Below are 116,563 nucleotides of genomic sequence, written 5' to 3' on the forward strand. Positions count from 1 at the left end.
ATAAAAATAAACCCATAACATATTGTCCCCCTGTTGATGATGCATTAGCTATTAAATGCAACATCATTCCCAGTACCTGAAATAAAAATGTTGATGAAACAAGGTTAACATGTTAGCTGAGAACCCCACCGATATGCAATGCTGCCTTTGTCTAAAAAGTAAAGTTTGCAAAACAAACAGAATACGTCATTTTAGCATGTGTTAAACCGTCAAGAATCCGATGTTCCCAAAATACTTCACATTACAGTTTTAAAGCTCATTATGTCATCGTATTCTTATGACTTACAAATAATTCAGTAAAAAACGTCTCAAGAAGTTTACTAATTAAGACACTGTGCTGGTCTGGCCTACACCAGCCAGAGAGACGTTGAAGAAAATTCAAAACACAGTTAACAAAGAAAAATCCAAAAAATAAGAAATTGGGCCCAAACTGAGATCAACATAACAAAACACAATTCAGGCAGTAATAGAACAACTCAAGGCACAAACGGACTTACCAAGACACGAGGGAAACTGAGATACTGGCTGATCAGACCATTAACACACACCAAAGGGTAAGTAAACACACAAACTTAACAAATACAGGTCAGTATATCACTAAATTTACAAACGAAAGAAATTAAACTAAAGACCAAAGTTCCCTGTCCCCTGGTGAACGGGTCCAGGGGAAACTAGTAACTCCAAAGAAAAATTAATTTGTTATACTTAACAAAATAGACAGAGAACTGACTCGAATAGCTAAATAAAAAGTCAGACTAAGGAAAACAAATTTAAAAACAAAAAATCTAAACTATTCCCTAAACAATATAAAATAATATGAAAAGAAAACAGAAAATCATTATAAAAGGTTTCACTAAATGTAGGAAACCAAACTGCATCAAAATCCGGCGTCATGTGATGATAGTGACTCTCTACAACTTTCCACAATCTATAATGTCAAAGAAAACCCCAAGATTTAAACAGCCAATCTCTATGCACCTAAAAAATGAAATCCTTTGTACTTTTATATTGCCCAATTTATATTTTAAAGCCGCTACACTAGTCCGAGCAATCTCTATTGTCAGACCATAAAACAAAGTCTTAAGCCCACCATAAAACCCCCTTTTGACTTCTCGGAGGGGCCGACTTTATGGCAGGAAAGAGAGCCAATAAGGATTTCAGGAGGAACTCCCAATTCTTTTAATACTTTAGTAGGCTTTGGCACTTAAATCATCAGATATGTTTTAGTTTCTTCTAACTTTAAAATTTGAACTTAAAAACCTTTTTGGGATACTTCTTGTCGTTCCACTACTAAAATTGTAACTTATATTCTGATATTTTGTCAGGAGGTACTTTAAATGATGGGAGAGAAAATGATTTGCCTTACAGTTGCTTGTTCTTGTCTGCTGAGCTGCCGTGAGCAGAAGTTACTTCGCACTTAAAATTAGTGGTATGCAAAGAGGCTTCACATGTTAATTAGTTGAATCTAGTGGGGGTAGAAGTTACAGCCTGAGAAGGAATTATTAACATCTTCATTCACTATGTTAGTTCTCAATTCTATATAAATTTTAGTTAATTTACTTTATTGCTCTACCCAATCATTTATGTATTTATCTATTAATTTGCCAATACATCATTTCCACAATCCCCTGAGATCACAATGTAATTTTATTTATGTATTTCATCCTGTAATAGAACCCAGAATTTATTTTCAATTTGTTCAGATGTTTTTATTTTATCCAGATTCTATCTTTCAATAACCTTCCAATCTTTACACTGCAGGTCACACTAACTGCTGTTATTGCCTAATTTTAATAATTTAGTCCAGTTTAACACATAGGGTGTTCTAAAAACTGGAGATTGTTACACCACGAGACAGCACTAAAAAATACTCTGTAGAGTAATTTCTACTTCAACTTGGTGTCCCAAGTGAGAAATTCTTGCCTATGGCATCTGCTGACAGAGGCGCTGTTTACCTTCTCGTGGTATTTAAATGAGACAAAATACCAAGTGGTATCCTATCTGCAGACACACACTTTCACACCAACATGTATTACAACACAAACGAGGACATACAACACATCTGGCCAGTTTTATAGTCAGTCCAAGTGTCAGTCCGTCCCCATTATTTTATCAAATTGCAGTCTTATTTTAAATTGTAGTGAAGCTTCAGGAATTTACCAATGTTTTGTCAACATGTTTCAAGATTTAATTTAATTAATTTTAACTCTAGCCTTCAGGAGCCTGTATTAAATATCGTGCACGTTCACAAAGAGACATGTCAAAATTGTTCAGCAATGAGTAATTTCCCGCTATCTGGTACCAGTATTTTACTTAACCCTTAATTTAAAACCAAAACAGCACGTGTTTTTCTGTACTGCACTTTCAAAACACCACACAGCAAAAATCAACTCAAATCCACACAAACTGCTCCCTCTTTTTAAAACACAGCGTTCCGCTCAGAGCGATCACACAGATACACACGCAGATACAAACAGCCCCGTGCCGCGGCAACAAGCACACAAATCACCACACAGATACACACAACGTAACACTCCGCTCAAACACACAGCCAGCTCGAACTCGCACACGCGCACACACACGGCCACGCACGCAGACACACACTCAGACACACACGCAGATCTCTGCACACACTTCACACAGAAGAGCAGCTGGCTGCAAAAGCACCACAAACAGACAAACACAGATAACACTAAACAGAATGATAGACAAAATAGAAAAACAGAAGAGAAGGAAAACAAAAATACAAAGAAAGCACCGGCTAAAAATAAAAGATGCAACATCAAAGCTTACCGCAAGCTATGCTAAGAATTCACCGCAAATCCTTTCCGTCGGTCTATCGCAGACCTGTCTAACTCAAAACAAAAATACAAACCAAAGCTTCCCGCAAGCTATTTTAAAGTGTACCTCACACTATTTCCAAAGCTTCCCGCAAGCTATTCCAAGAATTTACCACAAATTCTTCCCGTCGGTCTACCGCAGACCTTTCTGATTGTCCAATTATTAGTCCATCGGAGATGAGCCGAAATCTCCCAGCTGATGCAAACTCAAACTAACTTTTAATACACAATTTCCTTTCTATTTGGAAGTCCAAGACTAAACATTCCGGGGAAAAGAATACTACTAAGAAAAACCCGACCTTTACAACAATAGGGTAGCAAATCCTATGTTTGGAACCGTCACGAACCTCTTGTTTCACGTGTATTTTCAATCCAATTATTATAAAGACTCTTTTAAAAACACAATCTCTGCATCCCCGCAGCTCCGAAAAACTCCACAATCAAGCACCCCTCCCCTGTCCGAGCACATGGCGCTGTAGACAACAAAGGAGTAATTAAAACATGTCTTACCGCACGAGCCGAACGGATCGATCGGGGAGAGACCGCCACCCGCCAAGATTCCAGAACCGGACGAAGCCCCCAATTGTTGAAGAAGAAGATCATTTAATGCTAGCTTTGGACAAAAAGTTTTGGCTCTTTCCTCTTTTCTCTCCCGAGTCCTTGGCGAGTGGCGGCGTCCTGCTAAAACGAAACTAACACAGCGTGTTGACGTCACAGATCACAGAGTTTAATTCATAGAAAGCGATGAACAACAAAGCTGCAGAGATACAGAGATATGCATTAACTCATAAAATAACAGACACACAAGGGATAGACAAACGAACACAGAACATATAGACAGACAACGGCGCCCAACGTGGAGAGGAAAAATGGAAAAACTCTCTCCCTGTATTAGCGTTACATTGTACTTTATACTGACTAGGCGTTTCCTCACTTTAATATATGCAAAGAAGGCGTTCCGTAATTCAACCAATCAGAGACCTGTTTCGGCCCCCAGAGAAACCTGAGAAGTCTCCCCCTTTACACCCAACTCGAACGGGCGTCTGGTCTCCGTCAAGCCAGAAGGGGAAGAACACTTAATCTCAGAGGTACTGGGTACGACTGTCCCCAGCACCGAAGTCCTGAGATAAATCTCGCAGACTCCCCTGGAGTTTTGACGTCCCACATTCCAGCTGCCGTTTCCATGGAGATGCTACTTTATGGCCCTTGTGTGCTCTTTAAGCAGACAGTGGAAGGCGTCTGCTTGTCTCCTTGGGCCATCTCAAAGGGTCACACAAAGCCTGTTTTTCCAATAAAAATGCTTAATATTCCTTTACACATGTTGTAAGTATTTTAGCACTTAACTAATCATTTTCCTTTACACCTGTCTCCACTTTACTGACTGATGTGGGGAGGTTATCTACAACATATTCTCACTCCCTTTCTGTGCTTCATCAGGTTTGGCAACTATCCAATAAATGTCAAACTGGGGGATGAAGGTGAAATATGTGACAGAAACAAGGTGCCAGTAAAATCACTCTTCACTTCCCAGTATTATAATTTCCACAGACTCCACAGGAATGCTGAAAATAAAGCTTCACTCCTTCTGTGCGACACTATTCATTTCACAGCTGCAGCATTTCTTCTCCAAGGAGTCACCTCACATTGCCACTGCAAGGGATGGAAACACTTTTCGAAAAAGGAGCAGAAAGTGAATCATTTGTCAGCTACAAACCAAGAGATTATGAACGTTAACACACGATTTCAGAGCAGCTCTTTGTGTTCTCTGGTTAGTTATGAAACGTCTGTTTAATAATTGCCATCACACTATAGTCGAGAGATTCTAATATGTACGGTGACATTGTTAAACAGTACATTAAATCATAAAAAATCAAGTCCTGCAGTACAAAACCGTATGACGTGTGCATGAAGAAATGCACACGTCATACGGTGCACGACTAACGCCATAGACTCACGTGTCTATGGCACACATAGACACGTTAGTCTATGTGTGCCATAGACTAACGTGTATGGCACACACCAACATGGCTTACATGTATGTGATAGTTTAGAGCCAAGTATTTATTAACATTAAATGAGAAAAGTGACTTTAGTTCTGTTCCTGTTCATAGTTCTAACACTTAAGGAACTCATCCATCTGGATTATTTTAGTGCAATGAAGAAATAATTTTAAAAAAGGAATGTCAGGAAGGAACACAGGGATCCACGGGAGGGAAAGTGGAATTGGAAAAAATGTACAGGAACATTATTTAAAACTTACAAAGAAATATTAGATGTGAAACTCAAACAGTTTCATGAACAGCCTTGACTGAAACTGTAGGTAATATTGCCACCATGTGCTCAATGTTGGAATTAAATTTGCTTACCTTGGTCTCTCTGCGAAGGCCATGATAGTTATTGTAAATAATATTAATAGTAACATTGAACCATTAGATTTTTTTACTAACTAAAAAGAATGCATTTCTCTATTGAATAAAAATATTTGAAGCAAGATTCACAAAGGCAAGACGATCAGAGTCTTCAGTTATACCTACACATTTTTACAACAGACTGCCAAGTCACTAAAAAAAGAAACATGCGTAATTTTAGAAAGAAAGATGAATTAGTGCGTCATTTTAACGTGCAAAGTATAACATATTCGTTAGAGGGAACAATGTCAAGTAAAACAGCAGCAACACCATAGATTTTTCGCGATTACAGATTATGGTCTACCTGTGTCACCACAGACAGGTTTTTTTTCCTGTAGATTAGTTTGTCAGTTGAAACTAATTGATATCTCATTAGAAGCAGAAGTGCTTAAGTTATGTTGGTTTATCTTTAAGCTGGGAATTTATTATTCAAACATAAACTAGGTTTTAAAGATTCAAGATTACTTTATTGATTTATTATTTTGTCCAAGCAGCACAAAAATAAACAATCAGGGAAGCTACTTACATCTGCTGCCACTCAGTCGGCGCGCACAGTCTTGAGGACAACCATGATTGTCGAGACTCAAATTTGTTATCAGTTTTTGAAAAATAACGCTGACACAAATCTTTTCGTGTGAAAAATCAAAACCCGGAACTAATTTTTAGCCACTTCCGCTGGTCACGGCTTAAAAAATGTCGCCCCCCGCATTCAATTTTGTCGATGTAAAGGAGAAATTTACGGTAAGAAACAGTGCAACGTTGCATTCTTGTCAAAACATTAATTATTTTTACTGAAATAATTCTTATCGATCGATTTGCAAAGTCTACGCTTTTGATTTCCGGGTATGTTGTTTAGCAGTTAGCATTTGATGCTATGCTAAAGTTAGCTTGTGTCAGATCTGTCTTTACCTTTCAATGTTCCTCTCATGTATCTGAAGGCTGCTGCCAGACAGGCACTCTCGGGTAAAACCTGCAAACATCTAATCACTGTGTTTAACCCGATCTCCGGAAAGTAAGTTTTCTCTAGCTTAAAATTTCAAACTTAATCTACTTGTGAGTGTTGTACGAGGTTTTCCTTTGACTTACTACTCCACTGTACTTGCTTAAATATATGTTTTAAATGTTTGTAGTATTGAAGAAAAACATAAAATGTTGTTTAGGGTTTTTTTTTAAAAAACCTTTAGCGGTTTCATTTCTGGGAAACAAAAATGAAATAAATTATTTCACATATATGTTCTGTGCCGTATGCTCCTTGAGTTGGGTAAGATTAATGTTAAAAATGTTGACGTCCGTCTTTGTTGAAAGAAAAACAAGACATTATATTTATCATTTCAGTGAGGCAGAAAAGAAGACCACACTTGACCAGGCCCTCCGGGGTGTTCTCGGTGATCAAATTGTAAGAGGCTTGTTTATCTTTTAATTTAATAACTGGATTAACAAGATCTCCAAAGCCTTTAATGGGTTTTTTTTTCTGTATTGTAGATTGAGCAGAAGACGAGCTGTGACGACTATCTGTCTCTCATCTACCTGAGTATTGATGCGGTTACTGAGGGTGTGACTTTTTTCCCTTAATATTGCTTTACTCTTTTTGAATATGCTTGTAAAAACACATTTAAAATAAACAATAAACAGCAACCAGTCATGCACAAAGTGAGGGTGAAAAATATATATGTTATTCTTGCAAAAGCTTAAAGTATCTTTAACTACCCCAAGATGTCTCGTTATATATACCTAAAAAAAAGCTTTAAAATATTTCATTTCACTCATTTCAGAAAGGGAAACGGAAAGACTTGAGGGAGTTTCCTAATGCAACTTTAAATTTTCCGTTCTTCTTCTTCTTTGCCAATGCAGGAATCTGCTCTGCCACAATCCCATTCGTCCTGCTGGGAGATGTATTGGACTGCCTTCCCCTTGACCTGTGTGACAAAATATTCTCCTTTGTTGAGAAAAATGTCTCCACCTGGAAATCGGTAATATTTTTAAAACCAAGATTGGTGAAAAAAATTGTCTAGCCCAAATTTAAAGTTGTAATGATGGCTTATGTTTTCCTTTTTCTTACAGAGCTCATTCTACACCGCAGGAAAGAACTATCTGCTGAGAATGTGCAACGGTAAAGATCTCACCTAATGCGTTATAATTTCTATAACCAAACAGCATCGAGGTGTCAGTTTGTTTTTGTTTTTTTTCTGTCTGAGTAGATCTTCTAAGGAGGCTGTCCAAATCCCAGAATACTGTATTCTGTGGGCGAATCCAGCTTTTCCTGGCACGACTCTTCCCTCTATCTGAGAAATCTGGTAAAAAAAAAAAACATATATTCTGTAATCATATCACATATTCAGCATTATGATTGCAAATTTACAAATGTATCTATGACAACCTTGTTTGTGTTTTTACCCAGGTCTGAATCTACAGAGTCAATTTAATCTGGACAACATAACAGTGTTCAACAAGAATGAGCAGGAGAGCACTCTTGGCCAGAAGGTGAAGATTTACCACTTGATCTTGATTCAAAACATTTTATGTGTTGCTTTTTCAAAAATGTCATTTTCCCACCTCCATGTTTACAGCAGACAGATGAAAAGGAAGACACCATGGAGGTGGAGGAAGGTGAAATGGGGGAGGATGACGCACCTGCGCCCTGGTGAGTGGAAGGCTTGCTCTGTGAGATTGCTCATTTTCTAATCATTTAAAAAAAACTTGTCTGGTCAGTTGTAATAAAACCAAATTGCTTTTGCTTTTCAGTTCTATCCCAATTGATTACAACCTATACAGAAAGTTCTGGACGTTGCAGGACTACTTCAGAAATCCGCTGCAGTGCTACGACAAATTCTCATGGATGACATTCCTTAAGGTAATGCATCATAAAAGCTGAAACGTAATACAAGTTTACCCACTATTTTACATATTATAATCAACAAAATATAATTTCAAGTATAATTTCTGTGTTTTTGTTTCATGGTTAATATATATTTGTTCCTGGACTTTTAGAAATCCAGAATAATGTTTCCATACTGTTCGTATCCGTTTCTGCTGTATTGCTTACATCCAGCTTCATTCCTCAGTTCAGCATTTAATTACATTTATTCTACTTTTCTAATTACTACATTTATTTAATGTAGCATTTGTTGGTATGCCTGATTCTTGAACTGCTGTTTAGCATTTTGAGTTGCAGTTGATTGTGTGAAAAGTGCTCTAAAAATAAGACTTGATTGAAAATTGACCAACCTACCCCAATTCCTCTGCTGTCATTCTGCTCAGTTTTCAGACGAGACCCTTGCAGTATTCAAGAGCTTCAAGCTGGATGACATGCAGGCCTCTAAAAGAAAGATGGAGGACCTCAGAGCCTCTGCTGGCGAACATGTTTATTTTGCCAAATTCCTCACAAGTGAGAAGGTTAGAACCTTTCTGCTTCCAATGCTGCTGGTTTAAAAAGTTGATCTCTTAAATGTGCCCTAAAATGTTTTTTGTTTTTTTTTCCTTCTTTCTTACAGCTGATGGACTTGCAGCTCAGCGACAGCAACTTCAGAAGGCATATACTGCTGCAATACCTGATCCTCTTCCAGTACCTGAAGGGACAGGTTAAATTCAAAAGGTGATGCTTGTTTCTGTGTTCACTTTAAAGTATGAATCAATAGGATTTTGGGTGTCAAACAGGAGCCATGTTGGAATTATTGTTTTATTCTCTGTCCTGCTGCAGCTCCAGCTGTGTTCTGAATGACGACCAGAGTGCCTGGATTGAGGAGACGACAAAGCTAGTTTATCAGGTTAGTTTCATTTAATTATGTATTATGTCTTCTTCAGTTGCACAGTTTGATATCTTAAGACATTCTGGTATGTCTCTGACTCGAAATTAATGAAATGTCATGTATTCAGACTTTGTCCTGAAGTTTGGTCTAAATTTTAGACTGCATGAAGTTCAGTGCAATGAATACATGCAGCTGATAGTTCGGAAGACTATTTGTAATAGCATGGGACTTGCATGCTAGAGTTAAAAACTCCCAAAAGAAACAATTTAAAAATGGTTTAATCCTCAATCAATCAAATTTTATTTGTATAGCAAATTTAGCAGCAAGGCATTTCAGTTCATCCTAACAAACACAACGTCATGCAACATGGAATGACTGGTTCAACTTGGAGGTGAAGAAAAGTAAGGTAAAATAAATGTAAGAAAATCCCCCAGTCCTTAGGTTTGAAGTAATTCAGTTATGATGTCGATAATGTAAATATAACTATGAAAACTGTGACTTTAAAAATAACTCACAGGCAAAGTTATCAGTAAGGATGAGAGAGAGCAGGACGAGCTGTTCCTCCTTCAGCTGCCACAGAATAGGCAAACATCATAATTCTAGAATAAGTAAAAAATAAATTCAAAATCAAGTTAGCAATGGTATATCTAACTTATTTAGATGTTTAGGGTACTTTAGATATCGGTTTTAAAGTGAAGTTTATCTTTTCAGAATTTGGCATAGGTCTCCAATGTATCAAAAACTCAGATTTTGCAAAATGTGAAATATTTGAAGTTGCTGGGGTTTTTTTTAGTTAGTACCACAGTAGCAATAGCAAGAAGAGACTGGTTAACTTGTGTTCTGCTCTTCCAGCTGCTGAGCGAAACGCCTCCTGAAGGAGAAAAATTCGCCACCATGGTCGAGGTGAGCCACACTTTAGGAATACAGAGATATTTAAATAACCCTTAATGTTTCATTTTGTACTTCAAGTCAGACTAGAATTTTTTAAAATGCCCTCTTTGGCAGCACATTCTCAGCACGGAGGAAAACTGGAACTCCTGGAAGAACGAGGGCTGTCCGAGCTTTGTGAAAGAAAGGTATAGAGAGAAATGTTGCCAAGTGTCCTCGACCCATATTAGCTTTCTTTTGTTTCCATGCAATGATTGGTCTGTGGCAACAAAGGAGTTGGGTGTGTGAACTTTTGCAAGGATGTCAAAATGAAAAGTGTCCTGGCTGCTTTCGTCTTGAACAGAACATCTGATGACAAACCTAAAAGGCCCACCAGGAAAAGACAAGCTCCAGAGGACTTCCTTGGAAAAGGGCCAGAGCGCAAGATTTTCATGGGCAAGTAAGTCACTAAGCACTTGATTCATTCATTTATTTTTTTTTTTACTGTATTCATACACTCTCAAAGTCTTAGATTTAAAAAAACATTATTGGTAGTGACCTGTTACAGTTAAGTGTTGGTAATAATTGTATTCATGTCTTTGTAATTGTTTATATTCATTCAACTTTCTGAAAGCAGTTGATCAGAACTCTGTGAGGTCATACTTACTTCCAGCAGAAAAAATATTTCTGCTGCACTAGCAGAAATAGGCGGTGGGATCAGACAAAATAAAAACTAAATTTCCTTCTGGGACTAAAGTATTTCTGAACTGATTTGAATTAATGGAGATATTTGTTTACATCACTAAGTGTGATTATATGATTGATTTTTTTATTTTATTTAGTAATCTACTGCAGGATGTTAAACTTTCTTTTATTCCACTGTTAGTGATGAATTGACTCGACTGTGGAACTTGAACCAGGACAACATGGAGGCCTGCAAGTCTGAAAGCAGGTAAGGAATTCAGAGAACTAAGCAAAATGTTTACTTTATTTTAACTTTTTTCATCTGATATGTCTTTAGTTCCTTGCAAAAGTTTTTATATCCATGAATCTACAACCACAAACTTCAGTATTGCAAGACTGAATATTGGAAGCTATTTGTGAAAGAAACAGAAAATCTAACTTGGGCCGTGTAGGAGAACAGCAAACCTGAGGAAGAAGATGCTTTACTACCACATCTAGTTCCAACACAAAATACTTTGCAGTTCTTGGTTGTCACATGAAGACGTTCTGAGTCTATGAATGCTGTGGGTGACTACATTCAACATTTGTATTTCAGAGAGTTTATGCCATCACTGGACGAGTTCTTTGCAGAAGCCATTGAGCAGGCCGATCCAGTCAACATGGTGGAGGAGGAATATAAGTAAGTCGGCACTGTGACGTATTTCACTGGGAACACAAGTCAGTTATTATAAATCCAGCTGCTAAATTCCCTAGGGTTTCTTTTCTTACTCAAATTCTTTCAGGGTTGTGCGTAACCCAAACTACGGATGGCGGGCTTTGAGGCTCCTGTCCAGGAGGAGTCCACACTTCTTTCAGCCAACAAACCAGAAGTTCAAAAGCCTGGCAGACTATCTAGACAGCATGGTCAGCAAACTGGCCAAAGAGCTGCCGGTGAGGGATTTTACGTTTTCAAAACCTCAATTAATTAAAGTTTTAAAAGGAAAGAAATAAGACCAGTGTGTTTTTTTTTCTTCTTCTAAAAATGCAGAAGGATATCCCTTCAGAAGAAATCAAGACAGGAGAGGAGGATGATGACGATAATGGAGACAATCTTCTTAAAGACAGCAATGACAGTGAGTTTGGCCAACAGTTCTACATCATCTTTTCAATATCTTCAGTTAAAGCCATTATTCTTTTCTAGGTTTTTCAAGTCAGAATATCAAAATGTGTTGTTTCTCAGCAATTAAGCATAAAAAGACAAATTCTTTGATGGAGTATTAATACCAACCTAAGCAAAATGTTTTTCATTTTGGGAATAAAGTTGTAATATCATGTGAAGAAAAACATTTTACCAGAATAAAGTTGTATATTAAGACAACCAAGCAATAGTTTTGTCAGAATTTCTCCACAAAACAATATAAAAAAATAAATGGAGGAATGTTGAGCATCTTATGAAGTTTTCACAATCTGAAACAATTGTGCAAGAGTCTTATTTTTGTTGAAGAGCCACTGACTCATCTAATGTTAATCTTGATGACTATTGAAGCTTTGCTCTCATTAAAATAACTATCATCTGGTAATAATGACTTTATTCTTATAATTAAAAAAAAACATTTCCTCCCACAGTGCAAAAACAAAACTGTTCAGTTAACAGTCTCTGAATTTTCCTTTGATATAACTGTATTTGTGTACATGGATGTTTATATTTTGCACCAGTGTTTCATTCTTTATTTTCTGTTTCTTTTCAAGGTCCGAGCATCCAGAGTAAAACTGTAACAAACCATCAGATGGACGACATTGCAGCCAAACTGGGGTCCCAGTGGAAGACGCTAGCGTCTCATCTGGAGATGAAGGCAGCAGAGATGCGGGAGATTGAGACGGACAGCGAAGATGTAGATGTACAGGCCAAGCTGCTGCTGGTGGCCTGGCAGGAGCGAGAGGGGTCCCAAGCAACAGTGGAGAACCTGGCAATGGCTCTCAGCTCGGCAGGGTTCTCCCAGCTTGCAGAACGCCTCAGTGAGGCTTGAAACGTTGCTTAATCTGCACCTACATTACATTGGAGCAGTGCTTTTTGTATGTACCAAAGGTCTGAACCTTTTTTTTCCCACTGTAGAAATCTAATAAAAACTTTTTTCCAAGATGTTTGCTTCTCTTGGTCACAAAACAGGGTCGCGTTTTGGTTCAACGGTTTATTTTCGCCAGCAATCAATTAATAACTTATTACAGAGAGTGGATGTTTTTGGATTTTACATACATTGTCTTAAGTCAGTGTCACCAAAGCCAACTGAGAAAAACCATGGTTCAAACGCCTCCACACGGTTCACCACGAGGCCAACCTGTCCCAAACCACTTCCCTGAAAACAGCATTAATGAATATTTGGCCTCATCTGTCAATACATTTTGAGAACAATCGCAGGAGATGATGCGAGCCAAGCACTTAAGACCTGAGACTGAACCCAAAGGCCCAAGAGGTGAACAAGAGTTCTGTTATGCATCTGACCACTCAATCCAGAATGTCAAGGACAACAGCTTGGTGGTTAAATGAATAAGAAATATTTTTGCTCTCATGGTCACCTTCTGAAAGGCTTTAAAAATATACATTGTGTATAAAACATTTAATGAAACTGTAGAGCCAGACTTTAAAATCTAAAGGATCCAGTCCAGAGATTGCCTTTCATCAGATCTCCATATTCAAAGCACACTATGGATGAATATTTAACAAAATTTGTTTTACAAGCATAAGTGTTGGTTACAAAACAAAACAACAAAAAAAAATCAAATCTTTAAAGACACCAGTTTTATTGCACATCTATGCAGACAGTGCGTGGAAATGGCAATCTGTATATGTGGGTGTAAGAAACCTCCCTCCAGCTACTGCTCCTCTTCATGTATTTCCAGCCGACGCGGCCCGTACAGTAGAACGTAAGCTATATGCCAGTCTCCGCCTCCAGACAGCCGCAGGATGTCTTCCGGTGAGACCACACTCACCTTGTCGTCGTCAAACTTGATCCACTCGTCTGTCAAAAGACACACACACACACACACAAAAAACAGATTCTTGAGCTAGTTGTCCAAGACCAACACATGGCCGTTTGTGAATCTTCAACTTTCAACCTGCTGATGATACGACAGAGTGTCAAGGGTATAGTGGATAAAAGAGAAAAAAATGTATTGGTCATGGACTAAATATAAATTCATTTTCACATATTTACAAGAAAAATGTATTATCTGATGTTGAAAAATTGGGAGATTTGTTTGCCATAATTGGAGGCAAAATTCTGTAATATTAAAACTAGGATTGTAAAGTCAGAAGAAAAAAAAAAAACATTTGAGATTCTCAAGTTAGATTTTTACAACAAAAGATGACTATTTTCCAACAGTTTAAGTGGAAGGTCTGTGCTCATCCATCCTCATGACTTTTATGTATGGCTACAACCCCAGTGATTAGCATAATTAGTAGGAATGGGTATGGACTTAAACTTTTAGAACAATATTTTTGTCACGGTTATCAAAAATGACGACAAAACAAATCTCCAAGACACAGACAAATCCCTGCATTCAGTCGAAAAGAAAATAAAGCCTACTTTACTGAAGCAATTACATTGTGTGATGCAACTTTGCTGTCATGTACGGTACATAATATTTTGTATTAAATCATTGAAAAGTAGACCTTGTATATATTAATGTAAAGAAAACTGTAAAAGAGCCAAATAATCAAAAATTTACGGAAGTTTTGAATACTTTCAATGAGAGTTTATAGTCACAGAATGTGATTCTTATTTATTTGGTTTTCATGACGATTAACCAAATCATCAGAAGACAGCACAAACACGCAATGCAAAGAAAGTTGTACTACAGCCTTGGGTGACTCTGGTTATCACCAACAGATGTGGTTACCTTCTTTCCTCTTGACCCATCCCACATAGTGGCCTGATGAGCTGGAGCGACCTTGGTGAGTCAGTACAGCCTGCAGGTCGTAGTAGCCGCTGTTGTTGGAACCAAGGTCTACAGAGAGGTAAAAGAAAATAAGCACAATTACTTAAATTCAATTTATGTTATTTAAATGGGCTCTGCAAAGTTAAATCTATAGTTGTGCATGGGATGATATGCGATCGTCTCAACATACCATCTGGGAAAGAGAAAGGCTCATATTTTACTTCCTTTGATGCTTCTGGCTTCTTCAATACCTAATGAAAATCAGGAATATACACATATGTTAGCATTTATGATGAAAAGAAGTTTATTTCTTTATTAATAAAACAAAAGCATCCACAAAAGACATCCACATAGATTTTTGTCACCTTTTGCTGTTGTTTCTCCAGCTTCTTGTCCTCCATTTCTTTAAACTTTGACCTAATTGGCAACATTTTCTCCTGGAGCTCCGGGGTGAGGAGCTCATATACGTCCAACATGAGGGGGAACTTGACATCCTTCGCAATTAAAAACAATATTTACAGATAATTGGGTTTAACTAAGCCGTTACTGCAAGATCTGTTGCAAATGAAGAACAACAATGAGAACAAACCTTTAGAACTTTTGCATTCACAGACTCCTTCTCCTTGTAGAAAAATCGGACCATTTGAACCGTTAAGTAGGCAGGGAGACGGCTAAGTTTTGACTAGAGAGAGGACAAATAAAAAGCAGCTGTAAGAGAAATGTCCCATTTCAGTTGGACAACTTAAAAAAAAAAAAAAAAAAGGGCAGAGGGAGATCATACTTACAGATTTGATATACAAAGCATTTCTGTCCAAGGTTGGAGACATTTTTGTGATTTCTTCCTGCAGTCTCTGAGAGTGGAGATATAAACAGGATCAGCTCTTCATCACTATGATTACGTCCTCTGCAGGTCCACAGCCTGATCAACTTCAAGCTGCATCGCATTGATGCAGCAATTAATGCAATAATCAAGTGTTGGGTGCATACTTTCTACAGTACAGGGACTAGAGCTGCTAACAGTTATTTTAGTAATTCAATCATCTACTAATTTTTATGACGATTAACTGATTTGTTGGGATAAAAAAAATGGCACATATGTAATGTTAGGCATACATTAAAATATGCAAACAATTCAATTAATTTCTTTGATAAGAAAATGAACACGCTATTGCGTAAAATGCAATAACAGCATTCCGTTAGTGTGTACTTGATCATTTGTAGCAAAGGATGCATCTGCAGATAAAAAAATTCTTCAAACATCAACATGTGAAAAGCTCGGCCGTTTCTGCTCCACTTAACAGAAACACAGCATGCGGCTAATCTGTACACTATTTTTTTTTTTTACACTATTTTTTTTTTTTTTTAGATTAACCAGTTAGTAATTGGACGGCAAAAAAGTGCTTAATGTAAGATATTTTTTTACATTTGAACCAGGTGAAACTAAAGTTATGCTACTGCAGTTTTGATTGGAACATATTTACAAAACTTTAGTAGATCTTAAATGCAAAATGTATTAATTTTTTGCACAGTAATTACTGCTCTGTTCTATTTTGATATTGTACTCCATTTAACAACTAATCAATTACTAAAGTAGTTGACAATTATTCTAACAATTGATTCATCACAATTACTTGTTGCAGCCCAAACCGACACATACTCTTCAATCAGTGAACATTTCGATTTTATTAATGATTGTGATCTTCAGAGAATCTGAGTTTTAATGATAAACATTAAAAATTTGTCTAAATAATTTTCTAATTGAATCCTGGCATGTCTTCTTTGTCTGAAAAACCCACATTGGATTTTAAGGAGTGAAATTAAATGGTACGTACCAGTCGTAGTCCTGTTGCAAGGTATTTGACTTCTTGGTTAATAAAGCAGCTGAGCTGGAGCTGGCTTTCTTTGCCCTTGATTGGCTCTTCTTCCTCAGATTCTGTGCATTTCATGCTGAACTAAAGAGTTAAGTCAATCTCTACTACATTCTTTATTTCTATGTTTCACTTCAATCAAAAAACTACAATCAGAAAGGAAACAATATACTCTTGAGATCAGAATTTATAAGGTTAAAATTTTCTCAACAAAGACAAAATGTAGTTTCAAACATGCTGAAAGGATACGAAGTTTCAAATTCTACACCGAAATACTGGTCAATAAAGTTCTTCTTTGCAGACGCAGAGGCAGCTCCACCTGCTGACTCAGTCTAAGCAGGGAAAGCAAACAGACAGACACACTTTTAATGTGCATAGCAGAGTCCACAAAACACAATTGAACCATATGTAAAGAAATCAAATCATAAGAAAGATTAATATTATTAATTGCTCTGCCTCCATTTCACAAAAGTAAAGGTTTACCTCCATGGGAGTCACAGGCTCAAGTGGTTCCAACTTTTGCTGAAGCACCCTCATCATCTGGAGCCAGCACTCATTGGCATCCTAGAAAAATTAAAAAATAATTTTAAAAAAATACAAACAGATGCAATCTTGGGCAACTGCATGCAACAATGACATGAACTCAGCAGATTCTGACTTGTTGCAAGTACTGTCCTTGGTCTCCCTTCTCAGCAAACTGTGGAAAGGCCATGTGGAGAAACTGCAGCAGGATTATAGGAGGAAGGCTGGACGAGGTTTTGTCCATAGTCTCATATAAATCACGCAGGGCTGAAGTTGGAAAAAATTAAAAACATATTTTTTAAAAAAAGTTTGCAGATGTCTGAGAAATTGAAATGGCGCATTTAGCAAATAAAATTGCTACAAACCTGCTGTGATGTATTGTGCTGGAGCATTTGCTCCTGAAGATCGCAGGGCACCTGAATACCTATAAAAAGTAAAAGAGAATATTGCCACTTAAGCAAAAAATAAACTAACTAGCTTCAAACTAAATTATTCAACACTACACTAAATCATTAAAGCACTATTAAGCGCTTGGAAATATTAATTCTGCGATGTCTCCGTCTAAATTAAGTACCTCCTGAGAGCCGTTTTGAGCTCTGGCACCGAGCGTAGACACTGCACTGTGGCGTTCATGTAGCAGGTGTTACCCAAGTTTGTCAGCCCACAAGGAAGCTCCATCTGAACAAAACATCACCAACACTGGCATCAGTTTTTGGGTAGTTTTTCTGTTTGTAAGGAACTATTAATTTGTGAAATCCGCTGACCGCAGAAGCCAGCTGCTCCTCAGTCATGTCCTCTACAAACATTGGCCGAACCGCCGGCTCCTCAGGCAGGGCTTCTGCAGAGCCCATCATCAGCAGAGTCATTCCCTAGGAAAACACAGATACATATGCAAGTTCAGTGAGTGTGAATGTTCTGCTGTATGCTGGGAAGGAGTGGGCATTTATCATAGTGTTTATTAATGCGAAGATGTTCTTATGATATAAAATGTAATCTATTGTGATGATAAATTGCAATTAAAGACCTCCAAAGCCTGTAATTGGTGTGAATCCAGGATTTTAAAAACTTCAGATGTGTTTTTATGAAGAAATTTGGATTTTTTCAAAGCTGCCACCATAGACAAGAACAATCTGATTTTTGAAGTGTATTTTATTATCAGTATTACAATTTTGACTACATTAACAATACAACAAACTATTGTTGATTTTTCTGGAAACACCTTTGTGTAACTCTCATAACATATACGTTTCAGTTGACATGCACTGCTTTTTTATCTTGTGTTTTGTGTATTTTATTGCTTATGACATGGACCGATATGTCTCATTTAAATGTAAAAAAAAAAAAAACAAACAAAAATACATGCATCTATGTAGTTAGATAACATAAACACTCACATTTTTCAGTTTAATGTTTCCCCACTCGTCATCCTAGAATTGAGAGAAAACATTAATTAACTGAAATACAGAAGACATATTTGATCAAAGCTTCAGGAAGCTCCAATTGTTATAATGACTTCATAACTACTATTATATCCATTTTTGCCATTTTAAAACAAACACAACTGATTGTGATCATTAAAGCTGCGACAGTAGATAATCTTAACATGTGATGTGATCCTGTTCCCAGTGTATTTTTTTAAGAAATCTGTAAACTAAATAAATAAAATAACAGTAATAATGAAAACTGTTTCATATGCTTTTTAAAGCAATCTAGAATCAGTGGATGTAGTTTTGAATAGACATGTTGAAAATCGCCCATCAGAAGAAACCTTGTCCCTAAAGCTTAACCTGTAGCACTGCGTTTTCTTATTACCTTCAGGGTGCCTCCCTTCACCATGACCTTCTGTCTGTCAGGCTGAACTCCTGTCAGGGCGAAGAGTTGAGCCTTGAACACCATGGGTGGCTCCTCGGTGTTGAGCTCTACTGCATCAAACTTCTCTTTGCCCCATTTCACATTGACTGAAAGTGGATAAAAACAAAATTACATCGTACGTGTGAGTTATGTGTTAGTAGTGGGGACATCGTAGCTCATCTAGAATGGGTTCTGCATATATGACACAGCATCTTGTGCTTCAGGGAATCAGGCAGCTAACCGGGCAGTCCTTCTGAGTTAGTTTCATCCACAAAAGGAGAAGCTAACCATTATGTTGTTGTCCACTGAAGCAATTTTGTTGTGATAAATCACTTGACTGACTTTTGTAATATTACCGGTTTAGAAATAGTAAAATCGTGCCCTGTAATACACAGTTCATGGTAAACAAGCAGCTGTATTGGAAGTTAGCCATAAATGGGCTAACTTTACTGAAAATGCTACCGCAGTTGGTATTTTAAAGAAACATGTCCGGTCTACGAATGCAATAATGTAAAACAAATGACATTTCAACTTGCTAAAACGTTTCAAATGTGTTTTACTTCTTGGTGGTTGTAGATAACCAGGTAAACACATCAACTTTAGTGTTGCCAAACTAGACTAGCTTGTTCGGTTTACTTGAAAGTGCTAGTTAGCATAGCCGGCATTGCAAAACACATTGTAAAGTTGAACATAGAAACTCCTAAAACACAATAAAGCCAACTAAATGTGTACTCATATTTCTTTCGCAACATTGTTTCGAGAAATAACTGTTGCAACTTGCTGAAAATATAGACGGTCTTACTAGAATTGGTAGCATGCTAACTGCATATCATGCTACACGGCTAAGCTAACATATTTACGGTGCTTCACTAAAACACGTGTAAGGATTCGCGCTTTCGTTGTAGCTTTAATGGTAATAACAACAAATACGCCGCGTTTGTTTTGCATCATACCTGTAAACACCGGCATGGTTAGCAGTCTTTGTTTTCCTGGAGTATCTGATATTGTTTTTCCCGTGTCAGTCTTCTGGGGCGCGAATGAAGAGTTGGCTAGTTCTCAGTCTGAACTTCATTCAAACAGGATGACGCTGCAACAACACGCTTGGAACTTATCGATGCGCTCGACAACATGTTAGCCATCCTGCTGGATACTTCTCCGCTTGTTTGAGCTCATTCATGTACTGAGCAAAGATTTAGGGTTTAGAAAACGTAATACTGGGACCGATCAGTAAATTAGAACATAACTGAAAAGTAAAATGATTTCAGCTGTGAAATTCAGACAGTGAATTAACATTATACGGTGTCGCTAATGAAAGCCCTAAATTTAATTAATGAAAATATGTCAGACACTACTGAAAATTGTCGGGCACCAGCAGCTTCTACAAGGAAGGCAAGTCACAAACTGTGGTAATGACGCTGATTAGACGGCATGATGCACAAGCAACAAGCATAAACAGACTTTTGAGAAGATTGTGAAGCAAAGCTCCTTTGCTGGTAACCCCTAAATGTAAAACCCAATGAACAAATACTAGTACACACACTTTTTACTGTCCTGGTTTCCCCTGTGAAGTATCTCTGGAGGTGCCACTACTCTTAAGAAGCTTTTCCATTATTACCTTTAGTAGCTCATCTATAGCCTTGCTGATTTGCTTAGTTTAGTATGACTGAAAATAGACTGGATTTATTTATTTTTTTTCCAATAAAGTGAATCAAAAGGTCTCTATATAAATGACTAAAATTGAAAACCAAATTACCTTTCATGCGAAAAAGGTTAATGACCACGAGTTAAGTCAACAGTCTTCCCCATGACCTAAAGAGTCTAGATTTAACAAACTTTAGTGAGTTTTACTAATACTGAAATAAGTATTTTAAGAAAATTAGATCATTAAAGTTAACATACATACTTGACATGTAGAATTGTGTACCAAATATTTATTCTGATAGAGCCAAATAGATTTGACTTTACTCATCCACTTGAGAATTGCTTACACCAATGTTCAATTATTAAATCAAAAACTTACAGGAATAGATAACGATAATGCAAAAGACCAAGGGACAAAACTTCTCATTCAGGGACTCAAGTGTTGTGATAGTTTCAAACATCCCTTTAAATACTCAGATATAAATTGATAAATAAAGTAAACAAACATGATAAAGATATGTTTATTGACATATCCATCAGTGCGGGGTCCAATGCAAATTACCCATGCAAATTATCCAACACAAGAGATCATATTTCCAGTGCTTTTTTTTTTTTTTTTACTGAAAAGAAAATAAAAATCTTACAAAGGAAAGACTGTGAAGGTATTCCATAATCCTTTTGTCTTTCTTTATGTACACTCTATAGGGGGATTTTCAATAACTGAACTTAACACAGACGATACAACTTGTCCTTGTTATTATGTCAATCATTCACACAGACTAGTTTTGCGTAAACTCTTTGTGAAACTTCTAATATGACATGAACCAAGTTTGGAAGCTTTGTGTCCTTAAAGAGGTATTTTAATGTATTTATATATATTTAATATTCATAACCAGACAAAGAATGTTCTGATAAAAACCAAACCGGCTGCAATTTCTTAAAAAAAAAAGAAGGAAAAAACAATGGAAGAGTTAAGATTTGTCTTATGTTGCAACAAAAATTGAAAAAAAAAACCCCAAAACAAAAAAAAAAAAGATATGGCAGTAAAATCAATATCCAAACGTTAAGGCACAAGGTGGGCCAAATGCTACACCTGTTTAGTCTTCTACAAATAATTTACACTCAAGTCAAACAGTGCAGTTTTACATTTGTTAACTTAATGTTTTCCTTTTGAGCCATTTCTCTATCAACCAGTATAAGGCAATACATTACAAAAAGAAAACAATATTACAGAGACGATGTACCAAATAAACAGAAAACAAAATCCGTTAAGTTTTATGACTCCTATATGCCAATACAGTCGTGTTCTCCTTATGGCTTGGAGCAATAAAAATAATTATAATAAAAATAATGCATAGATTTAAATGATGATCTTGCATGCTCTGTTCACAATACTCAAAAGATCTAATACTCATGTCCCCCATGAAAAAATGCTGCGCCAAACCTGATAACAGAGTTGCAAAGTGATAAGAAGAAAAAAAGGCAAAAAGGCCAACAACAATAGCTAGATGAAGGCATCGTGTCATTTTTTTTTTTTTAAGTTGGAAACAACTGTTGCATTTAGCTGAAATATCCATCAGGTGGGGAAAGAAATTACTACACAGATATATCTACTTTCCACCCCTGAGGTCCAACGTTTTACTGCAGATCTATAATCCCTGTATAACAGTACCTTAAAATGAAAACACACTTGCAGGTGTCCATACACTTCCCATTTCCAGTTTCCATTAATATCCGTCACAAAACGCGAAGCAGAGAATGCCAGAGTGAGTGCTTCCATTTCTGTTGTCCGTTCTTAATTCAACACAAGTGCGCCATCTTCTGGCTGCAATGTAAAACTAAGTTCGTTGAGTTTGATGACACTTCTTTTAGAGAAAAGGAGGAAGGGGAGGGAAGCAGATTGAGTAGATTTGGCCTTTTAAAGTCCACGATGGCGCGCCGTGTGACGTGAACTGCAGTTTTCCAACGGCTTCTGTTCTGCAATTTTGAGTTTTCGATACATTTTTAATATACTACAGGCTTTTTTTTCCGTTTTTGTTGATGAGAAAAGAGGTAAAGTTTTAGAGTCCAGAAAAAGTCCCAACGGTTCAGATGGTTAGCTGAAAGACAGAAGAAACACCAGTAAAAAAAACTATTTATCTTTACATTTGTTAGTATTCAGTCGAACAGGTAATGCAACTGTTACTAGCTCAAATCTGGCTCATGCTTGACAGAAAACAATCTAATATGGGCAACTCTAATGAGAGTTGCAAAGTATATAGTTAGTTCGCGAATCCCAAACCACCTTGGTGTCAATTAGAAAAAACAAATCCCAAGTGTCAAACTGCACAGATCCCATGAGGAAGGAAAAAAACCAACAACCAGGAAGTCTGATGCTAAAAAAAAAACAAGACCCAGGAGCGCAATTAATAAATAAAAAAGATTTGAAGGTCAGGAGGAAACATCTAAAATACAACATTAACACTTTCTGAAGAAGTTCCTGTCAACAAGTGCTTGATGTTGTGTCTGCTGCGTGGAGGCTGGACTGCGCTCTGCTACAACACAGGAAACAAACAGCAGGTCATGTGACTGACTTTACCACATCGCAGCCTTCAAGTTGGGGCTGAAAAAGATCAACTTTATGACTACAGCACATCCTCACTTACTGCCCCCCCCCCCAAGAAAAATGCTACGTAGAGACTTAAAGTTATTGCAACATTGAAGCTGTAAAATTATGTGCATGATGTGTGATAAACAAGAACAACTTAAAACCTTGAATAAGAGTTACACAGTAAAGTTACCTCAGCTTTGCCGTATTGCTTTTGGGGTTTTTGCGGAAGGACTGGTTGGGTCCAGAGCGAGTGGACATGCTACGAGGGGAGACTCTAGAAAACGTTGATGGGGGGGTCTTAGGAATCTTCTTTCCAAGGTGGCCAATCCATTTCTTTTGCTCCTCTTGGGTCACAGCCAGTAACAGCATGTCCCGGGCAGAGGTCACGTCGTAGTTCACTGTTAGAGATAACAGAAAAGACTGCAGATTAACACTCAAACAAGGCAAACGGGCTCTCCAATGTGAAGGTTGAAGCAACATGTTGTTTAACAGAAATAAGTTATATTTAAATCATGATACCACAATAGGTGAAGCTTCAGGGTTGTTTTCAGTGCGACCAAAAGTTGTTCATGTACAAAAACAAAGAATTCATTTGTAATCAAATATTCTAAAGTATAAAGTCAGCTACACAACACATGGCTTAGGTAGCTGACTTGCACAAGGCATGGCTGTCACAGCTCTTCTTTTTTACCATTTGATTAAATGCTCCCACTTCAATTTCAATTTAGAAATTTAATCTCAATATTTCTACCTCAGTGTTTTTTTTTTTGTCATTTGGATTTTACTCCTAAAAGCAGGTGTGCAACAACAAACAATTCCTCCCCAACTTTTTTTCTCCTAGTGACACTTTAAGATCAGTCAAAACATGAATCTTCCTTTTTTGTGTGTGAAGCTGAAAAAAAAGAAAGAATTTAACACACAAAAAAAAAGTTATTGTCCAGTGACGATAGGAGAAATAGGGTCACGATTTATAAGGTATTACTATTTAATTTCCTTTTGGGATCAATACATTTTTTTAAAAATTTGAATTTGTTTTCCAGACAATGCAGGAACCCTGTACCACTGGTTAAAGCAGGTGTTTATTCTTTATATTTGCTTTAGTCTTTGACTAAAACTTCGAAATAACAATAAATATTATAATGTTATTATAACGTTCATACCCAATATCTTATATTGTTTCCATGGATATAGCAGGTTGTGTTCCAGTTTTAAATAACAGCGTTTAACATGCAAATACCATCCTATGGTGTAAACATTGCGTTTTAACTGCATCAGATTGGAAAAGTCTGGTTATGTTCAGCAAATTCTAGACTTTTTTGGGCTCAGCGTCCAAAAGGCGGGACTTCACCTTTGCAAGGAGCAATGACGTCCTCCTTTTTGTCGAGGTGGTCCTTGTGGCACTTCACATGGCAGCGGCGGCACTCCAGAGCCGGAGGAGGCTTGAACACGTGCCACAGGGGCTTGGCGCAGGCCTCACAGTTGGAGGGGAAGTGATATAGTGTGGGGATGAACTCGTGACCCTTGTGTGCGAGACAGTTGGTCTTTTCGCCCTGAGGGACCGGCTCCATGTCCGCTTCCTTCCTGCACTCTCCCTCGTTAGCATACAGAATCTGAAAAGACAAGCATACAAAAATCTGAGTCTAATGGGAACGTGGCAGGATGAAGCGTAACGGCTGCCATCTTGGTCGCAAGCATCCAACCTGGAATATCCGAGGAATCTCTTCCGTTTCGGCTCGGTACACATCTCCTTGAGTGACTGGTCTCACGTGAAATAGTTTGCTAGGAAAGAAAAAGAAATGACAAAAATTAGAACTGACAAGAATATAATACATGATTGACTAGTTTCAGTTTATTTTTTTGTGTAGACGAAGTACCATGCAAAATTGAAATAATAAGAACAAATGAGTACTCACTCTATATCAAGTACCATGGAGGGGTTAGACTGTTCTTTATCTTGCTCATCATTGTAGAACAGAATCTTCTTACTGCTCACCACAACATACTGCAATTATCCAGAACACAGTAAGTGGAACCTTCGCTTAACAGTCAAAAAGTTGGAAGTTGAGTCAGATTTCAAAAAGAGCAAGCGTACCTGTTTCTTCCATCCATATCGCTTGATATTAGCACGATTAGGAATGGACAACCAACCCTCCAGTCTGGATTCTGAAAGAAATCCACATGCAAACAATTAACATCTATGTGGTTCATGAAGCACACCGGAAGAAGGCCATGCAGCAATCAGAAATCAACTGGGGAAAAACAAAACTCCAAGGCCGTACTACAAGGCTGCTATAAAAAAAATATATATATGTGGCAAGGTTTAAGGAGACGGCACTGAAGCCAGTGACAGGACTGTAAATATCCCATGCAGGAGGAAATTAAACAGAGTTAACAGTTTTTAACAGCAAGTTTGTGGAATATTTTATTTAGACAAGGTTCCTGCAAGATTACTTATTAGTCCTTTAAGTTAATTTTTATATGTAAAATACAAAAGGCAAGCTTAAAAAAATGTGACCTGCAAAAATTCCAAACTGGAAGGAAGGTCAGACAAAAAGAATAAGCGGGAACACGTTGGAAAAGACAAAAAGATAAGGAAGAAAGGGATGTGGGACACAAGAAAAGAAGGGGAACAAGAAAGCCAGGCAAGGAAGGAAGAAAGGAAGGAATAATGAAAGAAAGAAAGGAAGTAACCAAAAAGAAAAAGATGGCAGAACACAGGAAAGGAAAGGAGATAGGAACCAGGAGAGCAGGCCAGAGGAACCATAGGTAGGAGAAGAATAGACAGACAACATCTAGCAGGTGAGGAAGGATAGAAAGGAAATGACAAAGGAACAAATTAATGAAAACGGAAAAGACAACAAGAAAGGGACACAAAAAAATAAATAAGGAAGAACATAAAGTTGGGAAAAAGGGCAGAAAAATGAGGATGGAAAGATGCCAAGAAGCAAAGGACAGAGGGAAAGAAACATTTAGATAATGGGATGCGGAAAAAAGTCTGGAATTACAAATGTTTTTTCTGTACACCATGTTTCTTCTTTTTTTTTACTTTTACTGACCTGGAAAATACTGAAATCAAACTCTAAACGTCTCCAGACAGCATAGGAACCCTGCTTAGAATACGTTAAAATCAACGCTGCAGGCGCAATTTGGTAAGTGGTTTTATGTTTTAGTTTTTTTGTAAATCACCCAGTCCTTTCACAGAAACAAACGAATGCAGCGTGGGTTACATTTCTACATTTTCTTGTGTTAAAACTACAAAGGAGGGCGGTGCATGCGGCTGGAAAACACAAACCACAGCCATCATGGGGTCAGTGAACTCAAACGGCCTGGTCTAGAAAACGTAGTGGAGTGAGGGCGGTCTATGTGTCATCGTGAGCATCGCTTCGGGTGAACATGCTGACAAAGACACAACTAGAGTGTAATAAGTTGAAAAACACACTTAAATAAAAGCAGGTTATTAGTGTGAAGAAAAAAGTCCCAAATGTGACGCATGATAAGCTTTCCATGTTACCAGTCAAAGCAGCATTGTGGTTTCACTGGCAGTATCACTTTTTAGTTTAAATGATTTTCAAAGATAATTTACTTCATTGCCTTTTCTCTAAAATGTAATACTTCAACAGATACAGCAGCTCAGGCAGAATAATATTTGGATAAATCAGGAGAAAAAAACAAAACAAAACCAACACACAACAGCTGCAGCACATGACGGGCAACAAGGGTTCATCCACCGAGTTACTCACAGAGGAAAAGTTACAGAGATAAGAGCAAGGAGAACCAACTGGACAAAAAGGGAAATAAGAGAAAGTGTTTTAACCACATACAATTGCATACAATTACAAAGCTGTGCAAAGAGTTTAATGTTCATGAAGAGATTTGAAAAAAAGATTTTAAAATTAATCAGTAACCACAGCAGCTTACTTCCCAATTTTTTCTGATCAGTGAACGCATCAGTTCTAAGGAAACCAGGTCATAGCAGCTGTTAGTAAGTAAAAAGGGACTCAAATTTTGTTGAATGAAGTAGCAAGGAGATTTAAGAAGCTATTTAAACCATGTTCTACTAATAACACTGTGAGAGAGCAAAACTTTCAGAAGGTAACAGGAAGGCTGAATGGAATATAGCAAAGTTACTCTGTTATATTCTTCAAATCTCTGATCAGCATAGACCATGAAATTTTATAGTTTAATATGAGAGTAAAACATTCCTCCAAGTATAAAACCTTGCAGGGATGAGTTAGGCAGCTGCTACACTAATTTTGGTATATCTATCAATCGAATCAGCTGGTGATACTTTTGGTGATGAATGCGCAAGAAAGTTCTGAAGTGAGCCAGGTGGGGGCGCCAAAATTCATCAAACTGGATGCCAACCGCAGGAAATAATAGAGAAGGATCAATATTTGTTAATCTGGACATAAATTATTAAACTGAGCTTGATTTCAAAGCGATGGACACACCAATTCTCCTAATGTTTATGTTAAGTTACATTTTATGTTTAGCAAAAAAAGTAGGTTAGAGTGGGAAAAAAAATGTTATTTAAGTATTGTTATACCAAAAAACATGGATATGGTAAACATTTTTCCTCCTAAATTGAAAAAAGGCACCCAACTTTAGATGTCATTATAAAAAAGCAACGGAATAAAAGGCAGTAAAAAATGTAACTCTGCTCTAATATTTCTCTACAGCTACTATCAAAATAAATTCAGTTAAACTCAGTACTGGCAGATCAAAACTTTACAGAAACTGAAGATCTGAAATTGGCCGTAAAACACACATCTCCAGCTTAGGTACCTGCTCCAGACAAAAACACCATTATAGGCAAAAATCATAAATCTATTGCACAGTCACTGTTTACAAACAAGATATATTGGATGTATGTCAAGGTAATACTCAACCAGAAATGTTATTTAAAAGTTAAAACTGATAAATGTTTACCGTAGGATAGAAAAAGGATAAGATTTAAAAAAAAAAATCAGATTTGTATTTTATGAGTTGCACTATTGCCATCCATCTACCTGCAGTGTTACTGTCTGTTTCATCCGTCTGCAAGCTGGTGACGCTGGAATTCTCCACACGCTGCTGCAAGTCGCACAGCTTCTCGCGCAGCTGCTCGATGTCGCTCTCCTTGCTGGCCAGCTGCATCTGCAGCTCGTTGCGATATGTGGATTCTTCTGCGAGTTGCTGGAGACGGCAAGGTCAAGAGTTCTGTATTAAAATCAAATTACACAAGCAATACTCCATCTCTATTTTGTTATTTGGGACCATAACCCACCGCCTGCATCTCGTTGACCTCCTTCTGGTACTTGATGGCCATGTGGTTAAACTTCTCTTTCTCCTGATTGAGCTCCTGCTGAAGCTTGCGGTTCTCTTTCTCCTTCTTGCGCAGTTCTGCGGTGCTACCTTTCTTCTTCTGGTCGAGCTTCATGTCTTTACGATTCATGATCTCTGCCAGCTTGTTCACAGCCTAAAAGACGGGATACCAACCGTCAGTCGCTTCGCTATTACTCAGAACATTATATCTGCAGACCTCAGAATCTCATCTATACCTGAGTCTTCAATGTGCGCTCAGTTTGGAGCACTTTCTCATAGTTGCCTTTCACTGAAGCCATGATCTCTTCCTTCTGGGAGAGGTATTCTAGGGGATAAAATGTGGTCCGTGTTAACAATAAAAGGGCTCCTCAAAAATTCCAAACTTCTACAATTTAAAATTTCCATAGATGCCTGTAGTAGAAAGTTGGAAGTGGTGTTCATCCCATCGTTTATCATTAATTGTAAAAAAGCGTGTTTTTGATTTATTGTTGTCATGATCAATTTCAGTTATTTATGGTAAATAAGAAACAATCTGACTGGAAATGTTTTTCTATTTTCTCCTCTGTTCCACTAGAGCATCAATAAATGTCACTAATGTCAAAAATATGATTAAATGGATTTACTGTGTGCAGCTTAAAGATAAAATTCATACTGTTTTTAAGTAAGTGGAAACATGAAGAGGCCTATTTCAAAGGGGAATTGTTTTTCAAGAACAATATTTGTGTTGGTGACACTATGAATGTCACAGCTATAGTTACCTAAAAAGATGTTTATGTTTATAATAATCCTTATCAACACAATAGCACCACAAAGTATTGTGTTAAGATTCAAAGTTTACATCACCCACTCATACAATGAAGGTTTAAATTTTAAAAAAAATCTACCATTAATTAAGGGCAAATAGTTCTATAGTGGTCATCATTCTTTAAATATGGGGTAAAATGGAAGGATGGGTAGATAGAAAAAGAGGAAAAATTGGACCACTGGGTGACTTATGGATGGATAAACTGATAGACAAAAGGACATACAACAGGACAGATAAAAGGACAGGAAGCAAATTTTTACTCTTTTCCATTTCCTTTTTCCATTTTTAGAGACCTAAAAACTACTTCTGTAAAATTCCATCCTTTTCTAGACTGAATGGTGCACAGCATGATGACATCATCACAAAGCAACAAGGACAGATTCAGCAGAAGACAGTACCTTCCTCCTGAAGATGAAGCTTCTCGTTCAACTCCGTATTATTTTTGCTGAGGTGCTCCACGTCTTTGGTCAAAGTTTTATTGGATTCCTCAAGCTGCACGCAATTTTGAAAACAATCATTTTGATCACTCCAGGTTACTAAAGTTAAAGCCACAAAAGTAAAGCTTTTAACGGAAGTATTTCAGGTTAACCTCACCTGTGCAATAGTGGCCTCTCGTTCACCGATCTCCTGCTTGTGCCGAGCCGTTGCTTTCTTGCTCTCCTGGCTGAGTTCAAAGTACTGCTCTTCCTGCAGAGCCCGAGCGAGCTGCTCAGACTCGGCCTTGGTCACCGTCAGATCCAGCTGAGCAGACAGCGAGTCTCTGCGCCACAGAATATAAATAAATAAAAGGCCTCAGACGCAGATTCTCAAAGCGGCAACAAACATCAACAGGAGTTCACCATGTACCTTTCACTTATCAAGTCATGCACCTTCTTCTGTGCGTCTTGTACCTGCCGGTTCCGTTCCTCAATCTCCTCTTTCAGCTCCCTAACCTGAGTTTTGTAAAGTGTCTGCAAGAGGAGGAAACGCGTGATGAGTCTACAGTAGGAAAATAGAAGAAACATCTGGACTGTGGGACTTTCACTTACAGAAAAATACTGTTCGGCTTCAAGCTGGTCCTGAAGTTCCCTCATCTGTCCTTCGTTGCCTCTGTACTGTCTGTCAAAACAACTCCCAAATAAGTCATGTGTTCATTTGTTTAATTCACAAATGTAATCATCAAAACTTAAGTTCCTCCTTCTCTCCCCCCCCCCAAAAAAAATAAATAAAAAACCAAGAATCTAAAATCATCTTATTTAGTAGAACCGGGCTAGAGGATTAGTGGAAGGAGCCGGAGCTGCAGTAAAGCCTAATCCTGTTGGGTAAACATCGTCTCCAATCAGCTTTGCCCTGCTCATGTTCTAAGCTGGAATAATAGCACTCATTTGAAAATAACAGCCAATTGGAAAGCAATTTACACGTTAACTTCCTAAGAGAATTACTGACCCACGTCGCACTATAAGAAATCCCATGTGGACCTGCTGCCAGCTTGTTTCGCAGTAAGAAAGTTCCAGCATGGTTGAGTAACCCATTCCCCAAATAATTATTCTACTCAATCTAACCTTTCAACAAGACATGCTTCTAAAAGCATTTCTAGAACGTACTTTGTCAGCTGGGCCAGCTGGAACTCCAGTGAGCGTTTATTCTCCAGCGCCGTGTTGATCTCCTGCTTGAGCTGCTTCTCCGAACACCTCAGGCGATCCACGTCCTGCGTGCGGCTCTTCAGGTCGTTCTGGGCCGCCACGCGCTTACTTGACTCCTGATCCAGATGTGTGTGCAAACCTTTCACCTGACGAAGGGAGATTTGAGAGAGGTGATGGTTTAGAGGGGAAAAAACATAATTATTAACGACCCTTTTAAAACATCCTGAACTACGGATTAGAAAATACTCTTTGAATGCTTGAATAGTAATAGGATCTCATAAACTGTGGTTTCCAAACATCCTGAAACACCACAATGCTGGAATCATTTCACAACATTGACAAAGAATGAAGCAAACAATGAAATAAGGACATAAAGAAGGAAGGAAGGAAAAGCACAAGGAATAAGGGACTAAGATAAGGAAGTCAAAATGAAAATATATAGAAGGAAAAACAGGTGAGACACAAGGAAGGAAAGAAAGGACTGAATTAAGGAAACAGTAGAAAAGTAAAGGGACAGGACAGGTCAGAAGGAAGAACATGATAAACAGGTGGACAGACAATAAGCAAAAGAAGAATACGTAACAAAACATGTATGAAGGAAAGAAGAAAAGAAAGGCCACAAGAAAGTTAGCTGGGGTGGGGGAAAACATTTGCATTTTCCGTAAACCAACCTGGAAACCAATAACAGCAATTCTTTTCCAGACTGTGTATGAACCCTGCATTACATTAAAACTCCCATGTACATTATATCAGCCATTTACTAACCTCATCTTCCAGTCTTTCCTTTTGCTTCATCAGCTGCTCCATTTTCTGAACGGACTGCTTCAGGTCAAACTCCAACATCGAGCACTGCTTCTCAACCTCCACCACACGGCCCTCTGCTCTTATCCTTGATCCGGTCTCTTCTGACATCTTCTGCTGAACAGCTGCAGTAAAGCAGGGACAGATGCTAGATTAATTCTACAGCCAACAGAAGTAGTCGGGTAAAGTGGAGGCCTTCATTAAAAATTTTGACTTCAGGGACAATTTCTTGAAGCAATCTTGATCTAGACCTAAAATCTCCACGTGTAGAAAAAGGACACACTGACCGATATGGACAGAGCAGAGGTACCTAACTGGGAAGACCTCTGTTCCCTTTTTACACAAGAAAGGTTTAAGGTCATAAACAAAAAAACTGTAAGAATAAACTAGAATTTCTTTAGCCTATAAGTTGTAAAAACATTTAATAAAAATGGATTTACTGATCAATAGTTCCTCTGGTTCTTTGACCTCATCTAGAAGCCAAATTTAAACCTCTGAGGATGTTATTTAACAAATTGCTGTACTGTAGTGTACTTCAAAGCTTGGGCCCTGTGGATGTTTTCATGGTCATAAGAGAGAGAAATTTATGTATTATTATTAATCTTAAGCAGCAATTCTATTTCAAATTCAATGAGGTGATGTCCCAACATGCTCAGCAGCTTCTATTCTTTGAATTCTTCTAACCCAAACATCACCTCAAGCTAACTCTGGATCACATAACAGAAAGGCGAGGCTTGAAAATATGATTTACTTAAAGGTGGAAAAGGCTGTGAAAAATAAGAAATATATCCCCCAAAAAATTAAAGACCAGGGGAAAGTGGAAGGAGGAAGGAGGAAAGTGGAAGGGCATGCTTGGACACGAGGCTGGCATACCAATCATAGCAGCTGATTTGGCTTCTTCAATAGATTCGTATTTGTCTGTGAGCTGCGCCCGCGTCACTCTGTGCTCGGTTTGTTCCTGCTCCAGACGCTGCTGCAGGGTCTTCAGCTTGTAGTTCAGGTCAATCTCCAAACTGTTCTTTTCCTGTTGTATAAACAAAGATTAACATGAAATGCACAACAATTTCTAGAGGTCAAAAATGGCTGCTCCTCGTGCTGTTTTGTTTATACCTTCTCCAGGTAGTTGCTCCGTTCCTGGGCATGCTTGCGTTCTCCCTCCACTTTGGAAAGATTGATCTTCAAGTTTTTGTTGTCTTCTTGCAGTCCAGCCAATCTCGCTGAGCAGAAAGCACAGTCAGCCATAATTATTACAAAATCAATTAGTTTGTTACAAACAAGGAATATAACTTGGGTTTCCATCACTCGCATTGTAATTAAGGCGCAGTAGTGAGATGGAGGGAGCATTATTCAAATTGTTTTAATCGCTTCCCACTTAAATCTCTATCATATAAATCCTAGAAGGAAAAATATTCAACTGAATGAACTAAACTGAATTTAATTGAGATGGATTGAATCTTATTTAGTCTTATTTGCTCACCTTGCAGTTCCCTCATCTCCTCTGATCCCTCGCTGTAGTTTCTTCGCTCCGACTCCAGCATGCTCTGAAGCAGCAGTAGCTCCTTCTCTAGCTGCGCCTTCTCTCCATCAGCGGCCCGGCTCCTCTCCTGCAGCTCACGGTTCAAAGTCTCCAGTTGGCTCATCGACTTTGTCATTTCCGTGTGACTCTTCCTCAGTCTCGCCGCTGTGTCAGACTCCGCTCGCAACAGGTCGTTTGCCTCCTCCAGCTTTCAGTTACGTTAATAAAAAAGGAACAACAAAAGGTTTTAAATTGTGCTCCAACAGCAGAGTGCTGATATTACTGGCAGTGTTGTTGTCTATTTGTGCTTGGTCACACATATTGTGATTTAAAAAAAAAAAAAAAAAAAGTGATGATGAACACTCTATCACTCTAGTTAGCAACAATCAACTTCAACATATTTTGTTGCTATTTTATGTGTTGGATCAAGACAAAGTGATAGGAAAATAATACATTCTATCAAATAAAAAAAGGGTGATAGGCAAATATGCAGCTCCTAATATGAAAAAAAAAAGTCAATAACAAGTCCTGATATGGATATAAATAAAAATGTGTGTGTGTGTGTGTACCTGCTTCTGCAATTGGACAATCTTGTCATTTGAGGCCTGTGAGTTCTGACTGATCTTCCTCATATCTTCAAGCTGCTCCTTTAAATTTGACACTAAATGAGAGGGGGGAAAAAGGGAGAGACAATGCCTCAGTTAATTTCTTAATCCACGCAAATATCTTACAAATATCTTAAAACCTTCTTTTTTAGGAAAGTATGTTTCTGAAATCTCGTAGCTTAATACATTGTTGTAAAGCCTTTGAAAAGTTAAGAGGGATGCAGAAATGCACCAAGAGTTCACCGTTTCAAAACTCCCACTGGATCGTGCAGCACTTTAAGAACTAGAACTTGAAAGCCTCCCACTTATAAAGTCAGCAGCACTTCATTATTTTTACCTTCATTCTCTAAGTTGCGCCTCTTTTCTCCCTCCTGGTCAGCTTTTCTTTGGTACTCTGTGAATCTGTGCTGCAGCATAATCTTGTCTTTCTCCAGCAGAGACACGCTGGCTTCTGCACTCTTCCTCAGGTTCGCCTGTGGCAAGGAAAAACAGAGAGCAGCTGTGATGCAGGAGAAACCAAATCCTTACCCAAAGCCAAAGATGATAAACAGGCATTTATTTAACTTCACTTCCCACTGCTAACTTGTGTTTGAAGAACTGTGGCTCTTTCATCAGGACACAGCACTAAAATTTGTTCATATTTACTTCAAGTCTCTTAAAAATAAAGTTAAAAAAAGAGCATCTACCTCCTCATCCAACTCCTTCATAATCTTCTCGATCTTGGTGTTTGATGCCCTAGGGAGAACAGAAATGTTATGCGTTATATATGCACAAGATATATAATCTTACAGTCACAGCTGAATGCAAAGTTTGGCTTCCTGTTTATAATCAAAGAGTCAAATTCCACCAGGCTGGAAGGGATCAATCTACACCAAGTGAATAACTTAGCCCTTGTGCAATTTTCCTTCACAAATCTAACAGTTTAACTAGAAACAGTCGCTTGTGGGATTCTTTTAAACAACTACACTCAGCAGGGATGAAGTCACAACATTTCATATGTTTTCACTTAAATCAGGTCAGCAAATGCATATTGTGTAAGAGTAATGTTTTTATCCATACCTGCATTTCTGTTCCAGCTCATCTTTTTGTTGCATTTCTCTGTGGAGTTGCTCCTCTAATTGGTAGATCTGTTTTTGCAGGTTCTCCAGCTAAAAAGAGAAAATAAAAAAAAAAAATTTTGACAGATGAAGAAAATGGCAGACATTCACATCGTCTACACTTTGAGCTCATGTGTCATACTGCACTCACATGACTCTTGTCCTCTTTTGTTGAACTGCTACGTTTGTCGCTGGTCTTTGAGGCAGCGGATCCACGCAAAGGACTGAAAAAAAAGGGGGAGAGTATGAGTCTCTTCCCATTTCAGTTTAGGAAATGGGAAGATTTTTTAAGGAAATAAAGACAATAAAAATATACAAATTGTAAAGAAAATCTTAGGACAAATGCTTCACTTCAATTATGTATACCATTGTTGCCAACAAAAACAATTCTTCCAATCATTTCAGTTCAGATTCTCTTTACTTTTTAATTAATTGCTTACTGGTTGTCCTTGTAATTAGTTCATTTGTCATGCTACTACTTTAAATGCAACTATATTTCCTACCAAATTCCTGTTGACTTTTTAAGGGTTTTTTAAAGAATGAGTCTTTCAGTAGATAACAGCTAGCACAGCTGCTGTTTTATCCTTCTGAGCTTTCAACCTCTGTCTGCCTTGAAAACTTGCTGACTATGGAAAGGTAGAAAGAATTTGGAAATCTCAGATTTTAAAGGTTAGTTCAGGTATTTTGAAATGAGGTTCTGTGAAGTTATTCCTGGCAAGAGTTTCCTTATGTGTAGCAGAAAGATACTTATTGGACAGTAAATAAATCCTGAGAGTTGTGGGCAGTCTGATGTAAACTGGGGAGGTTTAGCTGAACTTTGCCATTTAAAACAACTCAAACTAAATGTGTTTATATTCGCTCAGACTCAAGCGCCACCAAAAACAAAATAGTCTTTTAGATTTTATGTAACAATGTTTGATATGCAAATACACTGCAGATGGTGTATTTTCCAAGCCTCTGTGATTTTGTCAGGATCATTTTAATAAAAATAAAATAAAATGTTTTCCAAATCAGCTGATGAAGCAAATTCATATAGTCTGTCTCCTTAGCATGTTGGCTTTCCATCAATCCAACACTGTGTTTACTTTTCCAACAGCGCTCAGTAATCGTTTTATAAAAACTACGATCAATGTATCCCTGGATAATCCCACCAAAAATGTTCAACACTGTTCTAAATTACAGCTATAAGAGTTGCCTGACAGACATACTGTTGATTGCTGTAATACGTGAAGCCGACAAAAGGGAGCTGATTGCCCACAAAGGCCTTTGGTATGGGAAAGGTCTCCTCCTCTCCCCGGTCTTCCTCGATGTCATCAAAATTACTGGTGTCTATGTCACTGCTGAGTTCAGGCACCACAGGGGCAGCGGCTAAAAGAAAAAAAGATTAATACCACTTTTACACAGCCAAAAGCGATTAGGTACAAGATTAGCACCAAGGAGTTACAAACTCACAAAGGTGACTTATCTGATCCAAACCCAAAGAGATTGCAATCTCTGAATTTCAGCTAATATGGTGCTTTTAAGCACCTAGTGTAGTAATTTGCTTATTGCATTAAAAATTGCTCTGAAAAATCTTTCAATTATGTCTAAAGATCTACAGTGTCCTTTGCACAAATCTTTTAGCATTATAGATATAGTTCAAAGACACCCTTAAAAACAAATGAAAGCAGTTGTCTGGCAGAGCTGATTTACCATTGAGTCAACAGCGGCAGCGAACAGCAAAGTGCTGACTTCAGCCCAGAAACCTATCAGACATAAAGCCACTAAAGAACTGAGTGCAGCTGCTGGATTTACCCCTACGTTTCCAATCGCTCCGTGCTGCAGCGTCACTCGCAGCACATTAACGTCGGGAGTTCGACTGCCTCCCCGTTCTTGGCCTCAAAGAGGCTGTGCTGCCAATGATTACTCTGAGCAGGAATCACGTTTAGTCTTGGAAAGGATACTGAATGAATGGCTTGTCTGCAAGAATTTCCTGCAACTGTCTGCACAGTAGGTCAAATGGAAAACATGATCACTGGCCTCATGATTGAAATAACAGTGTTGCAACTGTTAAATGAAATGGGATTTGTAAAATGCTGATAAAATAGCAAGGAAAAAATTCTTACTTTCTCGGATGTTGTCCCATGTCCATTGGTCATTTTTGAAGAAAGGGTGCCTCTTGATCTCGTCTACTCCATTACGGCCGAGGCGAACTTCCCTACGTGGTGGAGAGGTGTTTGCATTTGAACAGCTCAATAGACTCCATGACAGTGGAACGCCAGTTATACATGCTAGATTATTTCAATGCAGTGGATGCCTAAACAAGCAAAACATTTATTGATTTCCAACCTGTCAGTCAAGAAAGCACAGATGAGATTTTTGGCATCATTGGAAATGTCACTGTCATCCGGGAAGGTCAGGGCATTCTTGTGGTTCATGATTTTACTGTAGGTCCCCACCAATGAGTCTGCGTAGAAAGGCGTATCGCCTGTGCACAAGACAGTCAAAAATTAAGAGCAATAATTTCAGTTACATGACACTGACCTATTTTGTGGTGAATAGTGGGTTTATTATAAAACAGCTGAAAAAAAAAGACTCACCAACAAGCATCTCATAAAGAAACACTCCTACTGACCACCAGTCACACTCTCTGCCATAGTTGCCATTTCCTCCTTGGGATTTCAGTACCTCAGGTGAAATGTAGTCTGGAGTTCCAACTGCTGTGTCACATTGTACCATCCCATCCTGACAGGGAAAAAATATCAAAACCATTTAATTATATTACTGAAATAAAAACATAATGACATCCAAGAAATTCAATAAAAATTGTATTTAGTTTTTTTTTTTTAAGAGAATGAAAATGATACCTCATTCATCTTCATGCACGTTCCAAAGTCTGCGAGTTTTAAGTGACCTGCTTTGTCGAGCAACATGTTATCAGGTTTTACATCTCTGTTGAAACAAAAACGAAAACAGTCAGCAAAAATGGCTTAGCAGCAGCACATTCAAGTCAAACATTTGTTAGCAAACATATAAACAAAGACAACTTACACTGCAATGGAAGGTTTTTATAGATTATTACACAATTACATTAAAGAAGTTTGTTGTATTTGATTGGCCCTGGTTTACTCCACAACATTTAATGAAACATTTATCTTTGTTGTCATAGAATAAAATAGGAGACAGGATCAAAATGTTTGTGGTGGCCATCACCTGTGAATGAAGCCCATGGAGTGGATTCCATCCAGTGCTAACACCACCTCCGCTGTATAAAAGCGGGCCCACTTCTCTGGGACGTCATAGTTGCTCATCAAGTTAACCAGATCCCCACCGGGCATGTATTCCATCACCATGTAGAGGTAGCGGTCATCTTGGAATGCAAAAAAGAGCTGAAAAAATAAAAATAAAATAAAAAAGTCAAAATTATTACAAACCAAACATAATGTGATATCAAAGTAAATTAATATTTGACATTTTACATCTTCACCATCTGTAATATTAAATTGGAGCTTACCTGCACAACCCATGGACTGTTGGCAAAAGCCATGATGTCTCTCTCTTCCCAGAAGAAAGCAGAGTCTGACCTTTTGATCATCTCAAACTTGCTCAGCAGCTTCATGGCGTATACTTTACGTGTGGATTTGTGTCTTACCTAAAAAAAACAGGAAAAAAAAACAAGCAAGTGAAAGTTGGGCGTTCACACGAGTTCCTTACCTTTAATATAAGATAATAAAACGGTAAATTCTTACCAATTGAACCTCTCCAAATGCACCTCTTCCAATAACTTTAACCACCTCATAGTCCTCTGCTTTCATTCGTAGATCACGGATTTTACTAATTGTTTTTTTATCTGGTATGGAAAAAATAATGGTAGATCAACAATTAGAAAAAGGTTTGCACATTTTCTGCAAGTTCCAGTGGGTAAAATGCAACTTTTAAAGATCAAACTTACTGAATGACTTAAGTTACTAAGCAAGTTAAGCCCAAGTTAAATATTACTTTGTCAACTTACGTTTGTGTTTATTGTCCCTGGCATGTGACTCAATTGCTGTTACACAGAATCCTACACAGTAGAATATTTATTGCAGTAAGGTTTTAGTAAACCACTGCACAAAGGCAGTTGTTACTGTTTAAGATTTTAAAAGTGCCAATAGTGCTAAGTAAAACGCCACTTTTTTTCTAAATGATTAACCTAAATTTAAGACAAAATATCTGCAGGTAAGACTTTTTAAAAGACCTAAAATTAGACAATTGAATTTAAGACTAATTTTGACTTTTTAAAATCCTCCAGAAGCCACTATATACTCCACATCGCAGAGTAAATCAATTCTGAAATTCATGGAAAAAATCTCAGTAATTCTAAAGTTGCAGAAATTCAACTGCAAAATTAGACACTGACTTAATGCCGTAAAGAATCTGTTTTCACAATCACATTTCCTTTGAGAGTCATGGAAAATCTGCATTTTGAACGCAAGCAAAATTGTTGGCAAACCAACCAGAAAAAAATCTGAGAGTGTTTAGGGAATGTTTGTTGCCTATTGAGAGTTGGCCTCTACCCAGTGTAATAATTCCAGCTCCCCAGAGAAGCATTGCATCCACCATTAAGCCAAGTTTGGTCAAGGCTGCGTTAGGGGGACAATTTTCAATTCACATAGGCCACAACTGGCACTGGAGTGCATGGAAACGCAGCATGTGAGAGCATCAAAGTTCAACTGACACGAAAATAAAGTAGTACGCTATTATGACAATTATTGTGCATTGTTTAAATATAGGATTTTATATTCGTTATAAAAGTGTACATTTGATTGTGTGTTTGCTAGATTCAGCCTTTGTTCAGTATTTCTCTGCACAAACACAATGGAGCAATCATTCGATTTAACTTTTTTTTGTAAAGCAAAATGAATCGAGAGAATTTGGAGTAAAGAGTGCTTCAGGCAACTCGAGCCACTGAGGTCCAGGGTCTCTGCAGATAATCCATTAGTCCAAATCCATCAATGCTTTGCACAAAAAGACGAGACGAGGAATAACTGAGGTGATGTGAAGTGGCAGGTTCTCTTTTGGTCAACCACTTTTTTTTCTCTTTCTAAAACCAAAATAACAGATTCTGCACAACCAGGGGCAACATGCTGAGGTATGTCAGAAGAAGGATGAGAGGGAGTATTTGTTGTTTTCATTAAATTATAGGTTAACTGGATGTTATTCAGGAAATTAAAGACGTACAAGGCCAAGTTACAACATCACTGCCCTGCCCCCACTTTAGAATAGCTGGCTTTATAAAAACTACTCCACTGTAACACACTGTAATATGATAGTTGGCATTTCCAAGAAAAATCCTTACTGAGAATCAAGTTTTTTTTTAAAAATGAAAGAAAAACAAAAACAGTCTTGGACTAATATTTACATGACGTCTAAATTTAAATTGAGGGGGTTTCGAGGTTTGAGAGCAGTGAGGAAAAAGAAACCAACCTTGATATGCATCATGCGGGTCACCGGTCATTTATGAAAGCCCCTTTGTTGGGGACACTAAGCAGTAGACACCTATTGTGTCCAAGCATACATACTGACAGACACAAAAACAGCTTTCTTTGCAGCGCTGCATATAAACCCTGTAACAGGCAGTCTATGAACACAAATGGGACACCCCGTATAAAACGGGTACACGAGAACGAAAGCTATGATCCAAGATACTTACATCTATTCAAGAAGTTGTCAATACTCTTGTTTTTCCTAAGGGCAGGGAAGTCGAGGTCGTATACCAGCGCGTCCAAGCCATCCTGGAGGAAGAGGAACAGAGCTTAGACGAGGCAAAACCCAACAGTTTTATTTATTTTTTATATTTAAGATATACATGTTTTCCACCTAAGTAAAACTATTAATGCTAAAAAAGGCCATTAAATGTGTGTAGCCCAACAATCCATGTTCATTTGAGGAAAATGTAGTTTATTTCCACACACATGCATTGCGATGAAGTCAAATGGTGACAGAGTAGCTAACACCAACCACTTAAGCATTTTTTTGGGGTGGTGTAAAAAAAAAAAAAAAAACCTTTAAAAACTTTCAACCCTGTTTTCAATAATAAATTATGACACATTGTGGACATTTAACCAGAAAAACACATTTGCTATAAGAAAAAAGATAAAATAATTAGTGATATTCTGACTGTAGGCCATTCTGAATCTTTAATTCAGAAAGACTCAGAATGAATTAATTAATATTTTCTAGTGACAGACTTTTTTTTTTACTGGTTTGAACTTAATCTGATTTTGAAAAACGTAATTAGTTTTCTAGCTAACACTAGAAACATTTAGGTGAAAACTGAAAGGCATTGCTCAGTCTTGACAAAACCTCCAGTTCCACATGAAGAAAAGCAACCCCAGAGCATGACTCTACCACCATATTTCACTACGAATATTCACTTATTCTGGTGATATGAAGCTTTGAGCCACGCTTGGTGAAATCATGTAGATTTCCTCCCTGACGAGTTTCAGTCTCATTTTGGAGAATTGACCCCTCTCTGTTCCTTGTAATCCTACCTCACTAAAACAACGGAATTTTATTTCAGGTTAGTGAGAGTCACAACAACTGCTGTCAGGTATGAACTCAAGAAGATCTAATACTTAAACTTGAATTCCCAAATTGCTTCACAAACATTTGCCATTATACATATTTATGCAAATATTGTTTATTGTGTTTCTTCTGATTTGAGTGATTTTTACTTGAATTACATCACACTACATCATGTGGAAAAATGTTACAGCTATCAGTAATTTTTTACATCACATAAACCTCTAATTTCAACATGCACCTTTGAGAGTACCTGTGTATTACTAAAGAAGATATAATAAAGGCTGTCAGTTTTCAATTGCCAAACACACACACACACACACACACAGTACACACATACTGTGACGTTTTGACAACATAACTCCCTCTAATGAAACTAAAGGTTTTTAAATTATGCTTGAAATTATGCTTCAAAAAATAATCTTCCTACAGACATATCCACTCCGAGCCTTACCCAACACAAAATATGACAATATGTGTCAATTCTTCCATAAATGCATTTGTGAGATCATACACTGATGTCGGATGAGAAGGCATGGTAATCTTTACTCTTATTTATCCCAAATATGTTCAATCAAGTTAAGGTCTGAACTGTGCAGACCAGTCAAGTTCTTCCACACTCATCCATGTCTATTTTGGCCTTGCTTTCTGCACTGGAGTGAAGTCATGATAGAGCAAGAAAGGGTAATCTATAAAATGCATCCACAAAGTTGGGTGCATTAAATGATCTAAAATGCCTTGTTGTGCTGAAGAATTGAGTTACTTTCACTGCCGCTAAGGAGCTAAGCCAACCTCACAAAAACAGCCATGCACCATAATCCCCTTTATGCCAAACTTTACACCGAACACAATGTGGTCAAGCAAGTGGTGTTCTTCTGGCAGCTGCCAAACAGAAAGGAGTCATTGGTCACTCCAGAGAATATGGGTATACTAGTCTTTAGTCCAGTGGAAGTTTGCTTTGCACAACTGCATTGAACTTGTTGATGTAAGGCCTTGAAGCAGCTGCATGACAGTGGAAAATCGTTGCATGAGGTTCTCTAAATTAATCTGAAAGGCACATGAAAATTGGATGTCTACAGCCATGGATTCTCCAGAAAGTTGGCTAGCTCTACACACAGAGTTGATGTTCCCAGTCTCTTCCACTTTCTTGTAATACCACCAACAGTTGACAGTGGAATATTTAGTAGAGAAGAAATGTAGCTGCTGGACTTTACTGCACAGGATGCATCCTATGATGGAACCATGTTGGAATTCAATGAGCTCTGGAGAGAGATGCATTCTTTTGCAAATGTTTGTAGAAGCAGTTTGCCTGTTTAGGAGTGAATTTGACACCTGTGGAAATGGAAGCGATTGGCACATGAATATGTTTTTTTTTTTAGGAAGGGCAAGTAAAAGTTTGGCAATATAGTTTATCTGATGAAAGAAAATAGTTGAACAGATTATTGGATACTAAGAAACCACTTAAATTTATGTGTGAGATCCACTGCTGGAACTCAAAAAGTTTTAGACGGCGGGTTGATGCTGTCTTGGCCCGGCAAGACACTAAGTAACACTGGAAAGGTTTAACCTAATCTGCCATAATCCACAGTGGTTCCAACAAAACAGCCGCATAAACATTTCCAACACGTGCAGTAGCATGCTGTTCATATAGCAAAAGGAGTATTGGAGATATCACACGTCAGCTTAGTGTAATCTAAAGTTGACCAGTAAACATGTCAAAGGAACTAGTTATTTTTAAGTGTTTATTTGATGACACAAATCTCCAAGTGCAGTGCTAACAGAATCAACTGAGTCATGCCAGCATAGTGAATAGGTCAGTAACATGTTTCATTTTGCATCTCTGTACAAAGTGATGATGACACATGGTGAATCAGCAGCTCAGGCCAGCAGAGGAATCCTCTTAGCCAACTTTGCTCCTTCTACTCAACGGTGGAGGTCACGGCCACACCCCTCACTGAGAGACATAACACCAATAGTGCCCTACAGGAAGGGTGGAAACAGGGAAAAGGCAGGTAGGAGGGGCAAGAGGAGAATTGGGAGAGAGAGGGCAGCTGGTAGGAAGAACAAAAGCAACTTACTCATTTGAGAAGTTAATGAGGGGCAATAAAAAAATAAATAAATAACACTGAAATCTGTGTGATTTCAGAAAATCTCCAATGTCTTTGCAAAAAAGCGACCAGCAACAGGGACTAAGGGATGTTGCTGTCCATATGGAAGCCAGCCAGCCTACTCTGAAGGGAAAAAAGAACTAAAGAACAAAGTCTCTTTTGGGACCCTAATCACAAGGCTCTGAGCGCGGCATTGCACGTTTGCATAACTTCCTGCCACAGAGAACTCTGGACAGCCACAGCAGCATTCCTCAACAGGACTGTACACGTCAGAGAGCTATTTTAGGTATGTGGCCAAACAAGTTCTCAACAAAAAGTAAGGAAGACACAGAAAAAGTCCATCCCCAGTACCAACTCACTGAACAGAGCATGTTTTCAATCAATACAAGTGTCTACCACCATGATGGAAGGGAGAAGGGAGTGGAGAGCTGGCACAAAGTGGGCTGGTCCAATAGGAAAGCAAGGACAGGGAAACAAATGAGGTCAGAATCGACAACAATGATGACTAAGATGGTTTGAATTAAACCCCAGAGTGAGAAAGGAGTTATTATACTGCAAGTGAAAAATTTTACTGTGACATGAACAAGAGAACTACTAACCTATTATTGACGAGAACTTACAATAAAAAAAAAGAACATAATGAACAGCACCGCCTGCAAATGGAATGCCATTCAGCATGCAGGACTTTCATCCACAACAAAAAGAACACTATTTGACTATTATGAGTTTAAGCGGACAGGACAGGCCGGATTTTGGCTCCAAACAAATGTGTAAATGTTATTTTATTTTTTGTACATTATTTTGGCATTTTTTGTTTTGTAAAAATGCTCATACTTTACAGGCATTGAATGTGTGCTTCTGGCTCTTTCCAAAGGATGAATTTGTGTATCGCTTTTTGAAAACTTAGGACAAAATGGCAGAAAGACAAAGAGAAGCATCCTTTCTGTAAGGAATAATTGGTGCACGTTTAGCACTAAACATCCTACAGCAAACAGTACCATGTCATGCCAGTTAAATAAGCAAACAAAAAAAAAAAAAACAAACAAATGAAACAGCCAAAACTGCAAAGGTATGACATGACAGAAGAAGTGAGCAGCACCCGAGGCAACATTTAGTGAACATTGAAAAGTACAACCGTTCATGTGTGAGGATGCTTTGGATTCTAAGAAAGATCAAAACATATACGGTGGAAGATTTGTTGGTATGATGTCCACTCTGCAACACAGCACAACTGTACAACCACCTGAAATGATCAATTCCCCACAAACAAAAATTTATTGGAATTTTGCATGTTTGCCAAAATTAAAATAGATATATTTTCAGTAGCTGCTCAAAAAACAAGCAAATTGACATGAATAATAATTTTGTCCCATTTACTATTCGTCCTAGAAATTAACATTCATATTTCAATGACTGTTTTTATTAATTTTGTAATGTAATTAGTTTAAACTGTATTGTATTTAGTTATTAATTTTAAATTTGCTATGGAGTTTTTAAATTGTTGAAGTTACTACTACTGCTCATGTGCTCAGCTGTGGCAGAGAGGAAGAGATGTGTGCTTCTGTTTGCACTTTAGAGCTGGTACCTTGTGTCAACTTAAAGAGGCCGATATAGCAAAGCTTGTATCAACATACATTTTTACAAATGAAAAATGACACATTTTTAATTCAAAACGCCAACACACACATAGGATTCAGTCATTAACAGCATGAAATTTACCAAGATGGATAAGATGAACAAGTGCACTGCAGGTTTGAAAAATCCGAGATTTCTTTCTTAGCAATGTCTTTAAAAACATGCTTAGTTGTACTAAATCTACAACTATGCATCACAAAAATCAAGAGTGCAGCAGAAATGCATACAGAATTTATAAATCAGTTACCTAAACTCTGTTACCTAAGCATTTTTAGTCTAGTTACTGAAATTATATCTTTAAAAAGTAACAGACCACCTTTTTAGGAATGGTAAAGTTAAAAATGCACCAATCAGCTTTTTCCTACCTAATACCAGTTGGGCCAATTTCTAAGTTCTAAAACAAAAGGAAAAAAAAAGTTAATTTTCAGCAGGTTCTTTGATTAAAAAAAAGTAGTTTTGAATAGAAAATACAACAAGAAGGTTATCCTAATTCATATAATAAAGCACATGTCCCTAACCTTTGTCTGATTTTTAGAAGGTTCAGAAAAGCAGAACAAAATATGTTGTTGGACTAATACAAAAGGAGCATGATCTTAATTGTGTTTCATTTAATGGATTGAAGACGTAAACTAAAACATGATTGATTGGCATTTAACCAGACATTCACAGGTAAGGCATCAGGAATGTCTGACTTGTGCTAGCTGATGAATTCCGATTTGAATTTGATTGATGCAGCACCAGTTAAAATCAGTCATTTACACAGTGCAACAAGAACTGGCAGCAGGCACAAACAGATTCAATTTCTGATCTAGTTTTGTTAAAAAAAAAATTGTAAGTATGTTATAAAAGTAAAAAGATAGAGCTTTTTAGTTTCTCGTTATACCTATTCCTATACTGCCGTATATAACCAAAGGTGCCACAACCTTTTTAAACATCATGGAAATCAATCTAATCACAATATTAAATAGGACCAACGAGAAAAAAAATTGCCAAACTACACACACACACAAAAAAATAACTACATTGGTGGTTGACATTAAATAGGGCAATTATTTCTTCTGTTCCTAACCTTTTCGGGGAGAAAAACTCACACAAGCACTTTTCCAGGCATTAAGGTCTGAGCTGAAATTTCCATGCGAGACTAAGCCACATCATTCCCTTCAACATGCCAACATAAGGCATGTGAATTGGCCCAACTTCTTGTTTCCTTTTCTGCCACTTCATCAACACAATAAGCTTGCCACACGTGACCAATTGTGCAGACAGCCATTCAGCTGGCCATGCAAATAAAGGCAGTTCCACTGTAGACTGAGCTCATGTAAACACAAATGTGTTCATACAGCCCAGCGAAGCCATTCGAAGCATAAAATACCAGACCACTTCCTTACTGCTTACTCCCAAGCAGTCTGACAGAAACCAACATTTAAATGTACTCCAGTGGCGAGACTTTGCACTAGAGTTGTTTTACCTTCTTCACTTTGTTGAAACTACGTTTACATTTTGCTGCCGAGCATTATATGTACCGACAGGAAATCCCACTTACCTAGAAAGATGCTTATCTAACTACTACAGTGGATAAATGGCAGTGACAGTGAACCCAGGGATGGCAAAACGAGGACATTTCATTTTCCTACAAAGTCCAAGTGAGCAAAACTTCCCTGTCACGAATGCTTTCATGTGAAAATACTTCAGTGGTGCAGCACATCAACGTTTTCACCCACTGAGCTCAATTTTCTACCGAAACTCTGCTGTCCATTCCAGTATTTGTGATCTTGCCCAGACAAATAACCTGTGTATTTAACATCAGCACAGTACAGCCAGGACACGGGTCAAGAGCTTTCTGTATAAATAAGAAACGCAACTTCAGAGACAAAAAAAAAGGAAGACTGTGATAGGACGAAAAGTAAAACCAGGACAGTTTAAAGAAAATACAATTTTAGTCAGCATTCCTGAATATAATCAGTCTGGGGAATGTGGAGCTACAAATAGCTTGGCCAGTTGTTGTTCCCATAACTGAATAGCTGAGGAGAGCAGTTTACGACTGTGAACTTTCCTGCAACAGAAACAGGTCCCTGCTGACCTTAATTTAATCATAAAGATGTTCTGGTTAGTTTATCTGTTTTTAAGCTGGAGCAATTAAGCTTGTGGATGCCATTAGTCAAGAAAATTGAAAATAAATTAATACAATGTAAGTGCATGTTCAATTTTATAAATCCTTTCATTGAAAATATCGGATTTTTGAAAATACAATCACTTTTACCCAAAGTCATAACATGAGATTCTAATCATGGGTTTTGACCTTGATCATAGTTGATATTTCAAATAACTGTTTGAATGTGTAAGAGTGTAAAGTATTCACAGTAGCTTAGATTTAATCAATAATAATGTGTGACATGGCAACAAGATAAAAATGTGAGATTAATTAAAAAGAAATTAAAACAATAAATCCACCCAGTTCTACAAACAATATTATTAATATTCAGCGAATGAATTAAAAATATTTATGTGGTGATACTGCATTATAATCAGTTTTTTAAGAGTAACTTCGCAATAACAAGGGACTAACCCAATAAATTGTTAGGCCCAGGTGTGGATAAGTGGGGTGAGGAGGGTTAGGTAAATTTAAAACAAAACCACCCTGCACTCAAAGCATGAATATTACATCACTAAATTAAATAAGGAACCTGTCTTATTCACATTCATATGCCTGTCAGCTGTTTTCAGTTGAATGTCCTCATTCAACTGTGTCCAGGACTTTTGTAAGCACAACTCAGCCGGAATAAGCTGCATTTGTATCACAAGCCCTAGCCTATAACATAAAATATATGCAATGGGATAGGACATATTTTTACACTTTCATGTGTTCCATGGACACTTTGCTGAAGAAAATTGTAAACAGAAATGCTAAAACACCACGAGGCTTTCTATGAACTGTGTCTGTATCAAGAAAAATGAGCTGCAGTGTCTTTGATAGAGGTAATTGTTTTCAATCGAAATAAAAAAGCAGAGTTACAAGATTATCTTCTTTTATGCATTCAAGCACAATTTCATAACAGTAACTGTGCACTACAGTACACTGGGTTGATATAGTGAGAGCTCTTTGTTTTATTACAGATAGGAAAAATACAATATTTGACCTGCTACTCAATAATCCGAACCAAGTGAAAACAGACCACATATCTGGCATATTTAAGTAACCCTGGGGATTAAAATGATGGTACAACTTTATATTTTATAACATGATACATTATAGCAATACCTTCACAAAAAGGTAAAGTATGGCAAGATAATCAAATTGAATGTATGAAACCATGTCAGTGATCAGACTTCCAGAAGATATGCTATTAATTGAAAACAACTTCTAAACATACAGTACAGACCAAAAGTTTGGACACACCTTTTAATTCAATGAGTTTCCTTTATTTTCATGACTATTGACATTGTAGATTCCCACTGAAGGCATCAAAACTATGAATAACACATGTGGAAATATGCACTAAACAAAAAAGTGTAAAACAACTGAAAATACCCCTTATATTCTAGTTTCTTCAAAGTAGCAACCTTTTGCTGTGATTACTGCTTTGCACACACTCTGCATTTTCTTGATGAGCTTCAAGAGGTAGTCACCTGAAATGGTTTTCACTTCATAGGTGTGCCCTGTCAGGTTAATAAGTGGGATTTCTTGCCTTATAAATAGTCATGAAAATAAAGAAAACCCATTGAATTAGAAAGGTGTGTCCAAACTTTTGGTCTGTACTGTATGTCTTTTAATGTTTAACTGTATCACACCTGCACATGTAAAAAAAAAAAAAAAAAAGAGAAACACCTATTAGATAGTAATAACATTCGACATAAAAAGCATTTCCCCTTGATATTCAACCGACACCACCACAACCTAGCAAGCTAAATAAGAGAACTGACAACACTGCATTATGTCCCTGTCAAAACTGTGTAGATCTGTCAGCGAACTCAGGCACTGTTGCACTATCTGTGTGGACACCACCTTAAGGGTTAGGGCTGTCTATTAAAGGCAAAGGTTGCAGAGACAAGGAAGGCATTCAGCATGAGTAAGACATGCCAGGCCTTAACAGAACTTCAATGGAGGAAAATTTGGACATATGCCATAGACGTGTTTCAAAACATAACTGTAAGCAACAAGTATTTGTTTTTAAAATTCTACAGTTGCATTGTGATATGTTGTATAACTGAATTTACTCACAAAAACTGATCAGTGTTGATATGAGACCTTAAAGACCTAGTTCAGGACAACACATGAACTCTAAAAAAAACAAATTCTAACTGAACTTTCTTGCCCAGTAACTATGACCTGAACAAATATAAGTGCAGATGATTTGGACCAATTTCAGTTTCTATTCATTACTTCCAATCCTTTCAACCCAACATATACATGCAGCACTCAGACGATCATTAAATTTAAATCTGGTTTCCTTGCCTTGCTGTTTCCTGTAATTATTCCTGTTGCAAAATTAAAGTCCAAATCAGAGATTGGAGGAGGATAAACACAGACCGGCTAAAAAGCTGAAAAGTGCCAAAGTAACAACAGAGACAGAGCCAGGAAGCATGCAGACATGTGAAATAGAGGCCAAGTCAGTTAAATGACTTTGAACGCATAACTAGTGGCATAAAATTAGAAGATGAAAAAAAATTCAGGTCATGTTGTCTAAATTCATGCGTAGAAATGTAAATGTCATGTTTGCCCTGCAGGGGAAAAAAAGCACACAAAAACAACAAAAAACAAAAAAATACATCCTCTGTGTACACTGCAGAGCCTGGAATAATTTACCATTGAACTACTCGACATAAAAAATTATTAAAATTGTACTTTTCCATATAAATTAGTCTTGAAAGCAGTGAGTTTCTGTGTTTCCAAACAGACTGAAGGGCTTGAACCTTGGACAGAGATACTCTTCGCCACAAGGAGGATTCATTTAAACAACAAAGATAAGAGAAGAGGGTCAGAGAATACGAGACGCATCTCATCCTAAAGCTGGGCAGTTCATAGAGGCTGGATATATTTACACTAAATACACCGAGCTTGTAAGAAAAGTACAATTCCAACATCAAGATACTTCAAACAAAATGCATGAGTAAGAAAATAATGATAGCCAGCACAAGGCCAGAGCTGTGCAATCTGATAAAACCCATTACTCACAGCCAAGCTCTCTGGCTGCTTTATGAGTAAAACGTCCTGATTCACAGCCCTCGGAAACACGAGTCTTTACCCTTCAGTCCACATAATTTTGGTTTATGGGAGAAAAGCAGAGCCCACACCCTGCCACCTCAGAGCTGCCTGCCTGGTTTCAACGCTCACTCTCTCTCCAGAACGGCTTTGGGACACACTGGGAACTCCAGACCAGTCAAAGACAAGAGGTTATTTGATTAGTATGGAATTTTATTAAGCTGTGGGTGGAGTTGCATGGTAGCAGTGAGGGAGCCTCTGCAAGAAAAAAAAAAAAAAAAAAAAGACCACCATTCATTGATCAGGGGTGAGAACGCTAGAGAAAGAAAAGAAAAAAAAGCGATAAACGGCCCCCTTGTGTGGGTCTTTGCAGTAGGAACAGTGGCCACAGGTTTTTCCTGTTAAATATGCAGAGCCTGTGGAGTTTTGAGTGAGTTTAATAGTCTTTCTGAAACATGATGGGAGGTCAAACAAAATATGCATGTTTTCGTTTAAAGACAGTTATCTAAAGCTGCCTATTCATAACACAAACTCTACAACTTGAGCATGTGGGTGGGGTTTTAGTGTGAACCCCCATTTTCCCAACGGACACCGTTCTTGATGTTCTTTTGCTTGGTAAGTAGTCTGCCAACTCCTTCATCCTTGTCATAACAGCAACATTCTTTACTCTTTACTTTATTCTTTATTAAGCCTTTAAATACTTTAGGAAAGCCTAGAAGATTATATTATGGCTTTGTAAGCTTCTGATCATGTAAAAATATTCGAGTTAAACAGAGTCACAACTGATAATGTAATTTTAAACACACTGCCACCTTGTCTGACGTAATGGGAAAATCAAAAGAAATTAGGCTAGATATCAAGAGAAGAATTGATCCTTCATTAGAATTTCCACACACCTCAATGTGCCATGTTCGTCTGTTCAAACAACTACACGAAGCCATAAACATCATGGTAATTTTCAAACCTTTAAGGAAGAAGACAAGTTCTGTATTCCAAAGATGAAAGTGTCAAAAACCAAACACCTTGGGCAGATCCTGGTTGAAGCTAATCAAAAAATGGTTCTTAGCCTCAGTGAATTAAGTTCTACAATGACATGGCCTGAAAGATCACTCAGTGTAGAAGCAACTATTAGTCCAAAAGTAATAATTCACAGTTAGTACAGTAAATTACTTTGCAATTTCCAAATGCACTCAGAGATAAATACCTTAATTTAAAATACATCTCTTGGAGTCTCATGGAATTACAGTTGAAGTGTTTGGCCATATAAGGTTGTGCTACAGTGGAAGGAAAAGGAAGCGTAACTTAACTGTTGCAAGTTAATGCAACATTAGCTTGCATGAGAATACTAAGTTAACGTTGCAGGTGGCACCGTAACGTTAATGGCTTGTTTTGTAGCAGGAGGGATTGGTGCACTTCTTAAAATGTTTGGCATCATGATGAGAGAACCTTATAAATATTTCTATATACTCGACAGGAAATAAGAGCTTGGACAAAGAGTCTTCAAAATGGACAATGACACAAACATAGCACCGATTAATATTTCTGGCATTTAGCAAACAGAGATGATTTTGATAAAACAGTTGGACATAGAAGGGAATATCCGAGTGTAACAAAAAACTGTGTATTTTTACAGTGTACTTAAACATCTGATTTCAGCTTGGTATGAATTGACTACAGTAATACTAGTGTAAACAGACACTCCTGTAGTACTTAATTCACTGAAAATTCTGATTTATTTGTTTTCCTTCCAAAGCCAGAATTCCAGCATGAATCATACTCTGGGTAAGTTTTGTCCCCTAAACCTAATTAGCCACCAGATACCAGAATACCAACAAACATATGAGCAGAAACACTCCCATGAGTCACATCACTGTGAAAACACGTAGTAAACTGGCATATTTGTGATATCAACAGTCGTGTGACAACAAGATTCCCTTTAGCGTTCACTCTACAATGAGTGAGAGAGTTCCCAAGTTTGCTGTCATAAAAACCAATGAAGGAGTGCTGGAGGGATTAGCACGTGGCAACAGCCGCCTTCCAACCACAAACAGAAGAGTTGTCACCCAGATGTCAGGAAGTAGTCAGGTACACCTACTGATGCAGGAGGCCTGAAGGTTATAACAGGCTTAAAGTTGGTTTATTGCTTTACATCACGTTAAAATAAGGATATTCAGGATATATTCATTATCCAAATAACATTAATAACTCATTACCTAAAGACAACATTACTATCTCTGACATAATTGACATAAAACCTATATTATTTCAAGTTGCTGAACCAAAAACACTTAACAATGCTATCAAAACAAAGAGATAATACAACAGTTTAACAATAACAATCGTGATTATTTTTGCAGTTTGACCAGATGCACTGAAGCCCATCCCAAATAAGGAGGGCTCCTGATTTGTTTCCCAAAAACAAACACATAAATAGGTACAATTAGAGATGCACCAATTGGGGTTTTCACAGTGGATACCGATTTCTGGTTTTCTTTATGGCCTGACCTTATGATTCTTATGTTTTCTACCGAGGGCTATTACATCTCTCTTGAGAAAGGTTAAAACAATTGGAATATCATTTCCCATTATGCACCGCAGCAGATAGCCCTGACCTCTCTCTGATTTTTAATCGATTCAAAAACAGCATCAAGAACAAGTGCATGCAGTTGACTTTTGCACTGCTACTGGTGAGAGTGCTTAGAAGCCCATAAAAAGTAAATGCTTATGAGCAATGGGATCTAAAAAAAAAAGGCATAGTACGGTATACTGCAGTAAGACCGCAACAATTTAAAAACACACCTTACATGTATATTTCTAAGAAAAATACCTATACTATTTTTAAATGAAACATTAAATAACATGAAGGAAAAAAATTAAACCCAAAACTCTCCAAGTTGCTTATTTTATGCCTGGTGGAATGTGATTGCATCTTTCTCAGAATCAACTGGGTGAAATTAAACTTTTGAGTCTGTTGTTTTCAGCACTATGATGCCAACTTAAAATTCTTGTCTGAAAACAGGTTTGAACTAATGCAGTCCGTCTAGATTAAACGCAAAATCGCGTGTAGATGTCTGAACTCGATCTAACCTGTGAACAAAATAGACATTAATATAAGCATTTTGTAGAGTGACAACTGAGACAATCTGTCGGTCTCGGAAAGAATTTCTGCTCCAAGGAGTAGACTGACCCCAAAGAGCGGTAGGTAACAGGGCTAGCTAACAAGCTACAAACTTACCAGTAGACAATCCGTGTTTATTTCCGATTTGGGGTCTTGTAACATGGCATCGATTTTCTCAAACCGAGACTCCATGGCGTCTCCTGCGCTCATTTTTGCTGTCAAGAACAGTCCCGAGGGTGGGTTATGAACAAAAACAGCTCACTGGCGAGGCAAGCAAGCTGGCTAGCTAGCTAGCGTTAGCCAGTGGTAGCTAGCCAGCCAAACGTCCCTTTCTTCGTGTGAACTTTACACCGCACCTCAGAGAAAATGCATCGTTGTCCCACAGCTTCCACAGACAATGAAGGCGTTAAGGTGGCACCTACCACTCCACATTTTCCAAGTCGGGGAAGGTGTCCCCCCCCCCTCAGTACAAGTGGCAAACAACTTCAGTGGCAAAGATAAATGCGGCAACAGATTAGACAACCTCCGTAGGATGCCGCTGAGGATAAGGGCTTAAAACGTTCCAAACAAAAGGCAATTATAAGTAAATGCAACGTTGAAAAATAAAGTTAGAAGGAAGACTAATCCACGCGTGCTCCCATAGCTGTACCAGGCCCCTGCAGAAAGCCACAATCTGACAGCTCAAAAGTAGAAGTGGTGGTGGAAAAACTTCTGCTTCTTCCAAATTTCGAAGTTTAAACACGGAGTCGATATAACGTTTTCAACGGCAGTCCTTCCTCCGCTAGGTCCCCTCAGCTGTCAATGAGTGGCGGCTGCTTCCCCCGTCCGAACTGCAAGAGTTCTCACACTGAATATAAATAGGAATCACGTAATATGTGTATTAGTTTTCGGAAAACAATCGCATACTGTGCACAATTTTCTCACACAGCTCGGCCAACATGTCCGCCTTCCTGTTCAAACACCCCGGAGGAGCAGCTTCAAAATGTCAAGCACAGCACGCATGCGCACGAGCCGAGGCTCGCTGAAAGAACTCGCAGATGCAACACGTTGCAATCTCAAATGTTTCAATGTACGATTTAAAATTTAATTCAATAAAAAGTGGTCATGATCAAACACGTTAACGTAATTTTTTAACAAACCAATAGCTTTTACTTCTTCACCTGGTTCAGATTTCCTATTCTTCCATTTCCTGTTTGTTTCGGTAATTTAAACCATATATGGTTTTCTGGTGAACGGTGAAACAGCACAGCCCTAGACATTAAGGACATATCATATTTTTTGCTCACGTTATCCGAAAATGATAATATTATTGTTTTGTTAGATAAAAAAAAATATTCTTCTTCACTGTAGTTTTTCCTTTGGTGGCGTGAGTATTAATATCCCCTCAGTCAGAGACTATTGCTCACCGTAATTTAACGAATAGCTCGGTTTCACACGACAATCTTTTTTGGTAACTAACCCCTTGTTTGTTTCATGCATCACAGAATTCCCCATCCAATGAGATATTTGCAATGTGTAAAAACAAAACAAACAAAAATGTTCAAATGCCAAATATTAACATTGTTACTGATTGCCAGTAGATGGTGGTGTTTTACAAGTTATGCCATGACCTCGCTTTAAAAAAATAAAAAGTAAAAAAAGGAATTTGAATGAGGTTCATGATTTTGGCTTTTCTGGGACAGAGATACTTGATGCACTTTTTTCAGACAAATAAACAAGACATGTAGGCTAGGGACATGTTGATGCATAAACTGGAAGATGACATTGTTATTCCTTTATTTTTTCTTAGCATCTAATACCTCTAAAACAAACGTATGTTTTCGCCTTGGATATGTATTAGGTTTATGGGAAAAAATTAGAATCATTCAAAAGTTAAATTGGCTGGTCATACCTAAAAGAAATCGGCATTGCACAGGAAAAGCCTGATCAGAGTATTTCTTTTATTATAATAATAATAATAATAATAATTAATATTGATGTAGTTATAACGACTAACTACATTAGTAGTTATTATTATTATTATTATTATTATTATTATTATTAGTAGTAGTAGTAGTAGTAGTAGTAGTAGTAGTAGTATTAGTAGTAGTAATGGAAATATTAGGCTCTGGATTTTTTAGGTTTGCTGGCAGCAAACTCATAATTATCATTGCATTGTTGTATAGCCGTAATCTATCTATCTATCTATCTATCTATCTATCTATCTATCTATCTATCTATCTATCTATCTATCTATCTATCTATCTGGGGGGTTTTTTTATTTATTTTTTTTTAGCTTTTTATTATCTCTTTAAAGAACAATATATATACAAGTAATTACCTCTTACTGTATTTGTGTCTGCCATTTGGTTATTGTGTCCCTAATTTTCGCAGTAAACTGAGCGGAATTTCCGCTGAACTGACCCAGACAGCGCTTACAGTACAGTCCTGACGTCAGCCGGTAGCTGACTGTGCGCAGATCAGCTGTGTCCGGGGCAGCATCGATGGTGATGGTGGCGTTTTGAGTCAGGGGCGCAACTTCACGCTCACAGAGGCGACCTTCCACGGACATGGCCGCATAACAGCTTCCAGTATCCGCAAGGTAAGACTTTCACTTGGCTGTTTTGCTCTAAAAGTATGATAATGTCAAGTACATTTCACGTTTGCATGACAGTGACGCTGTCAGGTCGGTGGTCGCGCACAAGCAGTATGTCAAAGTTTCTTCCATCTGTAGATTTTGTCGGAAAATGTTAAATGATTGCACAGAGAAGAGGAACTGCAAAAGGTTAATAAAAACAACAAGGTTATCGTGCACAATCCGTTTAAAAGTATAGGAAAACTTTTTTCTTGCTCTTTCTGATGGACCAATTTCGCTTTGAAAAACCAGTTTTTCTTCATTTGTTTAGGAAGCCTCGCCTATTGCCGTGGTTAGGTCAGACTGTAAGTCTGTGTATGTAACCGACCCCTGGCAACCTAAAGCGTTTTAAGTTGCCAATGTTCGTTTTCATGTACAACAACAATTTTAGTGCTGGAGGAAATGTATTTATCTTGTGAGGGTATTGATTTTGCCTGCGTTGATGCATTGTTGATGAAGTCATGTCAAGTATACGAGGTCTGGAGCCAAAGCACTAATTTAAGTGCTTGTCTGCAGAAAACAGCAGTTGCCTAAGGCTTGTGTTGAAACAGACACAGATAAAATTCTATCAGATGACGGTGCAGAGAAGATGTCTTTAGAGCTTTGTCACTCTTGGGAAAACTCTAACTCATCTATAAATGTTTTTTTTTTCTCTCCATAAATTTGGTTTATTAGGTTTTATTTCCAACATGTTATCATACTTAAATGGTTATCTTAATTTATGTTTATGAAAACTGCATCTCTTTGTTACTCCACATGGAGACATTTCTTATGGAGAGGGATAAAGCCCTACTATGTCAGTTTATGTATTTTCACAAGTTCTTGTAAAACAAGCTGTTAGAATTAAACCAATGAAACTGGTGCCATCATTTGCATACATTTACATAGGACATTAAATATTCCTCAAATAGAATGATCACAGCTGCAAGACACAGCTTGCATTGAATTGAATTTCTTCAATTCCGTATATTCAGTACATTTATTTTACTTGGTCAGAAACAACCAATCAGAGCCAGGAGGGGGGGGTTTAACATTGTCAATCACTCTAGTATAGTCAGTGCTCAAACCCTTCCTCTTTACTAGACTACTGTGTCTTCCCCACAGCAGAGCATGTCATGAATGCGCAGGCTAGTTAGCATGGCTATGGTGGACAAGCAATTTTCCTGTAATAGTAAGTTGTTCCTCCACCATTAGCACATTGAGAAACACCACACAAGGATGATTGACAGTGCTAAGACTTTCCTCATGGCTCTGATTGGTTGTTTCTGACAGGGAGCGGTACATTTATGCAGATGGGAGTAGAACCACAGGGAGAAGGCAGCCAAGCTATTTTTCTTCACAAATCTCTGTCATGTTATACTTTCAGGACATAGTGACACTCTCAACAAATATGTAAAAAAATGTTTAGCTTTAGCAAAAATGTTTGCAGTGCTGTTGGAATTACAGTGCAGTCTTCCTACAACTCCTGACTTGTGTTGCGCCACAATTTCTCTTCTACATTACAACAAATATTTTCTCTTGCGATCTTGTGGAAACAATTCATTAGAGTGTCTTATCTAGCCTCTGCAGGCATCTGTTGCAAAGTTATCACACATTGCAGCCAGAAAGGTCATCTGTGTATATGTCTGGCAGTCATGCACTTTCAATCTTCGTACTAAGAAAAAGTTCTAAAAGTGGCTAAGGAATGAAGAGTAGTGGGAACGGTATCAGCATCTTGTTGTGGGTCGCAAACTATTGCCTGATGATATTGGAGCAATGGAAACTAAATATGCCCTCCACCTCTTCTGCCTCTTCCTCTGTTTTGCCTCTTAACTCCTTCTCCCCACATTCTCACTCCTCTTCTTCTCTCTGGCTGTTGACCCTGTTCAAATCTTTGTTCTTCTTGTGTTGTATTCTGCCTCTATACACTATATACTGTACTTTCCCTTTGATGGCTCATGAAGCTTTGAGCTATTTCAGAATACAGGTTGATCGTTGGTTGATCTAATGCTTCACATATTTGCCTATGTCGGATAAAGTCAGCATTCACCTGGGGGCAATTTATCAATTGAGGACAAATTTTGAAAAAAAGTATTAAAATGCTTAGTAATACACTTCACATATTACAACAACTTGTTCAAACATTTTTTTATTTTGAGACTTTATGACAAATTTATGCTGATGTTGTGGAGGCTGAAGCTATTCATATAATATATTTGAAAATGTATGAAACATGCTCAAAGACATGAGAAACAAATGACAATGATTTTATGGTTAAACAAGCAGTTTTGAGAATTTCAGTTCTGATCTGACATACAGTACATGCCAAAGCTATTGAGAAAAACTGCAACATATTTCTCTAATAATTTATGTATGCCTAAAATGTGTTATGATTATTTAAAACTTTTACTAAGTTAACATATTAATCTATAGTACAAATTATATGAACATATTAGCCTTACTGGTATGCATAGCTGGACTCTGCACAATAGATGGAATAGCTAATAGTTTACTGAAACTACAGTATATTTTAAGTTTCAACTCCAGAACATGCTAGCAAATCAAAGTAGTTAATTTGTTAGAATATAATAATTATAAAACATTACACTTATGAGCTAATCTCCTTAACTAAAATCGAGAATACTTTAATGGTTAATTTTTAACACTGTCCTTTCCATTTTTTTCATAGTGGTTTGTTCTCCCAGGTAAATAGGAAATACAAAAAATAGAATAAAAAATAAGGCGTAAAACAGTAAAATAGCAATTAAACTTTTTAAAATCCAATAAGGTGACCTTTGAACCCTTTTCCATGATAACCTTAGCAGAGATGTACTATTCACTAGCAACAACTGCCTGAGGGATTAGAAGCTTAGCTTGCTAGCATGTGTGACTTTAGCTTTAGCAGATTCGCTAAATGAGCTCAATACAAACTTGAATTCTTAATCCAATTTACATATTATTTCTATTATTCTATTATTTCTATTTCTTAACTTTTAATTATTTGATTAATTTATGTAGGATACAACCAACACCTGGAGATCACTCGAGAAATAATAAAAGCTAATTGCTGAACAAACAGTTCAAGTTAAATTCTAATCAAAATATCTAGGTAAGATATTTAGGTAAATAAGTCATTTAAATGACTAATATTCAATATCATATAAAATTTATATTTATTTTTTGGCATTCTACACCGCAGCGTTTATCAATAAAAATGCAAGAATTCTTTTTTTGCCCTGAATCACGCAGGTGTTATTGTTATTTGGTGAGCATTGTGAATTAGCTGGGTGGCCTGTCTCGATGAAAGCACGTGCAACCCTGTCACAGAGAACGAAGGCTGGAGGGGTCAGGTGGTGAGGGGGCTCTGGACGCTGACCATCTGGCCCTTGGGGGGCTGGTTTCCTCACTGACTGCCTTTGTTCCTGACCAACAATTGGGACTTAATCTGGGAGGAGATAAGTAAGGCCCCGTGACACCACTCTTGCAAGTGGACAGGTTTTCTCCCTTAGAAAAGCCTTGACGTCTCTGTCCTTGTGTTTCTTTGTTGGAGCGCTTAAAATCAGCAGCTCTGGTGCTGGATTGCTGTGTTAAAGCTTCTTCAAAATGGGAAAACAATAGTGATGCATGTGCTCTGAAAATGATGCATTGTGTAAATGCATCAAATTCTGGTCATTATATCGCTTAAGTCAGATATGTTATTGGTTTCCATATTTAAGAACGACATGATTCCCAAATTTCCATGAAAAAAAGTTATTAGTACTTACCCTGTTTTTGAAGTTTACTTCGAAAACTTTTTTTTGTAACCATATTGTGACAATACTTCATCAACTTTACTTACTTTATGTAGTTTTGACCTGACTTGTTTTTTTTATGAGCTGTGAAGCAGAAAGTGTCCCAAAAATGTCATGTGTCATTTCTCTTCTGAGAAAGCTTAACAATGGATAATATTCACATCCATTTGTGCATGAGACAGTTGTCACCACGGTAACAGATTGATTTATTTTCTCTCATTCTCTCCCAATACATTTTACCTTTTATAAGGACTCTGACTTTGCTGCTTGTTTCACTTTTCTTTTTTGGAGGAAAATGCTGAAAAAAATGCTTGTTCATAAAAAAAACGTAATTTATTAAGGCAAACCCAAGTGTGAAAACTCCCTTTTGAATCTGCTCAGTACTGTAAGAAACCTATTGATTTGCATTGCTGTCTTTAACACAGGTTTATGTTTCTATTTACATGGGTTTTTTTCCAGCCAACTCCAGCAACATGTCAATTTTACATGTTGATCTATGAAGCAGAACCTGTGTTTTCAAACACCTATGCAGACAAATTGTAATATTTAAGTTACAAAAGAACAACAGGGATTGCACGGAAGTATGGGGAGTTGTTTCTTTTAAATACCTGTCTTTAATTATGGTCTTTTCTGATCACGAGTGCAGATGGCAGAGGGTATAAAATCCCAGCGAGAGAGAGGGAGGTCAGTGCTTTTTGTTTCTTGCATTTCTGACAAAACATAGAAAGCAGGTGTTGTCCTTAAAATAGGTGTAATTTATGAAATTGTGACACCTGGAGTTAAGATGGTGTTTTTGGGATTTTGCTTTTTTCACTGTTGTTGCCACAAACCTGTGGTCTGAAAATAACTTTTCAAACGTCAGTACTGGATGAGGTATTTTTCAGATATCAGAAGAAATCAGCAATGTCTGCAGAAAATATCAAAAATGGATTATGCTAGTACATAAAGCATGGCAAGTTATTGCAGTTAAAGTATTTATGACTTGCATTAAGGTTAAATATCACTATTTGGATCATTTAAACTGTAACATTATATTACCTTATGTCTAAGCCCCATATCAAGATATAAAGTGAAGACAGCTAAACTTTGTCAAAATCCTCTGAGAACAATATTGAACTCCATATACAGTTTATTCATATGCTGTTTCATAACTATTGGCCAAAATTAAACAACTTCATGCCCACAAGAATTTAAAGAATTCTTAATGAAAAAACACATTATTTCTCAGTCTTTTCAGTTAAATTAGGTTTATTTAGAGCTGCACAGTATAATGAACTGTCATTGCATTATCATTATGTATAGAACTGCACATACTAAAGCAGGAAAGCATCCCATAGAAAGCCAATATTAATTGAGTCAAGTGAGGTTTGTGTTGCTTTGGATGTTCTAGAGGTTTTTTGTGTGACCCCCAGATGATGCACCCATGTCCTCTAATTTTTGTATCTCTAGGAAGGTTCAGAACTGCCCCAGGTTTCCACCATTTGAGGATAATGACTGTCACTGTGGTTCACCAGAGTCCTAAAACCTTAGAAATGGCTTTATAACCCTTCCCAGACTGTTAGATGCTAATTACTTAATTTCTCATCCGTTGTTCAATTTCTTTAAATTATAGCTAGTTGCGTTGCTTTTTAAGATCTCTTCATGTTTCCCTCAGAATTTGTGTCTGGGATTATTTTTAGCTTGTGGTGCGATGAGATAAAATTATCTAAAAAATCTGGTTAATCAAAGTTAATAATTTAACAAGGGAGGCAACAGTGGCTTGGCTGGCTTTTGCCTTGAATAAATGGAATCTGATAATGTATTTTGTTTATTTATTTAGATAAAGCAGTGTGAAACATGAAGAAATGTATAAAAAAACATTCTCTCTAGTAACGCATTTACAAAATCCATGGAAAAGCAAAAAATTCAAAAACTTATGAAAGACTTGGGGGAGGGGGGTGGGGGGGGGGGGGGGGGGGGGGGGAGTTCAACTTAGCTAAACACAATTAAGGAAAACAAACTAGCTGACCTAAGTTAGGAATGAACTTACAGGGGATACGTATATATTCACAAAGGCCAAGGTTACATAACAAAAATTAGTAGACAATACTCTCAAACAACTGTAAACCAACCTAGAGAACGACTTAAAGCCAACAAATCAAACAAGCCGTTTTCAAACTGGAAAATATGACTAATTACAAGGATGTTACCAATCATTACATTTTCCAGATCTTTGGTAGTTTTCCTAAAGTGAAGCTCCCCAGCTTTCAGAATAGGGGTGAATTCTTAAGCTTATTTTTTATTAGATCATAATGTGTTTCCTCCCTATCCAGTACATTACGGTTCTGGTAAAACGATGAATAAATACAGCTAGTGATTTAAACATGCATAAGCAAGCTGTTCACCCATATTTGCAAACAACTTCCTAAACAAATATTGCAAAACAGTTGCAATTTTACACCAAATGTATTAGTGTGTCAGAAACTTTTATTAAGTAAATAAACTAAAGATGGAAGAATCCCCACAGTATTTTTGTGTCCCATGTCATGGGAGTCTATTTTTATGTGCTATCAGAAATATTTCCAAGCAGTCAAATGTGTCTTTCTTGTAGTAAACTAATTGTTTAGAAGCCTAACTTTAGTCAAATAATCTTAGTTAGCACTGCAGCACAGTGACTAAGTTTAACTCACTGAATAGCAGTAGATAGCAACAAGTAGAGGCAGCTTGATTCTATGATTTACTGAACACAAGGGACTTTTTCCAACATCTCAATGAAATGACTTTATGTTGTGGAAAAAATGTGATGGGGCTAGTTAGAGCTGATCATTTTGTCCATTTGCTATTTTGTACATTTGCAATTCATTTATTTTGCGGATGAGACTTGTAGCTTATAAATTTAACATCAGTTTTTTTATATGTTTTATTTATACTGAAATGGCATATCTTCCAATGTCCCAGAAGTACAAGAAGGATGCATTCAGATGTCGAAATCCTGATGCAGAATATTGAAAAACTCAGAGTAGCCTTGGATTCAATATATACAACTTCAAAACATGGTGAAAGTTAAAGTTTTTACAGGTCATCAACCACAGAGTACTTCACAAACTGCTTGTTTATCTGCATAAATTAAATAGGAATACATTGTGAGTGGCTTGACTAATAGTAGCTAGCTTGAAAGAAAATGGCAAATTCTGTTGTGTTTTTATAACTTGCAACAAAACATGTTCAGTTTGGATGTAAAATAATTCTTGGACCCAAACTATTCCTTCTGAAAGAAATCAAGAAGCTTTTATCAGTCTTCACGTGATATTCAAAATCCAGGCATGCTAATAAATGAAGTTGCATCTGAGAAAAGTTTTCCACACAGCTTGCAATAAAAACAAATAGCCCCTTTACAAATTTTAGTATTTTTCTATACTTTTATGGTAACAGTTTTTAGTGTGAGGTATACTGGAATGGATATCCAATGAACTCATTTAGGTAGTTGTAGATCAGTTAATATTTAACCAAACACTAAAATGAAAAGAGCCTTTCTACTCTGATTTGCAGAGCTAAATGTGTTCCACATGCATTCTTGTAAACATTAAGCCTTTTATAATAAGCCAGGAACATTGTGTTCACTGCAAATGTCTGGGTCCAAATCAATGAAAGAAAACCTTCGGTGCCTGTAAATCACTCTGTGTTAGTCAGGAGCGGTAGTTTGAACAGTTTAGTCTCCCAGAGTGCGCATCTGGAAACACTCATTTATGGATGGACCAAATCCCATTGTTGATATGAGTTCAGTGGAAGCATGAATAAAATGTAAGCATATCCTGCCTATCTAAGTGTTTAAATCTGTGCTAAGAAATGCATCAAATAATCCAAGGGAGTAAAAGCACAGATAAGGGCCGGAGTTCAGCTAAAGGGAGGCTTTGGTGGGGAAGAGAAGGGTGAAAACGGATAAACAGATGTGGGAGTGATGAAAAGCTAAACAAGGCAGCTGCACAGAAATGATATAAAATATGGAGGAATATTTTGTATTTTTATCCTTAAGATTTAAAACTATGGCTGTGGTATAATTATTAAATGGATATGCAGTGGGGTGAAATGTGAATCAAACTGTTGGGGACATATAAAGTTGTATGACACACTTGACAATTGGATCATTAAAACCAATGTGACAAAAGCCTGTGTCCCTCCCCCCCCTTAAAGGAGATGTCAAAGGTCTGTGACCCTTTCCATCTATGTGCATTGATCCCTTTGGTGGGGGGTGGGCCTTCCTCCTCGCTGCCCTCTACCATCAGCTGTTACTGTATGTCTTAGTTTCACCTGCAGGAAGTCTTTAATTCCGTTTAAATATCCTTTATTTTTCCTGTTTAAATGCAAACATATTATTCTTTGGTAGTTTTCACCTTGTGTTCTGAAAGAATACTCAAATAATTATTGTTGTAAGAGATACTAAACTTTGTTTTTCCTGCATGTCAAATAATTTATTTTTAATCACTATTGAACCCCGCCTCTCGCCCGGAACATTAGCTGGAGATAGGCACCAGCACCCCTCCCGACCCCACTAGGGACAAGGGTGTTAGAAAATGGATGGATGGATGGAGAGATGGATGGATGGATGGATGGATGGATGGATCACTATTGAGCATTACTGAAAAAACTAAACTAAATGGTCATTACTGTTTGAAGTATTTGACTTCTTATTCCACATCTTAAAAGGTAGTCAAGACATTTTGCATAGTAATATGGATAAAGATTACATGTATTTGTGCATGCAGTGTCTTACAAAACAATTAATGATTGTAGGAACTTATACAGATTGCATATATTATACATTTTAATGCAGAGATGTGTGCTTAATGTCAGGTAGGTTTAATTCCTGCTTAAAGGTGTACTTTTAATCCGACAAGTCTCATCAGAAAGCATTTATTATGATTTATTAAATATGACTATGTTATTTTATACAGGCTACATAAATATTTTGTTTGAACTATTCATATGAAAGGAGTTAACCGGTCCAAGGAATGCATTTAACAGAATCCATCTTACATTGACATTATTTGAAAGTGTTGCAGGTATTTTACTTGTGTATAACCTGTTTCACAGACTTAGGGAGTGTGGCTTTTTAGTGATTGATGAAAGCTGACTGTCAGGAAGGTAGGACATGCAGAGTAGGAGAACAACCAAACAGACAGGCCTGAATATTCTGGTCTTTGTTGCTAGGGAGGCTTCGGATAAAAATTGTGTGAGATAATAGATGTGTGTGTGTGTCTATGTGGATTTATGTATGGTTGGTACACGACCCCAGTAGATTTAACTTCCTCCTGTCCTCTTATCTGAGATTGTGACTTGCAGTTCAAGCTCTTATCTGTCACTGCTGGATCACTGACTGACTCAGTGAAGTGAACCCAATCTGCTCTGTCTCTACCTGCTCTTCTCAATGTGCGGCTCTAAATGCAAAGCTTACATAGTCAAAGGAGTTTTACTTCCACCCTTTGTTTCTGAACTACTTATCTGAAGATCAAAGGCAAAATAAACTATTTGGCAGAAATGGAACAAACTACTGTGTGAATGAATTGTTTGTCAGGAAACAGCATCAGGCAAGGCAAGGCAAGGCAACTTTATTTATATAGCACATTTCAGCCAAAGACAATTCAAAGTGCTTGTACAAAAAAGTTAAAAACAACATACAACAACATTAGGTGCAAGGGCATGCATGCGTTTCCAGACAAATGTCGAGATGTCAAGTTTGAAGAAGAATGTCTCTTCTGTTTGCTGATTTGAACTCTTTGACACAGAAATGACTTTACAGATACTCTGAGGCATGAAGCCTGGGTTCATATCTACAGTGGTCCTCTTTTTTTAAATCTACTTTTTTAGATTTTTGTGGGCTCCATTACACCAGTATGAGCTCACGAAGAGCAAAGTGTTCACGATGCTTCACAGAGAGCACTTATAAATAACACAGCCTCATTCTTGCCATTGAAACCTGGAAAGCATCTGTCTGAGAATCCCCCCTTGCACTGCGCTGTTATGGAACACTGTGTTCTCACTGGGTGTACCCCTGCTCACAGGTGCCAACTCTGCAGGAACACAGTCTGCAGCCAGAAATTTCTTCCTGCACCTTTCTTGTTCTTCTAAAAGAGAACAGTGTGTACTGTGTCATGGAGAGGGTTGAACCGCAATTGTCTGGGGAGATGCCTGGGGGGTTATTTTTAGGTTAAATTTCATTGTTAGGGTCTTTGTTTTCTCTTCATGCAATTTTCTTTACGCACTGATGATCATCTTTTTGATTGTAGTGAATCAGAATTTTCGAGGTTGCTGGTTGTCTTTAGCCTCTAAACATTCACTTAACTCTCTGTTTTCAATTAAATTCAGAATAATGATTAAAGGGGTCCTCAAGCTTAAATGTGTTTGTGTAAAAATGACAGCCATTCAGTCAATATGTGACTTAAAATTTTGTCTATTAAATACCGAAAGTGGAAAGTTGAGTGTTTTCTCTCTTCCTGATTTAGCATTTCCACATGGATATCTGTGGGTCAGGGTGACACAAATTTTGTCATCTGTCCAAATCTACACCAGTGGAAAATTTCTGCTCACATGAGATATATTCACTGCTTACTTTGATGAACAGAAGTATTATTTTTAGATGTTACAAAAGGTTTTGCCTCAATCTACTCATTGAATTTCTGTCAAAATATTTTAAGCTTTATATTACCATACATTAAGTTATAATACTATATTATAACTTAATAATATAGTTATAATATATTATTAAGATAAGTTATATGCCATTTTAATTTTTTATACTTTAGAGAATATGAATGATTGAATTTCTTTAAGCTCTCACAAAAAAAATGCAATGAAAGGTACTAAATATAGTTAAGCCTAAATTTATCAATGCCTCCAGTAAATCTAAGTTTAAACTAATCTTCTAAGTTTGACATGTTCCTTCTGACTGAAAGTAATAAATCTGATCCCTAAATCTGTGGAGGGAGCTGAAAACTTGGATGATGGCAGGGACGCATTAAAACCCTAAAAACCTGGAGCTCATCAGCGCTGAGAAATCTGCAAAGTATCAGTGGAAACATACAAAAAATTGAAAGATTTACAAGCTTCAGCAGCTGAAATGGGACAGACTCGCATATAAGTTGTTTTTTTTTATCAGTCAAAGTATAACAGCAAATTATTGATGAGAAAGTTACTGTTGAAGAAGACTAATGTTATGGTCAGGTGGTAGAAAGTTATTCTATCTGATGAGACCAAAGTGGAGCTTTTAGGCGATTTGTCACCAGGTGGATACCAACCACTGCTTATCACAACAAATACACCATCCCTACTGTGAAGCATGGAGGGGGCAGCATCATGCAATGTAGATGCTTCTTGGCTGCAGGCCCTGGAAGGCTCGTAAAGGCACAAGGTAAAATGAATGCAGCAAAATATAGGGAAACATCTCATTGTGGACAAAACTAATAAACTCATTAAAGACCATCACAAGCTTGTTGGAACTGATGGTGTTGGTTATTGAAGAAGTTCTAAACATATCAACAGAACATCATTACAGCCTAAACCAGGCATGATCAAGTAACCCCTGTAAGATTTCAGAGTAATGACAACAATGATCAGTAGTCCAAGGACCACTTAATCTGGTTCACATCATTTGCTTTTATTAGAATGTCTTAAGACAAAAGGTCTCCAACCTTTTTAATACTTGCGCTATATGTCTTAAAGTCAAATTACAAGTGGGTCCTACAAAGTCTTTATAAAGAAATAAAATTTACAAAAGAAAATGCTTATATCATGACTTTTATGTGCTCAATAGTAATCTAAGCATGCAGTATTTCCATTAAGTAAACAAAATAGAAGGAAGTAAAAGTATTATAAACCCATAACCTTACTTTGGGCATCCCTTTCTTTAAATATAGTAAGTACAAGCCTGTTGTAATTGTAACAGACAATATGTGACAGGACTTTACAAGTTCTTTTTGGCTCTGCATTCAATCTAAATGAGCTTGAGCTATTTTGAAAAGAAGAATGGAAAACATTCCAGTTTCTAGATGTGCAAAGCTGATAAACACATACCTGAAAGGGTTTCAGAGGTAAAGGTGCTTTTACAAACTATTGAGTTAAGCAGATGCATGCAACACTTTTCAGATTTTTTGTGATTCATGAAGCCTGGTGTAATTTTCCATGCCCTTCACAATTATGAAGTACTTTATGTTGATCTATTACACACACAAAAAATCATAATTTTATTAACATACTTACTAACTAGTTACCATTGCATAGATATTACTCTGGTAACATAAATAGTACTACACAAGACTTATAAAAAACCCTCACTTACCTAGAATATAAGCAATAGCAGCAGCCATCCTCAATGTTTGCATGCTGAACTGTAGAACTCAGTCATCTAAAAGCCTGCTAAAATTAGATCCTCACAGCTGCAGGGGAAGCTGCCAGCCATCAATTTCACATGAAACAATGGAGGGAGAATTTATTACATGTGCTACTTTACACTTACAAATATGTGCTAATCCAATATCAGAAATTTATATCTTAAAAGATGTAGTAATCTAGTTATCTTTCTAAGCAGTAAGAGCTAAATATCTGAAAATTAATAAGATTTTGCTTTCCTGAGTTTTCCACTTCAAACAGAAAAAAAACCAACAGTTTTTCTTTCACAATTGTAGGTTTTAACATTTTGTGATTTTATCTTAAGGGCTGTGTCCAGTTTTATGTATTAAGCGTTATTAATGACAACGGACTGAATTTGCACCAATGACAGCTGGAAACACTCAGACTTCCAGCCTGATTTCCCACATCACCCTAGCAGCAGCATTTCTGCCTTTTGCACACATATATAATTCCCTAAGCTCCCTGCTCTTGCTCACACTGAATTACAAACATTCAAACACAACCCCAAACAGGATTCTGCACAAGGTCAGTTTGTGTTGACGCTGCCAGGACTGCGGGGGAGAGGGCTGCCTGCTGCAGAAGGCTTTCCCATAGGCTGCTGCAGCTTGTCCAAGGCTACGGTGACCAAGACCCAGCGCTCTGCCGCGAGGACTCAGTGTTCCTCTGTGGCAGCGGAGGTCATTCCCTCTCTCTCTCTCTTTTTAGCTCCCTTGTTTTCTCTTCCATGCTCCCACTGTGTTAACATTTACAGCTCAAGTACTGCAGCAAATACAACAGCAACATGAAAATCTGATAACAGAAAGCAAACAGGAAAGCTTGTGTCTATTAACAATTGAGGAACAGCTTTTGAAAGGATGTCATGCAAACCACTTCAGATTTTAAAAATACCTATTTGGAACACAGAGTCATGAAAAAAATTAGGACACGGTTCGTGAGCCTGCATGTTTTTATAAACTGTTTTGGAGATATTGCGTATAAGTGGCTTTTTCCAAGTAGTGGACTGACCATTTAGCGTACAGGGGCGACGCCCAGTACGTGTTTATGTGTTTAAACTGGCACAATGAAGGTTGTTATCCATTTTTGGATCCAAATAAGTCCAGCACCAACTTTGAGGGGCCATTGGTTAATATATTGTAAGGACATTAAGCTAATCCAATGAAATCTCTCAGCTCTTTCCTGCTGTTTGACTGAGGTTGTACATTTTCACAAGTAGGAAACTAGTGGACAGGCGCAAAGATCTTTGTGAAAGGATAAGTGATAGTATGTTATTATTATTTTTGCTTTTAATTTTCTTATAACAAATATTACTAAAGTAGGATTAAATAAAGCGAGATTTATCCATTAAATGTTTGTCACATAGCACCTAGCATTACCATTTGAGCAACTGATTGTGCAGAAAACCTTCTAGGAAGGTCTTTTTACTGTGGATAAAAATAACCCTCTTAGCATCTTGTCTGAAGAGGGAAACGAAAAAAACAATATTTACCTGATTCATGTATATTGAATGATTCTGCAGTGGTTTTGAATTTATTAACTCTGTCTGTGATTTACAGTCTTTGGTACGGAACATGGTACCATAGATAACAACCTTCATTGTGCCAGTTTAAACACATGTGTTTGGGAAATTTTTGGACCCAAATGCTACTTAATTATTGTCTATCTGAAAATGACTTCTAATTTTTTTCTTTCTTTTTTGCTTATTCTATTTAAATGACCTGTGCGGTAATTTCTGCCCACGTTTTTTTAATTTTTTTATTTTTTATCTTTTGAAGGTATAGTTTCTGAATGAAGGCCTCAGGAGATTTTACTGTCACCTTTTTCCATCAGCAAGATTTGTGTGTGGGGGTCAAGTCTCAAACAAAGGGTGACTCTACTTTCTTTGTCCCATAAGGACAAAAAGACCGGTTGCTGCTGTAAGGAGGGCTGATGGGATTTAAGTGTGAGCTCCGTCACCGCGGGCAACCCTGTGCTTATTAATCTGGAGGGTGGTGAGAGACAGAGGGGGACACAACGGGGGAAGGGGTGCTGCTGATGAAGCAGTGCCGCCTGGGGGTCAGGAAGAGGGGGCACGATGGACACAGCTGATCGCTGTGTCCATCGATCTCTTTCCCTCTTTCCCTCCAAGGAAGTTTGGAGGGAAAGAGGAGGAGGCTCCGTCGTCAGGACATTAAGAAGACTCTTTGTCACGCTGTCACTCAAATGGATTCAAGGTGCCTGAGACCTTTTTCAGGGAGGAAAAGAGAGGAGCAACTCCATTGTGTAAAGTGGATCTCTCTCTGGACGCCTGATGAAGACAACAAAGCTCTTTCTTATGTCCTCTCCAGGAGCGCTCGGTGCTCCTGTGTGGCAAACATTAGGTTAATGTGTCAGGAAGGGAAACATTTAAAACTAAGTGGAGCCAGTTGAGACGAACATATAAAATTTGACCTGATAGTTAATATATCAGGGTTCATACCTTCTTTTCTTTGTTCCTGTATTTTTTATGACTGTAGGTTATTTCTCATTTCCTTCATTGTGTGCTACACCCTAACCCTACACCCTTTTGTCATTCATTATATCTGTCCTTCTTTTGCTATCTCTGTCCTTACTTTCTTGAGCTCTAACTTCTACGTCACAGTCTTGTATCCTTCATTCTTACCTTTCTAGTCTTATTTCCTCCTCCCCATGTCCTTCTTGTGTCCTTGTGATCGTCCTTCCTCTTCATTCCCTGTGTCCTCCATCTGTGCGTTTTTGTGTCCTTGTTTCCTACCGCCTTTCCTTTTTAGCATCTATATTTTTGTTCACAACTTGAGTCTTTCTTATTTTCTTCAATCCTTCCTTCTTGTTTATTGCAGATTAAATGTTTAAAACCCATCTGCTGTGGAAATGTTTGCTATAAATCCTTAGTAAACTTGCGCAATTTATATTTAATGGTGGACTAGGAACTCTGGAAAATTAAATCTGAAAAAGTATGGGATTGTCTGGCATTAGAAGTTACTTTTATAATTTGTCAGACACGATATATATTTATTCGGCTTTAATATTAGTACTGGCCCTAAATCTGTGATCTCTGGGGTTCTTTTATTTTATGAGCTTCTGCACAAAAATGGTGAAGCGCATAAACATATCTTTTTTATATATAAAATGCCATAACTAACTGCAGCCCTTATCATGTCTAAGTTACTTATTATGAATTTCTTAATTCTTAACTGTTTAAGAAATGGCCTTTAGCATTAAAATGCCAGTCTTAGCTATGAAAGCATCCTTTAAAAGAAAATGTTTTATTTGTTGTCCTTCTCATTTGTGAAGACGTGAATGTTTTCTTGGGATTTTTTCTGAGCCTGGAAGTATTAAAAGGCAGCAATAGTGTTTATTTTTTTATGTTTTGTGGAAAGCGGTTGTCAATCATTCAAAATTGGTTGTAAAATAATTATTTTTGAAGGGATCTCAACACCTGGGAATAAATAAATACATTTTTAAAGCAAAACTCAAACAGCAATAACAGTTTGATCAAAAAATTTTAGTCAGTGGCACAAATCGATGCCAAAGCGACACACATTTTTCTATCTAGTTTAAAAGGCATATGATAGCTGAAAGAAGAAAAACAAATAAAAAGACATACAAATGTGTACAATTTAGTTAAAGTTAAAAGTCAGACTAAACTAAAGTTCGGAAAGTACTCAAAGATGTCAAGGGACGCATGGACCTGAAGTATTATGACTCACTAATTATTGCTTTCAATTTTGAGTGGGCAATTGTGATGCTGCATACATTGACATTGCTTTGACTGTTGTGATTCCATGTATTGTGTGGATTTCTGATTAACCCAGCATGTAATCTGTTATACTCTTATCAAGATTATAGAACATGTTAAATATGGCAAACAAGTTGTTGTTTTATAACAACAACTGCTTTAAACTTTTATCCAGCTTTATACCAGGAACTGGGCATAGAGTAAGTGCACAATTTTAGACACAATTTATGATATATGCTGAAACCAACTGCACATGACAAATAGCTGTCTTGGAGTATTTTTCAGCAACTATATCTAAAGGAAAATATAAAAAATTGATTTCAGATTGTACCAAATATGCATTTCTTCTGTTGGTTAACAAATCACTTCAATGCATCATAATTGTTTTATGTTTTAGCAAAACTCCATGTATTTAATAAATATACATAAACAACTTTCTTCTAATGCCAATTATAATGGTTGAATAATTTGTTACCTAGTTAATTTAAATACATTTTATAGTACCTAAATTACATTAAGAAGAGAATGAATGCGGAAGATGTGGTGAAAAATGTAAATAATTTTGTTCCTCAGAATTTTAAACAGCATCTAAACATTTATCCTTAATCATGGCTGGAAGGTTGTCACTTTTACTTAAGAGAAAGAGTGGAATTTCTTTTATTTTCTTTGCAATCGACTCTAAAATCTCCCATTAGTTTTGCATTAATCACACATCCTGTGATGTGGACAGAGAGACGATTGCAGCCCAGGCCAGCTTCTGGAACTGGGAATCTGACCCCCTTTCGCTCAGTTTGTCATCTGATAAGAGCAAATGTTGTGATAGTGTTGGCCCTTTCAGCGTGATCCATGGCTCTCCTTTTACCTCCCATAACAAACAGGGCTGTCTAAACAAGCATTTATTGCCGGAACATGGCCTGGTCAACCCTCATCAAAGATCTGCTTCAGGATGAGCCATTAAGTGTGGACCAGATGTTGGAAGAAGCATCTGTGATGATGGTGGAGGAGGACTGAGGTATAACTCAGAAAAGGATTAAAAAGGGATGCATGATTTATATGTATTTTAGTAGTTAATAAATTGTGACTCAAAACAGTGGATGATTCGCCAGTACAAGAACACAACGCTTTGATGCCTTAACATTAAAAGAACTTATTCTTCTCTTTGACCTTTCCTATACTTCAGCATTGACCGGTATTTGACCACCTCCAATGACAGCTTTACTGTATGATGTAGAACTCTTTCTGGTCCACTTCAATTATTCCTTGAATAAGTCCATAAATGTATTACGGTACTGTTTCTCTCCCCTGTTGTTGCAAATTTGGTGAACTGGCATTCAACCCGGTACCGCTGTAAAATGCAGATTGGGTTCACTGGCAGGCCTTTTGTTGCACAGTCATGAATAGCATTGTAAACTGTCACTTGTCCTTCACTTTCATTCCTTTTTTTCTATTAGGGTTAAGATACATGGAACCAAATTTCCCAGTTGAATGTTGAACTATAATTGTCATTTTTTATAGGTTTTATGCATTTTAATGTTGAATATTTTTAGAGTTTAATCCGAATTTTCTGCTGCCTATTTTTAAATTTGACCCACATATATATAACTACAAATATATTTTAAAGAGAAAAACACTAAATGTGTAGTAGCACATATACATGTCTCAAAGAAGTATTTTTTTTTTTAAGTTGTTTCTTAAATCATTGTGCTTCTTCTTTGAGTCTGTGGTGGTAGCTAAATGGCAATTGTCAGGGTTAGACCTTTCAACTTCAAAGACTTGGAGATTTATTGTCAAAAATACCACTGGAAGCATTCAACAAGCCGGTCAGCAGTTATAAGAGAGGTTTAAATTATTGTAATGCTTATAAAGATATTTGTATTGATTATTGAGCATATGGATGATAAAAAAAATTCTGACAAATGAAAATAAGTTTTTACAGCATCTACTATATACTTATTTATAATTTTTTCACTGTCTTTTGAGAAATGTTTATATCGTTTCCTATCAGAAACAAACATCTAGATGAAATGGACAATAATTGAAGATTTAAATCTGCCAGGGTTGTGAATAATTTGGGATTTAACTGTACTATCTGGTTTCTGATTAATGAAAAAACCCCACATTTTTTATTCAACCAGTTCACTTAAACAGCTACAAATACAGTTAAAATTATATAAGTACAATACTCTTTTTACTACAGCGCATGTATATTAATCTTATTTAATATTTTTAATAGATTCTCTTTTGTTTAAAAGATCTTATGATAACAATTTCTGTACCTGTGCATATCCTTAAAAACTAATGTTTTTAGATAAATTAGGCGCTTTAGTAATCCAGTAAGAAAATAATTTTCTCACTGTTCCACTCACTGTTTCTCAGTAACCCATGCGTTTTAACATGGGTTAGTGCAAACAGAGCAAAACAACATCATTTAAAAGGTATGAAACAAATTGCGCACTTTTAAGAAATGCATGTCTGAATTGAAAGAAGAGGGATAAACACAAGTTAGAATAATCAAATTCAAATTTTATGTACTGGAGTAACTAAAGTAACAAAAAGAACAGAACAGATGCTGGCTCAAAAGGCAGCCAGATGTTCAGGATGTTGTGCAGCAGATAGCTGAATAAACACATTTTACTGTTTGTTTTACGAGTTGGGTATTTTTTGTGTAATATAAATAAGACTGAAAAACTTTGTTTGGATGAACAGAGCAAAGCGCAAACACTTTCAACTCAGTCTAAATCTTAAATTGTGGAAACTTTTTTAATCAATCCTTTACAGATTCCATATTGATTCATTAATCAATGAATTGACCAGTAGTTACACTTCCAGTTGCACACATGATAATATCCTTCGACCCACATTCTAAAGGTTTTCTTTTATCTAAGACTTTCCTATAAAAAAAATCAGCTGCACAAAGCAGTGTTGTTCTAAATTGGTGTCTTTTAACTAAACTTGTTTTCCATTTGTGCTGCATTACTTCTCTGTTTGATAGGCATTTACCATGAAGCGATGCTGGCCTTTGTCTGCAGCTGAGATTTAGTTTAAGGTTAAATACCTTGCCCTTAAACTCATCCTCTAGGCCGCAATGTGTGGCAAGGTCACCACTCCAATCAACCCAGTGGTAACATAAAGCCTTCTTGTCTCCTAATGAATTAGCTCCTATATGTTCCACAGCAAGTTACTAGACCGTTCTCCAAGGCTTCACCAGTTCCTCTGTCCTTTCACACACATGCACACACACACAGTCCTCCTTTCCCCTAATTTTAAAATGAGCTTTATAACTGGACAGTAAACCTCCAGTGGCTTAATGATGATGACTTCTTCATCTGCCCAAATGCTCCTTTTGTCCACCCCAGCTCAGGCCCAACGGCCCTACCCCCGTTCCCTCTGGTCACATCAGGCTTTAAACCCTGTTTCACCCCACTTTATAGTTCCACAGATAATCCCCCCCCAGAACACACAGGCACAGACGTGCACATGCAAGCACATGCCCACAAAGACACACACGCACACCCCCCAACACACACACGCCCACACACACACACACACACACACACACACACGTACCCTGAAGCCATTATTTTCACTGAGCCCTGCCCTGCACTGTCTCTCTTTTTCTATGTGTTGCTGCCGACTTCAGCAATGGCATTCAGCTGGAATGTTTGCCTTTGTTTGTTTGGCTCACTGGAAAGCCATGAATGACCTTACTCATCTGCTGTCCTCACTAGCAGCAATTTGCACTTCAGGGCCCAGCAGGTAGTCCTGAGGAGCAAGAGGAGGAGGAGGGTTTCGAAGATTTTTTTTTCTGGGCTTTTATAAGGAAATTAAAGCTACCACACGGATAGTAAATGGAAGCGAGAGTCCTCACACCTACAACGATACATAGCCTACTGTTCTCTGCTAGAAAAGCGAATTCTGCCACGGGAATTTTCACAGGATGGCTGTATTGTGTTGTTTGTTTATTAGTTTTGTTATGGTTTTTTTGTCTGTTAGTGTTGTGAGATGACTCCAGGTCATTTCCCCTCTTCACCTATTTCTGCTCTGCTTTTGTACCCACTCATTGCCATTTTTCTCGTCTTTTATCTGTTTGATATCTCTAAGCAACTCATTTTGTACTCATGTCATAAAACCATGGTGTCGAAGTTTATGTTTCATCAAGTATTTTTAAGAATTATGATGATATGTTGATCAAATTTCATGTGTAACTTTGTTATATTGTACATTATTATCAGAAAACTTTGTATCCAGTCTGTTATTTGTTGTAGTTCTGATCCCTGTTTACAACTGTTGAATTTTGTGAAACATGACAGATTATCACCCGATATCAACCTAAGATACCTCTTTGTGAAATCATTTTGATAGTTTGTTTATGGGAGACATGTATACAACATTTTTTTTATTGTGAAGTATGAGTAGAAAAAAAGTCCAAACTTCATGTTGTCAACAGAGGCACAAATTGGTACATGTTTAGTATAGACATTTCCCACAGACGACAATGTCATGTAATAGTATATGAAACAATCAAAATCACAAAAGGATCAAATTAGAGTCAGACAAAATAATACAATATATTGACCTGTCATACCTACGCTGGAAACACTAATTATTCGATATTCCTTTATTTAATCAGGTAAACCCCGTTGAGATCTAGATCTCATTTTCAAGAGGGACCTGAGCAAAAAATTTGCAATACATAGCAACCTGGTTACAAGATAAGTTATGGTTATGGTTAAAATCTTTTCACTTGTGAACCCCATGGTGTGTATGGTCTTAACTGTTGTCATTGGCTAATCATTAGCCGCTCAAAGTATTCTCACCATGTTTTCAAATAACTCTTATTTTTTATTTATCCATTTAATTATCCAAATAAGCATACAAAGTCTGCTAAGTAAACTATTTAAAAGCGGGGATGTCTTTTTCAGCGTTCATGAGTCGTCTGCTAGTTTTATTAGCCGACTTTTTTAGCATATTTGGCAAGAACGACTTCCTTTTTTACTTCGACACAAGTTGCATTTTAATTCTGGAGGCAAGACGGTGTCAACTTTATGGCACACAGCTTCATGTCCAGGGCACTTACTTAGTCTCTCACAACTACTTCACCAGTTAAAATCTCCAGCTGGCAGCAATTGGATTGCAATTTGACCAACAATTTTTACTTTGGAGCATCTCATACTACAAGATCTTTTTACATCCATACAAAATGTTTGTTTTCTAGCCACATCTACTCCAAGAATTTCTGCTGGAAGAACTCGTTTCCAGACTCCCCTTTTTTACATTTAAAAGCCCTAACCCTAGTTTTCTTTCCCAGAGTCTACTTTTGGTGACTCCACTTGTCTTTCCTCTGGTGGCACTGGCAGGGGCACTTCCCTTTTGTCCTCTTTGGTGCTCAGTTCTGTAGTGAGGGATGAGCTTAGGGGCGGGAAAGTTTTCAATCTGCACTCTTTTGTTTCTTTTCGCACAGAGTCTTTGTGGGCAGAGAAAATGCCGGGCTTACTCATTATCTCCATTTTCAATAGGATGCTTAAGACAGGCCACGTTAAAGTCAGGAGCTTGGAGATAAATGGCGCTGACAGCTCTTTTCCTCTGGTTGAACTTGCTGCTATAAGAATAATAGGTGTAAAGATTTCGTCTTTATAGTAACAGATAAAGTAATCCTCAAATAAACTCCTGGAGATGTCACAGAAGTTTAAATGTGTGGTCTAAATCTGTAGCAGACATATAAAATTCACAGTTAAACTAAATCCCGGTGTTAAAAAAAAGTCTGGCAGATTTGAGAAAACGAGTGCATGAAAGCTCTGTAAAGACTAATGAAGGCCCCGATTGGCTGAGGTTGTATTTACAGCAGCCCTCACACTCAGAGTGCCACTATATAACCATTGGAGCGAAGGTGAGAAGAGTTGCGCACAACTTGGTTAAAACAACTGTTGACCGTGTCTGTGGTAATGAACTGGAACATCCCTCACATTTTAGAAAATCCTGAACTCAAAGTGAAGAATTTAAAAAATGTCTTCAAAGTTGTTTGACAATTAAAGTTTATAGAGTCAAGACTGTTTGATCTAGATACAAAAATTGGTTCAATTCCTTATTAAAGCAATTTTCTCATGTAAGATAAGAATAAAAAATCTCTAAATTTAAACCAAGCCTTTTGATGCAAAAGCATTTCTATGACCTGCAATTCCTTCCATCCAGTGGATGTGAGTTTGCTCAGACCTTATGTGTACCTGACGAATTCTTGCTGACATTTTCTGACCCTAATGAGTTCTCAGAAAGACTATCTTCTCATACAGGTTAGCCTATTACAACATAATATTGTAGGGGAAAAGTAATAAAAATGTATAGTTTCTATGGGGTGATTTGCAATAAGTATAGCAAGATCTTTAAAAGTTATGAAATCATACCATTCCTACAGTTTGAAGTCTTTTTCAGAATTCAGATTCAGATTTTCAGATTTTCTACTATTTCTTTATAGAGTATGTAGTAACATAAGTGTCCCTACCCCATTTATTGTACCATCAGTTAGACGACTGATAAAGGGTTCCTACATGTTGTCTTACTAAATAAATATATAATATGTTATATATTATATAAATAATTCAGGACACAAATGCAAACACAGTCTTAGTTTTGAAACAGTATTTAGGAAGATGCAAGTGGCATGTCTGTTAAGCAGCAACCTTTTATTTATATTTTAAATAAAATAAATTTGTTACATGACAAACATTACTGAAATTATTATAAAATTTTGTGAATATTTATTTTAGGTCTTTGCTTTAATAAATGTATCAAAATAAAAAAATCATCTAATTCTTACAGATAATATTACTATACTTAGAAAATCAATGATCTACTACTGTAAACTATTGTTTCAAAAAAATAAACTTCTATTTTTACTCAAGATTGTCATACAGACTGAGAAATGCCTTTCTGAGTTGCAATAAATTTGATCTAAATTTCTGATGTTGTACATGCAGATGTGTTTGGGTAAATCTCCAGTTCCAGAGATTGGTTTTCTCCCTAGTTTGCAGCATCATGATAAGGTGCTATCAACGATCACAAATGATGTATAATCCCCAACATCTGCCAGCAGCTGTTGATTTGTGGCACATTTCTGTTTATTTATTTTGACTGGATGAGCCCCTGGTATTTATAGCAGGAGTAAAAAAGCCTGGTGTGTGGGGTCAATCCTGGGTAAGGCTGTGGAGACAAAATGCTCAAGCTGACCCAACATTCCTGTCCCTACTTTGCTGGAGATGGATCCCCCCTTGGTCCCGTCGCTAAATTGGCCCCCAATAAAATGTTGGGTGTGGTAGCTAGAGCTGAGCTTGAGCGTGAGAAAAGATTTAAGGAACTACCACCAACCCCCGACTTCCAGCATAACCCTTTGCCCCTGACTTCTTGAAAATGAAAACTTCCAGGATGCTCATGGAGGATGTCTTGATGCACCGGGGGTCACGCGTGGCAGAGCTGTGTTGCAGCAGGCAGATGTGAGACTATGTCTTTGTTCCCCCCACACACACACATACGCACCAATCTTAGCTCTTTAGGCCCCCAATAGCATCTGTCACAGCGGGGGGCCAGCAGGGCCAAGATGAATGAGCCCCCAGTGGATTCCCTCCTGCTTGGCAAATGGCACAGGACAGAGGAGTGCACAGGGGACTAGGGGGAGGGGTCTGTGTCGATTCGTGTTTGTTTGCATGTGAGTGAGATAGAGAGGCAGAGAGAGAAGGAGGGCTTCTGCTCCACTGAGGGATTCCCAATCCTTTCTGTGTGGAATCATGACGAAGCTCTCTGCAGGGAAGGACTGAACTTCCATACGCTTGCTGCTTGGATAAACTCTTCCCAAAAAAAGGATTTACTGTATTATGGGCTTCATTTGAAGAGTTGCCTGCAAATTTGTGGAATTTCTACACTGAATTTGGATTTTAAGGGGTCATCAAGTAACTGAGGAGTCATGGAAGGTACAGGAGAGGCTGTTTAACTTGGATGTGTGCCACATGTGGCCCTTATACAGCATTAATGATATGGGCTTTTAGCACCTCATTTAGACAACATGAAGTGATGTTAGTCCTTTTTTTTCTCCTCATTGCTTAACCCCATCCCCCTTTTCTTTCATGTCTGATGGATAGTTTCTTTTCTAATGTTAAAAGGGTGCTAAGGTCTTTCCCGCATAAGAGCTATTGCTATTTATTTTAATGTCAAGGATCAGCAATGAGGTGTGAATGGATTAGATAATTTTTCAATTGAGTTTCATTAACATTTTATGCATTTTTATTCCACGATGAAGGTAAAAAGGTCTAAAACAGTTTTAATCAAACCCTTTTTCTCTGATTATTTAGTTAACAAACATGAAACAATAGCTTGGTGTCAAGTTTAACTGTATGCAACCTTTCTGCATTTTCTTTGGCTTATCTGGATATAAAATGTAAAACACCATTTGCAGTTTCCTTCAATTTGACTTTTGTGAAAAGCCTCTGCTCAATTTGAATGTAAGGTAGGGAGGTAAGATTAATCCAGGCTCTATTGTAAACATTGTAATGTAATTAAGCTCTTTAGAGGGAAACAAAAGACTGACTGAAGAGAAAGAGAAAACAGAGTCGGAAGTCAGCTGCCCAAACATAGATAGTTTTTTTAATTATTATTTCATTTCATTTCCATTAAAAAAAGTAAAAAATTATGGTAGTTCTTGCTCAAAATACACAATTTTAAAATCACTTTACATAAAATAAATCGCTAAATATTTGCATTTGAGAGATTTTCCTTTTTAGCATTAAGCCTAAAAATTTTGAAACCTTCTGCAGCTGCAAGTAAATTAATCATTTTTGGGAATGTTTTGTTCTTTTGACAACCAAAGTAAATCAATGTGACAGATAGCATAGATGTTGCTGGAGTCTTGTAAATTTTAGAAATAATTCTTTTTTTTGTTGTTGTTGTCACCTTTGGGATTTTAATGAAAGGTTTCTGCTTCTAACCATTAAACATAGCAGATTGACAATAGAAGGTGTGTCTGAATGCAACACGTTGATTATTGTCATTAAACTGAATCCTTTTTAGATTTTTACTAATTTCCTCTTTTGGAAACCAGCATATCAACATTTTCCTCCAGTCTCATTACTCGAAAAACAGGATACTTAAAAGCACCTTGGAGTTATGTTGTCGGCTGGATTTACGGTTCTTTCGTGTCCAGATCTGTCTGCGTCCTTTATTCTGACGTCAAGCCTGCGTAACCAGATAAGCATCTAAATATTTCTCGACTCTGGGTACTTAGCTCAGTGTGAGAGTTTTGATAGAGGTTCATTAGTGGGAGCACTCAGCAGTGGAAAGAGCATTTTGCATTACAAGCTAATGTATTTTGTCCACAGATCTTTGTTTTTGAGTCAGATGTCTGAAAGCTAAAGCAATGCATGCTTCCTCCTGACACATTGACGTTTTTAACTCTTTAACTCTCAAGCTGGCCAATCATTCTCAAAACGAGCTGTGGTGTGGTCAGTTAATGCAAATTGAGCCAGCTTGTGTACATTTGGTGTTTGAAGGACTTGGACCCCAAGACCCAGCTGCTCTCTATCAGAACTGCACCCTGGTCAGAGGTGACGGTTGGCTAGATTGGGACAGTCAATGTTTTTAGAGAGAACTTTGCTTCTGTTGTATCAGAGTATATCAGAGCCTGAGCGGCTAGACAATACCTCATCTAAGGGTCAAAGTACTTATTGAATCCATTCAGAAAGCAGTGACTGTGCGTCGAGAGTGCTGCAACAAACTAAAACACCCGTGTGTTTAATGAAAATAGACCCCAAGGCTGTGGTGGTATCATGTAACGCATTTTCGGAGCCTTGTAGTAGGGCATACATGTGTCATGGTTCGGGCTGCTCTTAATGTTTGAGTGGCCATAAGTGCTTCCATTCATTTTAATCAGTGAACATGCTCTTTGGACTGTTGGGACCTGTGGTATCAAACTACAGAGAGCACAACTTACTGTTGCTTTCCACACTACAGAAACACTCTTTATTCACCAGGCATATTAACTAATCCTTAAGGTAGGATTTTTGTTACACATTTTTAATTACGGTAAGTAGAGCTACAGAAGAGTATGAGTTTCTTCAAATTTGCAGCAACATTTTCTTGTGCGTATAAAGTATTTATCCAATTTAAGTTTGATAGCTCCAAGCTTTTTAAAATCTGAACTAGATAACAGTTGGCACTGGAAAGAAATCCTGAAGCAGATGCTAACTGTAGTATTGTGATGATATTCTCCTGGCATCTTGAAATCTGTCACTCTGGCAATGACTGGTCATGCTTTTAGAACTTTCAGCATCACATAATACAAAACACAATTTTCTTTTTTTGTGCGACAAATGAGAGAAACAATAGTTGTTCACAACTAGGTTATTTAAATTAAATCTATTCTATTATGTTGATGCCAAGCATGTTTCTTAAATTCAGCAAAGTTAGAGGCAAGCGCTGCATTTTCTTGTATTTCTTATACTCATAAAGGCACTATCTTGTTGATAATGTCTCTTTGAATAAAAGCGTAATGATACACTAATATCTCAAAACCATTGACTATATTAATTTAGAATCTTGGATGGGTATAATTTATGATGAATAACCTTAGGTAAAGATGCACTGGTTTCACAGATTAAGTAAAGATTTAAAGTCTTTACTTAATCTGTGAAACCAGATTAAGTAGGATAAGGAACACTGACTGACCATAAACTTTGTAACTTTGTTGAAATAGGCATGTTTGTTTGTGTTATTTCAACCAACTTGTGTAGAAACATGTAGGGGAAGGGCAGCTCTGCATAATTTTAAGCACCATACAGTTGGAAAACTGCTCAACCTGACTCATCATTTGGGAACCATTTCAGTTTTGCTTTTTTTTTTTTTACAATCTTGCTACGCCAGATGCAAAACAACCCATAGCACATGTTTCAGTCCATATTTTGCAGTTTTCATCCTTGTCTAATTGCAAGTTGATCTTAATGCCGAAAACATACCAAACATATAATATAGGTTCATTATGAAATAATCTCAATTCACTGGTTATTTCCTGTTCAAGTTTGATCAGTTACAATATTTTTGAATTTGAATAAGAGTCAATTTAGGATTGATAGGAATTTGTAAACAGATTCAAACTCTAGCAACCTTAATGGCTAACAAATTCTTGTAGTTCTTTCAAGTTATTCCTATATTGTCTATCTCATTTGTTTTTTCTTACAACCACCCTCCAAACATGGAAGTTTCCTCAATGCTTATAGTAAGCAATTATGCAAGTAAATTAGCTCCAGCCTGATGAGAAGGCTTTAGCCAACTCTGTCAATACAACAAGTAGGGGTGAACAATATTAGAAAATCTATTGATATAGATTTTATTCATAAATGTAGTGATGATGGGATTAATTGTGAATTATGGAATTAATTGAGATTAATTACGATGTGTTGTTTTTTCCCTTTTCTCTCATTCACACCATTGCTTGCATCTCTTTGTGATTTTTAGCATTTTGGGCAACGTTGTGTGTGTTTGTGTAAGCACCTTCTGCCAGGGGATTCTGGCAGAAGGTGCTTACTGTTGCACCTTCTGCAACTAGCTAAATATTATATTATCATGTAAAATCCAAGTTCGTAACACTTGCAATATGTTAGCCAAACACCCCTTTACGAGATAAATATTGTACACAGGGATGTTACAGGGACAATGTATTCACCATATATTGTGGATCTTCAACAACAAGTACTTCATTTTATGCTAAATATTGAGAATCAGGGAAACAGTGTAAAACCCATTAAAGGCACATACTTCCATATTCAGCAACTATGATTACTGGGTAATCATAGTTATGGTTAATTATAGCTATAATTATCCAGTAATCCTGTTTATACAGTTAATTCACCATATGAAGTCACATGCTGACACTAGACAGACTTCAGTTTTGTGGGAAATATTTTGGTATTTCAATATCGCAGGATCTCAATCCACAATAACTGATCCTGCCACTAATTTTTAAAGAAAGGTGCTTATTGTAATTATTTTCTTTTTATTTGAAATGCCATTACTAACAAGCACAGTGTATATTTTGTCTTTGGGAAAACAAAACCTTGAGATTTTTGTGACCTAACCAGAAATTTCTCTGTTCTTTCTCTTGTAGGTGTTTCATTAAGAAACAACACATCTTTTCCCCATCTGAAGGTTTTTGCTGATTATTAGAGATTCAGCATGTAGCCGAGGTAAACAAGTCCCTTCACACTTGGGAACAGTTGGATATTGTAAGTTTCCTTTATTTAAATGCTGTTTATGCTGACATATCTGAATTTGGTGTTTGTGTGTGTGTGTGTATTCTAGGCATGAGCCTACTATGGAATTCTAAGAATACATTTAATACAGAACAAAGAGTAACTTAGTTTCATTTTATGATATCTAGACAGAGATTTTAAACATGATTGAATTTAATTTACCAAAAGGGCCTATGCACAGTCGAATGTTGTTTTGTTTTGGGTTTTTTTTTAAATGGGTTGTTAGTTTGAAAAACTCGAGTCTACACAAGACTGTTTCCAGAAATATTTTCAAGCACATCGAAGCACCAAAGATTGTCCAAAATCCTGGTTTTACGTCCGCAGATCAGTAAGTGGCAGCAAGAATAAAGTATGGGACATGCACCTAAAGATTCCACATAAGGTTACTGGTGAACCCAATGAAAATACAAGAATGGTGAACCACAAAATTTGAGTGAAGTCTTTTGAAGTGATAATGAAATCGAGCTAATTCTCGGTGACGCATTGGATTATTGAACTAGTAAACTACAAGGCAATCTGCCACTGTAGTTATATATGTCACGTTTGGGGTTATATTTTGGGTTAATCAGCTAATATTTCACAAAAGATGTGTTTTCGCTATTTACATGGCCATAGGAGGCCATTTTCACTCTGGAAACTATTTAAAAAAAATAAAAGTTGGGTTTTCTAAAACTTAGTTTCTTTCTGGACGTGGTGTTCAAACAGCTAAAACCTTTCCCATTTTAGAAAGAAAATGTTCCTTTCTGGACACAGACTACCGCAGGCTTCAAGTCAACTGGTAGTGTGCTGACTGTAGCTTCAAAACTTGGGGCCTGGGGTCTTCTTCCTTGCTGAGGGGCCTCCTAGCCCACATCTGTTAAGGACCCACTTGTACTATCACTGTGAATGACAAAACTCTCTTAAACTTCAGGAGTCTAAGAGCATTTTGCTTTTGCTCCAGGGTTGATACATTAATTTCATAACAAAATACATTAATTTCTGGAACACAGAATTCATCTACTTCCTAAACAGCATGATTGCTGATAGTGCTTTGTGATATGTAACTGTAACTGTACGTTATGCCATTCTCCATTCTGTTTGAGAAAACTTGAGCAAAGGCTAGAAGCCACAAGAAACACATGAAGAAAGATTTAAAGTAGGTGTGGTACACAGCACAGACCTGATGTGTTCTCATGTTTTCTCCACTGTGGCCTCTTGAATGAAGATCTCACTCGCTCAGTGTGACCCAGGGTCAAATTCATACAATCTGTTGATGCCACCCAGTAGCTTTTTGATGGTCTTGACTGAGCATCTTTGGCCTCCACTCAGCACTCACTAATGTGACCCTCACTTTTATGGTCATATACGTATATATACATATATATATATATATATATATATATATATATATATATATAAAATGAACGTAAGTCTGGGCACCGGTAGGCCAGGGAACGAAAGTAAGAACGGAGGGGGAGAGGGGGGACAATACGGGATATTTACGGCACCTTAGTTCGTCACACTCATAAACCCATCTACCAGCCATAGACCGCCAATATGATTTCCGCCACCCGTTTGTTGAGACCGGGATAATATGAAATTTATTGCTCGGTTCGTCCGTAAAGCTACACTTACACTGTGACCATCACCTACTCAGTCGCCCGCCGTGTTCAGTCTATCTGCTTACCTGTATAAATACTCCTACAGCGCTCTTCCCGCTGTTCACTTTCAACCAGCAGCTCCCGGAGGAAAAAGGCTGCCGTACTCCAGGCATCGCGCCAGTCATTTTAAGGATGCTTATTGGTCCCCCAAAAATGATGAAAACCCGGACATTATCATCAATCAATAAAATCCCCACGGGCCGAACTTGAAAATTGGACGTTATGCCGCTAACACTTGGCTTTTGTCAACAACTCAGAAGTCAGAGCTCCTCGCAATGCAAATAGCGTTCCAGATGGTGTTCTGTCAGATCATCATGTGCTGTCAGAATTGCATACATTCAATTTTTTAGACTTAAGTCTGTCAAAAAAACTGTGTTCCAACTCATTGTGTGTAACTTGAGATTTAGAAATTATATTGATAAAACACCAAATTAAATAGCTAATTTTTTAAGGTATGGATAAGCCGCTACTTTTTCCCACGCTTTGAACCAAGCGGCTTATAGCCCGGTGAGACATTTCTGTGGATTTTTCTTCAACCGCCGGGGGGGGGGACGGGGTGCAGGAAGTGAATCATTGGAAGTCAAAATTGGAAATCAAAGAAGTTCCCTTATGGAAAACTGAGAGCGGCAGAGATACCGGCGGTGGCTTATAGCCCGGTGCGGCTTATATATGTACGTCTCCAGTCGTTGTTTTTGTTTTTTTTTTTTTTTTCAAAAAATTTGTAGGTGCGGCTTAGAGTATGGTGCGCTCTATAGTCCGGAAAATACGGTAAATACATATTAAATCAAGGTACAGTGTAACAAGTTTTAAAAAGTTATACTAACCAAATGTCCAAAAAAAAATTTCAATATAGCATTCTTGTATCTTAAAGTGTTGCAATTAGAAGCCAGAAAATGTCCCAGTGTGTGGAGCAGAGAGTGGCTGTGCCCCCACCTGTTGCTGCACATTGTTCATCAATTCGCTCAAACTAATCTCCAACACGGTCCTCTCGGTTACAAAAAATAAAAAAGTTTAGCTGTTTAAAACGGTTTCCTGGATGCAAAACATACACAGTCATAGTGTGGGAACTAAAGGAGCACCACCCATCACTCTGAGTGTAGCTCTGATAAGAGTGATAGGTGATACAAAGGTTTAAAATGTGTTATTCTTATCTTCGTTTACGTGGAAATGTATTCTAAATCTAGTATCCATTTATTGTAAAATACTTAGACCCATTCAGAACATATTTCTAAAATAAAAATTCAAGTACAAACTTCTCATTATGAACCAATTTGTCTTTTTTCCAGCATACAAATAACTCCCTTCAGCTCATAGGGTCAGTTTGCTTTGACACCACCCAGCTGATACAGCAGAGCCAAAGTTAGTATTGCAACTCATAGGATTCACAATAGCAGTGTGCAAAACTTGTAGGGAATAAAATCTTCATTCAGGCTACTCAAATGCATTCAGCAGTTTAAATACAAGTTTTAAAAAATTCACTACCCCTGACATGTAACTAACATATTATTAACTGCATCAGGTTCTCCTGATCAACATATTTTTCAGACTTACCATATATAAGATCAGGTTGATTTTCTGCTTACAATTCATGGTGTTTATGGGTTTGTTCTTATCTGCTGAGGTGGATCTGGGGGATGTTGTAGGTGGGTTGACTTCAACCCCCCTATTCTGTCTTTGACCTAGATTTAGGTCAAAGACTGAAAAAATAATGTGAACGTGACTTATGTGTCACAATATAAGTAATTATTTGGTTTGCAATCTGAGTAGGAGTTCCTTTTTCTGTTTTAAATTAAATGTATTAAATTATTCTATACCTTTTTTGCAAATTTATTTTGTCAATAAACCATTAAGTCAGATTTTTATCAAAGGGTTTTGTAGCGTAAGAATCCTAAGCACAGTTAAAAGGCATCAGTCTCAAGAGAACTAATGACTTGACATGTTTAAATTAAGTTTGGTTTTCATTTGTAAATAAATTACATTATCTTCCGAAGAAAAGCTGTATCTTAACATATTTTTACATCATTTAAAGTTTGAAGGAAGCAAGATACAAAAAAACCAAAAAACACTTAATTTATTCAGCTGATTTTTAAACAAAATAATTTGGTCTAGTTTAGGCCATTTATATGACATTCAAAAGCTGCAAGGAATCTCTGTCAGACTTTAATGAGAAGATTAAAAAATAAATAATAGGATTAGACTTTTTTTCTGATACACTTGAAGTATCCAAGCTAGACCTCCTCTTTTTGGCTCTTGTGTTGTTTACCACAACAGTGGTCTGCACCAGTCGAATGTAGTCCAAGGACAAACATGAAAGAGGCATTTCAGGTCAAATGTGTGTGTCAGGAAAGCGTCCAACCCCCACTTTTTATTTTAGTCTTCTGCTTTTTATCTCTCACAGTTTGACTGCCTAGGTTAGGAACACCTCTGATGTGTTTTGACAAACTAAAAATATGAGAGTTGAAAAAGAAAACTCCACCAGATCATAGCTATAATTCAGTTTTAGTTGCATGTGTTATGCTTTCTCTCTCTTCTGTCTCCTCCTCTTGCTCTTGTTTTTTATTTATTCTCAGACCTCTGTCCAGCTGCCACCTGGCACCAGAGAGCCAGCCAATCACAGCTCCACACAGGCCCGACCTCGGCAGATGTCCCGCAGTGGACACTGGGGGTGGTGGGGCAGGTCGGGGCACTGAAGGCACAGTGACACAGCGGACAGAAGGCTGGGAAAGACCAGTAATGATTGTGAAAATGCCACTGGCTTCAACCATTTTGTTTTGATGGGCAGAATATAACTGAACTTTAGAATAAGATATTCCATTTTAAATATATCAAAAGTGAAATGGTTTCCGTTGTATAATGCTAAAAAATGCTAAGTCAAGTTATTTTAATATTTTACAGCAGAATAAAGCAAAACAAACATTAAATACATCTACAGCTTCATGTATGAAGTGAAATTACTGCTAATTATATCACATTTTTGGTTAAATATCCAGTTGCATTTGCTTTTGGTTGTAAACAAAGTTTCAAATCAACTCATAGTGGCAGAAAAAGACTAAGTAAAGGGTCTGTGGTTGCTTTGCTGTCTATGAAGCTTTCTCTTATTACAGTATGTAAGATGCTAAATCCATGAGCTGAGATAAACAATGTTGCACATTGCTCACCTTGCTGCCCCCTTTTTCTTTGTACTGTCACAGATAATGGGAAATTCGTACGCGGGGCAGCTGAAGTCTGCTCGTTTCGAGGAGGCTCTCCACAACTCGATCGAAGCGTCGCTGCGCTCCAGCAGCGGAGATCCGCAGCCCATCTTTACACAACTCTACTTGGAGCCGGAGGCATATCCAGGTAGAGTCCTCCGTAGACAAAGAAAAACATGATCTGACTTTTAACTTTCACAATATTAATTTAATAAAGAATTTTCACATTTAGATTTTAAATGGAGAAGAGTTTTTTAAATTTTTTATTAAATTAAAACACATTGACAATATTGTTGCCCTAAAAGGCAAATAAAGGTATTTTTGTCATTTCGGCCATGTTGTAAGAGCAAGCTTTAGAGTATGTTTTTGGAGAGAGGGGATAAGTGATAAAACAACACAATGTCATGCATCATTGGAATGTTTATTGAAAACAATGCATGGTGTTCAAATGTAGTGTAATGTAAAGTCTCACCCAGAGGTGAGGACTCGAGTCACATGACTTGGACTCGAGTCATTAAAATCAAGACTTGAGACTTGACTTGAAAAAAATGCTCAAAGACTCGGACTTGACTTTGATTTTCACACCATTGATATGGGACTTGACTTAACTTGAAGCTGTTTACTTGAAAAGACTTTATATTTTACTCAAAGTCTTAAAATTTAAAATACATTGTATTTATAAAGTGGCCCCATTAATTCATTTCACTCATTTTGTATTAATAAGTGCAGACCGTCCCTCTGTTTTTCCACAATCCGTATGTACATGTATGTGTGCGTAAGCTGCAGAACAATCAATCAAATGAACATGATTTCAATTTAAAAATAGCAACGGGGGGGAACGAGAGACAAAAAATCGCTCAAAGCAGATATGCTCCTGTGAGTAATTTCTTTTGGGTACATCAATCATGAAATATCCAACTAAAAACGGAGTGAAACATGCAAAACCTGCAAGAGCTGATCTCAGATGGAGATACAACAACTTCCAACTGTTCGGCATTTGAAGTTGCACAAAGACGTAAGCGATACTTTTCTTTTACTTTGAGACAACTGACTAGCTAACATCGTGTTAGTAACTCTGGGTTACGTTGGTGATACCGCTTATCTTTCACTTGTATGCTATGTTTAGTCATGCTGTATAAATCCAGTGATTCAAACGTGTCCACATTAATGTGCACCGTGTTAGCTCAGGAAGCCGGTGGATAGTGAGCGGCGCTCCGGTGTACTCATAAGGGAAACTACGTTTTTTTACACCCCTTTCCTATCCCTCCTCCCCCCACGGATCTTACGTTAGTTTAACTGCCCCCCTCCTCTGACAGTAGCACCGGACAGAGACATTTCCCATATTCTCAAATCCAAAATTTGACAGGGTTAGGATTATTTAAAGACATCTATGTTGGGAAATTATATTGCCAATAAATACTGTAGATTGTTTACTGCAGTCAGTGCATTAAGTCTACTGTTTTTTCAGTTATAACTATTCAAATGGCAGCGTGATGGTCATTGCACAAATGGGTTTTCCTCTAGGAAATTTCCAAGTGGTATAATTTTGCTAGAAAACAAATCAAAATCCAGTAATTTTGCTATCCTTCAGAAATTGCTGTAAAAGTAAAACCATTTACAATTGTAAGGATCCTGAACGTAACGCAGTGGGATAGTTCTGGGTGTTTCTGGATAATAATGCAGCACATTGTTTCGTGTCTTTGTTAGTGATTCTGGCAAGCTTGATTCACGCAACATGTTTTTATCAATATTGAGATGTGAAATTGGCTGTGACTTGAGACTTGCAAAACAGTGACTTGGTCCCACCTCTGGTCTCACCTTCTTTTATGTTCGGTCCTGCTGCTGTCAGTAATTTGTTGCAGTTACAGCTGCAAGGCTTCTGGGACGTCTCCACCAGAAGACGCCATATTTGCAAAACAGCTGAAGCTCAGTCAGAGTGGCTGGAGAGTCTCTGTGAATATCTTCACATCTTCCTACACATTTCTATGGGATTTAGGTCTGAACTTTGACTGAGGTTGTTGTTCTGATAAAAGGAGAAACTCCAACCAAAATCTAAAGTTTTTTCATGGATTACCCTGCATTTAAACTGATCCATCTTCACATCCACCATCCAGCTTCCCAGGTCCTACTGAGAAAATCCCTCAGCTTATGGCTGCCACTAGTGCTTTGGAGCTGCTCATGGTAATGCACAGCTCAGATCTTTATTCCCCACTTGGGGAAATATAGTACACAGCAGCAATAACAATATTCAAGGCATAATTCACATATGTCAATTCAAATACCACACTCAAAAAAAAAAACAAAAAAAACACTAGATGTTTTAAAATGTGCCATGCTTTGTCAAAATTGCATAAGAGATTTGGTAGTGCCTGGAACAAAAGAATATTTGTATCAAATGCACCCTATAAACGGCAACCTGTACCTGTTTAGGTGTTTGCTGTGTTTCTATTTAACATGCAAAAAAATCTACAAAAAACCTTTTCTTTCCACTGTTCCACCAGATTTGTGGCGTGCACAGTTAATGGTTGTCTTGTCAACAGATTCACACTGTTGAGCTTTGGATCTTCCTTGATTAAAGAAACTGTTCAGACCTTTCAGTTTAGGAGGAGAATCATGTCTTGGCTTTTTCTGCCATAGTCTTCATTTTCAGATGATGGACTGAACTACTGTATATTCCATTAAATGTTTCAAGCTTCTGATATTGTTTTCTAACCCTACTTTAAGCACTTTCTTGTCCCTTTCTTGTTCTTGTACCTTGTCCCTGACTTGATTGATATTTAATTTCTTATAGATGGACTCGCTTAACCACATAGGACACTTTTGGAGGCAAAAGGTTGGACTAGATTTCACTTTGAGGTGTTGGAGTAGGAAGAGATGAATTCAGATACACTCCACGGTTGTAACTAATGTTGAAAATATTGTACTCTTTTTTTTTTTTATTCCACTTTAAAATTACGCACTCATTTGTGTTGGTTTATCACAGTCACTAAAAACAATACATGGTGCTTTGTACTTTGTGACTGCAATTGCTCCAGGGCTATCAATAATGAGGATTTTTCTACATTTATTTATGAAAGGAGTTAGAAAATGGTTTGACTTGATGTGAAAATTGCTCTGGTGACAATAATCATATGGGATGTTTCCAGCAGATGTAAAGCCAAAAGCTGACATGCCACTCCAGGGTGAGGAGGGTCAAGATCCTCTGAACAGTCACTCTTCCAATGATATGGAGGAGCTGGAGGATGATGATGACTCCGACAGCAGCAGCCCTCCACTTCCCTACCTGCAAACTCCTGCGCCTGATGGTTGCTGCACACTCGATGGTATCATCTCAACAGGTTTACTTTAAGAAAAAATAACTTTTCCGAAACATTCTCTTTAGAAAATTCATAATGCAGGATAGTTATACACATGATTTGAACGTCTTCTGAAAAAGCATTGTCGTTCTCCAGGATTTTGTCAGGCTGGAAAGGACCTCCGTCTTGTCACCAGAGCAGCAGAGCCCATTGAAGTCCCAGCAGGCTTCGAGTTAGTCGGTGCCAAGTCTCCCAGCATCCCCGAGCACATTCTGGTGTGTGCCGTGGACCGCCGCTTTTTGCCCGACGAGAATGGGAAAAATGCACTTTTAGGTCAGTCTGCCCTCATGATCTCAGACAGATTAGCATTTTTAGTACTCTTGGTGAAATGAGTACTCGGCGCTGGCTAAACAACAGCACTACAAAACTCAGGTATTAGGTTTAGAACAGTGACGTGCGGTCAGGGGAGGCAGATGAGGCAGTGCCTCACCAGCTATGAACCTCACCGCACGTCACTGGTTTAGAAAATAATGTAGTAATTCCTACATTGTTTACTTCTCCATCCAGGTTTTTCAGGAAACTGTGTTGGCTGTGGTGAAAAGGGTTTCAGATATTTCACAGAGTTTTCTAATCACATCAACCTGAAGTTATCCACCCAACCCAAGAAGCAGAAGCACTTAAAATACTACCTGGTGAAGAATTCACAGGGTGCTCTGTGCAAAGGACCCCTTATATGCTGGAAAGGTAAGGACCTCCTTGCTGAATGCAGGATTTATACACCTGGATAGCACGGCATATAAATGTTTAGACATGTTATTTGAGCTCAGTAAGTTAAACATATTTTTTGCCAAATCTGAAATAAAATAAAATTAAATTGAACTGTTCTGCTTAAAAATATTTCTTTTAAATATCCAAAAAATTAAATGCAGTCATTTTATTTATTTATTTATTTATTTTTTATTTGAATAAACACATCCTATCCACATCCTGTGAAACATTTTGTGTGTGTGCTGGTGGTTGCAGCTGAGATTCTGCCTCATGCAAAATCACTCACTTTTTAGTATGTCTAATTAATAGAAGAATAATAATATTCTTTCATGTTAATTCTTTAAGTAGTTGATGCACGGGTGAATAATTTTTGCATATGTACTCAGTGCAAAAACTATTTCTTTAATTTCTCAAAATTAAATAAAAAGCTTCAGGTGATGCTGTGTGTTTTTATTGCTCAAAAACAAAACAGCTAGTCACTAATAATGTGCAACAATGTACAGCTTGTCTTCTGCTTGCTTTCCTAGACAGTAAAACCCGCCAGTTTTCCAGCAGCGTCTTGACCTCCAAACCGAGTTCATCCTCGTCTCTGAGCAGCAAAGAAAACGGTGGCACCAGTGGACACAGCTCGTCCCCCTTCTCCCTCTCAGGTGAGGCTGTGTGTTTGCAGCATTAAACTCTTTTGTTAAGAGAAATCTGGCTCAGACTCACAAATGATGCATTTGAGTTTCACCGAAACCTGGCATTTGAATGGAGCCACGTGTTGAACAGCTTCCGCCCAGGACTTTGTAAGATTTTGGTCTGTCTCATCAGTGGGACTCATAATTATTTTTAAGTTCAATGACATCTACTGGATCAATAAGAAGAATAGGGGAAGGTTACAGCTTTCTAAATGTTTTATAGACAGCCAGATTAACTTCAACTTTACACAATGGTTCTGAATAGTTTCTTCAAACTGTTTTTGTTTTCGCTCTAGATTCCCCGCCCACTCGGATGGCACAAGCTTCCTCTGTCTTTTTTGGCAGTCAGGATCTTGGAAGGGACTGTAGTTTCCTCAAACCTCTGGCCTCCACTCCCGGAAACAAAACATTGCCAATAGGTAAAGACTGTTTCCCTTGTACAAATAACTTTTTCCCACATTATTAACAGTTCACCTTGTATTTTGATATAAATTTGAATCTTAAAAACACAATTAAACCCAAACATTACTTACACTCACTGGACATTTAAAAGGATTGAGCAACTGCATCTACCTATACACAACTGACACTTGAGCGACCGCTGTCCTTACACTGAAAGACATTGCTTAGATACAGGCAGTCGCTTTATGTGGTGCATCAAAAAGGAGTCATTGCTGACCATAAGCCAAAGATTAACCTCTGCTTTGGCCTCTTTAGACACACTCCCAAATCAAGTTGCACACATAAACACAAGCGTGTGCGTGCACACCAATCAATATTGGAGGAAGAAACGCTGTAATGATTTTCTTAAGGCCTTGCTACCCATTAGGCGTTTTACAAGGTTGTGATATTGACAAGCAAAGGCTACACATAATGATTGGTGTTGCAGCAACTTGCACGCACAGTGGGTATGAGATGGGAAAATGTCCTATTGTAACAGACATGCATGTATAGGAAATCAATAAGCCACTGTTAGTCCTGACTCATTTAAATTTATTGTTTGTCCTCTGCAGACAATTACATGCTCAAGGAAAATATGTGCATATATATGTTGAATGGCTTCAGTCCAGGACTCTGTTTGTAAGTTCTGGGCTTACTAATGAAAACTAGTGTTAATTTTTATTTATCACTATTAAGTTAATAGAAATGCACTGCCATGCCTGTCCTGAGGGCAGAGCTGTTAAAATGAAGAAGGCGAAATTGTGGAAAAAATAAAATCACCAAAAGTCGTCTTAAAGTAGATAGAAAACAAAGCTTCAGAAAGTAACTAAAATCATTAGACCCTTTCTGTCTGAATATATTAACACTTTGACATGGATAAGGCTCCATTTTTCTTACTGTTAATTGTTTTGTTATTTAGCAGCTTTTTGCACAACTCTCTGCTACTTTATAGCTGATTCAGCAATCCACTATCAGAGTCAGTTTTTTTCTCTTTTTTTGCTACAGGTTGGGTGTGACTTGAGTGTAAATAGTGGGAACAGGTGCAGATGAGGTGGGTGTGTTAGCTAAGAGGCAGGGTGAGGACTTAATGACTGAAAAGTGCCTCAGATTCCTTTAAAGAAAGGAAACGTGGTGAATTCCAAAAGGTGTAGGAATCTTTCAGCCTCACCATAAATCCAGCTTTCCTTATTCTAAAGTTCACTGGTTTTGCCTGGGGAAACCTGGCAGTTTAGGTTAGTGCACTATCCAGTTCTGCCACGCCGATCCATGCAAGCTTTAAAGTATTTATTTTACACATGTAGGGTCTTGTGAGAAGAGTCACAGGACATGAAGTCATGTCAGCGTGGAAAATGTTGACAAACCTTTGCCTAATAGGCTGCAAGAGAGCGTGAGACCCTGACCTGCAGGCGTGGGACTGCTACTTGGGAGTTAGGTGACCATCCCCCACCTTCCCTCTGACATTGTGATGCAAACTGTTGATAAGCTAGACTCTATTTCTGGTAAGCATTTTATGCAGGAAGGGCCTCCATATCAGGCTAATTATGCAGCTCTAAAAGAAATGCAATAATCTGTGCAATGACTATGCATTATGTTACCATTAAGGACCGAGAATGTGCTTGCAGCATTACTCCAGTGCCTTGGAAAAGCACTCACAGCTCTTGGACCTTTTCACATTTTACCACTACTTTACAGCTGAATTCTCAGGTCAAATGAATTGTCAGGTGACAGAATCAGCTGGCAGGGCAGCTGTTAGTTGCTCTTCCCCCAATTTTAGCCCTTAAAGGAGAATGGCATAATTGTTAAATCTGTTGAGAGAAAGACAATAAACATTTCAATGCAGACACTTTTGTCAGATGAAAGCATTTTGTAGTAGGATCAAAAATAGCAACAATCTTTCAGTAAAGGCATCCTGCTCTGGGATGCTTTTCTTCAGCAAGATAGGGAAGTTCGTCAGAGTTAGATAACGCAGGAAGAAATCCTGTTGGAAGCTTAAAACTGGGGCAGAGATTCATGTTTCACCTGGAGAACAACACTGAACATATTTTCAGAATAGTTTAGAACAAAGCATAATCATTTGTAAGACGATCTGTCAGTACCTAAAAAATGATTATTGTTCACATCCAATTCGCCTGAGCTGGTGCTACTTTGAAAGAAGATTGGACAAACATTTTAGTCAGTGGAAAGCTGATAGAAATATAACTGCTATAAGTAACCTAAAGCTTTAAATGAAGACAAGTCTACTAAGTATCTACTCAGTGTGGTTGAATATATATGCTCACAACATTTTTCAGATTTTTGGTTGTAAATCTCTGAATGGTTTGAATACTTTAGGAAGGTGCTGTATGTGATTTATTAATTTAATGTGCTCTGTGTGTATGTGTGTGCTTGCAGTACCCACGGCTCTTAGGGTGAACGGTCCAACGAACGGCCTGGGTGTTGATGTCCACACTTCGTTGCTGAGCCCCTCGCAGGTCTCCTTGGTTCCGCAGGCTCAGGGGTATCGCACTCCTGATTTAGGAGACAGTCCTGGTAGGCCCTTTTTCTTTTTCTCTCTGTTATTCTTCTTTCATCTTCAGCTTGTCTTTCTTCTGATCTGCTGTATTTGTATGTAACGTTGATTCTGGTCTCTGTTTGATGATCAGTATCCTCTGCAATGAACTCCGGTCCCCCGAAGAAGCGCCATCGCAGCTGGCATCCCAGCACCTTGGTCTCAGTCCCACCAACGGCTGTCCCTGTGCCGGCAATTCGTCCAATAGTTGGCTCTCCAGGTTTGTTTCTCAGCCATATGTTTTTTTAAAAAAATAGATTCTACTTTTGACTGGTATTGCTCTGCAAAGCTTTTTCATTGACTGTCCAAATGTCTGTCTGTGACCCTGTGAGCATAGTCTCTGTTCTTTTAGAGATATAGTTTTTTTCTTTCCCTCCTGTGGCTTTCCATCCCTCCTGTGTGGAGATGATTTTCCCCTGACGTCACTTAGCTCCTCTGGTTGTTAAGGATGATTCACTCTTTGTGACCATGGAGATAGAGAAGGACTACTCTGTGCCAAAATAATGTTGATAATTTTACACTTGGGGAAGCTGTCTAGTTATTATGTAATAGGAGTTGACACACAACTGTATCACTCTCCATTATTAATAGCTCCAACAATAAAAATCTGGAATAATCAAACCTTTCATTGTTAGTACTTTCTCTCAGTGTGGAAATCCCACTGCAAGAAATAATAGTTAAAAAATCACAAGGTCAGACATCAGACAGAGTCAAGTCAAATTTGTTTGTATGGCATATTTCAGCAAGAGAGGGATTTCAAAGGTAAATTGGCCCTCAGTATTACAGATCCTCCACCATGCTTTACATCGAGCTGACGTGCTTTTCGACATATAAACATGCTCATTTCTTTTTTATTAAAGAAATTTTTTTCTTTAGTTTTCTTTCTCTGACTTTAAAGTGAAACTTTTTTAACCATGTTATTGTTTTAAAATTAGGGTCTGCTTTGATCTTTTCTGGGAGAAACATGTAAACTTTTTGTATGTTTCAGAAAAATGACATTTTCTATTTCTTTTTCCTCAAATGTCAAAACAGCAATCACCAAAACAACAAAATAGCCGCTGTATCTGCAGCTGTCAAATAAATGTAATTAATAAATATTTTTATATGTGCGAGCACTGACTCTTTTTCTTAATTCTCCTCCAGGTTCTGTATTAGCCGTGTCCTCTCCTCAGCCGCTGGCAGCTGGTGTCATTCAGCCCCAGCCTGTCAACGCAGGAGAAACGGTCATCGTTCCTGAAAACCTGCTCAACTCTTCAGGCGTTCGTCCCGTCATCCTCATTGGTAAAAGTTTCTTTTCACTCATCTGTTTTATACTAAACGCTTTCAATCCACTCTGTGAGGCAAAGCAAACACAATGAAAGGATGAAATCTGTTGTATTTGTGCATGAGGAAAACATTTTTTGGAAGATTTTTATGTATGAACACAAACACTTTCTTTCACTGTTTTATTCATGGCAATGTTTCTCTTCAGGGCATGGCACTTTACCTTATTTCTATGGGAACGTTGGCAATATAGTGGTGAGCCCCCTGCTGGTCAGCTGCTATAAGAGCAGCCAGCTGACAGAAAAAAACCTGGAGACATTGGGTCTCCACAGCAGCCAGATGCTCAGTGTGGAGATGATGATCCTGCTCACTTTGCAGTATCTTGCACGTTTAGGTAAGCAGCTGTTTGTTAAATATGCAAGTAACAAAAAAAGAAGCACCATTCACGTCATTCACCATTCACGTCAACTTTATCTGACTATTACTTGGAAGTTATTTCAGTAAAGTACTGTAAAAGGCAAATATCTTGTTTCATAGATAAATGACAAACAAAGTGGTATTTTTAAATCTTCAATTCAGCCCAGTTTTCTTTAAAAGTGTTGCTTATTCAGTTTTTTCTACTTCTGAACCTTTCATCAACAGACTTGGATGCAACACTCTGTGAAGAGCTTCCTTCTTTAAAGATGACTGTATCATAGCCTATTATTCCTATATCAAAGCTCCTAAGCTTTAAAAACTAGGCTTTTGTAAATATTAAGATTTTTTAAATTTTGGATTAAGCTTAACAGTGTAAAACATAACATGAATAAATGTTCAAAATATTAAAATCTGTGTAATATACCTACTCAATTAATTAACTTTTTGAGGCAAATTATGGGAATAAAATAATTTAATCATCTGAGTGATTTTCTAATTCACTCAGTAAGCAAAGGAACCTGATGAAGTTATTTCTTTATTTTAACCACCTCTGCAGCTTCAAACCAGATTCCTCTGAGGGAGGAGCTGGAGCAGATCGTCTTAAAGGCCATGCTGTGCTGTCCTGGGAATCCGGCCATCTCCCCATCCCAGCTTCCATGGCTGGCTCGACTAGAAGCGAGCGTCTCCGGGGGCAGCGTGCAGGTCGTGGTAACCCACAATTCTTTGGGGGAGGGAATTTCTGAGTCCCTGCGCTCTCTCAGTGAGGGTCCTCAGCATCAGCAGCGTCTGCCAACCTACGTTGTCATTATATGTGCCTCGAAAATGAATGGCAACGAGTTCTGTGTGCTTGTTTTAGGTGAGTCTAAAGCACTGTTTTTCACATTTTCACAATCAACTTGCACACAGTTTGTTCAGCTAATCTTAATACTCATTTTCCCTTCAGGAAAGTACCAAGCACGCGCTTTAGCTGAAGGAATGCTCACAACCAACGAGTTTCTGAAGGAAATCAGCTACGAACTCATCACAGGGAAAGTCGGTGTCCTGGCATCTCATTTCAAAACAACCTCGCTTGGTAGGTTCTGTTGTATATAACTATACTGAGTCATGTTATTTATTTATTGCAATAGGTAAACATGTCTAATCTACAAGCTGCTCTTCTCTGTAAGATAAATAAAACAGTTTGAGTGCTTCATTGCACAACACAGAGATGATCCAGGATAAATAGTCCTGTGTATCAGATTTATGCTCAAGTTGTGCTTGCTTCTCTATGTCATTATGGCCAGTGTTTTTACTTTTTTTTCTTTCAGGGGACAATCTTGACAAGCAGCTCGTCCGATATCAGCGCAGACGGAAAGGACAGGTCATCCAGCCCTACCAGGGCGATGTCACTGAGAACATCCACTCACAGGAGCCTGCCAGCATGTCACCCCCACCAGACACAGGTTGGACTCCTCTGCTTACTAGTAAACTTTATTTTAATTTAATTTATTTGTTTCTGACCAGAATTCAGCAGCCATTTGATCATTAAGTCAACTCAACTCAATAAGTACCTCAGTGTTTTGAAATTTATTGCAATTTCTGGATCTATGTGATCCAGCTGGTGGTGAGGGTACACATAATGTTCTCCAAAACATAGATAAATCCCTCTAAATATAGAAAAAGATTTTGTAAAACATTTTCATTGTTGCTGCTAGGAGTAAACTAAGACATCTCCCATGCCAACAAAAAAGAAAACATTTGACCCAAAAATAAGGCAACTATCTGAGAACCTTTTTTGGATCTAATACTGTATAATAAATAACTTTCTGCTTAATTTATCAGTTCATTGATTACCATTGAAAAAGAACAGAATTCACAAAAATTCCTCTGCATTTTTAATTGAAAAAAAAAGTCCTGAGTGCTGTCAACTTGGCTATTTTGACCATACTGTGCAAAACATTTGGACACCAGTGATTTATCTTAAATTTTAAATCTTTACTGTAAATTCTCATGATTTGCACCAATATTTTAGTTTGTATTTCATCATCCTGAATAAATGTATCTACTTAATCAGAGTGTTTTTTGACAATTTTTATTATGTATATTATTTTTCTTCATGTATTTTTTTTTTCTTAAAGTCATAAATCGACTTATAAGCTTACATATTAAATAAGAATCATATAGTCTTCAGTCTCCTGGCCCCACTAGGGACAAGGGTATAAGAAAAAGGATAGATGGATGGATAGTCTGCAGTATATTACCATATAGTGCCTCATTCTTGTTCCCCTGCAGTGGAGCTCCTAAATAGAGTCTTTCAGATCTATCCGGCCCAGCTGACTGTGGCTCGAAGTCTTCTCTCTCAAGTCTGCTCCATTGCTGATTCAGGAACCCAGAATCTGGATTTAGGTCGCTTTTGTAAAGTGGACTTTCTGGTTCTGGTTCCTCCATCTCACATTCTAGTGCACCAGACGGCCCAGCGCATCCGACAATCAGGTAATGTTGCAGAGAAAATGTCTATCACAAAACCCATTTTAAAATTTATTTCCTTTGAACTGCAGTTTTTATTTAAGATTTCAATAACACACTTCCGACACTGTTTAGTAAACTATGGAGAAATGTGGAATTATATTTTTGCAAAAACCTTTCCAGCCTTGTAAAGGTTTGGAAAACATATGGGAAATGTTTATTTCCTTCATAGTCATTATTACTTCTCTTTTTTCCTCCCTGTCATCCTTCCTTTCATCTTTCTATAGTCCTAAGCAATCTCCTTCCATCATCTGTCCATCATCTGTCCAATCATCTCTCTCTCCCTTAATCCCAGTGGAAATTTTCCAGGTTTTCAGGAAAATTCAAACTTGACTCTTGTATTTATAGTTTAAACATTACCTAAATGAACTCAGGACTATGGTAATTTGAGTCATTTCAAACATGAAAAATGTACAGCTGTATGGAAGCTGTTAAATCACAGTTTTAAAAAGGCGAGTCCTGTTTTCAGTAAACGTCTGGCTTTTGACTCAGGAGTCCTTGTGGATTTGGGAAATGAAGATACGTCCACAGCCCACCAGAAATCCGAAAAGTATGTGGTGCGTCTAGACGCTGATGTTCACACCAAGATGGAGGCCTTCATGAAGAAAGTGAAACAAAACCCCTACACCTTGTTTGTCCTCATTCATGACAACTCGCACGTTGACCTCACAAGGTGATGAAAAGTTTCAAAGTCTTTTATAAATATTTGAGAAACCACTTCTTAGTTTGGACGTCCGACTGTGAAAAAAAAGCTGTTATGACTAGAAATTCAACCTTGTCCATCTTAAACCCTAAATAAATCAGAAAACAGCTGCAACAAATGAAAACTAATACGTTCTCTTGAAAGCTATTAAACCTTGGCAAGTATTTTTATAGTCTATTGCCATGATTTTTAATGCGTGGTAAAGATCTCTGGCACTTGTACTGCTTTTAGTGTTTGGGGGAATTTGGATATACAACTATTTACAAAGTAAATATGTTGCAGAACAGCTGTAATCTAGAGCTAATAACAGCCAGATGTGACGTGACATTAAGATGGAAATATGCATTCAGAAAAGAAGTAGAAATCATTGTTTGCTCGACTTAATCAACAGGCTGATTACTGTTAGAAATTTAAGCTAAAAGCAATGTATGTCTCCACATTACCCGTTCAAACATTAAATTAAGTTTTTGCAAAAAGAAGTTTTAATTCTGGACTACTGTTAATTCAGCAGTCTTTCCCATAATTGTAGACCATAGCATATCATTTTTGCATTGACAACCTTTCTTACACCCAGTGGTATTTGCACCATGTTGTTAGAAATATAGGCTTATATTACTATCTGTTTTTCAGAACATTTGTGTTTGGACTATCTTCCCTTGCACCAAGATATTCAACAAGAACAAAAAGCTTTGTGCTTGCCCATGGCCCAGATCAGACTTGTTTTTATTAAACTTGTTGCATATTGTAGTAGAAATGTACAGATTCTGAATTTTCCATGACGCACCTTCATCACCAGTGCCCTATCAGGCTCTGTGTGCCACGGAGAGCTGCAGGGTCTGGCTGACCGGGTGGTGAACTGCCAGGAAGTCCTGGACGCCATGAACCTCTTGGTTCTGCAGGTCAGCTGCTTCCCTTACACCCTGCAGACCCACCAGTCCCGGATCAGCATCCACAATGAAATTCACTGGCCATCCAGTGACCATTTGGTGAGTTGTTTGTCCTCACAACATCAGAAAAATATTGAAAACACACTTGAGTAAGAGTATAGCAAATAACATTTTAAGTTGTGACATTTGGTATTTTTAACCAGCTATTTATTTATGTATTTATTTATTTATCATGTAAAACTTTCAGTATCAGTTTTTTTAAATGTGTGAATTAATCAGTTCAAATTGTTATTATTATGCATTAAAGTATATTTGCTTTCTCAGTTAATCTATTTATTCATTATTCTGTTCATTTATTAACATTTTGACATTATTTTTAAATTATTACCATTATTCATTAAATTAAATGACCAGCTCAAATTATTATCTTCCTTTTCAAAATGTTGGTTTCATTAAAATATGGAAATGATCTCTTTCCTTCTGACTAATGTCCAAAGCACCTCTACTTGCTAAATTATTAATGTCATTATTATTATATGGGCTGCACAGAGGCAGAGTTGGTAGCCCTGCTGCCTTGCAGTGACAAGGTCCTGGATTCAAGTCCTAGCCTAGCCTTTTTACATTAAATATTTTATATAATAATTATTAATTGACTTTAATTTTTGTTTTATGAATTAAATAATGCCCTCATTTAAAGGTAAGATCTTAATTAATGTATTAATTTCAAATATAATTTTTTTTATTGAGCTGATTAATGAAAACCCTTTGTTTACAACAACAGAAATGATGACTTTTCCGCCTGTGGCTCAGCTACTCCACCTTCTGGACTAAAAATATATTCACAGCAAACTGTCAAAGGAAATAGGGGATGCTTGTGCTTTGCGTTTTAACTCCACAAAATTGAGATTTAAGTGACTGTTTGAAAAATCAAAATACAGCAATACATGGTAAGGAGTTTTCTGGCCAGTCACTTTTATTTTGTTGTTATGAACATTTTCTTCCAGCAGAGGGAGCAACCTCCGCATGAGTTGGTCTACTTTGGCCTGAGAGACTACAGCTGCTCCCTGCAGTGGGGCGTGGCCAGCCCCATTCTGCGCTGTGATGACGCGTTTGAGAAGATGGTTCATACTCTCTTAGAGAGGTAAGGTTGACACCAAGGAACAGTTTCTCTTAAAAACCTGAACAATGAATCATTATAATCAGCTAAACTCTCCAACATCGCTTCCAGACATCCCCACCTGCACAGCATGGTGATTCGCAGCTACCTGCTGATTCAGCAATACACAGAGGCCATGATGGCCCTGACCTCTTCCCCGTCCCTGAGGGATCACATAACCCCGGAGACCCTGGCCATGGTGGAGGACCTGATAAACGCTCCGAGTCGAGAGGGCTCCCAGGGCCGTGGCCACATGCTGCTGGTACGTGTCCCCTCGCTGCAGCTGGCGATGTTGGCCCGAGAGAGACTGGAAGATGTGAGGGACAAGCTGGGATTGCAGCTGTGCTTCGCAGTACTGCTGGGAAGTCCAGCGTCTGAACTCAACCTGTCCAGAAACTTCATCAACTTCCTCAGGGTGAGAAAACATTAGATTAGAATCACTGTTTTTCTCTTTATGGCGGCTTGCCTGATACTGTTGATGGTCAATGCAACCCAACACGCATGAGTATATTTTTGACATTACGAGTTTCTTACTTTAAAGTAGTTTGTTTCCGTTACCTTGAAAATTGGACTACAACATTTTTTTTTTCTTTTCTACTTTGTCATGTTGCATAAAACCCAGAGGGTTTGGGTTTTGCTTCACCAAAGATTTCTCAAGTTCAAGGAAAATGGCAACATTTGCGATAAATTGTAGTTTAAAAATAAACCTCTAAGAACCCAGTAGTTGTGAAAGGTTAAAAAGTTAAATATTTTCTTAATATTGCTCAGATAAAACTGGACTGGAAATATTAAAAAGCTGTGAATGCTCGTGTTTATGTTCTTCTATTTGAATTAATCATTTAGTAAAAAAATGGGTGTTTTTTTCTGCCACAGACATGGAGAGGCTTTCAGAATGAAGAATGGGTACCACACACATATGAGGATCTGGAGGGGCTGCCCTGCATCATCATTCTCACAGGGAAAGACCCACTTGGAGAAACCTTCCCCCGGTAATCACACTCTTCACACATAAAGCTGTGAAACATCCCACAGACAGCTGATTTCCACTGGGGCTTTGATTTAGCAATGAATGAATGTGAATTCTTTTGACTTAAAATAAATCAATTTTAGTGATTTAGAAAATTGATTTTCATAATTCCGGTTATTTATTTTAGTTTTAAATTATTTTTCAGAATAAAAGTCTTGTAGAAAATTAGCAAATAAAACAAATAAAATATCTAATCTTCACAATTCTGACCCTCCAGGTCTCTGAAATATACGGACTTGCGTCTGATAGACTCCAGCTACCTTACCCGTACCGCCCTGGAGCAGGAGGTGGGTCTTGCATGCACCTATGTTTCTCTGGATGTGGTCCAGGAGTCCAAGACTTCTACGGCTCCTCGGGAATCAGATGGAGAGAAAACCACAGGCAGCCTGAATGACGGGGATGAGCTGGAGAGACCTCAGAGCAATGGCAGCGCTGCAACCAGAACATCTGGTGAGTCTGAGAAACGCTGGAATGTCCTGTTAAAGACACAAAGTCTAACTACATCTGGTGACAGAAAATAAAGTGTGACGAATTTGGATATTTCAATAAGTTTAGCTCAACATTTTGTATTCCAGTTTTTAATTTCTGCTTCTCTCTACATCCTCAATAAGGCTCGCTGGCGGAGAATGGAGTCAGTTCATCTGACTTGGCCGATTCGTTCCAGAAGCCCTCCACTTCCACCTCCCAACCCGAAGGCCTCGTCACCTCAGATGTGGCCACACTAACCGAAGGATTCAAGCAAGAGTGTGACTCTCTGGGAAGCCAGCTCTCCTCCAACCCTCTGAAAGCCCCCAACGCCCCTCCATCCAATTACTCTAGCTCCTCCTCCTCCTCCCCCTCCACCTCTTCCTCTTCCACACAGAGGCCCAGCCAGTCCACGCAGTGCGGGCGGGCATCCAAGTGCTCCAGGGTGTCGCCGCGAACAGTCATCCTGTCACGGGCGGCTTACAACCTGCTGTCAGGAGAGTCGGGGAGTCAGCTGAGCTCCTTCTCACTTCTGCCTCACGCAGATGTGTCCTGGAGCAGTCCGCTGAGGCCGCTCATCACACACAACCTGCAGAGGGCAGACCAGAGCCTGTACTACCGCCAGTGGACTGTTGCCAGGCAGCATCACGCTGATTATGAAGCACCACCTGTGCCGCATCCACGACGCCTGCTCCTCAGCGGACCTCCACAAGTAAAATAAACACGCATGTTCCTTCCAAAGAGGTTTTGTGGAAATGTCTGATTTATTTCATAATTTCTTTTTATTTTATTAAAGAAATTATGAAGTGCCTTGTCAAAAGTTGTAATTATCATTGAAGATTTAGACATTTTGTCACATTTCAGTCACGATTTCTTGTGTTAGTTTATTAATTAGTAGACTTCTGAAGCCAGTTTGTTACCAAATCACATAACACATTACAGATTTTTATCCGTAAAAAAATGGAAAGCCATGGATTCTTTTTATCTGACTTCACAGCTGTGCATATGTGTATTCCTGCGCATATACATTTTGCTGGCTTATTATTTAAATAGCCAATGACATACACAGACATGATGTGAAAAGTTCAAGGTTTATGAATGCTTCTGCAAGGTACTATCTCTGGGGCCTATCATGTAAATGAAGAAAAATGTACCAATATTATCTTTAAATTTAAATTCAAATGCTTGCAAATTGTTATATATTCACTTAGACATATGAGAGTTATTACACAATTACATATATTGCTTCCTTTTCCTTCGTCAGGTGGGAAAAACTGGTGCTTACCTGCAGTTTCTACGCATCCTGTTTCGTATGCTCATTAGACTGCTTGAGGTTGATGTTTATGATGACGAAGAAGATGAGGAGGCAGGTGAGGATCACTAGGACTTTTGTATTTCTTCTAATCCTTTTCTCTTTTTTCCCTTCAAAAATGGTGGGAAAAATGGCAACAACTACATGTTAATGGTTTCTAACCGTCATTCAGAAGGCATATAGAATTTTCTTTTATTTGTTATTTGGTGAATAATACCAAGTTTGAAATGAACAGCAACATCCTTAATCTGGAATTAATTTTTTTTTTCCATTTAGAAATATGTAACAAAAAAAGTGTAATCAATGACAAAATGAAAACAGAGGTCATTTTATTATACTCAAACATCAAATGACAGTCAAAAGCTACAGATTGTCCACTAATTTGTCCAGGGGATGTTATTTTTCTGAAAGATGCTGTTCTCAGGTAATGGATGCACTTAGATATTGACTGTATTGATAAGTTTGATGTCCAGTAACAACAAGGACTCAAAGATATCTCAGCAAAAATCACATTAAGATAACTGACGTTCAACTTTAAACCACTTGTTAGTGGTTTAAAGCTGCTGAACAGAGATTCACCGACCAGATTTTTGTGAAAGCTTTCTGATTGTAGGGCTTTGTCCTCTTACTGATTTTAGCCAATTACGGTTTCTCTTTAGTAAGTATGATTTTAGAAGATGTATATTTATCATGTTCAATTACAAACTGAGTTTGAAAGCTCAAACATATATAACACAGGCTCCCACCATGCTGTCGGGTATCACTAGCAAATGTTTTTCCCACTTTTAACTTGCAGAAACTACAGATGCTACGACTCCAGCAAACACGCAGTGGCCCGACATTGAGGATATCCGAAAGCTGCCCTTTGACCCCAATCCCAGAGATCCTAAATTCAGGAAGGCCAGCCCGGTTTACTCTGATAAGATGCCAAAGTTATTTAAAGGTCAGAAAACTTATACTGAAAGAATTAAAATCTTTAATTTGAAAAGTGTTTGCAATGTAAGTGCTACACCTTAAACACATGCAATGTAATTTGTTAGCAGAGTTTAAGAAAGAAGGGGAGAACCAAGCACAAGGCAAGAGAGTGACCAAGTCAATACGTCTAAGCAGGTTTGCTGCCCATAATGCCTTTCACCACTGTGAGCAGTGTCATCAATACTGTGAGGCAGTTCCTACTACACAGGTGAGCTACATAGAGATTCCTTCAAACTGATTAATAGACATCTTTTAAAATCTTCTCTCTACAAATAATGAATTTGTGTGTTATAGCTGTCGGAGTGCTCCTTACACGCTTTTACCTTCTGCTCATCCATGCTGGGGGAGGAGGTCCAGCTCCAGTTTTTCATTCCTAAAGCCAAGGAGCAGCACTTTGTTTTCAGTCACCAGGGGAGCCATCTGGAAAGTTTACGACTGCCTCTCGTCTCCACAAAGGTTAGATAATACGTCTCTAGAGCTAGTAGATCAGGGGTCTCAAACTCCAGTCCTCGAGGGCCGCAGTCCTGCAACTTTTAGATGTGCCTCTGCTGCACCACACCTGAACAGAATAATTAGGTCATTAAGGCTCTGGAGAACTGATCTACACAAGGAGGAGGTAATTAAGCCATTTCATTCCAGTGTTTTGTACCTGTGGCACATCTAAAAACTGCAGGACTGCGGCCCTCAAGCCCTGGAGTTTGAGACCCCTGTAGTAGATTGACAAAAGAAGTTCACTAAACAAATATGTCATCAGCATAATGTATGATTAAAAAAAAGTCTTATATGGGGAGAAATGGTGATGCTATACTCATTTATCTTTATGCTTCTGCAAAGGACCCTGATCTTTTGAAGAGTCCAATCTTCACCCCGACAACAGGACGCCAAGAGCACGGGCTACTCAACCTCTTCCACACCATGGAGGGCGCCACTCATCTGCACATCCTGGTGGTCAAACAGTTTGAGATGCCGCACTACAGGAAGTACTGGCCCAATCACATCCTGCTCGTCCTTCCAGCAATGTTCAATAGTGCCGGAGTTGGTGAGCGGCTTACTGTCTTAACAAGTCCAGCAAACTTAGGGTCTGTGAGAAACACTTACTTCCAATACTGATAAAGATGTCTAAAAGACCTTAAATTAAAGTTTTAGTTTGTATTTAACTTGCATTATCTTGTTGCTCGTCACTGCAGCAGTGAGTTTGGGAAATTACTTGTACGTCACTTACTGTCCTCTTCAGTAAGTCTCTTTGGACCCTTTCTTTTCTTGATAAATGTCAGTGACTTTTCTTCTCATCTTTTCTTGAATTTCTGTTGATTCAAGAACAGAATCAAAAAGTGTGTTACGTTTTGAGATCTTTTAGCCTCGTTAGTTTTCCAAATAACGAAGTTAATCCTAATTATTTCATGCAGTTGTTAACTGAGCAAGGGGAGTCATTACACTTTAATGTAGACTCAGATTGGTTTGAATAGCTTTCTTATAGAATCGTTTGAGGACTGATTTTTATATTTACTCAGTTGTTCTCTGCATGACAGTATTATTCCTTGTGTTATAATGTGAAACACTGTATAACCCATTATAATATAATAATAATATACATATAAAAATATATGTATATTTATATATATATATATATATATATATATATGAATGTGGCTTGTAGGTTTCTCAACCTTTCTGTTTACATCCCATCATGCTGATAATAACCGCAGCATATAGGCCAGTGGGGTTATTGGCTATTACACTTGTGACTTAGAGCATGTTTTGTGAAGATGAAAGGTAAAAGCTTTTTTTAGCCAATCTGAGGAAGCCGCCCTGTATGACAACATCAACACCTTAATAAAGTCATTTGAAGAGCAGTCAATCAAGTGTGTGCGCTCTGCTTGAAAGAGGTGCAGCAAAGCTAAGCTGCAACCTGACAGATCACAGCTGTGTCACCTTGACCCCTAAAGCTTGGCTCCCTGCCAGTGTTCTCATTCAGGACAAACTGTTTGTGCTGTATACACATGCACCGTAAACTGTGTTCTGTACCATAAAAACTGTGACTTTCTGCTTTTTATTAAACTGCAATAGTTCACATTTTATGTGTAATGTATACCTAAGCTGTGCAATTTAAGGACAGCATGGGTATACTCATTACCTCCATCAGCAATTTGCTATTGCTAAAGGACCCTCTGGATGTTGTACTTTTTAGGAAATATGAATGACACACAGAGTAATAGGCTCCTGTCTGTTTAAGGTGCTGCTCGCTTCATGATCAAAGAGCTGTCATACCACAACCTAGAGCTGGAGAGGAACCGCCTGGAGGAGCAAGGTGTCAAGAGACAAGATGTATGGCCTTTCATTGTCATGATGGACGACTCGTGTGTGCTGTGGAACACCTTCCAGCCGACAGATGGAAGGTAGAACAGAGCTGGAATAACCTTGTTTCCCCCCCAAAATTAGGAGACAATATCTGAAATGAAAAGATAAACTAAATATGTGCAATAATGTGCAATTTATTTAGACAGTTGGCGACTGTTCTAGTTTATAAGTTTAACAAATTGTTAATTATTATTTTTGTGGTTATACCGCCTATCTTGGCTAGATTTCAGGACTGAGAACTCCTCAGTTCTGCCTGTATGGGATAAACTAGTCTTTATAAACTAAACATCACTAGAAAAATTATTCAAATTGATGACGTATGGTGGTTATGTTAGTTGTCTTTTGTCGACCCTATTTCCATTTTACCCAAATAGCTACACGGTTTGCTTTTTTTTCACATTGCATTCAGCATTGTGTTCTTAGGGGTTTAAACTTTGCATTTTTATGATAATTACAGACCTGTTAAAGTTTAAACTTTTCTTCCTTTTATTTGTTTTCTCAGTGAAACCTCAGATGGAAGCTCAGGCATCACCAATGTGTCTTTGAAAACAGTACTGCAGCACATGGAGAACACACCCAAAATCTCCCTGTATGCTATCTGCGGTGTCCGCAAGTGGAGCAGCAGCCTGGCCCACAAGACTCCCCAACACCCCTTCAGCCGGTGTCACCTCCATGACCTTGTCCTCCTTAATGTGGACCTGACACAGAACGTTCAATATGACCTCAATCGGTAAGTTCACGTCAGCCTTTAAGTTGTTAATAACATTTGCAGTGATTTTGATTACTGGCCACCGCTGTCGTGTGCAGGTACGATTGTGAGGAGGTGGACTTTAATCTGAGGGTGAACAGCAGCGGGTTGCTGATATGCCGCTTTAACAACATTTTCCTGATGAAAAAACACATTCCAATTGGGGGAAAGAAAGATTTTGTTGTCAAACCGAAGCTCGTGGTGGGTATCTCGTTTGTATTTTGAAACCTCATTGACCGTCAAAGAGACAAAATAATGTAAGTTTTCTTTTTTCTCCACAAAGCACAACCTCACCCTGTCGAGGCTACTTTTGTCTCCTCAGGAAATCGAAAACAAGGCTCCGATCAGCCCGTCTCAGTATGTCTGTGCCCCAGACAGCGAACAGACCCTATTAGACGCCCCGGCTCAGTTCCTGCTGGAAAACTTCCTGCAGAGCTGCAGCCACAGACTGTTTCCGAAAGCTGTTCAGAACAGAAACAACCCAGTACTGTCCATCGATAGTTACCTCAACCTCAGCCCAGAGGTAAGATTTCCCAGGAGATTCAGCTGACCTCTTCAGCTACATGTACAGCTACTAAACAGTGAGGAGTTATTATATCTGTGTTCTAAATCTGAAAATTTTATTCTGTAGAATATCTTTAAACAAGAAGTTTTTGCTGGGTTGCTTTTCAAAGAACATTCTGACCCGCTTACAAGCACATGTGCAGGCAGCGAATGCTAACGAGGCAACTTCTGTGTATGAGATCATATTTGTGACTTTGCACAACTTCAGCACAAACAGTTTGCTTATGTAAACATTTCATTTTTTGTTTTATTCCACACAATATGCACAGTTGTTTGTTCTGATGAACCCAGAAGCTTCCTGACAGGTTTCAGAATGTTTCCAATCAATACAAACCACCTCATGTTTACTTTATTTTACTCTAGCAGCAGTGATAATGTGTCTTACATTCTTATTGCAGATTTCTGTGTGCTACATCAACTCACGCCCACACTCCACCAATCTCAACCATCAGGGTCTGGTGTTCAGTGGCCTGCTACTTTACCTTTGTGACTCCTTTGTTGTTTCTGGACTCCTCAAGAACTTCCGCTTCCTGAAAGGTGACAGGCCTCCATACTTGCAGATTGAAATTTTAACAATTACCCATTTTGTGGAATTACAACCACATACTTCAATGTATTGGATTTATTTATGGTAATAATACAAAGTAGTGCATAAATATTAAGTGGAAGGACTAGCATATGTACGGAAGAGGATTAGGGCCACCAAAAAAGAATTCTGAGATTAAAGTTAGAATTCTGACTTTAATCTCAGAATTCGGACTTTAAACTCAGAATTCGGACTTTAGTCTCAGAATTCTGACTTGAAAATCAAAATTCTTTTTTTTTTTTCTTTTTCCAGTGGCCCTAATCCTCTTCCGTACATATGAGATTTTGGTTTTGGTTTTACAAATAAACATCTAGTGTGGTGTCTATATGTATTGCAGTTGGGTCTCAGAAAAAAAGAAGCTACAAATTGACACCATTCGTTTCATATTTTTAATTATAAAAATGCTTAATATATTTATTTAAAATATTTTGACCACCGGGTGTCATTTTAAGTGTACTACAGCAATTTTCACACTCTTACAAGTGTGTGGCTGTAATATGGAAATATGCACAAAAACGTTTAAGCGGTGTGAATATTTTCCCGAGGCACTGGGATAACCTTGATTCTGCCCTCAGGCGCCACCCTCTGTGTGATCTGCCAGGACAGAAGTTCCCTGCGTCAGACCATCGTCCGGCTGGAGCTGGAGGACGAGTGGCAGTTTCGTTTGCGGGACGAGTTTCAGACGGCCAACTGTAGTGAGGATCGGCCCCTCTACTTCCTGACCGGCCGCCATGTTTGAACCCACAAGTGTTCTGTAGCTGCGCAGGTGGAGAATCTCGGTCACAGTTAGGAGTACTTTTGGATCTCCCCTGCAGCAGTTCCTTTGATGCCTGCTTGTTGACTCATCTCCACTTGAGCTTGTTTTTACCTAAAGGAAAACTGCCTCCAGGTTATAAGAAGCACAGCTCAATTGAGGCTTTGCTTGTTTTCTTGGGGCAAATATGGATCCAATACAGGACTAATGCAGGATCCTTTTGTCCATGAACTTTAAATCCAGTATGTCCAAGTCTGGACTTACGTTTATATCTCAGGGTTTCAAATTGAGGGAGATTTAAGGGTTTTAAGGCGTTATGTTTTCTTCTCCCTGCTTATTAACTTAAGTTGGCACCAAAGACTCAGCTGCACCTTGCCTTCTCCATTTTCTTTCCAGTTCATCCTTTGAAACTCCAAGAAGCTCATTAACGCTTCATAGCTAAGTGATATCACAACAGAGGCTGCATCACAAGCAATTTCCAACATTATTAGCAGCCGATGCTTTTCTTTTACCAATGGGATTTGACTAGAAAGCAACTATTAATCTAGCAGATTTACGTTTATTTTTTACTGTGCCTCTAAAGCATGAATGTGGCATCGATAATCTTTCCAAGAAGAAGCCGTGAGTGCTGTTGTACTTTCCAAATTACTTAATTTCTGTCGTCACAGATAAGGGAGTTTACAAGCTACGACTTTTTAAGAATGTAAAAAAGTCTATCTGCTATTTAAAATCCTGATTATTTACCTTGTTAATGTGTAATGCCAATCAGAAAGAGCAGCCCATGTGTTAGAGTAAATAATTTGCATTTAGACATTTGCTGACTCAAATCCTGAACGGTCAGAGAAATAAAATGTCATAATCAAGCTCCGTCACTGCCTTTGACCTTGCTTCTAACTGTGCCTAGAACTGCTCCTGTTGTGGTGTTTAGAGGCAGTTAGCTTCTTCGCTGTTTGCATAGCTTAAACTAATGCCCCACAATTGATAGAAAGGGTAATCAAAGGAAGAATAAGGTGACACACTGTTAAAAAAAGCATACTTGAAAAGTGTTTTTGTGCATTTCTCCACAGGGTTGTCATAAGAATATGCCTTAATTGTTTTACACAGCCACAAATAATCTGTCATAATGACCAATCAGAATGAAGAAAAAGTCAAAGAAATGTTTGAAAGTAAGAAGGAATAATTAGAATTTGAACTACTGTACTGTTGAGATCTTTGTTTACATTATTAATATATTATGCCATCCCCTTACCCACTGACAGTTTATGATGTTATGTTTTAGCTTTGTTATACTCTTGCCAGTGTATTTTGGTTGTCTTTCTGCATTTTATGTTGCAAAAAGGCTAGAAGAAATCTACCTAGATATATCTATGAAAATATGTTTGTATCCCTTTGTGTCCATGTGTTAAATTTTCATCAACAAATGGAAATCAGGTCCATGGAGGTTTTTTTTCTTTATTTATTTGACAAGTATTTTGGACTGATAATCATGTTCAAGTGAGAGATTTGATTGCATTCTGAGGCGGGGGCTCTTCCCTCTTCAAAAACATCTGTGAAGGCTTTGCACAGGAACCCAAATGGATGTTGTTTTAGATGTACTGAATGTTATTGGAGGGAAGGAGATGTGAACTTGCACTATTCAAGTTACTAGTTGAATAATATACAGCAAACAACTGCTCCCTCAGAAATATTCCACGTATAACACTAGGTCCATAGCATTATTTTTTTCTTTCTTTCTTTGTCTTTTTTAAAATAATTTAATACTTAATATGCAACTTGCTCTCACAATCTTTGCTGAAATGTGTCTCGATGTCTTGTGCAGCTCAGTGGTAGCCTTGGTGCCTGGGTGATCTACCTCATATTTACCATTGTGATTGCTGGCTGTGAATAACATAACAGTAGAGTCCTATTGTTGTTGAAAATTATGAATGTAATAAAAATGACTTCCGAGTTTTCCTTTTGCTATTACTTGACTTTTCTCATGAATTCAACTCTAATAAAATAAACATAGGATTTAGAAAATAAATTAGTTGTTTGTGTAACAATTTGTATATTTGGATCAAATTTGGTCTAAAAGATAAAATTTCAAAATATTCTTAATTAAATAAGCTTAGGTTTAACTAATTATTTGGCTTATTTTACTCATCTGTTATCCTTCCATGTCAAAATGACAATACTAAAAATTGTCTTAAAGATAAAACACTACTCAAATATTATTTTTCAATCTGATCTACCATGATAACATTTAAGCATCTTAGCTGTCAACCTCAGCTAAAATTTTCTGTTCATTGTCAATGACTTGCTAGCAAGTTTAGCATTAAAACAGTTCAAACAGGATAACGCTACAACATTTTGTGTTTTCCCTGAAGCGCAAAATGTTGTCTGAATAATGCAAGAAGACCCAGATGTTGAACTGTGCAAAGTAGCAGAAATATTAAAAGATCCAAAATTTGGGAACAAATCTGTGAAAGGGATTGAAGTGTAAAAGTAAGTTCAAAACATTGAAATCAGCATCAAATGACTGTTTTCACTTTCTAATATTTATTTAAGGGGAAACTTTGAGGAGTTTTTTTGTTGTTTCTAAGTTGCGATATCCAATGCGTTTTACTTTGTTGTGTTTCAAACACACCAATTTAGTACTGATGTGATTTAAAGTTCATTAGCAATGCATTAGCAGTGTTGTTAAAGTTCATTTTAGGATCTAAGTTTAGTTTGTGTTTAAAAATCCACACCTATTCCATCTGAAACTCTTTCTCCTGCTTTTCTTTCCTCAACACATCTCCAGATAAACTGTCTCCATGCACAATAACCCCACTAATCATACATAGGAGAAATGGCCTCTTAATGAATGCTGGAATCTTCTCTTAGAGTGCTGCAAGGGCACAGGGGCATTGCCGGTCCAGGGACAGTACTATTTCAGCTCCTGTGAGATAATATTAGAGCACATTCCACCTACCTACAGCTCCAGTGCGATATGACATGACTATTTTCAGCCAGCACCTGACAGATTAGGATGAGGCCAGTAATAAGTGCCTTGCACTTTAATGTCTGCTCATTTTATATTGTGCTTATAAGCCAAAACGACAAAATGTGGTTGTTACCAAGAGATGTTAGATTTCTGATGCTTCTTAAATGGTAACAAAAAGGAGAACCTTACCACTTGCAAACCGTTTTACAACTAAATGCTAAGAGCATGTATGAAATGTGCAAGTATTTTTATTTTATTGATGATGTTCAACATTTTTTCCTAAACTACTTTACTTTATAGTAAATAATCACACTCCAGTCATGTTCCTGTTTCTAACAGTTTCACTTAAGCAAACATAAGCTGTTTTGTGTTATATTTAAGAGTAGCTTTGTGTTACCAAAAAAGAAAAAAAAGAGCCGAGAACTGAGTACACATCCCAGAGGGACTCCTGTGCCTAGTTTGATGTAGCACAATCTTTTCCAACTAGTAAGTTTCTAATTGTCTTTCTGACATAAGGTTCAAAATGCATTGACAGAATAAGGTAATCCAAGCAAAGATTCAGCATAAGCTTCTGTAGCATGACCATGAATCATGAAGAAAGTGGGTTTTTCACAGAAAGCAGAACATATATTATTGTACTAACTGGTTAAAAGAGCTAGGAGCCTGCAGGGGGTTCTACCTGCAGGCTGAATTTAATTTAATTCAACCTGAATTATATGGGTGGCTGAATTTAATGGAACTTATGATTAGTTGTTCATAGCATTGCATTTGAGCAGAGTGCAACACCATCAGCCAATAGTCAGATCACAGCTATTTTCTTGGTCATAAGCACGGTTGTAGTATTAAAAGCTGGTGTGATAAGAAAGACATCTGCAAAAAATGAGGTCCAGTGTTTCATGATATTAGCACATACTACAGTTTTGAATGGGTTAAGCCAAAAACATAACAACTTCATAGTAAAGAACACACCAAATATGCTTTGTAAATGTAATGAACCCTACCAGTAGAGATGTAGTACATAAACCAAATAGCAAGATTCTTTTTTTATCCTCAGGGTAAAACAAATTCACTCAAGTCAATTCAGCCAGATGCTTCCCTGCACCATCCAGCTAAAAACCAAATTCTGTCAGGGGACTTATTGGATTGCACTTTAGGTAAGTAGAGTACTGCAGGATTACAGTTAGCCTTTTGTGGATAACATGCACCACTGCAGTGATGCATATCCTATCAGCTGCTAAGCCAGCC

General features: G+C 37.7%; 4 protein-coding genes across 23 annotated transcripts; 2 read left to right on the forward strand and 2 right to left on the reverse strand.

The window, feature by feature from the left end:
* Positions 1–5,839: 5,839 nt before the first annotated feature.
* thoc1 (THO complex 1) lies at positions 5,840–12,664 on the forward strand. Of its 2 annotated transcripts, none has more exons than XM_028020443.1 (21): positions 5,840–5,989; positions 6,187–6,260; positions 6,584–6,644; positions 6,731–6,800; positions 7,100–7,218; positions 7,310–7,358; positions 7,447–7,542; positions 7,647–7,729; positions 7,816–7,889; positions 7,991–8,099; positions 8,507–8,641; positions 8,740–8,840; positions 8,946–9,012; positions 9,847–9,897; positions 10,000–10,070; positions 10,226–10,321; positions 10,748–10,813; positions 11,141–11,224; positions 11,328–11,475; positions 11,573–11,657; positions 12,274–12,664. In XM_028020443.1, exons 1-21 carry the CDS (start codon positions 5,942–5,944, stop codon positions 12,549–12,551), a joined length of 1,965 nt encoding a protein of 654 aa, XP_027876244.1. In that variant the 5' UTR covers positions 5,840–5,941; the 3' UTR covers positions 12,552–12,664. The 2 variants fall into 2 exon arrangements, with proteins under 2 accessions (XP_027876244.1, XP_027876245.1); XM_028020444.1 differs by having other exon boundaries at positions 7,819–7,889.
* A 34-nt stretch (positions 12,665–12,698) lies between these two features.
* usp14 (ubiquitin specific peptidase 14 (tRNA-guanine transglycosylase)) lies at positions 12,699–19,811 on the reverse strand. The gene is made up of 16 exons (XM_028020445.1): positions 19,655–19,811; positions 18,663–18,808; positions 18,245–18,277; positions 17,615–17,719; positions 17,425–17,528; positions 17,216–17,274; positions 16,987–17,117; positions 16,812–16,892; positions 16,578–16,660; positions 16,293–16,407; positions 15,246–15,311; positions 15,050–15,142; positions 14,826–14,954; positions 14,651–14,711; positions 14,422–14,529; positions 12,699–13,541 (listed from the first exon to the last, which is right to left on the reverse strand). Exons 1-16 carry the CDS (start codon positions 19,668–19,670, stop codon positions 13,396–13,398), a joined length of 1,476 nt encoding a protein of 491 aa, XP_027876246.1. The 5' UTR covers positions 19,671–19,811; the 3' UTR covers positions 12,699–13,395.
* Positions 19,812–20,847: 1,036 nt separating this feature from the next.
* rock1 (Rho-associated, coiled-coil containing protein kinase 1) lies at positions 20,848–54,262 on the reverse strand. 2 transcript variants are annotated; one of them, XM_028020570.1, is made up of 33 exons: positions 53,404–54,262; positions 40,354–40,435; positions 38,411–38,511; positions 38,176–38,313; positions 37,875–38,050; positions 37,529–37,613; positions 37,262–37,406; positions 37,011–37,149; positions 36,788–36,879; positions 35,891–36,050; positions 34,834–34,906; positions 34,645–34,733; positions 34,272–34,320; positions 33,923–34,058; positions 33,550–33,641; positions 32,942–33,188; positions 32,575–32,681; positions 32,338–32,488; positions 31,429–31,589; positions 30,625–30,809; positions 30,070–30,139; positions 29,888–29,991; positions 29,636–29,801; positions 29,440–29,533; positions 28,473–28,561; positions 28,199–28,390; positions 27,942–28,107; positions 25,025–25,095; positions 24,846–24,934; positions 24,633–24,711; positions 24,281–24,542; positions 23,123–23,330; positions 20,848–22,441 (listed from the first exon to the last, which is right to left on the reverse strand). In XM_028020570.1, exons 1-33 carry the CDS (start codon positions 53,494–53,496, stop codon positions 22,438–22,440), a joined length of 4,095 nt encoding a protein of 1,364 aa, XP_027876371.1. In that variant the 5' UTR covers positions 53,497–54,262; the 3' UTR covers positions 20,848–22,437. The 2 variants fall into 2 exon arrangements, with proteins under 2 accessions (XP_027876371.1, XP_027876370.1); XM_028020569.1 differs by having other exon boundaries at positions 20,848–22,876.
* Positions 54,263–55,738: 1,476 nt separating this feature from the next.
* greb1l (GREB1 like retinoic acid receptor coactivator) lies at positions 55,739–114,304 on the forward strand. Of its 18 annotated transcripts, none has more exons than XM_028019383.1 (35): positions 55,739–55,867; positions 83,925–84,042; positions 88,280–88,533; positions 88,901–89,048; positions 92,047–92,238; positions 92,353–92,529; positions 92,764–92,940; positions 93,468–93,614; positions 93,941–94,063; positions 96,477–96,614; positions 96,728–96,853; positions 97,777–97,914; positions 98,105–98,290; positions 98,870–99,169; positions 99,257–99,385; positions 99,621–99,755; positions 100,585–100,785; positions 101,311–101,491; positions 102,318–102,507; positions 103,413–103,549; positions 103,637–103,979; positions 104,438–104,553; positions 104,809–105,041; positions 105,203–105,768; positions 106,321–106,426; positions 107,165–107,311; positions 107,409–107,551; positions 107,638–107,799; positions 108,178–108,382; positions 109,577–109,739; positions 110,204–110,431; positions 110,509–110,650; positions 110,772–110,972; positions 111,412–111,550; positions 112,175–114,304. In XM_028019383.1, exons 4-35 carry the CDS (start codon positions 88,904–88,906, stop codon positions 112,336–112,338), a joined length of 5,880 nt encoding a protein of 1,959 aa, XP_027875184.1. In that variant the 5' UTR covers positions 55,739–55,867; positions 83,925–84,042; positions 88,280–88,533; positions 88,901–88,903; the 3' UTR covers positions 112,339–114,304. The 18 variants fall into 18 exon arrangements, with proteins under 18 accessions (XP_027875184.1, XP_027875185.1, XP_027875172.1 ...); XM_028019384.1 differs by having other exon boundaries at positions 88,280–88,386; XM_028019371.1 differs by having other exon boundaries at positions 88,280–89,048.
* The last annotated feature ends 2,259 nt before the right edge of the window (positions 114,305–116,563 follow it).

This window comes from Xiphophorus couchianus, chromosome 6 (assembly GCF_001444195.1).
Source record: "Xiphophorus couchianus chromosome 6, X_couchianus-1.0, whole genome shotgun sequence".
Lineage (NCBI taxonomy): Eukaryota > Metazoa > Chordata > Actinopteri > Cyprinodontiformes > Poeciliidae > Xiphophorus > Xiphophorus couchianus.

What these genes read in the sequence shown, in the direction of transcription:
- thoc1 (XM_028020443.1), top strand. Translation starts at nt 5,942, where the DNA reads ATGTCGCCCCCCGCATTCAATTTTGTCGATGTAAAGGAGAAATTTACG. An exon ending in CGACAAAGCTAGTTTATCAG is followed by an intron (nt 9,013 to 9,846) that starts GTTAGTTTCATT and finishes CTGCTCTTCCAG; the next exon opens with CTGCTGAGCGAAACGCCTCC. An exon ending in AACTGGCCAAAGAGCTGCCG is followed by an intron (nt 11,476 to 11,572) that starts GTGAGGGATTTT and finishes CTAAAAATGCAG; the next exon opens with AAGGATATCCCTTCAGAAGA.
- usp14 (XM_028020445.1), bottom strand. An exon ending in TGAAGGGAGGCACCCTGAAG is followed by an intron (nt 18,278 to 18,662) that starts GTAATAAGAAAA and finishes TCTCAATTCTAG; the next exon opens with GATGACGAGTGGGGAAACAT. An exon ending in GGTGTAGAATTTGAAACTTC is followed by an intron (nt 16,408 to 16,577) that starts GTATCCTTTCAG and finishes TCTTTAGTTCAG; the next exon opens with CATGAAATGCACAGAATCTG.
- rock1 (XM_028020569.1), bottom strand. Translation starts at nt 53,496, where the DNA reads ATGAGCGCAGGAGACGCCATGGAGTCTCGGTTTGAGAAAATCGATGCC. An exon ending in GGAGATGAGGGAACTGCAAG is followed by an intron (nt 32,682 to 32,941) that starts GTGAGCAAATAA and finishes CTTTCTGCTCAG; the next exon opens with CGAGATTGGCTGGACTGCAA. An exon ending in CAGCTGGCCCAGCTGACAAA is followed by an intron (nt 30,140 to 30,624) that starts GTACGTTCTAGA and finishes TTGTTTTGACAG; the next exon opens with ACAGTACAGAGGCAACGAAG.
- greb1l (XM_028019371.1), top strand. Translation starts at nt 88,850, where the DNA reads ATGTTGCACATTGCTCACCTTGCTGCCCCCTTTTTCTTTGTACTGTCA. An exon ending in AAACAAAACATTGCCAATAG is followed by an intron (nt 94,064 to 96,476) that starts GTAAAGACTGTT and finishes GTGTGCTTGCAG; the next exon opens with TACCCACGGCTCTTAGGGTG. An exon ending in GTCACCCCCACCAGACACAG is followed by an intron (nt 99,756 to 100,584) that starts GTTGGACTCCTC and finishes GTTCCCCTGCAG; the next exon opens with TGGAGCTCCTAAATAGAGTC.